The sequence below is a fragment of the Ornithorhynchus anatinus genome, chromosome 8 (genome assembly GCF_004115215.2).
Source record: "Ornithorhynchus anatinus isolate Pmale09 chromosome 8, mOrnAna1.pri.v4, whole genome shotgun sequence".
NCBI lineage: Eukaryota > Metazoa > Chordata > Mammalia > Monotremata > Ornithorhynchidae > Ornithorhynchus > Ornithorhynchus anatinus.
Window position 1 is genome coordinate 55,180,533 of NC_041735.1, and position 141,079 is coordinate 55,321,611.

Genomic DNA, 141,079 nt, shown 5'->3' on the forward strand with positions numbered 1-141,079 from the left:
GTCGTGCGTTGGAGGGGAGCGTTTCGGGAAGGTGTATCGGCCAGAGCGATGGGTGGGTGGAGGTAGGGAGGGCAGGGCTGAGAGATTGCCTGGAGGTTGCTACTGATTTAAAGGGTTTTCCCAAACGGTAGCGTGTGGCAGAGAGTGCTCTTAGGACTCCGGATAATTTTATTTGATTTCATTATTGCGCACCGGAGAGGCCAAGAAATTAGATGGAGACTGGCATGAGTTCAACAGAACTTCACAGATTTGTCTGTTGAGCCACCGGGGGTGGGTAGAGCTGCCGGATTAGTGAGGTGGGCTGGGGGCTGACGGGGTTGAGTGAGGTGGAGGGGTGGTGGAGCGGGTGGATTGAGGTTGCTGTTTACCCGAGGACGAGAGGATCTATCCCTCCGGGCCCTCCGGAGCCGGGATCAGACAAAGGACCTTCCGCATCTGTCCCAGACCCAGACCGCGACAGCGTCGGCGGCCGGTGGACGCGACCGGAGCAGGCCACGAAGGTGGCCCTCGGAGAGCCACCGGCCCTAGACCCTGGCCGAAAACGGCGAGAGACCCCTGTGGGTCTTCGGTTAATAAATCTGTTAGCAAATTCGTGTCATTAATATATAAATGTTTCACTGCTTCCTTCACGGCGGAAAAAAATAATGCCGAGCAGATTAAGAGAATCATTTCAACATTTCCTTGATTTGACCCACATGGTTCCAGTTTATTGCGGTGGCTTTATGTGCAGCTGGAAGCCAGTGCGCGTTCTCAGAAACACCAAATATGACACCGGGCTAGCCCCCGGCAGGCAGAGGAGAAATAAATGATAACAATCCCGATCCAGCCAGACACACACACACATACACAAGCAGACCCAGACTCTCACACACACCCCCCCCCCCCACTCACACCAGCAGACCCAGACCCACACTCTGACACACAAACACAACCCACCCCAAAAACCCCCCTGGATCCCGTCCTGGTTCAGACACAGCACTGCAAGGCTGCAGGACCCCGAGGGCCAGAGGAGGGTTTCGCAGAGGGAAGATCAGGGCCGGGCTGTGAGCCGGTCAGAGAGAAAGCCGGAGCCGGGAGCCAGGTAGATAGAGCCGGGGGGGGGGGGGGGGACCGGAGGGGACGGGGACGTGGAAAGAAGCAGCTTGTGGGGCATTGGCTCTGCCTGGTTGACCCCACCCAGCCCCAGCTCCCCCTCCAGCTGGAGAGCCAGCGCAGAGTGAGCGCAGAGTCAGAGCAGATCCGAGCTAAACCGTGCCTAGCCCCAGGACCTGCGCCTCGAGCCTCCAACTGTCCCCAGCCCCGCTGGGGGACCCGTCCGGCTCGGCTCCTCGAAGAAGCCCCCGCCGGGCGATCCCCGAGAGGAATTTTCCGGACCCCCATTTGATCCTCTTCCCCTTCCATTCTAGGAGCCCCAGAGCCACCCTGCTCGCCACCACCTGTGATGCAGGAGCAGATTGGCGGAGCCGGTCACATGATCCGTCACGTGCTGGAGGCGAGCTCAGTCCAAAAGAAAATGGGGTTTGGTGTAAATCTGGGGGTGTAATGTTATCATATATCACGCTACCTCGTAAAACCGACACTGAAACCTACCGGACAACAAATCACAGGTCAAAATTATGAGTTCTTCGTATTATGTGAATGCGCTTTTTAGCAAATATACGGCGGGGGCTTCTCTCTTCCAAAATGCGGAGCCTACTTCTTGCTCCTTTGCTACCAACTCTCAGAGAAGCGGCTATGGACCGGGCGCTAGCGCCTTCGCCTCCTCCATGCCCGGCTTGTACAATGTGAACAGTACCATTTATCAAAGCCCGTTCTCCTCCGGATACAGCCTGGGCTCAGACGCCTACAACCTGCATTGTTCCTCTTTTGATCAGAACATTCCCGTCCTCTGCAATGACCTAACCAAAGCCAGCTGTGAGAAAGCGGAGGACAGCAACCTGCACAGCCAGGCAGAGGCTAATTTCCGGATATATCCCTGGATGAGGTCTTCAGGTAGGGGGAGCGGAGAGGGCAGAGCCGTGGCAGCCAGGCAAACGTGGAGCCCGAATGACTGTCAGCGCAGCCTTTATGGTTTTAATTAGAGCAGAGGCGCCATTGCGTAGAGAGCCCGTAGCATTGTATGTAAATGAGTATCATAAAACTTTTTATTGCCCAATTAATGGGTTCTATCCTCGTAAATTTATTTAACTCCATTTGCTTGGGAATTTTAACATTAAGTTTGTTCGGTATTTTTTTTTTTTGCTTTTTTTTTCCTGCCATGGAGGAAGGGGACGACAGATTTGGAGCTTGTTCTGCAGACAAGGTTCTCTCCTCCCCTCTTTTCCTCCTCACTAGCTCGACCCGAGTGAGATTTCGGGGCAAAGGACGGAAAGCTCGGAGGGAAAGGGGGAGAGGCAGAGGCGGAGGGGGTGGGAGGCCGGGAGGGAGAAGCTGCGGGGATGGTGAGGGGAAACCAGGGTGAGTAGGGGCGCGGGCACGCGATTCCTGGGTCTGGGAGTGAGTGTAAGTGTGAAAGAGAGAGAGGGTGTTTGAGTGGGTATGTGTGTGTGGAGGTGTGTGTGTACTGCAAAGGGTCGGGGAGAATGAACTAAAAACTGTCATTTACGAGCAGATATGTGCATTGGATTTTAACGTCTGGTTGGGAGTGAATGGGCCACCTTTTGACTGAAGACAAACCCATTCCCACTTCCTCACACTCTATATTTATAATTTCCCTTTGTGAGAGCAGGCGGGACATTGTAGAAGCGTAGCCGGGTGGAAAAGCTAGTTGTAAAGTTTGGACTCCATTTGATTTCCTCCCTCCCCGCCTCCCCCTTGTATCTCTCCTCCCTCCCTCCCAGTCTGTCCCCCTCTCGGTGGGTCCCCTTTACTTCCACCCACCCCCAATTTTGCCCCTTTCCCCAGTTTTACTGCTGCCACACAGGGGCTGGAGAACGGATCCGAGCCGGGGAGAGAGGGAGGGGTCGTCGGACAGAGAAGCTATGGGGGGAAAGGAGGCCGCTTGGTGCGTGGGGATTCCTGGTCAATAAACTTTCTCTCCCTCTCACGGCCGCCGGGCTCTGTTTCTCTGGCTAATCCCGTATCTGTCCGTGTGTATGTGTGTCTGTGCGTCTGGTGCTTCCAGGTCCCGATAGGAAGAGGGGGCGGCAGACCTACACCCGCTACCAGACCCTGGAGCTGGAGAAGGAGTTTCACTTCAATCGCTATCTGACCCGGCGCCGGCGGATAGAAATCGCCCATGCCCTGTGCCTCACAGAGAGGCAGATCAAGATCTGGTTCCAGAATCGGAGGATGAAGTGGAAGAAGGAGCACAAGGACGAGGGCCCGGCCACCCCTGCAGCCCCCGAGAGCGCCTCGGCCACGGCCTCGGTGGAGAAAGTGGAGGAGGAGGAGGAAGAAGAGGAGGAGGAGGAAGAAGAGTAAAATTCTGGAGCCGAAGCAGCAGCCGCCGAGCTGTAGTATTATGTATGCACGTGACAGTCGTAAAAGCTTCTTAAAAGGACTTAACCGTTTTATTTAAAAAACAAAAAAGCAAGAAAAGCAAAAAAAAAAAAAGAAATCCAAGTCTCCCCTCCCCCCAACCAAACCCCCCTCCCTCTCTCTCTCTCTTTCACCCCCTCCTCCCCAAGCCCGCTCCCCAGGATGGCGGTGCTGAGCAGGTTCGGGGGACGACCTCGATGCTTGCCTCTTCTGGGGTTCCCTTTCCTCTAGCCTTCCTTCCTTCCTTCCTCCTTCCCTCCCTTGGGTCCTGGGGCGTCTCCTGCTCCCCGGCCTGACCTCGGGGTTGCCCCTGGGAGACCCGTGCCCTCTCCCCGGGCACTTGCCCCTCGGGCGAGGGCAGCGGGCGCTGGCGCTCAGAGAAACTACCTACCTGGGCCCTTCGGGCCTCCACTCCTCGGGAAGGAGGCCGGGGCTTTAGGCGCTCACAAAACTACCTAATTGCCAAGCTAGACCTCTGGGCTTCCGTCTCATGATTAGGATTTTTTTTGTTCTGTAAGGGCAATAAGAGCCTATGTGCTAGTGTGGGGAGGAGGGAAACGTCCCGCCAACCAACACAATTCTCTCTCCACGCACACAAATGCACACAGACACCCACATACAGATAACCACTACAATCTCCAGCAATGATTTGTACTACCTACTTTTTCCAAACTACCTATCTCTTGCTCCTCCTACCTAGCTCTTTCTCTGGGCCGAATTTTATTAATCCGGGAAGGGCAAGACGTTTAAGTGACTCGGAAAAAAAAATAGTATTTTAGAAAAGGCTTTTAGGCAACTTAACTGTGGTGGAGACGCGCTCCTCCGTGGCTTTGGTAGCAAATTGGGTACCGGGGATCTCTGGTTCTATTTAAATTGAAAAAAAAATAATATATTTATTCCAAAGCGATTCTAAATGAAACCATATGCTGCAATCTCGTTTTCCCCTCCTGGCCTGAGCATTCCGAGGTCAGAAGCCAACACACCCCCACACCCCGCTTCCCTGCAAAGCGTTTCCCGTGGCCATTGCCCCCGGTAGCCCCCGACAGCCTCTTCCCGCCTTGTAGGGCCGTGACCGTTCTCCGAACCAAGTTCCTCGACGAAAATGACCATTCCCCTCACTTCTCCTCTCCTTCGTCGCGACTCTTAGCCAGTGTTTAATATGTACGATCGTGATTTTTTCTTACAATAACAAATACTGTATATTTGAACGAGATTTTTTTTTGTCATTTATATTGTCTTGAAGCTCATTTGTAAGACCATGTCATGACTTGGGAAGGATGTAATTCATTGGGGTAACTTTGTAGCATGATGTATTGTTGCGAACTCTTGTCTCGAGCGGTCTCGGAGGGTTGACTATAACGCCCTCCCGAAACTTGTCCGTCCCCGTGTGTTTCACTGTGTTCCCCCTTGGACACTGGCGCTGCCGTGTAAGTCTAGAGAGTCCAACCTGTGTATGATCGCCGTATGGAAGTGACTCTGTCCCACTCGCGCCCCGCCGGATGTGTTTTATGTTACATAGAAAATAAATATGCTTGTGGACGATACCCCTCTTTCCTTTATTCGCCGTCAGATTCAAGGGCCGGGAAAAATAAATATTGCGATATTACATAAACAAGGTGTACAGACGGATATACACTCGCACGCTTCCTCACGCATATGTTTACATTATATCCGCTCTCTATATACAAACAGATCCATGTCTACATATTGGGAATCAGACATGTGTGTGTAGCCCACGAAAAGAAATTGTGAAAAGCGGGAGGACACAAAACCGGCCCCATCCCTGAGCCAGGGTGGGCAGGAGACAGAGGGGCCGGGAATGGAGGGGTCAGAGAGAGATGTCCAGCAGCTTTCCCCTGCCCAAGCCATTCTGCCCCTTGGCCGAGCCCAAGCAGACCCATGGGTTGAGCCTCTTTCCCCTGGCCCGGCAGGCCAGCCAGTCCGGGGGTGGGGGAGCAGATAGGGGGCGAGAGGGAGAGACCCACTAGGTGCCCAGGGTGAGATGCCGTCCGGGGTGGGAAGGAGCAGGGGATGCTGACCTCGACGGCAGTCCTGAGGGCCCACATGGCCCATCCCGGGGTAGGCGAGAGAACGGGCGGGGGGCCAGGATGCCCCTCAAATGAAATGAAAAGCCCCTGCGGCAGCTGGGTGGGAGAAGGTGGGGGGCGAGGGGTGGGGAGGGGGGGATGAGGTGTGGGTGTGTATCGTGGGGGGGGAGGTCCGGGCCTGCAGCCCCCTCAGATTCCCCCTGCAGCTCCCTCTCCTCCGTCCCCGCACCGGCCTGCCGAGCTGGGGCCGGCCCTAATTGGTATTTTAATCCAACGAGTCCTAAGCGGGGCTGCAGAAACACATCTTGCAACTCCGGGGCTGCCTCTCTGGTAAGATGGCGCCCCTGTAAGACCTGCCTCTTCTTAGTGATGAGGAAAAAGCCATAAATCCGTTGTTGTTTATGAAAATTTACAACTTTGCAATACAACTTTATGAGTTGTTCGGGTTTTCCATTGGCCGCTGTCGGTCATGTGGATGGTAACCGTGAACATGAACTTTTTTATAATTTCCCTTGCGAGAATAGAGCTGCATTCTTTTGCTCGGCTCCGTCCTGCTTCGGATCTCTGCTCTGAATCCCCCCATCGCGTTTGTTCTGGGCAGCGGAGCTCGGCATGGAGGCCGGAGCGAGCCGCCGGCTGCAAGGCCGGGCCGGGGCGGCTCGGTCGGGCCGAAGGCGGAAGGTGGGGCACAGTGGATTCAAAGCGCTGGAGTGGCAGATTTTCAGCTCGCAACCTGGCTAATTTCCTGCTTCTTCTGGCACCAAAAGGAAGGCGATTCGTCTCCCGGGCAGCCAAAGCGGCAGCTGTCAAAGTCGCCGGGACTCCTGGAAGCCAGAATCTAAAGGTGAGAAAACGTACAACACGAGCCGAGGTCAAGCAGCCTGCCGGGGAGACTCGGGCCAGGAGCTGGACCAGAGCCCGGGGCACCCAGGATCTGGGATGGCATCTCCCGGGCAGAGACAGGGCACAAGGCGCTGGCCACAGGCGGGCGAGCGCGGGCAGCTTTGCCCTGATTGCGGGCACCCACCGCCCCCGGGAGGTGCCCGCGCCTGTCACCGAGCCAGCCGCCTGCAATTTGAAGGAGGACCCAACCGATTCACCCCGATTCGATTTTAGGGGTTTGGGTTCGGTGTCGTTCCGTTTAATTCAGACTCCTGACAGCAATTGAAAGAGACCATTCCCAGCACAGAGGGGGGGGAAGCAAGAAGAAACCGTTAGGCGTTTTATTGGGTTCCGAGCCGCAAGTTAATTTTCAAGTTAAATGATTTTCAAGGGTCGCGTAGGATGGAAAAGCAGACTTACGCATTCAATACAGTGCCCCTTCCGCACACCGGCTTCTCGTTTCGCACAGTTTTCCAGGAGACAGATGTCTGTAATAGTAAAATAAAAGAAATAGGTGTGTTGGTGAATGGATTTGGATCTGGTTGGCTTTATTGATGGCTTTGATTTGGTTTTAATTAGGGATGTAAGGAGGTGTGGGTCCGTCGAAACTGTCCCCAGCTGCGGCTGGCTATTTTCGGAGGCGGGCAGCAGTTGACATTTTCGTCATCCCCTACTGTTTACGGTGTCGGGCTGGTTTGTACCTCGTTCTTGATTTCATACGTAAGATAAGTTCTGGCAGATCGCGCCGAGAAGATGTGTAGCTGTTAAAGGAGAGAAAACACTCACGGGAGGGAGGGAGGGAGCGAGGGAGGGATCGAAGGACAGATTAGGGCTGGTTGATGAGAAAAGGAAATTAGAGGCGGGCATGGATGGAGCGGGGATCGGTGTGTTTTCGTAACGTCTTGGCATCATAACGTGCGTTTCAGAGATTCTGGACTCTTTCCTGTTTCTGAGCTTGAGAGGGGGAAACGCTGCCCCAGCGGGAAGGTTGCGGGGATTTTGCTCCTATAATATCTTGATATTCATTATAGTAATTAAGAATGAGCTGCGAGTGCTTTAAGCGTTAACACCGGTGTTGTTTGTGTTCTCCCGGCTGATAAAGAATTACATTTGCATTGCATTGCAGTGTCTGCTTGACTGCAACCGCAGTGAGTGTGGGATTATTTATTGCGGCGCCGCTCCGGGCTCACTGCTGCCACGGTGTGGCCGAGCGCGGTAGCAAAAGTCGGACCGACAGGCAACATCAGCCAAACCAGGACGAAGCTGAGCTGTGTGTGTGTGTGTGTGTGTGTGTGTATACGTGTGTGTATGTATGTGTATGTGTGCGTGTGTGCTGTCCCCTTGGATAAATCACTATTTGGGGGTGGGGAGAGGGGAGTGGGGTCGTGGGGGGGGGGGGGCGGGTGGATGGTCTACCAAAGAGCTTTAGCAAACCAGGCCACTTCTGGTCTCCCACCCCTCCCCAACAATTTTCTTTTTTTAGGGGGGAGATGGAGGGAAGGGTCACAAGGGCAGAGGTGTCTCCCACCTTAACAAACCGCTTGGGAAGGCTGAGAGTACTGGTTGACGACAGTTGCCAAAGCCCACATTTAGGGGTTCCTCATCCGAGTTGAAGGTAAACAATGGTTGGGAGGTGGAGAGGGGGGAGAATACTGCTTGAAACGGAAACGGCGAGTGGCTGGCGAGCAGCGGGTCTGACCTGAGAAGGACTGGTGACTGGATGGAGACAGGATGGGGAAACAGGGGTTTCCTCCAGCGGAGGCGTGGAATCGGCCCCCTGCACCTGTGCCATTCACGGGTTCTGACTTATGGATCCAACTGGCCGGTAGCGGATTATTTGGCCTGTTTGCGGGGAGAGAGAGAGCCGTGCCCTGCCCTGCCCTGCGGCGGAGCCCGGATCTGGACGCGGGCCCCCTAGGAGAGCAGTTCAAAGGTGAGTGTGTCGCTTTTCTGTGTTGCTTTGGGAGATGGGTTATGAACTAAGGTGGCGCCTGGCCATCTAAAGGAACCGCCTCTTGTGCCTCCTATATACTGTGCCAACGTCTGGTTGTTATGGTCGCCGCAGTTTCTTTATTTCCTTTTTTTAAAAAAATTTCTCTATAACATCTAAAGCTGGATTGGGCATAAAACTTGGTTGGCTGCCAATGTAACACGCTGCAGCCACGGAGAGCACGTCGGGTTTCAATTTTATTTTTTTTCCGGTTTAGTCACTACGGAAACGAGGACGTAATGCTTTCCCTCTTACGCTCAGAAATCAGATTTCCATATTGTCTAGGACGATCAGATCTAGAATTAAGGTCTAACCATTCAACAAAATAACACAAACAAACAAAAAAAAAGAAGGCCAAAAACCCATCTCTCGCCCCACGGGGCTTGGAGATGAAAGGGAAAGCATAAACTATAAATATTTATAAACATCTCTAAATAGTTGTGCTGCTTCAGGGCCACGTTCCTGATTTTAACGTGATTCAAATAACTGGTATTTGATGGTCTCTCAAAACACCAACTCGACCCCAGGGCTTTTCAACGTTAATTTAAATGATATACCCGTCTTTGTTCCTTCATTTTTCACCTCTCATTTCTGAAGTATGTGTTCCTTCATTTTTCACCTCTCATTTCTGAAGTATGTTGGCAAATGCCAGGTTGCAATCTCTACTCTATAGCTTCCATCGATTTGTTCAGAGAAAACTTTCCAGGACAGGGTTTCTTTTGAAAATATGTAGCCTATTTCAGTTACATCTCTTACAAAGGTACACGAACACACTGACATACACACACAGACACACATGGGTTTATAATGAAATCCACCCGCGTTTCCTTGCTGCCATTTTTTATAATGACAAAAATCGAAAGAAAAAGGGAAAGAGATTAAGAAAGTTCCTGCAAACTGACTAGAGGTAATCACCGCCCTCACTGAAACCGCTGACACCACCAGCATATTGCTGAGAGTTGCATACATTCGCCAGGCTTTTATAGATCTAATAAACACCCTCCGGAAATTCAACCAAATAGAATAAATAGGCTTTTATCAGCCTCCCCCGAATCCAGGGTTTTAAAGCTAATTCCGGGGGGTTTACAAGCCCAACAAACACAGTCATAAAAATGCCATTGGGACGATATCACATTTAAAAACGAGATTGATCCATCTGCTGTAAAACTCAAATATCTTGAAGAAACACCTCTAAGGAGAAGGAGGTAGAGCGGGAGAGCGAGAGCGAAGGAAGATTGGAAAAGAGAGGGAGAGGGAGAGAGGGAAAAAGAGGGAGAGACACAGAGAGAGGGAAAGAGAAAAGGAGAGAGCGAGGGAGAGAGCGCAGTTCTGGATGGGGTCATTTACTTCAAGTCTGAGGATTGCAAGGAATAGCAAGACATTAAAAGCAGCTTCTAGAATTTCTGGAACAAACTGTAGCAACACCATCTATGGCGAAGGTCTCCACGTTTTCGCCCGGAAGCCGGGGAGCTCGGCCTGGCTCGAAGTGCCCCTTAAGGTGCTTCCTCTCGGAACGTTCAGAAAATCAGGATTCGAGAGAATTGTTCCATGGGATTTGGAAAAAGAGCAGAGCCGCCTGGCCTCTGGGGCCCTTTCAAATAAGGGTCTTTTAAAACAGAAAGCCTCTCACCTTTGGGTTCCAATTCCAGTTTGAAAATAGCTGAAAAGGGAAAAAGGAGAAGGGAAACGGGGGAAACTTTGCTAATGAGAGGGGCTGGAGACCTGGGAGTTCTCCCATAGCCTCCGAAGCTTGGTAAGCGCCTTATTGGCAAAGCCCCGGGGGTTGAGGGTCAAGGAGGGGGTGCAGGGATGAGTCGTCGTCTCTGGGCCTCCATTTCCTGCTTGGCCCCAGAGTCGGAGAGGGGGTTGAAGGCGAGAGCAGCAGGGAGTCCCCGAGTGTCACCAGCGGGGCAGTAAGTGGCACAGGAGAGAAGGAATGAGTGGCACACGGCATTACCGAAGGAACCCGACCTGGGCCCGAGGGAGGGGGGAGTCGGCGCAGACATTTCTTAGAGTTTGCTATTATGACGCTCCTTGGCAGAAGAACTGGGCCTCTCCCTCTCCTCTCTCCCCAAAGCCAGTCCTGATGGGCTTGCCCAAATTGGCCCGCTCTGAGGATAGAGGAAGGATGGGAAGATAGGCGCGGAGGGCTGGAGGGAGCTTGCTGGTGCCCAAGTTGCAATGGGGAGCAAAAAGACGGAGCCTCGCCGGTGCCCGGGGAAACGGAAAGGGGTTGGGGATAGCACCCTAGGGGACCCTAGGAGGGGAAGTAAGGGCAGGACATCCAAGACCCGATCTCCCCCTGGAGGAGTCTTAAGGAGGGAAATCGACCTTATCGCCCAGGCGGCCGGGCGAGGGGCACTGCTCTGTGAAGGAAAGAGTGGGAGTGGGTTTGGGGAGGGCGGGAGGAGGAGAAGGATATCCGTCGCGATCCCAGAGCCCTCCCGGATGCAGATATGTCAGATTTCCAATTAGAGGGGGGAGAGGGAAACAGAAGAGGAGAGAAGAAAAGAGAGGGGGAGAGAGAGGTGTGTGTGGAGGGGGGGAGAGAGGTGTGTGTGCTGGAGAGAGGGGGAAAAGAGGGATGTGTGTGCAGGGGGGGGGAAGAGAAAGAGGCGTGTGTGCAAGGGGGGGGGAGAAAGAGGTGCGTGTGCAGGAGAGAGAGGGAGACAGAGGTGTGTGTGCGGGGGAGGGGGGCAAGAGAGAGAGGTGCGTGTGCGGGGGGGGGGGGGGGAAGAGAGAGAGGTGTGTGTGCAGGAGAGGAGGGGAAGAGAGGTGTGTGTGCGGGAGAGGAGGGGAAGAAAGAGAGGTGTGTGTGCGGGAGAGAGGGAGAAGAGAGAGGTGTGTGTAGGGGAGGAAGAGAGAGAGAAGAGAGAGAGGGAGGGAGGGAGCAGGCAGGCCCAGCAGCCTGGCTTCCCTCTACCCCCTCTCCGCCAGCCAGCCAGCCAGCCTCCCCTTGACCCCCCTCCGGCCGTCCTTCTCCTCCCCCCAGCTCCCACCCCCTGTGCCCCCCGCCCCCGTTCCCGGGCGCCCCGCGGCTGGCGTTCCGGGAAGAGCGCCGGGCAGGCGGGCGGTGCGTGCCCATCAATCTGCCGGGTGCGCGGGCTGGGGGTTGTTTGTAACTTTGCTGGCTCGGTCGCCGCGGGTCCCCGGGGAGCGGGCTCCGCCGCTCGCTCCCATTGGCCGCCGCCCCGTCAGCTGGTGCTATTTGCTGCTGTCGCTTTTGGCGCTCGGCCATCCAGAAACAAACCAGTTCGATGACTACTAATAGTTATAGCCAGATGTACTAATACACAACAAATCACAGTCCTAGAGAGGGGAGAGCAAATGAGTTCCTATTTTGTGAATCCCACTTTCCCTGGGAGCCTGCCTAATGGGCAGGACTCCTTCCTCGGGCAGATCCCCCTTTATCCAGCTGGATATGATGCTCTGAGGCATTTCCCAGCTTCTTATGGGGCATCCAGCCTCCAGGACAAGACGTACACCTCACCTTGTTTTTACCAACAGTCCAACACGGTCATTGCCTGCAATCGGGCATCTTATGAGTACGGAGCCTCCTGTTTCTATTCGGAGAAGGACCTAAGTAACGCCTCTCCCTCCGGCAGTGGCAAGCAGAGAGGCCACGGGGATTACCTGCACTTTTCTCCAGAACAACAATACAAATCCGACAGCAGCGTGCAGAGCAAAATTTTAAATGACGAAGGCACCGACCGGAAGTACACGAGTCCTGTTTATCCCTGGATGCAGCGGATGAACTCCTGTGCTGGTAAGTCACTTCCATGAAATCAAGAAAGAAAGAAAGAAAAAGAAAGAGGGAAAGAAAGAGAAAGAGGGAAGGAAAGAGAGAGAGAGAGGAAGAAAGAGGAAAAGAAAGAGGGAAAGAAAGAAATAGAGAAAGAAAGGAAAAGAAAGGAAAGGAAGAAAAGTTTCTTCAGAATTTTTTTTTAAATTGGACCTAGTTCCATATCCAGTCAATGCTTCTGTCTCTGAAACGTAACACCTTTGGGACTGGAGTGTGGGTGGGAGTGGGGGTGCTATTTCCACTCTATTTTAGGCCAGTGACATGGGCAACTTGCAAGGAGCCTTAGGGAAAAAAATAAAGTCCCCACGCTGCACCCTGGTGTGACTTTTCTGAAGTTCCGGAGCCACCGTGGACTCCTTTTCTGTATACACATCACTAATGATCACCCTTTCTACCAAACATCTCTTTCCTTTTCGCCCTCGAGCTGCCCAATCGGTCCCCTTCTACTGGCTCTCCAGTACAGATCGAGGATCCAGATCTCTAGTTTCAAGATTTTTTTCCTCTCCCCCCCCCCCGCCCCCTTTCCCTCCCTTCTCCAACCCCTCCCCTCCCTGCTCACCGAATCGCCAACTTCTGAAATCCTGGGAGCCCCTTCTGCTCCTCGGGAAGGTTCCTTACTCCAGGTGGAGTTCACACAAAAGGACCACTTTGGCCTCATCACCATCACCACCATCATTAACGTTACCACCACCACTACCATCATCACCATCATCATCACCACCACCACCATCATCATCATCATGCAAAACAATTCATTTCTTGGGAACTTCACAAAGCACATTGCCTCCTCTCACCTTCCCGGATCCATCCAGACAATACCCCTGGTGCAGGATACGAGCTGTTATGGATTTGCAAACTTAGTTCTTGTGATTAAAAAAAAGCAAACCAAATATTTATTTTTAAGGGGAGAAAGGGAAAGCACCTCTGGAGTGCCAAGTAATTTAAGAGACAGGAATAAAGTTCTTGGAGAGTTTAGGAATTTTTGAGACTAAATTTAGTTGTACTAGACTAGTTGGGTCCAGAGAGCTATAGATCTGTATTGTGGTTGGATTTATGGTGGTTCTATAGAGGGAGAGCAAGATCTCGCCCATTCACTCACTAACACCTCCAGTTCAACTGATTTCTTTCAGTGAACACAAACAAACTCAGCCATTTTAGACTAGAATGCTTTCCCAGCGACACCCCTTTAATTTAGTCCTATTTCACCCCGCCAGCTTAGAAAAAGCAGAAAGAGCCGACTCTGCGGCTTTGCTAGAGGAGGCAGGAGAGTTCAGAGCGTCGCTGCCATTTCCTTCTGAAACTGCTGGGCCTTGTTCAATTCGATCATTTTGTCTTTGCTCCCACAGGTACGGTCTACGGCACCCATGGCAGAAGGGGAAGGCAAACTTATACGAGATACCAAACCTTAGAATTAGAAAAAGAATTTCACTTTAACAGATACTTGACCAGGAGACGACGGATTGAAATCGCCAACGCTCTCTGCCTTACTGAACGACAGATTAAAATATGGTTTCAAAACAGGCGGATGAAATGGAAAAAGGAAAACAAACTCATAAATTCCACACAACCCAGCAGCGAAGAAACAGAGGAAAAGGCAGGGGAGTAGAATAACGCCTAATAAAAGTTCTCAGGCCTTCCCCCTTAATAGCGGTTTTTTTTTTCTTGCGTTCATTCTGCTACACGTTTTCACAGTCTGTTGATTTCTAAAGCTTGAGGAGAGGCTGAATCTTTGCAATCAACTGTGAATTTTCTTAAGGGAAAAATAGAACTGCGTAATCTAGAGGTTTGTAGTGTACATAGCCACGTTTCCTAATTATAGATAATGTTGCTGAAAGTCTTTCAGCAGCGTCTCCCCTCCCCCCAGATTTTAAAATATTTTGATTTGGACACCTCTGGTCCGTTCGTATGTTTGGGTTCTGATGGCTGTAGGGCGGTAAAGGCAGCTAGGTGCAAAAGATTTGGATCTAGTCGCTGGCACGTAGTGAAATACGAGGGATTTGGAGAAAAAAAAATATCGGGGTTTCGACCCTTGCTGAATCCCTCTTAGGATCGGTCCGTCGCCTCCTCTGTTCGTTGGGAGCTGGACGTCTCGTGGGCGCTACCCACACACAAAAAAAGTTTTCCTCCAGAAAAACGTCAAAAACCCGCCGAACAGAGGAAAAGAAGGAGAGTTGGGGATTCCATCTCTTCCCCCCAAAAGACATTTCCAGGAGTCTTCCACCCGAGTCAGGCTGAGCGAGCCAGTACGTCGAGGAACAAAGAACCGCCGAGGGAGCTCTCAAAGGGCCAGCCCCAAAGGAGTCCGCGCACCCGAAGAAAACCCACCTTCCTACCCAGGCAAGAAAACCTGCGCATTGAACTTTCCAGCCCCGACAGATAGCCCGTCTTCGGGCGAGGTGACTCCTGGTCTCCCCGCTACAGCACCAGAGAAAAGAGCTTTTCTGGAACAACGAGGGCAATTTGAATTCGGAAGTGCTCCAGCTTCCAAATTTCCCCGGCGTGGAAGCGGCTCTCCGGCTCTATCGGGGCTACCCCCTTTCCTTCTCCGCTACCTTTGTTATCTACTTTCGCCTTTCCTAGCCCAGGAAAATAAACAGATAACTAGAAGCTGCCACGAAATCATTCTATTAGAGGTCTCTTTTCATTTATTCCAATCTGTGCAATACAATACAAAAAAAAAACCCCTAAACCCAACAACAAACAAAACAAAACAAAAACCAGCAGAACAAACAAACAAACCATCCAACCAACCCCAACCCAGGTCATCTAATGTCTAGCTCTCCCTGGTTCTGCTGTCCGTGTTGCGGGAATCTGTGAAACAATACATAGGTATGCGTAAAAATCCTCGCCTTGGGGATGGTCCGCTCTTGGATCTGGAATTCTGGTCTCAGTATCTTCCAAGCTCAATACTTAAATAATCCTCCTGGCAAGCTAATGACACGAAAACCATATTTACTTGAAAGAAAAATCGACTCCGACCATAAAATTGTATGGAATTTGACCTCGCCTCGAAAAAATACTCCACAAAAGCTATCTTTAATAGGTGCCTGTCATTGAAAATCGGCAGGGCAGCGTCCCTTAAGCGCCTGCAAAAATAGGGCTGTAATTGTAGCCAGTGTGAGGAGGATTTATTTCTTCAATTGGTTAAATGGACACTACCTTACAGAACCAAGGTGATTTTTGTATTTTACAAAATTCTGAAATGCCAGGAGAATCGGGAGGGGAAAAAAATAGAGGGAAAGAAAGAAAAAAATAGAGAAAGTTATTGCAGCTAAAAAAGTAAACATTTTTTTCCAGTCTTCTATATTATTGCTGGTTTTGTGATCTGCGCTTGATAGCCCTTACAATTGGTACATACTAATGGAACTGCGAGGGAAATGTAATAATTTTGCTATAATGGGCTGTAACCTCAATTCGACCCCAGCCCTGCAGCCCCGGCTCGGAAGCGTGAAGATCTAACTTGTTTCCAGAGGGTGGCGCACGAGTCCGACTGAAAGTCAGGAGCTGAAGGCGGGGGCGCGCTTTGGGCGCGCGCGCCAACCCTCCAGCATCCACCCAACTCCCCCATTAGTGCACGAGTTTACCTCTAGAGGTCATCAGGCAGGATTTACGACTGGACAACAAAAGCACGTGATTTGAAGTCGTACCCCATATTTGGGTGCCTACGTAGGAGGGAACCAAGTACATGTCCCAGTCATTTCCATAATTCATCATAAATTGTGCAAGGGTGCTATAGACGCACAAAACGACCAAGAGCCACAAATCAAGCACACATATCAAAAAACAAATGAGCTCTTATTTTGTAAACTCATTTTGCGGTCGCTATCCAAATGGCCCGGACTACCAGTTACATAATTATGGAGATCATAGTTCCGTGAGCGAGCAATACAGGGATTCAGCGAGCATGCATTCCAGCAGGTACGGCTACGGCTACAATGGCATGGATCTCAGCGTTGGGCGCTCAGCTTCCAGCCACTTTGGTGCCAATGAGAGAGCCCGCAGTTACCCATCCAATGCAACCTCTGCATCGACAGAGCCCAGGTATAACCAACCTGCAACGTCTTCGCACTCGCCTCCACCTGAACCTCTGCCCTGCACCGCCGTGGCCACTTCGCCTGTCAGCGAGAGTCATCACGGGGTGAAAAACTCCATAGCTAACTCCACTAGCACTTCGTCCAATTCCAGCAGCACTCACATAAGCAGAGAGGGAGTTGGCACATCGTCTGGGACTGAAGATGACACCCCAGCAAGCAGCGAGCAGGCGAGTGCTCAGAGCGACCAAAGCCCAGCTCAGCCATCACAGCCCCAGATCTACCCCTGGATGCGAAAACTGCACATAAGTCATGGTAAAGCGAAACCTGTTTTTCTTTCAAAGAGGAATGCGGTTGCAGTGAGCTCGGTGTGGGTGTGCGTCTGTGTGTGTGTGTGTATATATCTCTATGTGCGTGTGTGTCTGTATGTCTCTTTTTCCTTTCTGCCTGGCTCTTCCTCTCTGCTTCTTCCTCCTTCTCCCTCTCCCTCTCCCACCTCCTCCCCTTCTCCCTCTGTCTCTATCTGGAGATCTAGTCTGCACAAGAGCCCTGGGTTCGTAACTGGGGAAAATGAAAGCTTTGCAAGGCAAGTTCATGCGTAAAAAAAAAAAATATCTCGCAATCCTCTATCTAACCCCCCCCCCCGCCAAATCACCACAGCTGAGGGAGCAGAGAGGTAGATATTAGAAATGGGGAATGTGAATGGATGCTTGTCACCACGGATAATTTATTAGGAGGGCTATACTGGGGAACGGCGTTACTAATTATAGCCAAAAAAAGGAGTTTAGGAAATAATAAGGGTGGGGGCTTCATTGGCTAGAAAGTCTGGAGGGGGGAAAAGCGAGAGAGAGACGGGGGTGGGGAGGGAGAGAGAGAGAGAGAAAGAAAGAAACTGGAGCAGGGGCAGTTTCGGTGGTTACATTCTACACTGTAACTTTAAGGAATGTTGACCAGGCGCCCACTTTCTCCCGCTGTAAGATAGCCATTATTTGGTGGGTTCCAGGGCGTCGGAAAAGTAAATCGGATGGGGGCTGGACGACTCTGTCTCTGGTGTACCAGCTCCCGAGGAAAAAAAGACAGACAGAAAACAAGCGAGAGAAAAGACAGCCCCGTCCAGAGCTCAGCCTGGAGCACTAGATGTGCTGATTGTTCTCCAGACGAGATTCCAATTCTTATTGTTTTCTCTGAGAAAGGAAGGAGGGAGAAGGTTGGGGGGGGGGGGCGGGGGTTAAGGGGGTAGAGAGAGACAGGAGAGAAGACTTGTTGAACGTTTTTCCCAAATATAAATCGACCCCTGTCCTACTGTCCCCTGGCTCTTAGATGCTTTCAGACACCCAGACCAAACCGCTGTTAAGTTTCTAAACCATTGACTTTTCTGTTGCAGACAACATAGGGGGGCCAGAAGGCAAAAGAGCTCGGACTGCTTACACCCGGTATCAGACCCTGGAGCTGGAAAAGGAATTTCACTTCAATAGATACCTGACCCGCAGAAGAAGGATTGAAATAGCACATGCTCTTTGCCTCTCAGAGAGACAAATTAAGATCTGGTTCCAAAACAGGAGAATGAAGTGGAAAAAAGATAATAAGCTCAAAAGCATGAGCATGGCCGCCGCGGGAGGGGCATTTCGTCCCTAATTGTTTGAGCGTTTAAAAGTACTGAGCAGTATTAGCTGAACCTGCGTATCGTGTCAGTACTAAGGTGACTTTCTAAACTTCCTTGTGTTACTTCTGTGAAGAAACCCTGTTCTTGTCGCCCCAATTCATCTTTTAATCATGAGCCTGTTTATTACCATTTATCGCCTGTATAAGTAGATCTGCTTTCTGTACATTTCTTTGTCTTGAATGGCTTTGTCTTGAAAAAAAATAGATGTTTTAACTTATTTATATGAAGCGAGCCGTGTTACTTGAAGTAACTGTAACAAAAATGGAATGAAAAGAAAAAGAACAAAAAAACCCACCCTCGACCTCGTTTAGTGCCAATGTTGTGTGTTGCACTCAATTTGCTTAACTGTGCATGTGTGTGAAAGTGTTACTGTCTGAATAGCTCCAAGCTGTTAAAAATATTTTTATTCAAACTACCTATACTTCCTGTGTAATTAATGCTGTTGTAGAGGTGAATTGATGAGATACAACTTAACTTGTTAACCGTGTAGTGAATAGTGAATCTGTGACGAAAACTGTGACTTCAAGCAGTATGTCCTTGCTGTGCCTTTGTATGACTCTTTGCACGAACTCCTAGAAGTGGCTCTTATAAGCGCAGCTTCAGTGATGTATGTTTTTGTGAACAAAGTTACAAATATAGTCCAAGTCTGGCTGTTTAAGCAAACTGTGATCAGCTTTTTTTTGTATTTGTTTTTAAGAAAAAAAACCTGACTGGAAACAAAAATAAACTTTGTATTGTAAGTTTTCGTGATCTGGTTTGTGCCAAATGGTGAGCGGTCCTTCCTCCTTAACTCTTTCACAGAGCTCAGGGGGTCTAGGGTTGCCTGGTTCGTAAGATAGATACCTGAGCAGTTAGCACCCGATGCAAAGGAGACAAAACCCAGTTATCCGCCAGCAAGCCACGGACCTGAAACTTTGGCTCTAAGACCCTTCTGAGGCAAAGGTGGAAAATCTGCAATGCAGAAACCCCCGTCCACACAGCCTGTGATTCAATCCAATGTTAATGTGCTGTTGGAAAAAAAAGAGGAAAAAAAAGGACAGAAAAAAAAAAGCCCATATGCTTTGTTAGAATGCCCTCCAGTCTCTCCAAAGTCTCCACTTCATTCTGAAATTACCTCTGTGGTTTCAACTTCCTAGAGAACTGATATTTACAGGATACCCGCATCAAAGATCTCGGCGTCTAAACAGACCCTATCGCCACCTTCCCACTTTTCACCCTTAACAGATTTGGTTTCTTTCGCTACAATTAATTTGCTACAAATGTAATGTTACTTACCCCATCATAGCTTGATTGGTTAACTCTTCTGAGCTTCTAAGAGCAACTAAAGATTTGCACATTTACTGACTGCTTACACTGATGCCTTCCCTTAAAAGTTATAAAACAGTAAACTTTATAAGCCCCAGTTCCGGCTATATGACATTTGGGTGCCAAATGAATAGGGTTTTGTCTATGAATTAGATCGTAAAATCATCCATAGCACAGACAGATAGGCTCACTGGCTATAAAAAGTCACGTGGTGCCATTAAAGTAAGTTTTATGGTTTTGGGGAGTTGACATCCAACATTATATACCACATAACATATAATCTCACTGACGCTGGACTTCATTTGACTCTTTTGCAGGCTACGTGTGCCGCCTGGTCATTCAAATTATCAATATTAGGTACAGAAGTATCCAAACCACAAGTTCTCAAAACTCTCTGAAAAATGGCTCCTTGCAAGTTAAGGTAAGTTTGGCTCACGAGTTCCTTAAAGTTTATTTGTACATTGAAAACTTCCCTCTTTCTCTTTCTCTTTCTCTCTCTCGTTCAATAACTCTGAGGGCTGCCACTGAATTCAAAAGAACTGAACAATCAGTTCAGGCTGTGGATTCCGCCGAAAACTTTTTGCCTTCCTAAATTAGAAGGGCCAACAACGAGCGAGAAATTTTACCAATCCAATCGGAGCAAACCACAATAAGTGACTCTGGCAGAGATTGATTTTTGAGGCCTAGCTTTAATTACTTGGACTACCGCAAACGTTAATGACTTCCGCTGCTTTCCGAGTTCTTCGCTTTGCAAAAAAAGGGATGATTTTTGCGTGGTTTTTTTTTTTTGTGTGCGTGTGTTGTGTGTGTGTGCGTGCGTGTGGCTTGTTAGAGCGAGGCCGAGAGAGAATGTCTGTGAACGGATGGGGTGAGGGCAGAGTCCAGCCATCCCCTTGTGTCGGGGCTGGATCTTTTCCGAAGAGCTGGGTCGGGGGGGCGTGGGGGTGGGGATGGGGTGCAGAGACGGGGGCGAGGCTGCTGGCTGCAGGCCCGGGGAGTGCTCTGAGCTGCGGGCAAGGAAGAACGGGGCGTTCGGTTTTGGCTTGGTGAAGCAAGTGTGGCCAGGACGGATATGATCTTTCGAGGGGCCGGGGCCTCGGGATTTATCCGAGGCTTTGACCCAAGACCCACGCGGGGTTTAGTGGGGTTGGGCAGGTCCTGGATTGAAGTGGGCTTCGCCTTTCGCTCAGGATCCGCAGTGTGTTGGCGAGCACGCTCCCTCATAGCTCTCCTAAGATGCCTTGCGCCATTGAGGAAGGGGTTTTAAGGGGTTGGTATTATATTTCGAGGCAATAGGCACATACACAGGGAGCCCGAGCCATACAGATGTAGGAGGCTATATTACCCCCGTCTCTGCCTCCCTCCCTTCGCCCCTCGCTGGCAATCGAAGTGTAGGCCCAGCTGCCTGGTCGCCTCGTCATTCTCTTTATTTCCGTGGACTCTTCTCACTAGCGTGTGATTACTCAGCAATAAACTTTATGGCCGGATTTAACTTTAGTCTTTGAATTTCCAGGGCTGAATGAAAGGGTAAAAGGACTTTCTTTCTTTCTCTTTCTTTCTCTTCCCCCTCTCGGGAGAATTAGTATTTCAATGCAGTGGGTTCCAGCCACCCTATCCGTCTAACTAGTTAGCAGTTGAAAAACACACAAAACCCAACCCACCTCCCCATCACCCTTCTCTCCACAACCGCGGTCTGGATGGGGGCGAAACGGCGCATCTTCAATGCAGAACTTAAAAGTCTTGCAGTGCTATTAGCTTGTTTTTCCTGACACGTCATAAAGTGGCATTTAAGGAAGAAATGGGTCGTTTGTCAGTAGGAGATTTCCGGCTTTCTTTTGTTAGCCTCCCTTTCTATTTGATCGTTGCCAATTTCCATAATCTAGGTTTTCGAAATAGATTCCCAAAATGGCACCAGCGGAGCTATATTTTTGCCCGCCCTGAGCCCATCAACCCCTTCAAATCCCTATTGTCGCCTCCTGTTCTGCCCATATTTTTCGGAATTTAAAAAGAAAAAAACAAAACAAAAAAAACCCGAAGTGATTCTCCCCTTACAGTGACGTCCTTATAAACCTGGCGATCTCCTGAGCAGAGGCCACAGGAGCGGAGTTGCAGATAACCCACAGAATCCTCCCTCCCCATCGCTCTGTTGAGTTAAACCAAAGTTCTCAAACTTCCTCTGAAATTAAAAAAAGGAAGGAGGCACGATTTTTCCAGACGCTTTCCTGTTTGAGGGTCTGTCTGTAAGCGTTGACCAGAGAGGGTATTTTACGTAACTCTTGCCTGAATCGGGAATTGACAAATATACGGACTTCCAAACTGTCTTTAAAGTTTACTGCCCAACCCCTGCACACTAATGTTAAACCTAAAGCCTCCAGAGGTTCGGAGGTATTACGAGCATAAATGTAAGGGAGACAAAGTTGTGCGAAAGTAAGTAAACCTTTTCCCTCATCGTCTGGCCCTGTGCGCTGGGAGAAATCCGCCTAGTAAAATGTAAATCTGGGTATCTACTAACTTAATAACTGGAATCTAGAATCTAGGAAGTGTGCATCTGCCTTTAGGCGAAGCGAGGGGAAAAAAAGGAATATAATTGTTGGTGTGTAGGGTAGGGGCGGCGGGGGGGGGGGGGGTCAACTCTTTTCTTGATTATGCTGCCGGACTTCCGTCTCCGTCATTAGAAAGCATTTGTTCAAGGTTTCATTTGAGTGACCTTCGGGTAATTTGATGAAGAGATTTCTTGGTGACTGAAATTACAATCTTAGAAAGAAGTTGATGGGCCACGGACATAATCTAGCAACTCATTCGAAATATATTTCTAGCTAGGGTAGGTATCTATGCCTGGATACGTGTCTTGGCATTATAGAGGTGTCTGTATGTGCAAAATGGTGTGGAGGAGATTATCTGACCCTCAGTGTCTATTTTCATATCTACCGCCAAGATTTTCTCAATGGATCACAAACTTGTGTGTTACCAATACTAAAGATTGTCTTCTATCAGATCGTCCAAGTTGTTTCGGTTTTCAACTTCTTTAAATTTAGAGTTTAAGATGGTGCCCTCAATGGAAACCCAGACCAAACTCCAGTCCGGAAACTTTTTGAAAAAGCACAAATCAGAATGATCCTCTCTTTCTTTTTTTTTTTTTTTTCACTGAGATTGAGCTCATTGAAAAAAAAAAGAATGAAAAATCATACGGTTATCTAGATAGTTTCCATAGTGGATTCCTTTTTTTTTTTACCCCTTCTACCTCTAGCTTTGGTCTTTTGGAGAAGGCAACTTACTTAGGGATCATCGCCACTGTGCCTTTTATTAAATGCCTTTAGCGTCTCTCTTCCTCCAGTATGTTTACAGGCGTCACTATACATACACATATATACCCGAATTTCCAGGGCACATCTGTTTGCTGATATTCCCTGATCAAGAAATTCCATAGGAAGTTTTTGGTCACACTTTCTAAAACGTTGTTACATTTTCCGTGTGCTAATTTCAAAACATGATGCTAGCCTGTTCTTCAGAAATTCGTCTTGTGTGCCTTGAGAGAAAGTAGTGCAGGATTTCTGATCTGAGAGAGAATGGTTCTCATTTGGACAGAGAACAATGCCACAGTTTTCAAACAATTAATAATGGAAGAACATATTACTTTCTGAAAGATATCATAGGTAAAGGGGAAATAAACCTTTCTCTTTGCGTTAAAAATCACATTATTTTAAGTCTCAGCCCTGATTCGCTCTTCTGAGCAATACAAAGTCATAACTTCCACAACCCTTTCTATTGATCTTGGAGAGGGGAGATGGGGTGGAGTGAGGGTTCTCTTAGTCGGCAATATGGCTCTTAGAGCCATAGAACAGACCCGGCCACGATCTTATTCTACCACATATGTAGATGGGAAGGTGTACCACACACACTAACCAAGATAGGAAATCTTGAAGCATTTGCCTCGGTTTCATTTGCTATTTTACAGGAGGAATCTGTCCTCATCTCCCCTCCCCCTCCCCAAAAATGGTCTTTTCAATAATAATATTTGTTATGAAGGTTATTGGGTAATTATTGCAATTTTGTGAAACAGTCCTTGCTTGAGGTGAAGTCTGTCATTGGATAACAAATGGCAACCCGTGCAGTTCACTGCCGGGTTAAGTAAATGCAGAAAAGATAAATCTGCACACCCCAGGAATCACCAGCAGAGCTCGCTTTAGACCAAGTTCACAGTCAACTCGTTTGCCTAGGCAAGCTTTCCAAACAATCAGCCTTGTGGTTTATTTTTAAATAAAGGAAAAATGACGAATGTAACTCCCAGTCCCAACTTTCTCCCCCATCACCTCTCTCTCTCTCTTTTTTTGCATTTTCGAGGTTCCCCCAACTTACCCAACATTTCCCTGGCAAACGTAACCATGAGCGTCTTGGAGTTAAGCTAGTCCCTCCAGCGCTGACGAAAGATATGGGAAACTGAATTGACAGCAAATATAGTAATGGAAGAGAAAAAATAAACCTCCCCCCAACACCCGCACCCCACCCCCCCGCCCCCGCCCGCTTCCAAAACATACTTTACGAAGCAGGGGCAACAGCAGAGCCATTGAAACAAACGGCGCACCCTCTTACTCCTGAAAGACGAGGCATAGCTTTTGTATATCTTTGTGGTTAGGGCGTTACAACTGCAGGTCAAAAAGTTGAGGGTCAAAAGTTTACGTTTTGCACCACTCTTAGTCATCTGCCCAGACAGAGTTTGATGTCAATGTTATAGCCGAGATCTTGACTATCAGCACAAAAGATAAAAAAGCTTTGAGTTACGCGTGTATCACAGTATGGACTCCAGGTGAACCCTGGTGGTTGAATGACCTCAATTACTGAGGAAAGGATAGAAAATTCCTCTTTTCAAGAGTAATATACGCTGTATTTCATCTTGAATTATCGGCCACATTTTGACTGAATATCAGTGGCTCGGATGCAGCAGGTAAACAGGCATATATTACCCAAACACCAACACACTTCATATTGTTTGAAAACTGTTTGCCTATCCGTGGCTTTTGTCAGGTAACAAAATGCACAAAACTCGTCGGTAGGTTGTATTTCTTTAATAGCGTAGAAAGCTAGCAAACTCTTAAAAGTCACTTTAAAATGGGATGCGATAACTCACTGATTTTATTCGTATGCTTTTGATTTGCCCTGATTTTTACAATGACCCCTTCAATCTGTATAAACAAGAGCGATCCGGATCTATATTTTCAAGGATATATTATTCCCAGATTTTCAAACGCAGAGAACATCTCTTAGTATTCAGATATGTCGTTTGGCAAGAGGAATCTTAACTCTGAGAAAAAAAAATCCTTGTATGAAAGCTATGCCGATGAAAGGAGAAAAGAGGATTTTCTGTGTGTTGAAGGATTTTCGATTTTCTGTGCATGTTTCGTGCCTCTTATTGAGATTTCCCCCTGTCTTTAAGGTTATATTCCAATTATTTCCAGAGAAACGCTTACCAACCTTTGAGTCAACAGCTGTACACATTACAGACCAAAAAAAAAAAAAGAAAGATGTTTTGGACTGAACATAAATTCTATAATAAAATGCGTGCACTGACACTTTGAAAGAAAAGACAACTGTGATTTCTAGGAAAAGACAGAGAAAAAGAGACGGGGAGAGAAAGAGAGACAGAAAAAGAGAAAAGAGGAAGAGGTGGAGGAAGGGAAGAGAGATTGGGGAAGGAAGATGGAAAGGAAGAGGAAAGGGAAGAGGGGGTGAATGGAAAAGAAGGGTAGGGAAGGAAAGGGTGGGGAGGAAAGGGAGAGGAGACAAAGAAAATGTATTGAGGACACAAGGTAATCAAGATGTTTCATCACGTAGATGTTAATTGGACTTGGAAAACTAAACAATGTTCCTAACTATTTAAATGCCTCCAAATTTTCAGAGTGTAGTGGGGGTCATGATTTGTATAAACTATTCATGTATTGTGTTTCAAGTAGTCATTTTCAGAATATTCAAAAATGATCAAATACTTTTCTTCCCTCCATTTTTTTTTGGGGGGGGAGAGGGTTAAACGATTGATTTGCTGGTGTGTACATTCACAGATTAAATTTTTAATGAGTACCTTTCTGATAGGGAAATCACAGTGCTTTTCGCTAGGCCAAGTGTGAAAGGGTAAAGTTTTCACTATGTCCAAAACATGTAGCCAAATGTGTATTCATTTTATAGCTAGAAGTAGGAAACGTGGTGAATAGTGTTTGTAGCACAGCTCACCCCACCAAGGTTAGACCTGAAGACACACAATTGTGGTGAGTAATAGAACAGATTTTGGTTTTCTTCAATACACTATGTTTTCACTGTCTTAGGTTAAGAACACGTGACATACCTTAAAAAAAGATTTCAACGTCAATAATTATTGACACCTTAGTTATTTTTTTTAAATGAAAGAAACGGGAAGCTAGGTCAGATATTAATTTGGGCTGAAATATTCCTTTATTCTGTAGGTTCCTTCCTCGAAGGCAGAAGGCAGGGCTCTTGGATACAATCGTAGATGAAATTCATTTAAATTCGAATACCAATCACAGTTCGTGGATCCAAGTTGTGTTTGATCCTTAACCTGAGACCAAGCAAATCATCCCATATCCAACCGGTCAAGTGCCTAAATTCACTTTCAGGAAGGGAGGGAAAGAATCCTAACAGGCCACCTTCACAGATTAGGAAACGCCAGCGTCTATCATACCTCCCTAACCACACTCTTGAATATCGAACTGCTGGCGTTCGGTGGGACTCTCGGCTCAAAGAACAAAGGATAAATACAGTTGAAACATTCCATAACGTTTACATTTCCTCGCGAGTTTTTTTTTTTGATTTTCTCTCAGAAGGAATGACCTGAGCAAAGCACCCCGCTATCTAAAAGACACTGTATAGACCTTTTAGAAAAGCTAAGTCCAAGGCCGAGGTGAACTTCAGGTCACCGCGTCTAACAAATATGAAAATGTCGGCTGGTGAAGGGCGCGCCTTGTTATTTAACAAAGACTGTCAATGTGTAAGATTAATAAGAAACAAAATGCACACGGTGTCACTTTTCGGTCACTTTGAAACTAGGGACAGGATTGCATTCAAGAAGCGAAGCTGCTCCAAATATATTCAAAATGATTCAAATCAGATTCAAACGAGACTGCAAATGTAGCACTCTTCCGTGCTCTCGCTCTCCCTCTTTCTCTCTCTTACGCGCACTCTCTCCATCTGTGGTGCAAGGATACGATGGAAAGTTATTTCACTTAATGGGATTTTAAAAAATCTTTTCTCGTAAATATATTTTATCGGTGCACGTGGAAATGAGCAGATGTGCTTACATGTTTCACAGGGAAGGGATAACCCTTTCCCACTGCTGGTGGATGTTTGGGATTGGATCCAGTTGCTGAATGAAGATTAGAAATCCCCCTCTCTGCTTCATTTCAGTGAATCCCATTTCTCCTCTGGAGAGATGCTGCTGGTAAACTTTTGGTCGTTTATTAGTTGGGTAAGCGTCTTGCCCGCTTTGGTTTGGTTTCTCTTTGCTTAAGTATAAACAAATGGTATTTTAATTTTTTTTAATTTGGTGGAATGATGCTACATTTTGAAGGGGGGGGTGGTTCTGGAGAAATCAGAAAAGGTACTGAGATTGTTTATTACAGCCATAAATCTTGCAGTAAAATGTCAAAATGTCGGTGTGTGAGATAACACTTGGTGGTCTTGGCTCAGTTTTTGTTTATGATAGCAAACCACAAAGACAAGTTACAGGCCTTTAGAGATCCTGTATAAGCACATCTTCACAAAGTAATAGAACCACATGAAAAACAAGCTTCAGCTAACCAGTTTAGGTCAACTATATACAAAACAGTGTTCATTTCTCTTTAACTTCTAAAAATAGAAATACAGTAGAACTCTTCCGTTTAAACAACATCAATTTGAGTTTTAATACTTGTAAATAATACTAAACAGACGTAGTCCAGAGCTTTAGAATGAAACGCCGATCATCCTAGGGAAGGTGCGAAATTCCATGGTTTGTACCGCGATCTGTGAATAGCCGTGAACTGGTCTGGAAGTCGTGATGTATTTCGAACAGCCTACGATTTTCATGAGTCTGCTGGTAATCTTAAAAATATTTTATTATTTGCTGTTGATTTCTAATGATGCTTTCTTTTTAAAGCAAACTCCAAATGAGATTGCTTCCTCCTTTCAGAAACCCTTGGGTTGGGGAGATATTACCTCCTAAAGAGCTTATTAGTTTTATGTCGGTAGGTTTGCGAGAATGTAGGCTGCCGTCCGTTAACAGTAGAAAAACCTCTTTGTAACAGTTCTGGGAGATTGGAGAGAGAAAGCTAACAAGATCCTTCTCTTCAACCTCTTTTTCCAAATTAGTTTAAAGATTAGTCGAATATAATAGGCTTTATGTGGCTAAGCATTAAATGGCCATCCATCAAATGGATATATTCTAGCATTTAGTAACTCATATGTGTAACTGATATAAATGAAGACAGAATTACTTAAAACCGTTCCTTCTGGAGTCTATCTCGGTTTAGGATATAACTTTCTCGTAAACCTTTAGAAGTTATTCTATCTCTACTCACTTAGTGAGAAAACTTTTTATAATGTCTTTGAAAAATTAGCCCCGTTACACCATCTGGAGAATTCCTGACTTACATGTCAGTCAAAATATATTTCTGACGGCGACCATGTTACGGTGCTCTCAAATAATCCAGGCTGAATTGCAGAGACTATAGGCGTGCCCGTATCTCAGATAAGGAAAGGATTAAAAAAAAAAACCCAGCATCGATATTTACATTGAATTAAATGAATAAGTAATTTATTTGTTAATAATATTGTAGTATTGTAACCGTCACTTTTCAATTACCTAATGGCAGGAGACAGTCTTTTTCTCCTCTCTTTCTGAACTATAGATACAGTCGCCTGGCTACTTTCCAGTAACCCAGAAACTACAGCCTAACCTATAAATTCAAGTCCAGCAGGGTAAGGCACCACCTTAGAAAACTGAGATCCAAAAAGAAACGTAGTATTTTAGAAGAGGCCTCCTCTGCCTCCGCTGGACATCGTGCCACTGGTCCCTTTAGTTTTACAGGAAGTTGTTTATTTCGACGTGTGATTTATTTATTTCTCCCCGTAGCCCCGCAATACAGGCACCTTTACACACACTCACACCCACGTCAACTCTTTGGCCTTTGTTTTTAATCTTTCTTAGCGACAGCCACATCCACCTAGATGGTATTTCTTATCAGAGCTCCCACTTTCCCGAGGGAGAATTTTATTTTTTTAAAAAAATGATCCAATCGTCAGGAAATCGTCCGAAAAGCCCCGGGAATCAGTGTCTTGTCAGCTCGGGTGCCGCCGGCCTGCCTCTCCCTCCTCTCCTACCCCCGACCGCCAATTCAGCGGGCTCGGGGCGGGCGGGAGGTTGCGGGAATGAAACCCGCTTTTATGATGATGATGATGATGATGATGAAAAGATCACATTGGGAGGATGCGCGTGTGGTCCAGATGACCACCTCGTCGTCTCCCATTGCCCCTCCGAGTGGGCCCCGGGGAGGGGGGGGGGTCTTAAAGGGGGAGAGGAGGCCGGAGCGGCCGGTCCTGATGGCGGGGCCCGAGGAGGGCGCGCGCCGCGGCCCCGGGGGCTCCGCGGGCGCGCGCCCTTCCACCCCGCGGCTGCGCGCGCCCCTGCCCCTCCCGCGGCTCCCCCCGCCCGGACGAGGGGGGGCCACGAGGGGGGGGGGTTGCGGGGGTCGGCGGGGGGCTCGTCCCCACACCTTCCCCCTCTTTTTCGCCCCTCTCGCCGCGGGCGGAGCGGCCCCCGTCAACCGTCCCCCCCCCCCGGCATCCATCATCCAGCCCCGCGTTTCCTGATCCGGGGCCCGCGCGCGCGGCCTGCCCATTGGTCCGCGCGGAGTCACGTGACAGTGGCGTTGGCAGCGGGCCCGGGGGGGGGGAGCAGGGCCGGGGGGGGGGCGGGGGGGGGAGGCCCCAACTTTGTCCGCGGCAGCGGGGGGGGGGGGGGAGGAAAGGGGGAGGCACTTGACAGCGGGGGGAGAGGAAAGGAGCGGGGGGGGGGAGGGGGGATGGTAAGCGCAGGGAGGAGGGGGAGGGGCCTCGCTGAGCCCAGAAAAACGACAACGCGAGAAAAATTAGTATTTTTGCACTTCACAAATTAATGACCATGAGCTCGTTTTTGATAAACTCCAACTACATCGAGCCCAAGTTCCCTCCCTGCGAGGAGTACGCTCAGCACGGCGGCCCCGGCGGCGGCGGCGGCGGCGGCGGCGGGGGCAGCTTCCACCCCCACCAGCACCACCCGCACGGCCAGCACCCCCAGCACCAGCACCACCACCACCCCCAGCACCACCCCCAGCCAGCCCAGCACCACCCGCCGCCCCCGCAGCAGCAGCAGCAGCAGCAGCAGCAGCAGCAGCCTCAGCACCTGCAGCCTCCCCAGCATTCGCATCCCGGCGGCGGCCACTCGCCCCCCGGCTACTTCCAGCAGCGTCCGAGTAGGGATGCAGGATACCAGGCTCCTCATCCCCCTCCTCCTCCTCCTCCTCCTCCTCTCCCTCCTCCTCCTCCGCCACCCCAGGCTCTCTACCCCGGGCAGCCACCTAGTTACCCCTACGGCTACGGCAGCGCCAGCCCCGGGAGGCAGCAGCAGCAGCAGCAGCAGCAGCAGCAGGACCAGCCCCCGGGCACCTCGCCCCATGCCAAAGGAGCCGGGCAACCCTTACTCCAGACCCACGTTCTGCAGCCTCCTCCCGGGAGGCAGCAGCAGCAGCAGCAGCACCCAGCTCCACCACCTCCTCCTCCTCCTCCTCCTCCTCCTCGCCACTGCGAGGCGGCCCCCTTGGCCGGCGTCCCTGCAGGTGGCAGCCCTCCTGGGTGCCCCCTGCTCCTGCCTGACAAGAGCCTCTCGGGCCTGAAAGGCAAAGAGCCCGTGGTGTATCCCTGGATGAAGAAGATCCATGTCAGCACTGGTGAGTGGCGCCTTGGAGCGGGGGAGGAGGGAGCGGGAATGGCTGGGGGAGGTGGGGGTGGGGGGGAGAGAAAGGGGGTGGGAGGGCACCGGGGGCAGAAAGAGGGAGAGGGGGGCATCGGCGGCCCGAGGGGAGGGAGGACAGCGACAAGAGCCAGGCTGCTGCCCGGCTAGTTGGAGTGGTAGATCTGTGTACGTGAGGGTGTGGGGGGGTGTGTGTGTGTGTGCGTGTGTGTGTGTGTGCCACCTAATAAAAACGTGAGAAACCTTTTGTATCCGGGGTCCCTTTATCAGGAGATTTACGAGACGCCAAACTGTTAGGGCAGTAATTATAGCCCCCATAAATTTAATTGCCCTGGCAGTGGCTCTGGGCCATGTGTCTTTGAAGCTTTTCTTCAGCCCCAATGCCCAGCACCATTTTTTATGGCTCTCGATTGTTTCCCATTGTCAATAGCCTGTGAAACATTTTCTCTACCGTTTATGTATCTTACGTGTACTGGGTGTCAGGTTATTATATAATGATTATGTCCAATTGCTCTTTTTCCCTCTCCTTCTCTTCGTCCTTCCTCATCGTCCTCCTCTTCATCCTTTCCCTCTTTTCTTCCTCTCCTCCTCGTCGTCGTCCTCCTCCTCCTCCTCCTCTTCATCCTCCTCGTCCTCCTCCTCCTGGGTTGTGTATGCTCAGTCAACCCCAATTACAATGGAGGGGAACCCAAACGGTCTCGAACCGCCTACACCCGGCAGCAGGTCTTGGAGCTGGAGAAGGAGTTTCACTTTAACCGTTACCTGACCCGGCGGCGTCGCATCGAGATCGCCCACACGCTTTGCCTCTCGGAGCGCCAGGTCAAGATCTGGTTTCAGAACCGGAGGATGAAATGGAAGAAAGACCACAAGCTGCCCAACACTAAGATGCGTTCCTCAAACCCAGTCTCTGCCAGCCAGTCATCAAAAGCACAGACTCAGGGCCAGCATCACCACCCCCACCACCATCCAGATGGCTCCACATCAAACTCCTCAGCACTATAATCTCACAGAGATCTACCTAGTTCCTATTTTTCCCCCAACTGCTTTTGCTTTCCTTTCCTCCCTCCCCTTCCCCCGCCTTCCCCCTCAGTTCTGGACCACATAAACACGAAGCAAAACCCAATTGTGTGTGTAAAGAAAGTGAAAATTCCTGCACCAGAGTACAGGTTGCTTTCCATTCCATTCCTGGACAGCTATTCCGATGATTTAGATACTGCTGGCGTGCTACCATAATAGTTAGTTATGGAAATACCTGCAGAGCAAGGGCTGGGAGATCCTGAATCTTTGAGAAGGATCCCTTGGTGTAAAATACCTCTGAAAGAGGGTTAGAAAAAAAAAAACAACAAACCCCACAGACTAGTGATACATTTACACAGAATCAGACACTGAGTTGAGTATGGCTGTTTGGGGAATGTGTGTATGAGCCACGTCCAGAAGGAAGAAAATAAGCTTTCCCTCCATGGAGGTCAACTCACAAGAGCTTAACGAGCTCAAACATGAGAGACATTTTGAACATCCTAAGGTTATTTAATTGGTTTCTAAGTGTATAGCCCCTGATGTAGTTGTGACACATTAGTTTCTCTTTATCCCGCATTTATTTAAAATATTGTTATAGGGTTACTGTCTTACTCCCTGGCACGGTCCAGTGAGTGAGAGGAGTGCTTTTAGGTCCATGTGCAACTGTAAAATTGTGCATTTTCTTGTTCTGTATATAGAGCGAAGTGCTGGGAATAAACTGTAAAAAAATTAAAGGCTTAAAACACAGGTTCGTGTGTTTCCTAAAATTTCTGCTTTTATTGTTTGGCTGGTTAAAATTATCCCCTGAGTGCAAAGTGTGGGCGTGTCATGCTATATTAATTTTAATACTGATTGCCAACATAATGTGTGTTTGTCTTCAACTTTAGTTGGGCAGATGTCATGCTTTTTCGGTTGCCTGAATAACAACAGAAAAGTTCACAATAGAAGAAAGTGTTATTTATTGTTTAGTTGCCTGGCGGTTGTTTTTTGGGTGGTTTTTCTTTTTAACAAACTTGGCATAGACTTAGCTTGGATCTTTCTGGTTATGTGGATATGTCCTTCTCTATATAAAGCAGCCTGCACGGAAGTCCAGCAAATTCCGTAGGGCTGATTTGTGCAATCCAGTTCCACATTGAACCATGATGACACCTGAAATAAGTGGTCGGTCATTATTAATTCATCACATTGGTATTTATTGTACCTTTTCAAGTAACTAGCATGTGTTGCGGGAAAAAAATATACAGTTGTGCAAAGAAGTTTTGGTTGACTGTCTGTTTTAAAGATCCCCGTATACTCAGCAATGTTTTGTGTTCTGGAAAAGAAAAAAAAAGAGCTTTAAAAATAAAATGAAACTCTCCGGTACCACTCAGAAGTTTCATTTGAGAGAAATGGGCGGGATGATGTCACAACGGCATTCAAGCGTAATTGTAAGGAGCTCAAAGACCAGGAGATGCAGAGGATTCGCATACTAGGAAAATCCAAAATCTTACGTTCTTTAAATTATTAGGCAATTTGGTATCCTAAGTATATTCTCCTCATCTTCGGTTTTTGAGGTTTTTTTGGGGGGGGGGGTTGTTTTAGCCCTACCTGATTAAACAAGCAAAAATCTTAGACTAAACCATTTGTGGGGCAACCCCAACCATCTTGCGGACACACACCCCTGCCTTCTGTTCTAACAGAGAAAGATGTTTAGTGATGAAACGACTCCCATCGCAGGAGTCCAGATATTTAGATTCCGGACATTAAGAGATTCGTTGAGTTTTCCATGAGAACGTAGGTTTTCAAAGAAAAAAATGAAAACTTAACTGGGTCCCTCCAAAAGAGCCTCTTCTTTGCATAAAATCTGTGTACATTTGCCCTTCAGTGTTTAAGACACTTAACTAAACATCAGAAAAAGTACGATTCTTTTACATGCTGCTATCTGTTGCCGGCAAACGTATGCCAGCTCTTTAATTATGAACGAAATGGTGTAGATCTGAAAATGAAGTAAAACATTTCGAGCTCTTGGCTAGCTCCCATTTCTCTGCCAGGCTTTTGTTTGTGGCTTGCCAGTAAAACTCAGGGTTGGAGAAATAACCGCAACCATTCGCTAAGGATTCAAAATGCATTTTAGAAAGTGTGGACGGTGTACTCGGGTAGGCTGAGTAAACGATGTTGATAAACTGACTAACCTTCCACACACACTCCACCCTGCCCCCCTCCCCCGCACCCACACACTTTTTAAAAGCGAAATTAAATCGCTCTGAAAATAGCAATTTTACTAAGAATCATTAATCACCTCACAATAAATACTTCTTTGTAATTCAACAGCAATTCTGAAAGGCATTCTCTCGGAAAACTCTGTGGAGGAGGAAAGGATCTTCCTGGAAAAATGTGGTCATGTGTAAGGAAGCAGCATCTTGGCTGGCTACAAAAAAAAAATCCCCCCCCAAAAAAACCCAAAGCAGGAGTAGAGTCTCGGTGGAAATTGAGTGTCGGACTGCAAAGTATCAAATGGCAGAGTCTCATCATTTAAGGTAATTGCTCATATTTACCCTTTTTGGGGGGAGGGGAGGTACTGAAGTCTCACCAATCTTTATATATAGGGCCTTCGGTCAGTTATGCTAGGGAGAATTTAGGCAAATTATCCAGATCATTCAGGCCACAAAATACCTTGTTTTGAAATACCCAGGTAAGGAAGATCATTTTCTTCTTTTAAGTAACCCCGAGAAGACTTCAAATCTCTTGTTTCTCTTCACTAGTGGAGACCCTAGTCTTAGAGTCAGGATGTTAACACAATTTGGTAATTTCAACTGTGAGGTTTTTAATCTTGCATTGTCCGCCCTTTGCTAGGGCAACCATAAGAGTTCACCGAAAGGACAAATTTTCTGTCCCATTAATTGTTTTTTTAGGGAAGCCGACTGGCCCTGCAAACCCTTGACCTTTAAAGGCAGTATTCTATGGAGCCTATAGCCTTAGACCCAACCCCTCCGTGCCTCTTTATCTCTCTGTCTCTCCGGATCGGCCTCTCTCCGTCTCTGTCTCTCTGCGTCCTTCGCTTTCTCTCTCTCCCTCTCTCTCTTCTACTTAAGCTACAGAAGGAAGATTCGCAAGTTTCTGGGAATGGAGGTTTTGTTCACATCTGAAATCAGCCTAAATCGGATCCGAGACACTTTAATTGTCACAGTTTGAGCCAAGTACTTATCGCCCTCCCCCTGAAGAAAAATGGCAGTTTGCAGGCTATCTTTCCTAGTTTTGCTGAAATCTATGATATACCTGGTGTTTTATTACAGGAGGAATTCAACTGTGACAGGCATAGTGCAGTACTTAATACCTAGAACTGGGCTCCATGGGAAGATTTCCTAGATAGATTACATGAAGGTGGGGGTCGGGGGAACGTGGTGTGCCTTCTGCACAATTTCAAGAATTCTACTCATGAGGGCTCCCGGATGTCTCCTTATTCCCCACATTCCCTACATCCCACATGCTCCCGTGTAGCTTATTCTCTCTGCTGTCTCCCATTAGGGCTTCCCCGTCCAGCCTCATGGCCTGGCAGCTTCGCTCAGAATAGTATCTTCATTTAGTCCCAGCGGTTCCAGAGCACAAACAGACTGGTGACTGTTTAAAACAGGCTTCCTAGGATGCCACTGTAAATCGATAGGCAAACAGAGACCCGTCATCCCCGTGGGCCTGGGTGAGCTCTGTTGAGACGGTTGAGACTTTTCTTAAAGCCCTCGTAGCCAGACTCGCCCCGGAGATAGAATAAATATCACAATAGTCTACCCCGAATTATAGATCGGTCTAATAACAATTACGCTTGCCCTTTCAATGGGTTTCTGGGACTTGAGAAATAGGACCGCGAGGAGATAGGTTGTTTCGGTTCATTAATAATAACTGGGAGCATGTTTATGATAGCTTGAGACTTCTTCCAGCTTCAATCCACCCGACAGCTCTATTATGTGCCGCTCACACCAGATCCGTTACCTGCCTTACTTCTCTTATTACGGGAACTGGGGAGAGGTGTGTGTCTGTGTGTATGTGTGTGTGTGTGTGTCGTCTGAACTATGATATAGCCATGGGCAGACACCACCCCATGCGTGTTCTACATGTAAGAATGCGCTCGTGTTTGGGTGGCTACACACCCATGTGTGTTTCCACATGTCAGAATGCACATGTGGGTAGATCTATCTACCCACGGTTCTTTCTTGGTGTCAGAATGCTTATGCATTTTGGGTTGACCTCTGTTGAATCCCTAACACTAACTCTTGGCGTCGTAGCTGCCTGGGAAATGCACACAATGGATTCCACCTTTCTTTGGGAAGCTCCCATCACACAGGCAAAGACACGGTGTAAAACCATCCCGAGCAAGTGTGAACAGTCAGCTCCTGCTTCATCACGGGAGCATATGTAAAGAGGATTATAAGAAAGATGGGCTGTTAAGGCCTCCTCTCGCCAAGAACCCGCATCCGGAATCCGGTGACCAATTTCGAACTGAGGTCCAGAAACTGACCTGCCCTCGGTTATTAATGGCCGAGTGGTTCGTCCAAGGCACTGAAAAGTTGTCGTAATCCACGGAGATTGGGGGACCCAAGTGAGCAAAAGGAGAAAGCTCTGCACTCGCAGATAAAGGTGTTGCCTCTGTTCATGGGGAGATATTGAAATTGTAATCTTTGAGGTCACGTGACTCATTAAATAATTAATGCAGATAGTCAGGAATGGATCTGTAGTCGTCAGGGTCTCACTAGGAGTGATTCTCTCAGAAGTGAAACCCAACTTCCTATTTGATAAAAAACACTCCCTCCGATTTATCCTGACAGACTTAAAACTCTCTAAGAAAGGCAATAGGGACTCTGCTGGTGAGTATCGAGTGAGCGTTTCGAGCTGCGTTCTCTTTTGACCGTTTCGCGGGGTTTGTAATGCGAGTCCGCCGAGCACGTTGCGACTGGGGGAGGTGTTGGAGATTTGCTTGGGGTGCCTTGTGGTCACATTCTGGCTTTTGTGATGAAGCGGGACCGGGTCGAGTACATTCGGTGATGTTCTGATTCACACTGTGGAAGGCGGGCTACCCCAGCGCGAGCGCGCCGCTTTGTTCCATTTTTCTGGCGTTAATAAATCACCGGCTCGGAGCACAGGGCCAAGAAGGCAGTGGCGAGCCAGGAAGCATCGTAAAGGAAAAGTCATGGGCAAATTTCTCTAAGACTCATTAGTCGGGACTATTTATGTCGAGGTGGAACTGCCGCAATGAACGTTATAAGCTCTGGGATAATAAAATAACGATAATAATAAAAACACCAATAATTAAAATAGGCATCATCCTAGTAGATGAAGCCTCACAGGCTTGGGAAATGGCTTCTGAGCAAGTGGCTTCAGAGCAAGTCTTTCAGGGGAAGTTTAGTCTAGTGTCTTGAGTGGCAAAGGAAAATATTGATGTGGCGCTCCGAGATATCAAAAAAAAAATCGAGGCTACCCTTTCTCAGAGGCAAACGGCATATTTCAAGAAGGGGAAAGCCTTCCGATAAAGCGTATGACAATTTGTAACCGAGTATTGATTAAAGATCAAAAGAGATCAAGGAGGAGATGGAGAGGAAATCATCAGGATGATTTCTAGGTGGGAAAGGGCAAAGAGAGCGGGCAACGGAATAGCAGCAAAGGATAAATCGAATGCTCGCTGCAGTCACTGACTCCTGAGCTGGCTATGGGGTCCAGTGAAGCAACTTGCAAAAATTCAGTGGGATCTGTTGGACAGTCTAACCCTATCGCCCAGGTCAGGCAGCGGTGACCCGTCAATCAATCAATCAGTCATCTTTATTGAGCGCTTAAATTGTGTGCAGAGCACTGTACTAAGCGCTTGGGAGAGTGCACTACAACAGAGTAGGTAGACACCTTCGCTTTGGACAAGCTGAGGGGGCTTACATCAAAACCTCTCCAGCCGGTGGCCATGATGGAACTATGAGATTACACAATGAAAGCAGCCCCTTCCTGAGAAGCTCTCTCGAGGCAGAACTGCAACCTTTCCCAGGACACCAACTCGAAGATTTTCCTTTTGTTTTTCAAGAAAGTTTTACGATGACAACATTGCTATTTTCTGCCCGGTGGGCAAGAGAGTGGACCGAATCTGGTTGCAAACAATGCATGCAATCGTTTTGCGACGTAGAGACTCCCTCTGTCTGTTGGTCAATTTGACCAAAATAGCAGGACTCTAAGGCGTCCGATGGCTGCCTTCTTGGCGTCCTGCAATACCCTCTTCAAGTGCCCGTTTCACCCTCATCCCCGCCCCCCGCCGCCGTCTCCAGCAGAAGTTCGCCAAGTCGAAAGGGTTTAGCGCAGCTGGGTTCTCGTTAGCCCACAATAAGGCTTGGCGAAGAGATGACGAGATCCAGGCTTGACTAAAAAGAAGACAAAACCGCTACCATGTTCAGCCCCGCTCGAAGACCGGAGCCCCAGTCTGATTTTTCTCCAACAGAATTCAACACCACTAATGGGGCTTCATGACTTCCCTTGACTGAGTGATCCCAAACAAGACTTCCCTTTGTTAGCGAAAGAAAATAAAGCATACGTGTGTAGAACTCGGAAGCTCTGAAGCGAGTTCGAATCAGAGAATAGAACCGAGCCACTTTGGAGGCGGAAAAAAAAATTCCTTATCCTCCTTCCCTTCCTCCCGTCAGGTCGAGGCAGAGAGGGTGGGAGAGAAGGGGAGGGAGGAGAAAAGGGAGCCTTATTTATTTTATCAATCCCTGTAAATGACCGTGTTCGGTCCATTTGTAGAACAGAACCTCTTAGGAGATAAACGCGATCCACGGAGGGACTTTAGAGACTTCTTATGTGCGCAAGGTCACTGCGTAGCGGAGCCTTTGCGAGCCACCCAGCCGCCCCACACTCCCCCAGTTCCCTCCAATCTCAGCGATCATTCACCCACTGCTGTTTGTTTGTCTGCAGAACGCCCGGGCACCGGAAAAGACGATTTACCGAACGCCCGAAGCAGGAAACAATTCAATGCACTGACTTGAAAATCTTAAGAGGTAAGCGCGCTCCACACCCCACTCTCCCGCGCGTCCCGGAATGAGGTTGGCCAAGGAAAAATCCGAGAAGCCTTTTCTGTCGTGCTCGCGGGCAACTCCAGTAGTCTGAAAGCGATTCTGATCAATCTTTAACTCAGCTGGAATTTTCTGGCCAGCTCGTTTCCCAGAGAATGCGGGATCTAGAGACAGACAAAGAATGATGCAAGTCAAGAGTGCTGGCTGGAGGGGCACTGGAATCAGGGAGAAGGCAGAGCGGTTTGAGCGGTAAAAGATACTGGTAATGGATGTGAAGGGTGCTTTTCTAGATTCTTAACCACAAATAATCAAACCCGCCTCTCAATTCCAAGCCTCTACAGACACCGTGAGGTTTCCAGCCAGGGCAGGCAACTGGGAGGGCGGTTCGGACACGGTGGCGGGGCATGGGAATGAGGAGGGGGGCTTGTTACGTTCCTGGCTGTTTGCATTGACTTCTTATAATTTTGGAGTTAGGGAAGTCGGAGTCCTAAGCCCTGGTTGGAGGAAACTTGCCTTAATGTCCCTGCTATTTCGAGAGTTTTTCCTCCCCGTGCTCGCAGATAAGTTGCTGGTATTGTGTATCACTAGGCCTTTCGAGCTGGATACATACTGTGCCTTTCTTTGGTGAGATACTCAGATGCTCGTGTCTGGCAAGAAAATATACTGGAGGTCATAGTGTCTGGGCATTTTTCTCTAGGTGGACGCGGAGAAAGTCTCCCAAGTTCTATTCAAGTTCCTGCTAGATGTGTCCTCTAGTTTGGGATGAAGGAAGGTAATTAGTATAGTTTACTCCCTGATAGAGGAGTCATAAATTACATGGCTACGAGGGTGGATCGTAAGGTTGAAGCAGCTTTCGGAAATCTTTTTTGCAAAGAGATACTGAACACGGAAGGTTTTCTTTGTTCTTTCAGGGGTTAGGCCTAGCACCTCTTACGGAAAGTGAAGACTGGGTTTAGAAATAAAAACCATAACACACCGTTTTCTTCTGAGCCCCTTGGTCCTTACCATTTGTTCCCCATAAAGGTATCATCAGTTTGTGAATTGAACCACCCTTCACCAGGGCGATTTTCTGCCAATCGCCGCCGTTTTGAAACGTTGATATGGGAGTGCAGCTTTTATTTATCAGAAGAAAAGTGAGAGGTATTAACCGAGCTCAGTTACTCTCCGTGTGTGTATGTATTATGCATATCAGTTATCAGTAACTCTGTGTGTATGTAGAATGCACCTAACATAATGTAATTGGTTGTGTATTATATATAGATAAGATTTGTAACTCTATATCTATTTGTTTAAAGCTAAACACACATCCTCAAGGGCCCTGACTACTTGGTATCCACATGCTTTGCAAAGGCACCTAAGAAGAAATGACCCATATTAAATAATATTCCAATAGCAAAGCTCACAATGAGTGAGACTTACTTTATACTTAGAGGGGAGCCACGCGTGTCGTCGCTTGGGGGAAAGATCTAAGTATATTTGTGATGGAGAAATCAGACTGCGATATTTGAATACAAATACCGCTAATCTCCCAGCAGCTTTTCAAATATTTACCAAAGACTCCCCTATTAGTCGGCTCTTTCCAAGCCAACTCTCAAGGTTTCTTTTGTTGCGCTGCCTGCCTGGGCTGACACCAAGTTGCACGCGCCCACGGCCGGGGCCTGCCAATGAAGCTGGGCTCAGACACAGAAGGCTCAGCTGGATGGAAACTTAGAATTTTAGGGGTCTTGGGAGGGGAATCGAGGAAAGGAGCGGGCCATAAGTCCCTTCTCCTTCCTCTCCCTTTCTCTGATCCCCACTGTAGGCCGGAAACCAGACGGTGTGTTGGCAGGCCAGGGCGGCTGAAATCTCTCCTCTCCTCAAACTGAATAAAAAAAAAAAAATCGTGGACCTGCCCAGAGAAAATGAATTCCAGAGCTGGTGAAAGGGGATAAATTTCAGCTGCTCGTGTTCTGCAGGGTCCAGGACACCCTAAAAAAAAAAAAAAAACAGGGAGCTGTCCTCCTCCTCCTCCCCCTTCTCCCCTTCTTCCCAAAGCACACCCTAGAGAAACTGTTTCTACAGTAAAAGTTCCATTTCCTTGGGAAAAACCTCAGCTCTCTCTTCTTTCCCCCTCTCACTCCCCCCCCCCCAACACCTCAAACGTTAATCGTTAAACTACAGTTTGAGCATTAACCTGATCATTAATGCGAATAAAGATGTTTTGGGGAATGGACTTGGGAAGACTCTAGCCCTTGCTAGCGTTAAGGCATTTAGCTGAAGCTGTGCCTCTGACTTATGATTGTGATTTATGGCTGCTGGGCCTGCTATTTGCTCAGGACTCCGAGTTCTGAAGCCTCTCTGCTTTTGGTCTAGCGCTGTCGAGAACTTTTTTTTGTTGTTTTCACAAGTGCCCCAATGTTGCTACGGGCTTGGGAAGATGGAACCCCTTCCGAGTTGGGGTGGAGGAGGTGTATGTGTGTGGGGTTAGTGTTCAGTATCTTTTCTAGTAGTGGAAGGGTGCTCCATGGAAAAGAACCTTTGGTTCCAGCCAGGCTCCTTTTCACTTTCTCTTTAGGTGGAGTCTGCAGCTGGAGTGGGCTAGCCTAGTCGAGTTAAGAGCGATTGTGGAGACCCGGAGACGGTTTAGACAAGGGAAGTTCATCGGAAGGGTTCTGGCTATAAACATCCCGCTCCTACGTGTACATACTGTTTGCAAATTGTACAAACTTGGTCTAGCCCTCTCTTCCATTGAGGTGTGTGTATGTGTGGAGTGGGGGTGGGGCATTCGTTTCTTAACGTCCCGCTGCACGCTTGCCTCCTCTGTTCCCTGAGCTCTTACCGATGGATTAAATCCCCCTTGCCCCTTCTAACTCATTTGGAAGAGAAGAGAACCCATATACAGTCTCTGACTGCAAGAAGTGAGTACGCGACTGTTGACCAATGCAAAGTTCTGCTGAGAACCCCCTCTCTGGAGATAGAGTGGTGAAAAGAGCATAATCAGAGATTCCTCTCTCCCTACCTAGATTCTCGGAGACTCTTTCCCACACCTAGACTAGGAGGGGTTTCGGGGAAAATGTTAGGTATTTAGCAAGTGACACTGAGACGTTCGGAACAAGGGGGACTCCCGGCTGGAATGGAGGTTGGGGTAGGGAAGGGGGCCAAAGGGGCATGAAATATCCTCTTTGCTTCCTCTGGGTGGATCTTAGAGTTAGTGGTGTTCATTTTCTGAACTGTTGGTTAAAGTGTTACGGATATTTATAAAACTAAACAGTCTTGGATGGGGGAAGTTGGTCTACACGTTCATGCGGATAAGAAAACTGCTTGTTTTCCAAGTCAACTCAAGTGAATCTAATAAGAAACTTATTTTTTTTCTTCTTCTTGGACAATTAGATCATTTTCCTTACAATTTTTCAACGTTAAGTTTTGTCAATCCCTCAACTCTGTGGAAACAAAATGCATAAACGCAGGTTACCCAGGGACAGTCCCTAGTGGTTTTGAACTATTCAGATCCAGCAGAGTGGAGTCAGGCACATCCTTCAGAGTGGGCTTCCAACGACAAAAATCAACTATACTTAGAAGAGGCTCTTTTTCCTTTGTCAGGTAATTATAGGCCTTTTTAGTTTCTACAGCTGCTCTGATGTAACGTGTGGGTGTTAAGCAAGCACCATACAATAGCGGTATAGAGGAGCCTGTAGGGAAGTCTGGTAATCAAGCTAGTCATTAAGGATTTTCCTTATCGAAACTCGGGCATCGGAGTTTTGATTTATTATTGGATTGCGGACCAGATGAGCCTCCAGTGTGGAGAAGGTGCGGGGCGACCCCAGCGAGCCCCTGGGTGAGGGTCTGTGGAAAAGTTAAGTGGAATTTCAGAATACAGAAAGAATTGCTCTGAACTTCTAGTGGTGTGTGTGTGTGTGTGTGTGTGTGTGTAAAGAAACAGTGGAGAGGAGGATGAGGTGGGGGGAGTGGGGAGAAGAAAAAGGTTGGGGGAGGGGGGCGCAAGAGCACCCCACCAAGTCTACTTCCTGATTTTCCTCAAAACTCTTCCCGCGTGTGTTTGGTCAAGGATTTTTAAAAAGCAGGGCTTTCTGCTTGGAAATCTACTTCCTTCAATGATTCTCTATTTCAAATAAAAGGATTTAAGTTGACGTATGACCACGTGAGCACATAATACAGCGCATTATTGTGGCATTTGGAGCGGAGACCCGGGCGGGCTTCGCCTGTGATTACGCTATTCCAATTTCTGTTCAGAGCAAGAGCTTTCTTCTTTTTTTTTTTCCTACCCCCTTCCTTCTCTTCTTCTTCCTCTTTTTCTTCTCCTCCTGAGAGAGCTTCCGTGTCGGTTGCAGTTTTTATGCTTATGGAAAGATTACTGGCGAGCTGAAAGGACGCAAGGCTGCGTTAGAAGGATGGATTTTATTTTAAGGTATTTCCGTTAATTGTTCATTTATGTGGTGAGTTATTGCTGGTTAAGGCAAAGGTCAGTCGAGGAGGCTTAGGGGGTGTGGATCCAACTCCAGCCTCCTTTCCCCCTTTGTTTCTCAGTTTAGAGCTGAAACCCTTCCAGACTCCCTGGTAGCTCAGCAGACCCCAGAGTTTTTTAACCCAAGAAGTCGGGGAGAGGTTTGGGGAGGGGGATTGTCCTCTTGGCATTATCCTCACCGGAGACTCCTCCGTCGCCTACCTTAGCTTTGTCTCTCTAGCTGCGTGGACCCTGTTTATTTCCAGGAGCTTTTCCGAGCTGGAAAAACGAGTGTCGAAAGCTCTGGGCTTGGGGGAGCTGGGTTTTTTTGTGATTGTGTGGTGTGCGGCGGGGATCTCTTTGTTATTGTTGTTGTTATTGTTGTTGTATTGTGTTGCGGAGGGTGGGTTTGATTTGGGTTTGCGACGAAGGAGCTGGGAGCGGGAAATCGATGAGTGTGCAGTTCTGCTGCCATTTTATTTCCGATGGTTCCCGCTACTTTGTTTACTATTAAGGCGGGTGTTCCAGGATGCTCCTCTAGGAAACAGGACCGAGGGAGTCCCAACTTGGGCGACGACCCATTGTTTCATCGGGGCAAGGGGTGGGGATCACTCGGTCTGCGGGGAGGGTGCAAGGGGAGAGCGGGAAGGGCTTCGTGCCGGGCTCGTTCGTTGGAAAAAAGCTCCGAGTGGAAGGTTCCAGCGGTGCAGGGAAGGAGCTGGAGAGTAGGGCCGGGGCTGGATGGCGCCCTCCAACCCTTGATTTCTTCTCTCGGAGCGGAGGGCACGGCCTCGGCTTTCCCTCCCCACCGAGGAGCCGGTGCATCCCGAGTGGGGTGGCCGAGCGCCCCGCGTTTCTCGGCCGATCCTGGGGGCGGAGGGAAGAAAGGCCGTGGCTCCCACCCGTGGGTCCAGCTCCCGGAGGTCAGAGTGCGGGTCTGTGATTTATGGGGCCCCTGGGCCGTGGGAGGGAAGGTGATGAGGGTGGGGAGGAGGAGAGAGGGTGATGCCGGACACCTCTTGGCCATTTTGTCCCCCCAGTTATTTTGCGTTTCCAGGGCCTCTGAGTCTGATGGAGCTTCGGACCCACAAACATATGAATTTGGCAACTGGGAGGGAGGATGGAGGGTGCCTGGAGGGGAGAGATGGAGAGCCCGGACCTTGGAACTAGACCTGTCCGAACGGCAACTCACTTCTCTCCGCTCAGACAGAAAAAAAAGAGAGAGAGAGAAAAAAGAAATCATCTAATTATGTTTTCCTTGCTCTAAGGGGAAATATTAGCCTCTCTGTGAACGCGGCTCTTTCAATCCACACAGTGTCGGCTCTGAAAGTAAACATGTTTTTCCTGAGAATATTTTAAGTGGTCCAAAACGCCCCTTGAAAATAAAATGTAAGCTTTAATTGCAGTTCAATTACGTGTCAGCGTTTGGTGTGATTTATGACCTAGTTCTGGCGCATTTTTGACCTAGTTAAAGACTCATAAATAATATCATTTCACTAGAAAAAAACGTGAGGACGAGTATAGGTTTGTTGAAAACATCTTTTTATTATAGGGTTAATGCTCGCAAATTGGAGAAGAACCAGATTAAAGGCTTGCTAGGCATCATCCCCAGCAAGAACGATCCAACGGACGTGTTTGTAACATTTGGCTTCCCAGGAAATATCTAGGGCAACGAGATGGGAGCCAAACCAGATTAAATGCTTTTCTTTTCCCATAGACATGGCCCCCGATCACCAAAATCTCTGTGTAATTACTTGGATGTGAATTTCATCAATAATTTCCTTCCCCCTTTGGGATTTCGTTTCACTATTCTTGCCAGCCATTCCTTTTTCCCTCCCCCCTACCACCCCGCACCCCACCACACACACACACAAACACACACACACACACCATCCAGGAGCGACCTAGCATATCCAGCTAAATAATTTTTTATAAGACTTTCCCCTTTCCGATGAAAACCCAAATAAAAGATTCGCAGGCATTTCCTTCCTCTCCGATGGACACAGCTCTGAGCCGGGAGGCAGAGGGGCGGGTTCCTTTCCTGCACTTGTCCCTCTGAACAAAAAAAGCCCAGAAAAGTCCGTCAGGTTCGGCTGGTAAAGCCGCGGGCTAGGAAAGAACACCGGGCCTGTTTCTATTTTCACCCCGAGGACCAAAAGGAGGAGCAAGGAAGGGGATTCTGGAAGTGGAACTCGCTGGAAACCAGTGGAAAAGCTCCCCCCCCCCACACCTCCATCCCTGTCTTCAAAATTAAACGAACACCTTGGCACCCTGAAATCGCCAGGCCTCAAAATGAGGCTCTGGAAAGGGCGACAAAGGCCCCAAGTCCCGGGACCGATCCCCAGGCATTTGGTTTTCCTCCCGTCAAGTCCAGAACCCAAGGCCTGTGCGAGATAACCCAATGGACCTGCGACCTTTGTTTGCCCTCGAGGCATTTTCCTCCCGGCTTGGAAGGGTTTATTCCCAGCCCACGGTAGTGTCTCGCGGTCCACGGAGTCCGGTTCCCCTTCCTCGGTCCGTTCTCGGCTCGCAGTCCGGCTCGGCCCTCTCTAAATTAGAGTCCCTCGGCCTCCGCCAAGCCGGGCCGGGGGCCAGGCCAGGAGAGTGGACCCCCCCACCCCCAACCCCCTCCACCCCAGTTTACCAAGTCCGCTTTCTCACGGCTTCCTTTGGTTTCCTCGAGCTAGCTCAGCCCGAACCGGGGATAGTCGCATCAGCAGTTTAGAAGAAAAAGTGCGGGGTTGATTATTGACCGAAGCCTCTTTTCTTCAGACGCAGCATCCGAGGAGGGTGGTTTGAAGAGAAAACGCAGGCCAGCGGATTTTTTGGCCTCTTCTCCCCTCCTACGCCGCCCGGCTTCCCCTTTCATGTTGTGGCACCGCAATATGCCATAAGGAGCAAGTATTTTCTGTTTTAGTGCTCTGTTTACAGCTTCGGTGCATGAAGTCATAAATCTTGCGGAGCCATAAATGACAAAAACCATTGGTATGCGCAAGAGGCCACCCTGGCCTGAAAGTGCTTTTTGATTTCTCCCTTTTCCTGGGCTTTGTTTTTGCTTTAAGGTGACACTTTCGCTCCCCGGAGGTTTAAACACACTACTTATATTTCTAACACCTTCCTTTGAGGAGGACAAACCACCGACGCCTCGTAATCACGCGAACTCTCCCTTTCTCCCCTTTTACCACAAAAAATAAACAGATCCTTCCTTAGAATTTGTTGTAATCCTCTGATGGGTTTAAAGGCTTGTTTAGGGAGAGAAAGTCATTTCGGCCTTTCAAGTTGTGGCTATTGTTCAACAGCCAAGTCCCCACTCAAAGGTTGCTCTGCGTGGGGAAACTGTATCTTTCCTATTCCGTATCAGTGCTATACTTGATCAAATCCACGCATTGGGTATCGAATTAGATCTATGTGCAGTTGAACACACACACACATGCACAAGCACCCACACGCAGAAGCACACATACACGCACAATCCAACCCATACGTGTGTGTGGGTCTGGTTGAGCCCCACAGCACAACACACCCTCATAGAGAACGTGTACGTGTTGAAATGTGCATTTTTTTTCTTCTCCCTCCCCGGCCGCAACTATTTAAATAGTTCTGTCTAAAAATACAGTGGTGGACAGGCTGATTGAATCTGGCAAGAATTCCTGGTAAAAGTAGAAAGGGGTGGGGGGGAAACAGACGGACACTCTTTCCCCCTCCCTCCTCCCGCCGGTCTCCATCCCTAGTGCGAAGAGAGGGAGAGAGGGAGAGTCCTTCTTGGAAGTTAACCAGTTCAAGTCTCCCGGAAACTTTTATTGCCTCTCCCGCCCTTACAGCACCCGCCCACCCCCCAGCTTCTCCCCGCGGTTCTAGGTACCAGGGACACTCTATTACGGGGCTCCTCAAACAGATTCATAAGAAATAAAGACCCTGGTGAGTGAAGCCCCTTTGTGAACGCCGTTTGTCTTCATTAGCATAATTTTCCTGGACTTTAGTGACGCCTCGGAGCGGGGAGGGGTGGGGAGGCGTTGTGTGTGTGTGTGTGTGTTTGTGTGTTGGGGGGGGCGCACTCCTTCACTCCCTCTCTCCCTTTGCCCCATCCCCCACCCCGGCCCGCGCTTCCCTACCGGTTTGCCTCCCCCAACCAGACGCCGCTCCGCGTGCAATATTCATAAGAAACATACCCATGTCGGTGCCACTACCCTAGGAAAAGCCCCGAGCCGCGATAGCTCTTATCTCTGGGCCCCGGCTGCTGCCCTGGGGAAGGGCAGGGGGAGGGGGGGGGTGGCTGCCGGAGGGGGGTGGGCTAGGGGGGAATGGTGGAGGGGGTGGGTGTCTGAGCCGCCCCAGCTAGCCCTCTTGTGAGTCGTGCGAGAGCCGCGAGTCGAGCCACGCTTCTCCTCGCGTCCTGGGCTCCGGGGGTCTTCCTTTCGGCCGGTGATTTGAGCCGGTGCCCATCCCGGAGCCGAAGGGGAGCGGGCCGGGGGAGGGTCTGCGCAGCCAGCCCCCCTCGGCTGCTGCTGCTGCCGCCGCGGGACCAGCCCCGGAGCTCGGTGCCTCCTTCCGCGTCAGTCGTCAGAAGTTAAGGTAAGCAAGGCCACAATCCGCCGCTATCAGTGCTGAATGGCGGAGTTTATGTCTCAGTGATTTATGGCCGTAGACTTAAATCTCGGTTCAAGAAGAGTTCACAAGCTGGAGCTTCCTTCCAGGCAGTGACTGATACCCTTAGACTTCGAGTTCAGGCCGTTTCCCCCCGGCTCCCCCTTCCCCCCTCCCATTCCCTCTTCTCTCAACTTTTCTGGATTTCGGAGGGGCACCTTTACCTGGATTTCTCCCTTCTGAGACCGGGGCGAGGGTTGGGGAGGGGGGTGCGGGGAGGAGAAGGGGGTGTAGGGTGGGGAGACGGGGGGGAGGAGGAGGAGGAGGAAGAGGAGGAGGAGGAGGAAGGAAGGAGCCAGAATTTGGCCAGATCTGAAGGAGACAATAGGGGCTGCTCCGTGGAGGCGATTTAGACTCTTCTTCGACTATATTTCAGCTCAACTGCACCTGGCTGTCGCACCGAGAGAGAGATTTGCGGTGGATTCGTCACTCCGGGTCTTTGTCTTGGGGTAGAGGGGGAGATCTGCTGCTAGGCGAATCTCCAACTTCTTCACAGGATGGCAAACTTTTTTGTGGCTGTTTGTCTCTGCCCCGGGTTTTGTCCAGTACCCCGGAACAATAGGAAAGACTTCGGTTGAAGAAAGAAGTAACTCGGGGTTTCAGAGCACTTCTTCCCTTTGCGGGGAAAGAACCCTAACCAAGGACAACTTGGTGGAGCTGTTTAACTTTCGAAGCTGGAACCCAGTTTGGCTAGAGATAACGGATTAGCAAGTCACTTGAAATATTGTGCTTTCAAATCAACTTAATTTTATTTTATCTAATATCTTGCTGTTCAAGTGTCTGGAGTAATTTTCTTAACCTGGCATTTTCTTTAGCACAGCCTGGTATCTGAAATATTTACAATGTCAGACATTAAAACTGTCAAATCGAATAGGAATCGTTTTCAATAGAGGAACAGGAAATTGTGCTTTTAAATTGACTCTTCGGTTTTTAACATTTTAGTTGCTCTCCAATGTGGGATCCGTACCTCCCTCTCTATTTGCAAGGGCTAAACAGCACTCTAGGGCCTAGAGCTTGCACACAATAACTCTGGGTAAAGGATGCTGTTATTTTTAATTGAGGTGCTGGAAAATTAATCGTGCCTGCTTTCCAGATGTTGATCAGATTGTTAGTTTATTAACAAAATCCAAAGGAGTCTATGATTAAAAATAAAATCATAGTAATCCACCGTTAGATGTTCATTAAATTGATTTTTCTAGCTAACGAAGTACCTGTAATTCCCTGGCAGACTTATAGAACTTGGAATATAAATAAATGCAGTTAGGGTGGAAAACGGGGAACAATTATCAGGTTATTATTATTTCCTTAAATGGCCGGAGGGAATAGTACAACCCTAATACCAAATGTAGGGAACTCTGCTGAGCCGAGAACAAACGGTTGAGTTGGTTAAGAGTGCAAACAAAAAGAAACTCCCCAGATTTGAATTCTGCAGCCCCTTTCTCGGAAACAGGGGTTAGGTAACATTCAGATCGCCTCTTACATTATTGCAGCCGGATCTTTAATTGGTTATTCTGAGGCAGGTAAACAGTGCTAGTTAACAACAACAACAAAAAGATTCACATGAACTATAGGAGCGGTTTATGGCTTGTGTTTCCATCCCCTCTTCCCTAGCCAAATGACCCCCATACATCAAATTACATAGCAGTTTCCAAGACAGAACCTATTATCGTTAAGTTGGAAGGAAAGTTCAAGCCGTGGTCATGGAGATGAACGCTGGTTTTTCAGGTTCCTGGTGGGTTTTCTTCCCCCTCTAATCCATCATGTTTTAACAGGTAGAATTTGGTAGTTGCCATGAAAAACAGCACCTCGAAACCCTCAAGGAAGACGGGTCTGGATGCCTCCTGCACTTGGAGGGAGCTGGGGGAAGGATCCCCGGGCTCATGGAGTCCCGGGGTGGAGGAAACAGGGGAATTACAGGGAAGGGCGAGCATCCCTCCTGGGTGGGACTTGGTAGCAGGAAAACCCAGGGCATTTTTTTCTCACCTTCTCCCACATGGATCTGGCCTGGAGAATTGCAGCTGGTGGTTGAGTGGGAATAGGGTGGGGGTGGGTGGAGGAAACATCTCGAAGTTAGAGGTATTTCGCTGCCTAACAAACTTATTTCAGGAAGTCCGTTGAGCCTAGAAGTGTGAGTTTCCTCGAGTTTTCCAGAGGCCAACTCTGTGTGTGTGTGTGTGTGTGTGTGTGTGCGCGCACTTCTCTGAATGGAAGTGGGATCTGAATTGCCTCTCAGATTGTTGTGGTTTTTTTTTTTTAAAAAAAAAACCAGAATCATTCTGGGACTGGAGTATAAATATGAAACTCGGTCTTTCTTCTTCCCCTCCCCCACCTCCACCACTCCTCTTCTCCCCTCCGGCCCCGGTTGCCCAGCGGTCCCACAGAGCTAGAGAGGTTGAGGGGCGGCGGGGAGAGAGCGGGGTAAGGGGAGACCCTAGGTTTCCCTAGCTCTCTCTCCCTCGGGAAATAAGACCCCCATCCAGGCCTCATTTCTAGCCTGGATCGAAAGGAAAAAAAACAAAACAAAACAAACAGCTTCCCTCCCCGCCCCCATCCGGGCCCTTCTCCCTACTCCTCTCCTCCCCCCGGAAAACCCTCAACTCCAGACGCAAGTTAACCAAATATTTGTAGCTGCCAGTGAATTCCAGCAGCTTTTTATAGCGCGGCTCACTGTGCCCGGGGCCAAGTCATGCTGCTAAATATTGCTGACCACTTTTTCTTTTATGGCTTTCATGTCACTTAGCTATTGAAAGTAAGATGGATTTGTACTGAGCCTTCACCGCGCTGCGCTTCTCGTCCACCCCAGGTCCATCCGGGGAGGCCATTGGCGGAAGAACGTCACGTGACAGAGGGGTGCCAATGTTCGGCTTTAAGGGTGTCAAGACCCTGTCAGTGTGTGAAATAAATATTGGGAAACAACGAAATGCAAAAAGCGACCTACTACGACAGCTCGGCGATCTACGGTGGCTACCCCTACCAAGGAGCAAATGGTTTCACTTATAATGCGAGTCAGCCGCAATATCCTCCGTCTTCATCGCTGGTGGAAAGCGAGTACCATCGACCTGCCTGTTCCCTGCAGTCCCCTGGCAGCGCGGTGGTCCACCACAAGGCCAATGAGATCAATGAGAGTTGTATGAGGACCATCGGTGGCCAGGCCGGCCAGCCCCCCGGCCTCGTCGAGCCCCAGCAGTCCCAGCCTCCGCAGCAGCCCCAGCAGCCGCCGCCTCCGCCGGCTCCTCCCCAGCCAGCGCCGCCGCCTCCCCCCTCGGTGTCGCCACCTCAAAATGCCAGCAGCAACCCAGCCCCCGCCAACCCCACCAAGAGCCCTATGCTCAATTCGCCCACCATGTCCAAACAGATCTTTCCCTGGATGAAAGAGTCGCGCCAGAACACAAAGCAGAAAAACAGCAGCTCCAGTTCAGGTAACCCGGGGCTGCGTTCGGGGGGAGGCTCGTGCTGCCAGGCCTCCCCTCTTCCCGGCCGCGCCCCTCCGCGGGGTGGGAGCGTACCCGGCCAGGACAGACCCGGCTACCCTGGAACCAACCTCCCGTTCTCCCTCGAATGGATTGGTCTCTTCCTCCCAGGCGTTCCAAGGAGGGGCGCCTCCGGGCCGTCAGAGACCTGGTTTAGGGACCCCGAGCTTTTCCTCCCTCCCGGGGATGAGATTCGGTGAAGGAAAGCACAACCTCTCCCCTAAAGCACCGAGGGAAAATTTAGGTGCAAGATCCGTCCTGCCAGAGCACTTTAAAATCTAGCGGCCTGGGCCTTTAGCCAGAGGTGTGTCCTCAGCTGTACTTTTTTTCCCCCTTTTGGCACAGCTCTCTTAGAATAATAAGACAGTGACCCCCTGCTGAAGTGTAACGTGAATAAAATGGCTCATAATCACCTGCGCTCCGAATCGATGCTTTGCTTATTATCAGAATCTATTCTTGCTGCAGCTGAGTGGCTGGGTTACAATGCTAAAAACTCTGTTCAATTTCGGAACAATGCAGCCTGGTCCAGAAAAATCTTAGGGGCGGGAAGATGATGGTGTTTGTCATCATAATGTAAACCACATGGATCTAACATGATACAAACCCCAGCGGGCGAAACAGCACTAGCTGCACTTTTCAAGCATCTTGTTTACATTTGCCCCCTTCTCCGGGAGAGGTTGTACGGTGGAGGCAGATTTGATACCTGGAGCAATGTTAGGCTCAGACCATCCTGGGAAGGCAAAAGCCAGCAGGAACGTGCGTGTCGTCTCTGGGAAATCTTGTCACCTTTCTGGATTACACGAAGCTCCGCATTTGTGGCCTTTGCCCTCTCCCTAGTCTCTTTTCACATTTACAAACAAACCACGCGGTACTGGAGTACATCTTATCCTCGATGACCCTTTTCTAGTAAAACAGACATTTCAGGATCTCCCAATAGGCTCCCAACCTGGGACTCAGTAGCCGTGTCTACCCAGGGGAACCGAAGGGAAGAGTTGGAGAGGCAACCAGAGAGTTAGTTCGGGGAACAGACCCTGATGCTGAGGGGAGGGAAAGGAGGAGTTCCGTTGGTTTGGGGGTTGGTTGGTTTGTTGGTTTTTTAAGGCTAATCCAAAGTGGCTATCTAGAGTGGTCAACTTCCATTCACAGCTTCACTTTGCCAGTGTAGACCCGGGCCGTTATACCCACTGGCCACTGGGATCCGCCTACTGGTGGCGGGGGCGGAGGTTCTAAGAGAAGACAATAACTGGGTGCCGGATGGGGATTTCCACTCCGATCAGCCAGATGGAGACGGTCTGAGCCCCGGCTGATGATCGGGGGATTGGGGACGGGCGGGGGTGGGGCGGGGAATAGCGGTGCGTGAAGGAGAGAGCCCTTCCCTGGGGCCTCTAGCCCCATCACCTCCGCCGGGCTCCGTCGGGGGAGGGGGTGGGCTTGGTCACTGGCCCGGGCCAACTAGGGGGGGGGGCAGAGGCGCCACCTCATCTTCTGCTTTGTGTGCTTTGCCTAGGGGAGAGTTGCGCCGGCGACAAGAGCCCCCCCGGGCAGGCCTCGTCCAAGCGAGCCCGCACCGCCTACACAAGTGCCCAGCTGGTCGAACTGGAGAAGGAGTTCCATTTCAATAGGTACCTGTGCAGGCCGAGGCGGGTGGAGATGGCCAACCTGCTCAACCTCACCGAGAGACAAATCAAAATCTGGTTTCAGAACCGCCGGATGAAATACAAAAAGGATCAAAAGGGCAAGGGCATGATGACGTCATCCGGGGGGCAGTCCCCCAGCCGCAGCCCGGTCCCTCCCGGCGCTGGGGGGTATTTGAACTCTATGCATTCTCTGGTAAACAGTGTCCCCTACGAGCCCCAGTCGCCCCCGTCCTTCAACAAGCCTCATCAAAACGCCTATGGCCTCCCCACCTCCTACCCGGGGCCACTCGCTAGCTGCCCACCTCCCCAGAAGCGGTACGCGGGGACGGCCGCGGTCACTCCCGACTACGACCCTCATCCCCTCCAAGCCAACGGCGGCTATGGGAATCCACACCTACAGGGAAGCCCCGTCTTCGTGGGGGGCAACTATGTGGAGCCCATGAGCAATTCCGGGCCTTCCATCTTTGGTCTGACTCACCTCCCCCACCCCGCCTCGGCCGCCATGGACTATGGGGGGGCCGGATCCATGGCCAACAACCACCACCATGGACCGTGCGACCCCCACCCCACCTACACAGACCTTACTTCTCACCATCCTTCTCAGGGAAGAATTCAGGAAGCGCCCAAGCTGACCCATCTGTGATGGACCTCGGTGGCTGAGGGGGACAGAAAGTCAACCCACCTTTCTCTTCTTCGGTTTTTTTTTAAAGGTCTCTCTTCTCCCGCCCTTCTCCTCCCCCTTCCTATCCTTCTCCCCTCCCCACCCCCTCCACCCCCGTCTCCTCTTTTGTTTTCTTTGGTAACGCGTTTTTATAGTTTATGTGACGTAGCAATATTTGTTGCTTGAATGGCTCTAGAGTCTCCATAGTGATATTTGTCTTCTCGAACTCGAGCCCGCGGCTCGCGCTGGCTGGGGCGGTGGGCTTCTCCCTTTACCTTCTCTTCTCTTTTATCAAAAACAGGGTATATGAACAAATTTTCTCTCCGAGTTCTTCAGTGTGAATTTGTTCGTACATTTATGGCTCCCTCGGGGACGCAATTAAGTTGTGTTGGTTTTTAATTTTGTTTTTTATTGCACTTCTTTTAAAGAGCGAGAAAAGAAATCAAAGGCGCTTTGAAACAGGGACTCCCTGGACGATAATGAATACGTGTACGTCTTTCAATGTGTGTATGCTGGTGAACATTCAGATTTATTTATATTTTTTTTGCAAACATTGAATAATCTAAGTGTTTAAATATTATTTATCCCCATACGTTCATATTTATATTAAAAAACTGTACCCTGATTATTCAGGAGGTATTATTATCCGGCCTTTTGTTCAATGGCATATTGGCGTACATAGGAAATTTTTATTTGAAAGGCAAATATAATTCCTTTATAAAAATGGTAATGATGCAATAAAACCAGAGAGAAACCACCATTTGAAACAGTAATTTATGCTTGTAACATCCGGCTAAAACCGAAAATCTGTAAACGTGAAAATCCTAGATTTGTTTTGAAAGTTCTACATTCCTTGCTGCTCACGTTCTGGAAAAAAAATAAAGTTTTTATTCTGAATAATTCAGTGTTAAGAACGTGTTCTTTGGCCCAAAGTAAGGAAAGAGCCGAATTGAGCTGGTCCTCGGGACCCGCTCTCGTCCCCCTCTCCTTCTCATCGCCCCTTCCCCATAGATCCCAACCCCGTCCGGAACGGTGCGTCCTTCCACCGAAGCCAGAGCCCTTTGTGAGGTCTTTCCGTAGATCCAAGCCCCGGGCGAGTAGTCGGGGATAGCCCCAGCGCCGAGGAGCCAGAGGGTGCGAAAGATGCTGCGGTTGCTGTGGCTGCTTGCTTCTTCTGCAAAGCAGGGCTGGCAGGCTCTTCCCGGGCGCAGAGCCGCCCTGGAGCCCGCGGGGCTGGGTTTCTGGGAGAAACAAAGCCAGGCTCCCTCCTTGATCGACAGTGTAGACAGCAGAGGGGACACAGGTGCTTCGGCTCGCCAGGATCAACTCGGGGAGTCGTGCGGGAGTGGGACCCCCGCTCTCAGGCCCCCCTAGAATGGGGAAACATTCGCCATGTTGAGCCGCACTTCTCCTGGGGTCTCTGTGTCGGCCTCTGTCTCTGTTTTCGCCTCTGTCTCTCGGCCTCTCTCTGTCTCCCTGTCTCTCCCTCCCTCTCTTTCTCTGCCTCTTTCCCTTCCTCTCTCTCTCTCTCTCCCCCCACTGCGCCGTCCAGATGGAGAAAGCTCTTCTCGCCTCCGCATCGGGGACCCGGGGAGCTTTCTACTCCCACACTTTTCCTCTCGGGGTCAAAATAGACAAGTCAACGACTGTTACATTGTACTGGCTGTGAGGGGGCCTTAAGTAAAGGCAAACAGAGCTAGGAATACAAAGCAGATGCTGTGGAATACCGTTTCCATGGGGCAAATTCGAAATACATATGTTTATGGCTCAAAACACCATTAATCACCCCAGAAGGAAAGATTCGGTAATAAATCGGCTGTAGCTTGGAGTCCATTTTTAAGCGACCAGGGTAGGTCGGACTCACAAAGGGGCTGAACATGGAGGGGAAGGAGGGAGCTGGAACCAGACCAGGAGGCTCTCCCTGGCATGAGTGCGATTCAGCTACAGCTTCAAGCATGAATCTCCCTCCCTGAATTTGGCAATTTTGCCTTTTTGGAATCTACCCCTCCACTCTCATCCCCGTGCGCCCCTCATTATATCTCTCTCCTTCTCCTGACGGGAGCGGGGGAGCGAGAGAGGCAGAAGCAGAGATATGAGATCGGTATCTTTCTAATAAAAAATAAAATAAAATACAGCCTTACCAAATACTGTCTTTTGACACCACAGGACCCAAGTATTCTACGCCCAATTTGTGGATCTATAGCTAAATTTACCGATTAGGTTACAGAGAAGCAGAGCCACAAATATTAAAAGGAAATCTTAAAGCCAAAAAGTCTATGGATTTTACATTCAATTTTGAACATCAGTTCAGCTCTGAACCTAATGTGCCAAGAGAAAAGACATCTTTATTTGTATGTGCACCTACAGCTTGTTAGGAATCACCACTCTCTCCCCTCTCTCTGCCTTTCAGAGCATAGAAAATGTCGCCATTTTGCTCACTCTAAATTATTCTTAATCTGGGTCTTTATTTTCCTATGAGAACCTCCCACGATTGACCTTTAGAAATACACTAGTATAGACAAGGCTAGACATATATACTCGCAGGGAGATGTATAATCTGCTTTAGCTAGGTAAAGAACTCGCAATTTGGTGAAAAAAAAAAGAATATCTGATACCCGCAGCCATGTGGGTTTTATATAGACATAGAGGACATTTGCATGTCGCATACATGCTTAGCCATATCCCCCTCACCGCCGGTCCGGATCCATTGACAAACATGCATTTGGAGAGAGCTTTGGCTTAAAACGAGATTGGTTTGAGTTCATTTCCTCCCCCTCCATCTCCCTCCCCTCTCCCTCCCCCACAACATGGCGCGGATTGCAAAATACATGGGCTAGAAAATTAGGCGTCGTTAAGAAGAGAGCCCCCAAGTCTTTTGGCTGGAGATACTTAAAAAATAGGTTCTTCTTCAAAGTCACCATTTTAGAGAAGTAAATAAAATTAATGTAGAAAAAGGGACAAGGCATCCCTATGGGCAGAACTCCACCTAGGGGGAATTCCTCACGGGCTACTCTTTTAGCCTGGACATATAGTATTCAGGCTTCAAAACGCAAATTTTAAAAGATTACTGATTGGGTTGGTAGCTGTTTCCTTCCCTCTGGGTCAAGAGTTTTTAAAAAATGAGATCGTAATGGGATTTTTCATATCTTGCCAGCAAAGATATTCATTTTGGCTTTCAAGGAAAACAATAAATCTTTCTGTCTTACCCCAGCTTCCTAGATTCTAAAAAAAAAAATAAAAAAATCCTTATTCAAATGCGTTCCGAGTTAAACGAATAGATTTCCTAAATTTTGGGTGTTGACTGATCGGAGAAAAAGGTTTTGTACCAGATGGTATTTGAATCAGAGCCACTAAAAAGAACAAGCAGAATACTGCACCCACACAAGCTACAGCTCACAAAGCCTTCTAGGAGCTGCGCGCGGATCTGTTTCCTACTCTGTAACACCCGGTTCCTCCCCAATATTTTCGAATCCGACCTAAAGCAGGGCACGTCGCTGCGCCCAATCTAAATGCACTATTCCTAAAGTAATCCCACTAACCCTTTCTGTTAGGAAAATATTGGAAAAGAAGGGTTTTCCCTGTTTACTTGCGTTTTCCTTGCTTCTCCCTCTTTTCTCGGCTACATTTGATCTTGGAAAGAGCAAGAAGCTTTAAATGTGTTCTTAAGGGCCAGGGGCTGTCAAACCTTTTGGCGAACAAGATTGATCGCGCCCAGACTTCCTTTAGAGCTTTGTTTGGAATAAAAGCAAGAAAATTAAAAAACCTTCCATTTTCCAATAGGATCTCCATTTGCAAGGCACGTTTTGCGCTATTAATGACCAGTTCCAGCCTATATTTAATTTTTCACCCAAACCACTCTAAATACCCACCCTCAGACCTGTTCCCCCATTTTGCTTCTTGAGTTGGTGGGGGTTTCTTGTTTACCCCCAAAGATATTTTGCCAGCTTCACCCAGACGAGAGAGCCATTGATGCCGACCGGTCTGAATAATGTTCACTTGGTCCATTTCCAAAGACGCCCAAGCTAATACTCCTACTAATAATAGTATTTTGGGGGTGGAAATGTTAACCTGGCAGGCAGCGTTCGCTTCTATTTTTTTCCTCTCTTTGACTGGGTTATTTATTTATTTATTTATTTATTAATAGCTTCAAAGTGCCTCTCTTTCCGAAGGAACCTGAGTCGGTCCAGGACGCCCCAGCCTCAGATCCTGCCTCCGGAAAAGCCCCTTGCCCCCCTTCTTTGAGGTCCCCCTCTCCGCCCCAAGACAGTGCTCGGTTAAACGCCGATTTCGATTTCACCGAAAAGAACATGGGTCCGAACGGAACGTGGGTTCGAACCTCTCCCACCTCCTGGAGAGGTTCTGATGCGAGGCGGCCACGAGAGAAAGAAATGCAGGCGGAAGATGCTGGGGACATCACCCTTTCAGGTACAGCCAGATTGATTTCAAGGAACTCAAACCTAAAGCATCATCCCTCAAAAAGAAAAAAAAAAGAAAAATGGAAAACAACAATAACGGCCAAAAAACCCCCCCAAAGCCCATCCAAAACAAAAACAAAGAAAAAACGACTTCGCCGTCGCTGACGCCGACTTCCAATAGATTTCCTGGAAATCGGAAATACTCACCGGACCCCACGTATTACGGGTATTAAAAGCAATATGTCAGCAGCGGCGAGCATGCTGTATTCTGCTTTATTATATGTCTCTGGGTATATGCGTCCGTATCTACCTAGGATTTGTTCCCATGGATCTGTCTCTGTCTCTATTGGCATATGCATCTATCTTTCGCCCTCCACTCCTGGGAAGTTGACGGCAATGGAAAGTCGTGGAGCACACAAAGCTGCCTTCTCTTTTCCGCTCCCTATAGGAGCCAGATGCAAGGCTGCTGCGGGAAATCCTGCTAACAATGGGCTGAGTGCCCGCAGGCCAATCGTGCACCGTACTATACACCCAAGGAAAAAAAAAAATCAGAGAGGCGCGGGGAAGTGCAAGAGCGCCGGAGATGCGAGCTCTGAAGCAGGGAACTCGGTTAAGGAAAAGGGGAGGAAAAGGGAAAACAAACCAGCAGGACCCTCTCTCTCTCTCCTTCTGCCGCTGCCTCCAGCCTGAGCAGAACTTATGTGGCAGAGATGCGGGGGCCTCGGGTGTCAAAACTTTGAAGATTAATGGATTACTTTGTTAATGACTCAAGGCGTCAGAGTGAGGTGCTTAAATGATTTGTGAGGTGCAAAGCGTCTTCCTGACAGTCCCAAACAATGCGAGGAGTGTGCAGGAGGAGACGGCAGGGCAGCAGCCGGCAGAACCAGCAGCCATCCCTCCCTCTCCCTTTCTCCCTTCCCCTCTTTCCCCCTCTTTCTCTCTCCCTCTCTCTCCCTGTCCCTCCCTCCCTCTCTCTCACTCTCACTCTTCTCTCTCTCTCTCTCTCATTCACACACACACATACATACAGTCACACACCCTAATCCTTCACGAATAGTAGGCGAGCAGACACCCTGACTCTCTCACTTTCTCTCCCACTCTTTTTCTCTCTCTCTCTCACACACAGACCCCCCCCACCCCCACGTATATGTATTTTTGCCTTTAAAAAAGTGTAAATAAAGCCTCGCTGGCCCCCAATGAGGCGTTCCTTCCCGACTTTTTTGGATCAATCAAACAGACAGTGGCTTCTTTTGATTAAAGCCCAAATTGTCATTGGGCAGAAGCAATCATGTGACAGCCAATTCGGTCCAATTTCAACCTTGTCTCCATGAATTCAATAGTTTAATAGTAGCGCGGTCCCCATACGGCTGTAATCAGTGAATTAGAAAAAAAACACCCCAGCAGCGATCTTCTATGATAGATTTTTTTCTTCTCTCTCTCCTTTTTCCTGGGCCTTCCCCCCCCAAAGCCCCTCCAGAAGAGGGAACTTTTTCTCCGAGGGGGCTCCGAGGAGAAGGCCATGAATTACGAATTTGAGCGAGAGATTGGTTTTATCAATAGTCAGCCGTCGCTTGCTGAGTGCCTGACATCTTTTCCCCCTGTCGGTGATACATTTCAAAGTTCATCAATCAAGAACTCGACGCTTTCACACTCGACACTGATTCCTCCTCCTTTTGAGCAGACCATCCCCAGCCTGAACCCAGGCAGCCACCCTCGCCACAGCAGCAGCGGTCGTCCCAAGCAGAGCCCCAATGGCGGCAGCAGCAGCCCAGTGCCAGCCGGCGCCCTGCCGCCTCCGGAATACCCCTGGATGAAGGAGAAAAAAGCCTCCAAGAAAACCGCCCTGCCTCCCGCTTCGGCCTCAGCCTCCTCCACTGGACCTGCCTGCTTGAACCACAAAGGTCAGTTCAAAGACTCTTCCCCCCCCCGCCCCCCACCACCTCCCACCCCTCAGACACCCCCAACTCCTGGGTGCAGGCATCATCCCTTTTTGGCTTGAGACTTTTTGGGGGGCGGGAGAAGGCTGTGGGGGGGCTGGTACAGGAGAAGGGGTGCAGAGCCTGCTATCTCTCCAGTACTGTGGGCTCTGGACTGGAGCTGGAGGAGAGAGGACTTGGTGAGTTCCACAATGCTATTTAAAAAAAAAAACTTTCCCTAACTTGTTTAATGTGGGATGATTTATTTGAGTTGGAGCTGACCTCCTCTTGTCTTGCTGTCCTAGAGTTTGGATATTTGACAGTAATGAAGAGTGATAGATCGCTCTTGCTCAGCTAAGCAGCTGATGCATTAATTATAAATTGTAGTATGCCTAATATAAAGTTTGCTCTGGGATGGAGAGGTTGGGGAGTGAAAGGCAATAATTTTATTGAGGTGGAAGAGAAGGGGTTGCACGGGGCTGGCCGCTCAGGAGGGCAACACAATGGATTTACTGCAACCCAGGGCGGCCATTTTGTTGCAGTTGAGATTTTATGCTATATTTATTCTCTAGTGGAATAACCCGCTTGGACCCTTCAACTCCAACTGTGCGCGTGTCTCTTGTTGGTTTCCCTTTCTACAGAGACCCTGGAAATTCCAGATAACAGCGGTGGTGGCTCAAGGCGCCTGAGAACGGCTTACACCAACACCCAGCTTTTGGAGCTAGAGAAAGAATTTCATTTCAACAAGTATCTCTGCAGACCTCGGAGGGTGGAGATTGCAGCCCTGCTGGATTTGACTGAGAGACAAGTGAAAGTCTGGTTTCAGAATCGGAGGATGAAACACAAGAGACAGACCCAATGCAAAGAAAACCAAAACAGTGAAGGGAAATTTAAGAACCTGGAGGACCCCGAAAAAGCCGGGGAGGAGGAGGAGGAGAAATCCTTATTTGAGCAAGCCCTCAACACCGTCTCAGGCGCTCTTTTGGAAAGGGAAGGGTACACTTTTCAGCAAAATGCACTATCCCAACAGCAGGCTCCGAATGTACACAATGGAGAATCCCAAAGTTTCCCAGTTTCGCCTTTAACCAGCAATGAGAAAAATCTGAAACATTTTCAGCATCAGTCACCCACTGTTCAAAACTGCCTGTCAACAATGGGCCAGAACTGTGCCGCTGGCCTGAACAATGACAGTCCAGAGGCCCTGGATGTCCCCTCTTTACAGGACTTTAACGTTTTCTCTACAGATTCCTGCCTGCAGCTTTCAGATGCAGTTTCGCCCAGTTTACCAGGCTCCCTCGACAGTCCCGTAGATATTTCAGCTGACAGTTTTGACTTTTTTACAGACACACTCACTACAATTGACTTGCAGCATCTGAATTACTGAAAACATTAAAAAAAATTCCCTTTGCCCAGGTTTTTTTTTTTTTGCCTTTTCCGGGAGTTTATTTTTATTTTATTCCCCTCTCCGTCTTTTCCTCTTCTCTCTTACCTCACTCTCCCCCCCCGCCCCCAAGCCCCCTTCTAAAACTGGTCAGTATTTTTTTTTGTTTACTAAGTCTTCTGACAGTGTTCCAGAGCCATCTTTACAGGTTATTTTGAAGTTATAGTTGTTTTCAATTTAACCCAACCACCCTCTAGGTGATTCTTGGAAAGCAATATATGAGGCCTGTAAGAAAGTGATCATATAATTGTATCATCACTTTCTTTTTATTTTTGTATTGCATTAGGATGCGTTGTCATAAGTATTTTTGGTAGAATAAATTCTCCTTTGCTATAAGTAGCTTTCTTTTTTTCCCTCTCTTTCTCTCTCTCTCTCATAACAGTTTCTCTTCCTCCTTTTAGTCTAACTTGGTAAATAAAATTCTGGTCACAACCTCTCTTCTTTTTTTCAATTTTAATACATTTATCAGAGGGGAAACATTGAGAGCCTTTATTATAAAGGTGATTCACCAATAAAAAGAAAGCTAAGGTAGGGACTGGGCTTCCGTGAAGCCTTTTCCTCTCTTCTATTGAATAGTTTATCAGAATATATATACAAGCCATAGATGTATAAACAGTAACATAAACAGAACGCACAGTTTATCTGTGCCAGTCGAGGTTTAAGCTTTTGAAATAGGAAAATAAAGTGCCTGTGGGAAGTTACCCATTACATGAGTGTAGGACTCCTTTAAGAGTCCATTTGTCTCCAGATCAATAGCCAAGTTACTAACAATTCGTTTATTTATACAGATTTGTTTAAAAGGTCTAGATTCCAACAATAACAACAACAACAACCACCACCCCCAGCAAAATTTCAATGTGTTTGATTAGTCTCCCAGCTGTAGATAGTTTGTTCCAGGAAAACGGACCTGAAAGAAAAATAGAGAAAAACAAAAACAAAACAAAACAATAGTTACTAGCTGTAAAACGCATTTGAGAAAGGGCTGGTCTCACTAGATCAGTTCAGCCCTTCTAGGATTTTTTTTCTAAGCCAGAAAAATCAATATTTCATTCTTAAATATGTTTACTTGGCAAATAATGCATCATTAAGACTCTAAAAGTCAAGATTGCCAGTTAAAATTTTAAATAGTGTGGGTCGTCACCCCAGATTGTAAAATAACTCCAGTTTCCTAGACAGAGCAAAAAGAAAAAAATAGAAAGAAATGCACTTTAAATGAAGCTTCAGTGAAATCATGATCTAGGCCTGTGTTGTTGCTCCGCTTCACCCCCTCTTCTCCCCCCCCCCCTTGCTTTTTTTTTCCTCTTTGAACACCCATTCAGGACAGAGCGCTACTTACCGTGAGAAAACCCAGGAAGCATGCAACATGTGTGATTTTCCAAACCCAAGCCTCATCTTTAACTGGACTACTCTAGCAATTACAGTACAGTCTGGCTCTCTGTGTCCCCCCCTTCCCCTCTGTCCCCTACCCTCTTCCTCTCCTCCCCAAAGAACAACTGCTCCGCTGATATCTCCGGCGTCTGATTCCCTCTGCCTTGCAACACGTTGTGGAGCTGGGCTGGGCTAAATTGTGCTGAGCTGAGCTGCGTGGGCCCTAGCTGGAAAGGGCTAGATGCGATTCTTCCTACACTCATAAATCAAACTCTTTCTATGAATGAGAATGTCATCAAAGAGATCAATTGCAGGAACACATGCACAAATAAAAATCCTCTTACGTATTTGCCTGGGCTGGGGAACCCCGTCCGAAAGCATTAAGTTAGGAGGCGTTTAGTCATAATTCATTTTTATTGCTCTTTTAAAATAACAGCTTGGCTGAGCTGCGGATGCCATAAGGAGCTCGGAGGCCTGAGCTCTTCTGTCCTCCCCTCCCCCCTTTCCTTTCTGAGGGAAGGGCCTTTGGGCGGAGGGAGCGCGCTTTAAACCTCGCGATCCTCTCTCAGTCGATTATTTTAATGATGACCGCTCTCCGCTTCCACGGACTAGCCCTCTTTTCCCGGTTTTTTTTTTTTAAAAGGGGGGCAGAATCCTGACTCTAAAGCAGGCGAGTGAGAGACCCTGGGAGGATCACAGCTTCGACGACGGAAGCCGAATCGCCAGTCGCGATATGATTTCTTCCAAGGGAGAGCGACCGATCGCTCCATCGGACCCTCCCGAGGCTCGGGCTCGGCCCTGGAGAGTCGGCCCGGGGAGAGAGAGCCAGGAAGCCACCGGGAGGCTGCGGCGTTGTCCAGGATGATCCCGGATGATCCCCGGGGAGGGGAGTCGGGAAAGGGCAGCCGCCAGGCCCGCCAGGACGGACGAAGCGTTAACTGGTACAGTATTTCGGTTTCGGGGAGGGGTAGGGGGGAGGGTAGGAGTGAGAGAGTGTCTATCCCAAGCTGCTCTGAATCCCGCAGGGAGAAAGGGAAATCGAGAGAGACAGAGGAAGGAGGGAGACACACATACACACACACACAGAATATGAGAGTGATCGTCCCCGCTGTCCCCATTATGCTGCATTGTGACCTGAAGCTGTGGCTGGCCACACAGTCCTGGGCGGGGAAGGCTAACAAAGAGATCGGCTCCTTCGCCACTGAGGCACAGAAATGACCAAGAGAGGGGCCTGTAACGTAGAGGAAAGCATTCGGGATTATCACTGCTATCTCTCCTCCTGCCTACGTCTCCGAGGCGTAGCTGCCCCGCTGGAAGCCCGGCCGTTGAGGAGCGAGATAAACTGCCCCCCCTTGAGCCCTCTGAGGATGGAGGGATCCCCGCTTGTCCCTGATTCGGGGGAACCCCCAGCCACGGACTTCTCCGGGGAGCCGGGTCGCCCGCGGGCCTGAAATCTGCCTCTTGCGACGTGCTAGGCTTGGAGGACGAAATCTATTCCCAACCCGCTTGCCGCTTCCTGTGGATGGGTCGAAGACCAAAGAAAAATCAAAAGCGAATGAAAAACGGCTCTTGGAGAGAGGCTGTGGGGGGAGGACGGGAGCGGGTAGAGAAGCCGGGTCTACGAGGGGCTGCTTTTCGCCCCTCGTTCATCTTGTCCGGGGCGGCTCTTGTGGGGCTGGGGGATGGGAAGGGGGGTGAAATCGAAAAAAAGGACCTCCCCCTTTACACTTGTTATCCTCCCCCCCCCACAATAAATCAGAAAAAGGAGGTGGGAACGGTGTGGACTACCACGGATCTGAAATGCACCTGCTTGAATAAAACTTCTCCAAGAGGATAAAAGTCCCAATAAAACTCGAATGGCGGAGTCGCTACTAGAAACTTGATCTCGCTTTTTTATTGGGGAGCCAGGCTCTTTCCTTCTCTTCGTTCTGTCTCGGCCTCCGTTTCTCCCCATCCCAGCTCGCCTTTCTTTCCTGGGCCTTTTCTCTCTGCCCGGCCGGAGTAGACGTGAAATCTAATAGGAAATTACGGTAGGAAGGGCAGGCGGATGAGGGGGGTGGGGAGACTGGGGCCATCCTCCTCTCTCTTCCCCTCCCCCTGGCCCCCAACCCTTTCCGAGAAGAGTCCTGGTCGCACGTGCCTTCCCGGGCACCTAACAGACACCCTGCGCACCCTTGGAGCTGGTAGGGGAGAGTCGGTCGGCCGGTGCAGACCGGACCGGGTCCCCGAAAAGGATGGAAGGGGGCGGGGGGAGGGGAAGAGTCTCCGCCCACGCCCCCCCACCCCCTCCCCACCATCCGCCATCTGTTTCCCGCCCCTCCCACCGCCCCTCCCAGCCTGCAGTATGGGACCCGAGGAAACAGGAGGCGGGGGGTGGGGGGGAAGCCCAGCTCCCTGTGACGGAGGGAGTTACCCGAAGCCCATCCTTATCCTCTCCGGCTCCCACCCCCTCCACCCTCACCCTGGGCACGTCATCCGCAGCCCGAGGACGTTTGCGGTGGGGAGCCCGTCATTGGGCAGGGATTGGCTCTCTCTGTTGCCGATTTGTCCACTCCAAGCGCTTAGTACAGTGCCCTGCACTTAGCAAGCGCTCAATAAATACTACTGAATGAATGGATGAATGAGCCAGTCCTTCCCGACCCCGGGGGCTGTGCGTGCACGCGCGCCCGGGCCCCGAGTGCGCGCGTGGTGTGTGCGCGCTTGCGGACGCGCGCTCCCCGGCCCTGGCCTCCCCCACCAGATGGACAGCGGCAGGACCGGCCCCCCCGCCCCCCGCCCCCGGCCCGACCGCGTTAGCTATGGTCAGGCCCTGCTCGTCCCTCCCCCTCTCCCCTCGACGTGGCCCGCTCGCCCGTCCCAAGCCATCGAAGGCGGTGGGGCTTCCTCTCCAGGCAGGCCCAGCTTCCCCAGCCCGTCCGTCCCGCGGCGGTGAATGACAAAAGCGACACATTGCCATGCAAATCATGGGGGGGGGGGGTGTGTGTGGAGGGCGGACAGGCCTCCTTAACTAGCTCTTCTGCCCCGGGACCCACGTTGGAGGGAAGTTCCTCCCCCTTCTCCCTTCCTTAATAATTAAGCGCTTACTATGTGCCAAGCACCGTTCTACCTTCTCTCCCACCTCCTTCACCTCGGCCTAGAGGGTCTCCTCCCCCCTGCCCTCGCCTTTCCACCTTTTCCTCCGCCTTGCTGTCCCTTCCCGGAGGGGACGGGGACCCGCGGGAGCCCGGAACAGAGCGCACACTCACCGCGAGGGTTTGGTGTCGAGGCGAGCCGCACCTCCTCCTCTTCCTCCTGCTCCTCTTCTTCTTCCTCTTTCCCCCTTTCTCTTCCCTCCTCCGCCGTGGCTCCTTTCGGAACCGGGAGGCGGCGGGCGGTCACCCTATTCCTTCCTCTTACCTGCTTTTTTTCTGGCCGGGGCCCTCCCCCGCGGACAGGTCCTCCCAGCCCTGTAATCCGGTGCGGGAGCCCCGCGCTCCCTGCGCTCCCTTCCCTCCGTCTCTCCCTCCCTCCCTCCCTCCTCCTCCTCCCCCCACCCCATCCGATCTCCCCAGCCCTTCAAGTTCTCCCCCAAGGCTGCCTCGGTAAGGGGGACGAACCGGAGGCGAGGCTGCCGGAGCGTCTCCCCGGCTCGGCCGCGGAGCCTGAAATGCAGCTGCCGGAGCCGGGGTGGGCGTGGGTGGGGGGACTGCGCGTCACCTTGATGGAGGAGCGCTGGGGATTTAAATGCCACTGAAACGGTGATCCATCACTACCGGGAGCGGGCAAATTTTCGCAGGGGGCTCAGTCATTGGTTGCCTCCGTCACATGCCCCTCCCCCGCCCCCTCAACCACCCCCCAACCCAACCCGCTCCCCCCTCCCCCCCTCACTGTACATTCATATCATTTTTCTTCTTTGGCCCCATGGAGGAAGTGGGAAAGTTGGCACGGTCACCCGGGGCTCCGAAGGACCCGTCCACTCTGTGACAGATGGACAATGCAAGAATGAGCTCTTTCTTGGAGTACCCCATCCTGAACGGGGGAGACGCGGGGACTTGCTCCGCCCGAGCCTTCCACCCGGACCATGGGATTACAACTTTCCAGTCCTGCGCGGTCACTGCCAACAGCTGCAGCGGCGACGATCGCTTCGTGGTGGGCAGGGGGGTCCAGATCAGCCCCCACCACCACCATCACCACCATCACCACCCCCAGACAGCCGCCTACCAGCACCACAACAACCTGGGTATGTCCTACTCCCACCCGACCTGTGGCCCGGGCTATGGCACGCAGAACTTCTCCGCAGGTTACGGCCCCTACTCATTAAATCAGGAAGCAGATGTAAATGGTGGGTATCCCCAGTGCGCTCCCGCTGTTTACTCTGGAAATATTTCATCTCCCATGGTCCAGCATCATCACCACCAGGGTTATGCCGGGGGCACGGTGGGTTCGCCTCAGTACATTCACCACTCATACGGACAAGAGCAGCAGAACCTGACTCTGGCAACTTATAATAATTCCTTGTCCCCTCTCCATGCCAGCCACCAAGAAGCCTGTCGCTCCCCTTCGGCGGAGACATCTCCTCCAGCACAAACCTTTGACTGGATGAAAGTAAAAAGAAATCCTCCGAAAACAGGTTAGTCTTAACTTGCATAACAGCCTGCTCCTAACTACTTTCCGCGTCCGGAAAGTCCAGTTTTGTTTCGTTTACGCGGAATAAAATCCTTTTCATTCTTCTTGTATACTTTTGGGGTTGGGGAGGGGGCGGGGGGAGGGCGAAAGGGACCACCTAAGTTTGCCCAGGTAAGGCTCCTCTTAGGACCAGGGGACGGGAGGCAGGCTTTCGTTCGCTCTGAGGAAGAGGAGTTTTTCTGCGGCTATCTCTAGGCTCCCATTAATCACGGCCCCGACTCACACTGATGGTAGACTTCAGGTTAACACTTTGCACCTCATCATTCACCCTCCTCCGATCTTTGTTTGTGTTGAGGAGTTCTCGTTCTCTCCTTACCTGAATGTTTCTCTGAAGCGTGGCATGGATAAATCACTCACTCTCACTTCATTTTTAATAAGTTTGGGCTTTTTCCCCCCCCTCCCATCACTTTTCTCCCCTTCCTCCCCCTTCCCCCTTTCCAGGGAAAGCCGGTGAATACGGATACGTAGGTCAACCCAATACGGTGCGCACCAATTTCACCACGAAGCAGCTCACCGAGTTGGAGAAGGAGTTTCATTTCAACAAGTACCTGACACGGGCCAGGAGGGTGGAAATAGCTGCCTCCCTGCAACTCAATGAGACCCAGGTGAAGATCTGGTTCCAGAACCGTCGCATGAAGCAGAAGAAGCGCGAGAAGGAGGGCTTGCTCCCCATCTCCCCCGCCACCCCTTCTGGAAGCGAGGAGAAGACAGAGGAATCGTCGGAGAAGTCCACTTCGTCTCCTTGCGCCCCTTCCCCCGCTTCCTCTACCTCAGACACTCTGACTACCTCCAACTGAGATGGTCCCGGGCCCCCCACACTGCCCCCAGTGCAGGATTCCAACCCCAAAGCACATTCTTAGCTTATCTTCCTCCTCATTTACAGTGGCTCTCTCTTTCCTTCTGATGTTATCTTCGGGTCATTTTCAGGCTAGGTCAGTCCCTGCGTTCTAGAGAATTCGGGCCCAGCAGCCGGGGAGGATGGGTGAGCTCTCTTGGCCAAACTTGGGTGGCAGAATCGATTTTGCGATGACCTGGGCAGCTTTTTTCTTTCTTTCTTGATTTCATTTTCTTCTCTGATAATCTATCAGGAGCAACTTTTGGCTGCAGACACCATTTGAAATAGCTCCACTTAACCCCAGAAAGATGCAACTGGTCATATCTGCTACACTCACCTCATACATTTTACCTCTTACCTGATACAGAAGGCAGGCAAGGGAGAGAGAGAGAGAGAGGGAGAGAGAATAGGGTGTGTCCAGGACCTCATGAAGAGATGCACTATGAAAGTGTTTACACAAGTTCAGTAGCTTTCATCCTTTAATTTAATGATTCATTTTCGTGTGTGTGAGTTTGCTGGTTGTAAATACTTTGTCTGAGAGATTTATCTTTATACAGATTTTCTAGAAATGATGTTTAGATTAAGTGATTAAAACAGGGTGGACAAACTCTCAAGGCTGGGTACAATTTTGTATGATTAACAGTGACAATAATAAACCATCCAACAACTGGTTAAACCCAAGCAGGTGCCTCAAAGAGTAGCACTATTTGTTTCACTGGGATAAGAAGGCCTACATTGCACTGGGTTTTGTAAACCTTGCTTGGTGTGCTGTGTCTCTCTCCTCAACTCCTCCCCCCTTTTAGCCTTTCTCCCCTCATCCTCCCACCTGAAACCTGTGTTGGATTGTTCTGATCCTAAGGGTATATTATCCAAAACAAGTTCTTATTTCCACCGTGATCTTCCCTTAGATTTGATGTATTTCCAACCCAATCGTAAATGTGATGAATGGCGAAATGAATGTATATTTTATGTGATTTGTGAATAGACTTTTGCATGATGCACAATGTTTTGATGTCTCAAATGTACTTCACTGAGTTCTATCAGTTGTCCTTTGTGATCCAATGATATATCCGAGTCTCTGTACAATCATTAAAGGTTCTGAGATTCTGAGTGATGGAATCCAGAGCAGAATTTACGGGTCCTAAAATATCTGTAATAAATATATTCAAATTTCAGGTATGCTCGATTTACCGTGTATTTTGCAGTCATTGTTGGTTAATCCTACACTGTTTGATTACCTATTGGAGGGAGGAGCAGGGAGGTGGGTCTTTCCATGTTCAAGTGGTTGGCCTTTACATAAATAAAGCTAAATTTCTCCCCATCATTTCGTTGAGGCTCTCCCTTCGTGTGCCATTTCGAGAGTTCCACGTCCTGACCCCACCCAAGATCCTTTAGCGTGTCTTGCAACAATGACTTCTTTATTAAAGTAGAAGAAGAAGCACATTGAAATGGGAGGGAAATTTATGAAGCAGATCTATTTTTGAAACACGAATACGGAAACTTCCTGGGTCAAGTGCTAACCTTTTCACCTCCAACTGAATGTTGACATGTATATAAACAGAGTCCTCTTCAAAAGCAGAAACTGTCTTCAGTCAGTCTTTCTTCACATCACCGACCCAATAACGAAGAGATTCTCATTTAATTACCCCGAGTATAAAGCTGTCCAAGTAATGGGAATCCCCCACCTCCCCTATCCGCCCTCAACCCTTCCTCCACTGACTCGATTGCCAATGATAGCTTCGACATTTCTTCTACCTGAAGGCCGCGCAGGCTGTTTTCAGTAGAGCTCCCCTTCCCGGCCTCCCCCCTAATTTCGAGCTTCGCTTTACTTAACCCAACATCTTTCAGACCCAACATTTATTTTCTAGACATTCTTGTCACAAGCTAGAACGGCCCAGCGGAAGGTTGTTTAGCTCATCCCTCTGTACCAAACAAGTTCTCGCAGGTAAACTTGTAAGAGTTCTTCCAAAGCCTTCCACGCCCCTGCTGCTGCAAGTTGAAAGAAAAACCCGAGCCCAAAAGGAGCCACCAAAAGCAACAGTTCAAAGAAGCTCGACACACAAAGTCCCCCCCCCCCCCCCCCCGCCCGCCACCCTCGCAATCCCCCCCCCGCCCATTCCTTTTCTCTCTCCTTTTTCACACGGTTTAGAAGTCCATTACAAACTCAAGTGTTAGGGCCAAAACGCAGAGTATCATTTGAAGGACAACTGGAGTAAATAAATAATCTGAAATTCGTTTACTGGTTTCCTTCCTCTACAAACGAGTGTTACAAAGGATGGGATGGCCGGAAAGTTGCAGTTTGTTGGCTCTCTGGAGCACCCACGAGATTTTCTTCACTTCCCTGTCAAAGGAGACAAGTCTTGATTTGCAGGCGCGTCGGCCATATCAAGAGCACGCCGTCTCCTCGCAATAGCACTGGGCTGTCTCTAAAAAGGCCAGTGGATGGAGCAGAACTTCAAAGCCCAGTCAGATATTTCTTTCTTTCCCCTCCCCGCCCTGGCTTATACTGTATCTTTTGTTTATTAGTGTAAGGGCACAAAGCAAAACAGATGGCTTCCTTCCAAATACTTTAATGTGCTAAAGTGGCATTTGCATGCCACCGACGTGATTTCAATATCTAAAAGCGGGCTCCAACCCGCTGGAATCCGGCTTTTCCAATCTGGCTTCAAGGTGCTGGTTTTAATGTAGCAGAGAGAAGGGAACGATAAATTACAACTAAATATCCTAAGTCTTTTCGGTGGCCGTATAAATCAGCTAACGAGAAATGCATTTAGAAAACATTAATATACCTTTCAACAACGAAAACATTTGTATCTTTTTAGCTGTCCCAATCGATTAAATCAAAGGGGCTTAACACATCCTATTTCAAGGTCTCTCTTCTTCCCTTCGGTCTCCGAGGAAAGCGGAGGGCACAATGAAAAATTACAGTGGCTGTAACTGAAACCACATAAAGAGCTAAAACATAAAAAATAACATTTTTATTGATAATAAAACTAACCGATCTTGGTCAGGGGCTTGGAGTCGTTATAATGAAAAGTGTTTGTTTACAAAATGCCTTTTCCTCACTCCGGCTTCATAAAGAGAGTGCCCCAGATAGCAGAGACTTCCAAGAGCAGGCTGAGTTTAGGATCTCCCTTCAACTCTCAAGTCTGTACTGATGTTCACCTTTTAAAGTTTACTTTTGGAGGCTATTGAGATGCTTTGGTGTTTTCCTCTGGGGCAATCAGATTCAAACCGATCAATATTTACTCAGTCTGAAAGGGTTGTTGAAAAGGCAGCTAACAACAAACTGCTTAGCTGCTCACCCCTGTTTAATCTCAGGTTCACCGAAAGTTCAAGCAGAAATGAATTCAGTGATGGGTCACTTTAGAATGAGTCCCAGCGGTTTATCTGAGCTCTCTGCTAAAGGCAACAATTACAGCCCTACCCCTCTCTGGGAGAGGGGTAACTTTCCTATTATTCTTTTGCTAAACAGTGTTTACTAAAAACTTAAAACACTTTCCTCCCCCCCCCTTTTTGGTAGCCTCCATGCTGTCCTTTTCCTGCCCCGTCCTCCTGCTTTCTTTCCCTTTACCAATCCATTAGCTTTCATTCGGCTTAAACTAAATTACACTGAATATTTTTTAAAAAACACTACATTAGACTGACGGAACGAATCCTATTTATTTAAGATGCCACAAGCTATGAAATGAGGCTCTTTGTACCATTAGAGTATATCTTATAGGAAAAGTACCGTCCACGATTGAATTGAAGTCCATTTATGGTTCAGTAATAAAGTCAGAATCCTAACATCCATCTGCAGCTACAGCCAGAGAGTGATGCGGTGAGATGGCGAGTATAACGGAATCGTATTAGTCGGTATATGGAGGCCAACCTTGAATGTTTGATACCACTGTGGTGTCATCAGTTGCAATAAGCAATGGACAACGAGAACGGGAAGATGGGAAAGGGGAGGGAGTGGACTCCGGGGGATGGGAGATGCTGGACATTGCGGCTAATTGCCAAAGCTCTTCAGAGGTCAAAGTTCACATAATCACTACAGAAATGCATATTCAATAGGACTTTATTAAGGTCTTTCCTAATGGCAGCTCACGTTTAGGTTCCCGTCCGGCAGAAACTTCCACTCCGATGTATTTCCCACGAATAATAATTTTTTTTAATAAATGCAGCTCTATTAGTTTTAAATATTTAAAATAAGCCCACGTTGAGGCATTTAATTTCTTTGTACAGGCTAAAAAGCAAGTTACTTTTTAAAAAAATTTACTGTAATCGTATTTCATATCTTCCACTCATTTCAAGTTATCTTTTAGCTGGAAGGTAAACTGTAGAATGGCCAGGAATTCTGAACGTTGGCATATATAAAAAGACTATTTTCAGCTGAACATTTTTGAGACTACACAAAGTTTTTCTTGGCTATGGTTCTTATTGCAACATAAATTTATTTTTCTCAACTTTATTTCGAAAAAAACCAAAACTGCGCTAAAACATACCCTAGACATGTTTCTTAACCTTGTTCTTTTTTTTTTTTAAAAAAAATGACATCTATCTGCAACACATGCCACATTTTCAGGTTTACTGTTTGACAATAATTATTTCTGTTTTTAGGCAGATTTATAGACAAACTACCCAACAAAACCCTCTTCTTGGTTGCCAGGGTAACTGATACTGACAAGCATCCAACCCCGTTAATGTGCCCATACTCACATCCGAATACTACAATCTGGATACGTGAGTTTATCATTTCCTCAGCTCAAAGTGAGTTTTTTCTAAAATGTGCCGACAATCCAGGGTAGACCAGGGTAAATCGGTTCCAGGAGAGTCATTTGGGGCAGACGTATAAATAGCAATTTAAACCTGGAAAAGAAACCCGGGACTCGAAAGGGCAACGCGACTCGAAGCTAAAAGTTTACCCTTCCGAAACTGTCAGGGAGTCTGACCATTGGGCCTGCGCAGAGAGATTCCCTGTTGGAAGCTGGATTTTATTTCTCTCTGGGACCTGTGCTCTAGCAGGTTCCCTTGCCCATCTCTGTACGAGTTCCTTCATCTCCTCACTCATTCATTCTTCCTACTGTACTTGAAAAATTTAAAAGTTTATCTGCGATACAACTTTCCCTCCTAACCAACTCGAATGTTCCCCAGTTATTTACGTTGGAAGAACTTGGGGAAAATCCCCAGAGTCTTGTTTTATATCAAACCAAGACATCAAAAACTTAAGTGAACTTCGATTATAGATTTGTAAATCAGATAGCAGGCGGGCAACTGAATGCAGCAGTAGTTCTCCACAAAGTCCTGGTCATGTAGCCGGAAAGCTTTGACATATGTAGAAATGAATGGATGAAGGAATGAAGTTTTAGTTCGAAAATCTCAATTCAAGGGAAAACGTGTTTTTTTAATTTTTTTTTTTAAAAGACCTTCCAGTCTGCAAATGGTCTTCATATTGAAATGTGTTTTCCAGACTAATTGGCACAAAGCAAAGCTCTAGAAAACGATCAATCCTTGTGGGTGTTTCACCCTGAGAAGGAGAGGTTAATGGGTTTGACAAGAACCACTTTGAACTGAACTGTAGAGTTGCCCTTGGGTTCGAAGAAGATGCTGCTGCTAGAGAGACTGTACCCATGGGTGTGAGTGTCATAGAGAGAATCTCTTGCAAGATAAAAAAAAAAAAGATGAGCGAAAGGATAACATCGTCTTGATTTTGCGGAGTTTATTAATGATTTTGCTTTTGGGCTTCTGTCCATCATCATCATCGTCATGAATCAATTAATCAATTAATGGTATTGACTGAGCACTGTGTGCAGAGCACTGTACTAAGCGCTTGGGACAGTACAATACAGCAGAACTAGTAGACACATTCCCTGGCCATAACAAGCTTAAGTCTAGAGATGAGTTTATAGTAGTCGTCGTCATCATCATCATCATTTTCTCTGGGTCCAGCACTGTCCTGGATGCCTAGGGGATATGCCGAAGAGGAATAAGATCGGTACTCTCGAGGAGCTTGCGGTCTAAAGATCTCTTTTAAAAAAACAAACATAGACTAAAGGTCGATGGAAATACTGAAATGCACCGGTTTGCACAGGGTGGGCGGATGACAGTTACGGGGCACTATCCTTGCAGGAAACAGGAGGTTGTGGGAGAGGAGGCTAGGCACTCACATCCACCCCAACGCTTAGTACAGTGCCTGACACCTAGTAAGCGCTTAAGATAGTCCATAACTATTATGATTAGTCTATTCCCCTCCTGTCCCATCCCAGACCGTCGCTGCACTTGGACTGTCACTGGGCCAGGTGGAAGGCAGAGGTTGGGCGGACCCTCCTGGGGCTAAGGAGGAATCAGGCAGACCTGCGGCAGAGATCAAGGGACGGCCGCCCGTGGGGGCCGACACTTCCAGGCCCGGGTGGGGCTGAGCTCGCATTGCTTCGGGATGCGCACACACCCACCCGCCCCCCTCCCTCGGTGACCCTTCGGCCCCGCACCCACCTCCTCAGAGTGAGCTTTAATCCCCCCACTCTTCCTCCACTCGTCCCCACCCCCGGCGGCAGAGGGGAGATTTTCCCCACGGGGGGAGTGGTTCGTTCTGGTTTCCAATTTGCTGCCTCGGGGAGGGTCTCCCTGCTCCCCGGGCCCTCCTACTTTGTTGTTCCTTAATGACCGGGACCATCCCAGGACCGCCTCCCCCCACTCCCCAACCCTGGTGTGGAAAGTTGGTCCGCCTATGCTAAAATTAATTTTTCTCTTGACCTTATTTCAAAAAACAAACCAACCCAAAACTTTGGGCCAAAACATACCCCGGACATGCTCCTCTTTGTTCTTTAAAAAACAACATATCTATTTGCAACACTTGCCACATTTTCAGGTTAGTTTAACAATAATTGTCTCTCTTAGCCCTCAGATTTATAGACAACCTACCCATCAAAACCTTCTTCTTGGTTGCATTTGGGGTTAAAGTCAAATTTGGGGTCCGGGCTGAGCTGGGCTGCTTTTCCCGTCTCCTTTTCCGCCCGTCGGGAAACCAGGGCAAGGCCAGGGCAGGGGAGCGAGCTGAGGGAGGGTGAGAGGGGGTGTCCGGCGACTCCCGGGAGAAGACCCTTCGTGGAGTTGGAGGCCAAAGGAAGAGGGGAAGTAGCCCCTCGTCGACCCCCCCCGCCCCGGTCATTCTCTGAGAAGCAGCGTGGCTTAGTGGAAAGAACACAGGCTTGGGAGAAAGAGGACGTGGGTTCTAATCCCACCCCTGCCACTTGGCTTGTCACAACGTCTCTGTGCCTCGGTTAACTCATCTGTAAAATGGGAATGAAGCCTGTGAGCCCCACGAGGGACAACTTGAATCTACCCCAGCGCCTAGAACAGTGCTTGGCACGTTGTAAGCGCTTAACAAATGCCATCATTTATTATTATTCCCTGGCCATCTGTCTTTCCGTACTCCCGCTCTGGGGAAACTCGGCTTTACGGCTCGGAAGACCCCGCACTCGGGATAGGGTTCAGGGAGAGGAAGGAGAAGGGAATACCCGGGGTCCCGACAGTGAATTAATAATAATAACAATTCCGATATTTGTTAAGCGTATATTATGTGCCAAGCACTGTTCTAAGCGCTGGGGTAGATACAAGGAAATCAGGTCGTCCCACTTGGTGCTCACAGTTTTAATCCCCATTTTTCAGATGAGGTAACTGAGGCACAGAGACGTTAAGGAACTTGCCCAAAGTCACACAGCTGACTAGCGGTGGAGTCGGGATTAGAACCCACCTTTTCCGACTCCTAACCCGCGCTCTCTCCACTAAGCCACGCTGCTTGCAAAATGCAGTTTTGCTATATTCTCTTATTTTTTTTTCCGAGCCACGTAGGTCAGATAAACAGAAGCAGGGGGCAAAGGTTCTCCGGGAAAGGCAGGATTTTTGACTGGGAAAAGACAACTTTCCAGCCACATCTTTCAATCATCTCCTCGCTCCTCGGCCGCATCTAATTCTCTCCTTTCAGCTGGGAAAGGTCTCGGGGCTCCGGGAGTCCCCGTCCTCCCGGGACCCCAACACCCCACACCCCATCCTAGCAGGGCAGTCAACACTCTAGGCAAAGGGGTGGGTGCAGAGTAGAGGGGAGTAGGAGAGGGGCTCGGGGCATTCAGGATGGGATTCTGCCGGTGTTGACAAAGATCTTTTCTGTCACCAGTAAATGATATAGACTCAAGGGTCAAAATAACCCCGACTCCGACCTCCCTGAAGAGGCTTTTTCGAAGGCAGGAAAGATGCAAAGCACTTGCAAACCACTGCTGAACCCATAGCGTGGATCCGGTGAAGCGAAAAGACCATCGTCCTGCCGTCACGTCCTTTAAAAATGAGCAGAGCCCCGAACCCCATTTAAATAGACGTGGTTTCAAAATACACTTGGGGTCAGCGCCTCCCAGGTCCTCTCCTGTACCTCAGTCTCTGTTTCTGCCTCTGACTGGTTGACTGCCGCTACATCTGCCTCTGTCTGTCTGTTAACCGTCTGCGTTTCCGTCTGTGCCGCTGGAAAACAGTGTGGCCTAGTGGATAGATCATGGGACTTAGAATCACAAGGTCATGGGTTCTAATCCCAGTTCCGCCTCTTGTCTGCTATGTGATCTTGGGCAAGTCACTTCACCCCTCTGGGCCTCAGTTACCTGTTATCTCTAAAATGAGGATTGACTCTGTGAGCCCCAGGTGGAACAGGGACTGTAACCAACCCGATTTGATTGTATCCACTCCAGCGTTTAGCACAGTGCCTGGCACATAGTAAGCACTTAGCAAACACTATAATGATAATGATTATTATTCACCATTTGGAAATCCTCTGATAGATCCACTTGTGAAACACTGCTCTAACACAGATGTATAAGTACAGGAAAACACATTTAATAGCAACTCATTTTTATTATGCCATGATTTTATTTGAAACTGTTTTTAAATAATAATAATGATGCTATTATTTAAGCGCTTACTATGTGCCAAGCATTGTCCTATGCACTGGGGTAGATACAAGGTAATCAGTTTGTCCCACGTGGGACTCAAAGTCTTAATCCACATTTTACAGATGAGGTAACTGAGGCGCAGAGGACTTAGAGGACTTGCCCAAAGTCATACAGCTGACAAGTGGCAGAGGTGGGATTAGAACCCACGACTTCTGACTACCAACCCCATGCTCTTTCCACTAAGCCACGTTGGTGGAACCCAGGACCAGGCAGGAGGAAGGAGCAAATGTCATAAACCATCTCTCTCAATTTTTTTCTTCAACCTTATCTTCTTTAACTTTCCACTGACTTATCCAGAATTGGAAGTAGAGTATCACATTATTTTATTCATCTTTACCACTCTCACTACCTGCTCTATGTGCCATAACTGAAATCCTTCTAATTGCCAATTCACTTTACATCAGGTTGTGTTTCAATTAGTAATCTGATTACCCTGTATCTACCCCAACGCTTAGAACAGTGCTCTGCACATAGTAAGTGCTTAACAAATACCATAATTATTATTATAATTAATAGGGTATAAAATGGATTTAGTCAACAGTGCAGCAGTATACAGGATAAACCAGTTTTGTTTTTTAAGTGGCCTGCCACTTAAAAGCAGACTTGTGGAGAAGTGTGGTTCCCCTGCTTTGGGCTTCTAGGCTGGGGTGATGAAGAGTCCAGATTTTCCAATAAACAGTATTAATTGAACATTTCACTGTATGCAGAGCAATGTACTAAGCACTTGGGAGAGTACCACAATCCCTGCCAAAAGTATCTCATAATCTAGCTGGGGAAACATGGTAAAATAATATCTTTCATCTTCTTTAGGTTTTTAACTTCTGTATCCCTGTTCTTCACTATCTACATTTGCTTCTTCAATAATGTACTCTTTCGGAACGAGGTGCTGGGTGATGAGGAGAATAGTCATCACTCAGATGGAATGGCCTTATTTGTAGCAGCACACGGGCTGGCCAAATGAAGAGTTGTAACACAGCACTAGGTGAAACAGTACGCAGACTGTTGAATGAGGAGTGGCTCTTAGAGGAGGGTGTTGGAAACACCTTATTTTGGAGAGGACTTTCCTCATTACAGCAGAGAATGTTAAAGGCTCTTTTCTCAAACAATTTCTGGAAACACCTTTTCCAAATCTGCCCAGATAACACTCCTTCTTGAAACAACTTCCCTTGTCTTCTTATGCTGTGCTCCAGTGCTCCTGCCATTTTCCAGTTTTTATCTGTTTCGTATGGTGGACAACCCTATGTTCTATGACGCTGTTGCTGTTCCTTGTTTTGTTTTTGGTTTTCCCTTGTCTTTCATAAGAAAGTGGAAAAGACTCTTTCAACTTTTACTCAACCACTCTGAATACTGTTTTCAACAATGGTATACTTAATGTGCGGTATCTGTTGCTGTTAAACTTTCAGAGATAATCTGTTTTGTGCAGAGTCCCCAGGACTGTTTTCAGATGGTCGTACCAGTTACCTTTTTTAATTTTTAGTAGTTTTATTTCCATTATTCATTCTTCTTCTGCCTTGGCTCTTACCACTGAATTCCACAACTCGGGCACAGAGCCCATGTTCACATGGACTTGGAAATAAAAAGGAATGGGTCTGGAACAAGTGGGGAATGATTCTCTCTGAGAATGGTTTTAGGTTTCATAACCTCAGGGTACTTCTGCAAAATGGTCAATATGTGTTATCATATTACTCAGGGTGCCTGGTGTATTGCAAGTGACATCACGTGTGCCTCAATTTCTGGTTTTCCTGAGTGCCATTCATGGCTCTCCTAGTTCTATGACCACAGGCTAAACTCATTCCCCTTACAAGTTGGCTTGCAAAGTTTACTGTGCTTTCTGCTGTATATGAGGATCAGAGGACCACCCCTAGAAAAACAACACAAGCATAAATCCTCCTGGTGGAGGGACACACCTTTATCTTCTTAATTATTAGTGTGTGAACAGTGCCCACCTCAAGGGACTAGAAAAAATGCACTGTAGCGTTTTCATTGTCAGAGGAAGCAAGTGTGCAAGCAATTCTCAGGGTAACACTCTTGTATTCAACATCACCACTGGCAGCATTGTCTTCGAACCAAAGGAAAACTCTACTTTTAAATGGGCTCTCTAGAGCTCAAGTAGTAGTGTCTTCTTATAAATGAAACTAATTGGCTAAGGGAATTGCTTTAGGTAGGAGGGCAAGGAACTCTTTTTAGTTTATATTAAAAAACAAATGAATGAATAAATCTAAGTCTTCCTTTTCCCACTGGAAAATCCTCACATTTTAAAGGGCCTATTTCTTTGCTACAGTTGATGTCTCTCAGGGTCTCATAATCCAGTGGGCATTACCTCCAGCGAAAGCAGGAAGGTGAACTCTGCCTAGATCTTCATGTCTTCTTGGAATCAATGGGATTCTAATCCTGGGAGTGGCTTTGGCTGGCACTATATTACAATAAAACTTTCTGGGGAATAAGAATGAAGACTCCACAGCAACATTTCAATTTCAGAGGCCTAGGTGAGGAAAGGCAACACGTGGTTCTAGATAGGGTCAGCAATTGAAGTGAGATGCAGTTAGTTCCGGGATGGAGGGGCAGAGGAAGGTGGAGAAAGAAATGTAGAGTGGATGGAGGCTCGAGTGGGTGGGGGAAATTTGGAGGGATGAGTTAGGTTTTGGTTGACCTACTCCCATTTCCTCATTTTCTTTTTTATGGTTCTTGTTATATGCTTACTGTGTGCCAAGTACTATACTAAGTTCTTCGGTAGATATAAGTTAATCAGGTTGGACATAGTTCCTGTTCCACACAGGGCTTGCAGTCTTAATCCCCATTTTACAGATGAGGTTACTGAGGCACAGAGAAGTTAAGTGACTTGACCAGGGTCACACAGCAGACAAGTGATAAGAGTCAGAATGCTGGTCCTTCTGACTCCTAAGCCTGTGCTCTAGCCTCTAGGCCATGGTGCTTTTCTATCATACCCGATTTTTAGTTAATAAATAGTCTTTCCCTGAACTTGTACTTCTATTTGCTTCCCTGCTAACTTCTATTTCAGCATTTTCCACTCTCTTTTCCTTTTGTTATCTGCCTTTGCTCTGCCCTCTCCAGGCAGAGACTGAATAATGTATAAGCCTTGGTACATTACAAAAGACACTGCCTGCTGGATAAAGCATTTTAAATATTTCACTTTTGGACCCTGCAGCATGTTCCTGCTCTCTTAGATCTTAGTCTGTTAAGACTAAAGAATGAATCCTTTTCACCGAGACTCAATTGCTCTGGGTGTTTCTGCAGTTTTCCAATAACTTGTATGCCTTTGTTAAAGCAGAATGTTCTTAGTTGGAGAGAATGACTGAGTCTTGTTTCTCATTACCGTAGGTTTGGTCCCTCAGGTCTCCTTTCTGTATAATGGGGATACTGCAGTTTTATGGTTTCCCTACCTTTCTGAAAGAGATATTGTGAAAAAGCAATGAAATAGCAAAGCATTTCGAGTTTCTCAGAAGGAGAGAGTGATATGTCTTGGTATTGTTATTTATTATTAAATCAGTTTCTCCCCCAATCCTGAACTAATTCGAGGTGTCAGTGAGGATTTTTGGCAGTTAACTCTTTCACACCAAAATGATTCTATATAATAAATTATGTTTCAGTAAGTAATATGTCATCTGAAAGAGTAAATGTGCTTTTGAGGGGTCTAACATACAAACGGTATCTGTTTCAACAGTATTTATCAAGCATTTACTATGTATTAGGTATCTGGGCAATAAATATACAAAGAAAAATATTAATCCTCCTTTAGGAATTTAAAATCTAAGGGGGGAAATGAAGATATATATTGATATGGGTGCAGCTTAGTAGTATAGACACTAGGAGAATTGGACTTAGCAGTAATAGTAGTAAATAAAAGTGCTAATTTAAAGTCCTGTAGTTATACCTAGATGGGCACAAACATGCTAGCACATACTAAAAATATGTTGGCCATTTTCTGCCAGAGATCTTACAACTGCTTTCAGATAAGCAAGTTTGGATAGGAGTAGGTTAGAAGGGCCCTAGAGTAGCATAACCAGAAAGCTTTCATCCTCAGCCAATTAATATTTATTGAGTGCTAACTGTGTGCAGAGCACTGTCCTAAGCACTTTGGAGAGTACAGTAGAGGCAGTAGACACTATCTCTGTCCTCAAGGAATTTACAATCTAGAGTAACATATAGATAGGAAATGTGAGCTACAGGGAGAATAGGTGCTATAAGATGAACAACTCTTAAGTATAGAAAGTAGCTTAATTAAAAATTATTGCTTCTCATTGAAAATATTTTAGATCATAAATACCATGGTGTAGTCATTGTTCATATTTAGCAGGATCCCAGTTTCAGAGAGGTGGTTTTTGTTGGTTTTTTTTCTGCAACTCTCCTTGTTGTTTTTGCCAGATTTGGGGAGGAGGACCTGAGAAATGTGCCTTAGTTGACATTTGGTTTGAGAGTGTAGGACAGAGAAGGGGAATCGGGTAGTGAATTTTTTTCTCCAGCCATTAAATCTTTTTGTTTTAAATCACCTATTCAAAAGACTTATTTTCTGTTTAGTTTTAGAACTTTGCCTTTTTGTTAGTTTACCTATCAGAGAAGCAGTGTGGCTAGAGAAGCAGTGTGGCTTAGTGGAAAGAGCCTGGGCTTGGGAGTCAGGGGTCATGGATTTTAATCCCCGCTCCGCCACTTGTCAGCTGTGTGACCATGGACAAGTCACTTAACTTCTCTATGCTTCAGTTACCTCATCTGTAAAATGGGGATGAAGACTGTGAGCCCTACTTGGGGCAACCTGATGACCTTGTATCTACCCCAGCATTTAGAACAGTGCTTGACACATAGTAAGTGCTTAACAAATACCAACATCATCATCATCAAGAATTATTTTGTATTACAGAGTACCTCAGCAAAAAGCATTTACCGAATGCCCTGAGTGCATTCTTGCCAATTTGTCACAAGCAATACCTCTTCAGGACAATGAGATCTGCTCCCAAGGACTTGCAAAACTATTTGGTGCAAACCAATAATTCTGATGGATGCTTGTAGATTTTGCTTATATTACACCTTAATATTTTTGCCAGCAACCAGATAAGAATTAACCAGGGTTTAAATGTTGTAAGTTTTTTTTCAAACCGCTCAGTGTTTTGTCTTTCTGTTCTTGCTTCCATAGCAACTATCACCATAATATCAAAACACTCTAACCATCTAAGTTTCCTTATTTAGGTAATGCTGTAGGATGTCTTAAGGGTTGTTCAAACAGCTCAGTCACTTTGATTCTTTCCTCACTTTCAGGGGAATTCTTCTCGGGAAGCCCACCTCCAACACTCTCTCCTTTGCCTGGGTTATTTCTATGAGAGATCCAGAATTCCTTCATCCTTCCTTCATCCCCAACACATACACAAGCAGCAGGTGGGTGAGCTTTGGATATGCATGTGGTGGTTGGGGAAGACATTATCTCCTCTGTGTAACCCTGTGCTATCTGTGACAGAGAGGTTTTCAATAGTCCATTCCTTCCCTCTGACCCACACTGGGAAGTAGATAACTGTGCTGACAAATTCGCTTTTACAGATGTGGAAAAGATGTAACAGATGTAGTTACAGATTAGTTAACCAAGTCATTCTTTGCTCACTACATTTTTTGATAACGATATAGTTCACTCAGAAAATCCCAATCAAACTGGGAGGAGAATTCCAACTTTCAAGCAAGTGTCCTAACCACCACTAAACTGGGCTTCTCTTTGAGCAACTCTTGCATTTTTGCATGTTTTGTACTGACAGGCCAAGAACAGGCATAGGTTGGTATGTCTATAATCATTTAAGATGCCTTCTGGGTGTGGGCACCAAATTTCCATCCGTAAGGGGGCTTGAATCACAAATTGATTAATGATCTTTATTGAGAACTTGTTGTGTGCAGATCACTGTACTGTCTGGGAAAGTACAGTACAATTATAGTGGTAGACGCGATCCTTACCAGAAAGAGCTTATACTCTACAGGGGAAGACAGAAACATTTTCTTCCATTTGGCAATGTGGTTGGTTCTCCATCAGCTAACATGCAAGGAAAATACTCCCTAAAATTAAGTGCAGCATAAATGAATGTTTTCTAAATAGTAAAATGACTCTTAAGACCCTCTGCTAAATATAAGGATCAAAAACCCGCAGTGCAGATTTCCAAGTGAATTTTCTGGCCACTCTTCATATGCATGAATTGGAAAAAAAGCATAATCAGTCAGACTTGAGTTAATATATTCTTATAATGGTGACTATCTTTTTCTTTCATGGCCTGACACTGTTATAACAAGTTAAAATAATAGGAGATAAGTAGGTATTATAAATGAACCATTAAAAGCAACAGTAAGCTAAAGTTATCATTGATCTCTTTCTGTCTCTTACTTTATAAAAACTAATGTACTGGATTGCTTTGGAGTTACCTACTTTGATAATAAATCTGTTGTGTCAAGCTGGCTGCTCAGTGTTTTCTTTTGCATATAATTTATAGTTTTATTGATTTAAGGCTCTGAATATCTAACCTCATTGCTGTGGAATAAAAATGTTTCCTAATTGAAAGACAAAGGAGTCTTGTGATAAAACCACTTGGCTGAATATTTGTTGGTGAAATAGAGATTTCCACTTGATCAATAGTAAAATAAAATATGTTTAAATTATTTTAAATGTCACTCTTTAAGGAAAAAGTAAAATGCTTTAGGTTCATTAGTCATTTGGAAAATTGGTTAGTAGCTATATTTTGTCACCTGTCCCCATTTTAGGAAAAAACTACCCAACAACTATGAGGCCATTTAAGAAAGAACTGGATTCTTCTTTTTAAGTCATAATCTAGGACAGAAGAAAAGTAACTCAGAGGAAAGGCTGTTTATTTGCTCAATTTCTGTGAAATTTTCTTCTCTACCTGTCCGGGGTTGGGTGGGTGGGAAACCAATATTCTATGTTCTGCCAGTCAGACAGGAGGTGGTTGGAGGAAATGGGGGGGGAGGGGGCGGGGGGGTGGGGAAGGCTGCATTTGCTTAGCTGGTGGCCTCCCAAATACCACTCAACTCAAACCACATCACCACCACCACTCTTCCCAAACCCATCTGAGGGTTTTCTAATTATGCCGACTTCCAATTTCTGGCTTCTGAATTCTTCACTGCTCCTAATTTCCTGTTTTCTCCTCAGTTTATGCATATGGTGGGTTCAGAGAGTATCTGTTTCCTGCCTTCTCCGCTGCAGGGACCACTACTCATTAACTCTCCACAAGAGTGGAAGGAATATACCTTCCTCTGTCTAGAATAGGAAAAGTGCTGGGAGCCAAAGAAAGAAAGATTACATTTATTTTGGAAAGATTTCCATTTGTTTTTTGTTCTCCCACCTTTTGAATATGTATCTTACCCTTTGAAAACCTCTGGATTACCCAGATAAACTAGGGATTGCAATGCCATCACTGTCACTGTCACTGAGAAACACAGCGGCCCAATTTGGAAGGAAGAGCGCATGGCTCTGTATAATTTGAGGAAGCCTACCTACTTTGTTGACACGCTTTTATTTTTCAACCGAATACAGAGAGATGTGTCGAGAATAAGGAAATGCTCCTTAATATCCTTATCCTTGGAGAGAAAGCAGCAATATTTTGTAATGCTACTAACTGATTCCATCCATTTTCTCCGTGATAGGTCCATGTCAGAATCAGAGTAATTAAATGGAATGACAATCCTGTTAAATGTGTCCATGTCATTGCTCGGGCAATAAAGCATGTGCAAATTTACAATTAAGGCTTGTCTTTCTCCTCTGCCAGAGAGAATTGTGACAAACATTAAGTTGCAAAGGCATGGGGACTCAACGGGGTATTTATCAAAATAAAAATACCAGGTGATACACTCTCAAGATTATAATGCCTTCTCAAGCAATTACTCTTTTTCCCTGCATATTTTGACTGAATAGTAATTACCTTTGCACTCTGAAAAGACAGGATTGGCCAGTTATAATCTGTTTTCATTACAACTTCTTGTTTTATTTGAAATACATCCCCAAACCTCCAAAAGCCATGAGAGCTTATTCCCGGAAAATATTATTCATTTAGTTCTTGTCTTTGAAAGGGAAAATAATCCTAAATATTTTAGGTTTTGCACTGGAATCATCCTTATTATCAACAACATCAATGCTCTTCAGGATTCCGGCAAGTTGTTATGGCGATAATGGGGGGGCTGGTTTCCAAACCTAGAGTTCGAAACCATGAAGTAATGGAGATAAAAGTGGATGAGAAATACATCCTATTGGTGAATCAAATGGTGAACTGCCAGCCATCTTAAACCACCATGACCCAAGAATGACCCTGAGCTCAGCAGGTTGGGAGTGAGTCGATCTATTATCAAAGCAGGGATCAAATATCTAGCAGGACTCATGGAGCTTACTGCAAAACTACAGCTGAGTTACTTTCCAAGGCCAACACACACATAGGTGACAAACAGCACCAACTAATCCTGCTCCCTTTCAAACCACTTTTTACCTTTAAGGGTCTTTTTTCTTCAAATTTTAAAACATATTCTAATTTGAATACGCCTTCAAATGCTATTACAGAACAAATGATTTTTTTTTAGGGTATTTGTAAAATGCTCAATATGAGTCAAACACTGTTCTAAGTGCTGGAGTAGGTACAAGTTAATTACGTCAGACACAGTCCCTGTCCCTCTTGGGGCTCGCAAGCTGAGTGAATTTAAGGCCAATGTTATAGTTTGTTTAAGAATCTAACCCTCTGTATTTTCATAGCAGTTGACACTTTGGTCAGGACTTTGCCAGCACTTCCATTTAGGAATTCTTAAATTTTCGGTGCTTTTGCTTTAATTCTTGTAAAAAGGTCAACAATAATCACTCAAGAAAAAAAATTCCCAAGAATAAGGATTTTGACTTGATGCCAGACCCATGTTGCATTACAAGCAAAAATATTATTTGAAAAAAGTTTATTTTTTTGTTTGATTTTTAAAAAACAAAATAGAATTGGGTAGGAAGAGGAGAAATTTGGAAGAAATTCAGGAAAATTCAGGGTTCAAAAACAAGGGGTTATGTTGTGGTTTCTTGACAGCCCAAAGATTACAGGAGACAAGTTTTCAGCCCCAGCTTCACTATGGGTTTTCTCCATGTACAAAATAGGGAAAAAATGCTCTACCCTTCACAGTAATAACAATGATAACTGCAGTATTTGCTATGCATTTATTATCTGCCAAATATTGCACTAAGTGCTGGGATATAAAATCATCCTGCTCCACCATCTAACTAGGAGTGGGGACAGGTATTTAAGCCCTATTTTAAAGAAGAGGAAACTGAGTCACTATGAAGTTAAGTGACTTAACCAAGGTGATGATACAGAAGCAGATGGCCTACTGGCAAGAGCATGGGCTTGGGAGTCAGAGATCGTGGGTTCTAATCCCAGCTCCGCCACTTGCCTGCAGTGTGACCTTGGGCAAGATGCTTCACTTTTCGAGCGCTTAGAACAGTGCCCAGCGCTTAGAACAGAGCTCCAGCATGAAGAACAGTCCTTGGCACAAAGTAAGCACTTAACTAATACCATCATTATTATTATCATTATTCTCTATGCCTCAGTTACTTCATCTGGAAAATGGGGGTTAAGACTGTGAGCCCCATGTGGGACCACCTGATTACCTTGTATCCACCCTAACGCTTAAAACAGTGCTTGGCACATAGCAAGTGCTTAACAAATACCAGAATTATTATTATTATAATTATATGGTAGGCAAGTGGCAGAGGTAAAATTTGAACCCAGATCCTCCATGCTCACAAGATCACACTGGTTCTTTCCGTCTGATTCAGAAGGATGTGAACACTAAAACTACAACATCCTTACAAACTCATACTGTAAAAAATCTGGGAAGACAAAGGCAGTAAGCCTTAAAGAGGAAAGTTACTAAATAAATCTAAGGTAGTGTTCCCTAGAATTGTGTTAGTAGTCAGGCTTATGCTTTACAGAGTATTACAGCATTGTTTTTTGATATCATAGGCACAAGTGTTTATGGCTCCAAAAGGAAAAAAAAAGCCAACAGTAGGCAGAAGCCTTTTCCAATAAAAAGGAGACAATAAAGAAAACATATATGTGCATTTTATTTTAGCAGAGTGAGCTACTTTTTATTTAGAAAGATTTAAGATAAAACGCCATCTGCCTGGGGAATTTAATCAAGGCAAAGGAAGACAGCCCTCACTGGAACCAAACAAAGGATCATGACTACGTTTTCTATTGTCAGCTGCTCAGAACCACAGGCATTCACAGCCAAAGAAGCTTTCATGCCTTCACCTAAGGGCTGGGCTGTGTATCTTGCTCCTGGGCTGATAACAAGTTACAGCTGTTTGTCCTGCTCAATGTTTAACCCTTTCTGCAGCTCAGGCTGATTGGCTTGGTGCCACTGTGGGATTCCTGACCCTCAGCTGTAGCTTTATTTGAGGCCCAGATGGGAAAGAACCAAAGATCATGCTAGCTAATTCAACGAGTCTATAGTCACAGTTAGCCATAAATACCTGATGTTAGAAGGCAAAATGACTATAGATAATTGGAAAAAGGGGCTAAACTGCTCTGTAGCTACTCATCTCACTCTTGGATGATGCAAAAGTGAGTTTTGGGGTTGCTACTTCCTCTTTTCTCACAGGCCTACCACCCTGGGACCAGGTGAGGGTATAATGAATGTGTGTGTCTGTGTACCATCCAGGGTCCAGGCTATAAGGAGGTGTGGCATCTTGGGAAGAGGTTGAATTGGTGGCAGAAAGGGAAAAAGTGTTGGGTGAATCTAAGTCTTCTGAGGAACAATGGTTGTGGGCAGTGGTGAGTGTCTTCTGCTCCTCAGTGATATATTTCAGGATTATTGAGCCTTCCTGAGCAAGAACTAAGGAGTAGGCCTGTCGATTTTAATGGAAGAAACTGGAGTGTATTAAATGCTCCCATTAGATGCCCTTCCACTTCTACTGCTAATACAGTAATGTCATCATGGAGTTCAGCTCAGCAGGCTCAGAGTTGGTGGGAGTTATGCCCCTGTAAGCATGTTGCCTCTCTATCCCTGTGACAGATCAGGGCTTTAATCTGATTCACAGCCTTTTACAAACAGCTCCTTCTTGACCAAGCTACTGTATCTGGTGACCTCTCTAATTTATTAATGTTTTATATTGGGCCTAAGTGCCCGGGATGGGGAAATGACAACAAGTGAATCAGAGTGACCTCATTAACTTGGCTTCCCCTGTTAAACTGATCGCCTGGCATTAAGAAAGGTTCCGCTGTGGCAATCCTTCTATCACATTACTTGGGGATAATATCCCAATCTTGCCATCAACCACAGGAAAGATTTATGAGCTCTCCTAACTTGCATACTTCAATAATATTCTATCTTAACAGCTAGCGACTTCTCTGGCCAAAACAACCGTTCTGTACAAGAAAGAATCATCTCTTGCTTCACTTGATATGTATCTCTGTAGAGCAGTTAAGTTTATGTTTTAAAATAAATCTTTTTAAAGTTAATCCAAGCTATAACCCACTAGATGCAAAAACAGTATTGTGGGGGAATGGAAAATGTTTGTCTTCTCCTTTTTTTAAAAAAATCTTAATGATATTTCTGCTCTTCCTTTAAAAGGGTGCCTAGTGGAAAGAGCACAGGCTGAGAGTCGGGAGATCTGGGTTCAAATCCCAGCTCTGCTACTTGCTGATGTCACCTTGGGCAAGTCACTTAATTTCTCTGTGCCTCTGTGCCCTCATATGTAAAATAGAAATCAAATACATGGTTTTTCTCCCTCTTAGATTGCAATCTTCATATGGGACAGGAACTGTGTCTGATATAATTATATTGTCTTTAACACATTGCTTAGCACATAGCAAGTGCTTAAAAACACCGCTGTGATTATTATTTTTGAGGAATTTTGCCTAAGGAAAAAAGTCATCTTCCTGCCTTCTACAATTTTTCTTTTGCCCATTTTTGACTTGGTTTTTCATCTTTATGGCATTATTCAAATAGTTTTAATTGACTTGATGTTTCCACTTAGAAAAATTTCAGTGGTGACTCCAAGACATAGAGGCAATGAGAGTTACGGCTCAGCTATTTTTCTATACAGTCCCAGAAGCCAAACACACCTCTAATTTGGTGTCAGGCACTGGAAATATTTCAGGGTTCCAGCTCTAGAAACAATAAATAAGGAATTAAGGAAGTAGGTTTGCTCTAAATACAGAATCCTGGCTCACCCGTAACTCCCGGCCTGATAAAATATATGTTATTTGGACAGAAAATGTGTAGGGTGCCAGGACAGGACTCTGACTTAACAGTTGGGTCTGCTCATTAGTGATATAAGTTCCTCTTCTCTGAGTTCAGTATGTTCTTTCTCTGTTTTGAAAATGATCTTCCCAAAGAACTATTTTTTTTTTAAAGGCTTGCACTACTACAGAAATCCAGATGCTATCTTGTCTTACAACACAGACACCCAGATCTGGTTAGTGTGAGCCTGTACATGAAGTCACATTTTTTATGCACATTTTGAGATGCAGCAACGACTGGATTCAGAAAGAAACACATGACTGGAATTCTCAAGCTCAGAACTTCAACATGGGAGAGTTGTCAAAGATACTGTATGTTAAAGTTTAGATTTGCTAATCTTTGCAGTGTCTCTAAAATGAAACATGCTGTATGGTTTCTGCTCAGTTGCCAACAGACTATGTTCCATCAAAAACCAGTAATTCATAAGGCTGCATATGGCCCTTGATCTGAGGCAGAGCTCCCACTGATATTGAATCAAAGCAGTAGGTGGTGTGTAATTTTTTTTTTTGGTCCAGCTGGCAATGGCTTAAATGGCTTATAAACTATATTATCATTTGCCACATTCCCAAATGACAGTACTTTCATGTGCCTTTCTCTGTAGACTCTGTCAATGCTAGCCACTCAAAGCTAACCATGTGTGCTTTACCCTTGCCTGTCAAATTTCATTAATTCATTCAATCATATTTATTCAGCACTTACTATATGCAGAGCACTGTACTAAGCTCTTGAGAGTACAGTGTAACAATATACAGACATATTCCCTGACCACAATGAGTTTACAATCTAGAGGGGGAGACAGATATTAATATAAATTACAGATATGTACATAAGTGCCGTGAAGCTGGGAGGGGGGTTGAAGATTGGGAACAAGTTGGGGTGATGCAGAAGGAAATGGGAGAAGAGGAAAGGAGGGCTTAATCAGGGAAGGCCACTTGGAGGAGATGTGCCTTCAATAAGGCTTTGAATTGGGGAAGAGCCTTGGGAGTCAGAGGTCATGGGTTCTAACCCTGGCTCCTCCACTTATCAGCTTTTTAATTTTGGGCAAGCCATTTAACTTCTCTGTGTCTCAGTTACCTCATCTATAAAATGGGGATTAAGACTGTGAGCCCCACGTGGGGCAACTTGATTACCTTGTATCGCCCCAGCACTTAGAACAGGGCTTGGCACATAGTAAGTGCTTAACAAATACCATCATTATTGTCGTCGTTATTATTATAAATGAGATCGAGGTGCCCAGCAGGAACAATCTGGCAGGGTTGAGTGAATGTGTGAGTGGTGCTATGCAAATCACTAGCATTATCAATTGCATTGTACAGTTTCTCTGTCCCACAGTCTTTGTAATTGGATGAATATTTGTTCATTAGTGAATGGGAGATTCAATCGACTACATACTGTGATATTAGTTAGGAGTCAGTGTGGCCTAGGGGAAAGAACACGGGCCAGGGAGTCAGAGGATCTGGGGTTTAATCTCGGCTTTGTCACCTGCCTGCTGTGTGACCTTGGGCAAGTCACTTCACTTCTCTGTGCCTCAGTTACCTCATCAGCAAAAGGAGGATTAAGACTGTGAGCCCCATGTGGGACAGAGACTGTGTCCAAACCAATTTGCTTGCATCTACCCCACTATTTAGTACAGCGCTTGGCACATAGCAAGTGCTTAACAAATACCACAATTACTATTAATTAGTCAAGGTATATATCAGATGCACTGGACTAAATTCTTAGGAAAGTATAGCTCAAGCATTGTGAACACAATCTCTGCCCACAAGGAACTTACACTCTGGGGGGAGACAGACATGAAAATATTTACAAATACTAACAACTCTTGACAGTCATAGAGACTGTGTGTGCCTTGTAGAAGGAGTCAGTTGAAGAGCAGATTAAGGTTGGCCTGAAATAGAGGAATCCCAGTGACCCTCTCCCTTCTCTTTTCTTTGGGTCACATCACTTCTATCTTGAGACCCTCTGCCACCCGCCCACTCTAACCCTGCTGCACAACTATTTTCAGTCCCTCAACAATGCCAGCAGAGTTAAGATTGGGGGACAGTGGAGAATTATGGTCAGAATGGCTGAAGGAGCCGCTGAGGGTGGTGGAACTGAGGCAGCTACCTCATCCACCCAGTTGTTAAAGTGGCCCATGTCAGGTGGCAGTTTGCTTGGAGAGGCTCAATCTTGCCAGCATCCTGGGGAGCTGACATTTGCTAAGCACACAAACATGGCAAAGTTTCTTGGATAAAGAATGAAGGAATATGATACTGAGGAGAACTGGCATCCATATATTTTTCTATGATCCTTTTAAAGTTTTTTTTCTAGATGATTAATTCAACACATATGCCATGACCTCTCTGAAAAGAGAAACATTTGTGGGAAAACTACTCCAAGTGGGTTCCATGATGTGATCAAATACATTTAACCACACAGACATTCAGTTGACAAAAGTTGGGGTTGCCTGTGTAATAATAAAAATCATGAGACTTCTGTAGATCCTGTGATTGCATCCTGTTTGAGATATAATTCAGCTCTAGTCGATCACTGGGAAGTTTTAGAGTAGCAGATGCACTCTACCTTGTGCATTTGACATTTACGGGCCTTAGTTATAATAATCATAGTGGAGAGGATGGTTCAAAAGAAGTTGGTAATAGGTTGGGGAGTGCTTTCTCTCTAGGGTAGACGTGAGTTCAGTGTCTACTGGACAGGTGTTATCAACTTGCAAGTAGTTTGACTAGAGAAGCACAATTGGGACTATTTTCCCTGAGCAAAGCTTCCCAATTTTTGCGATTTCAGATTGAGCTGGGGGAAGGGAGACTATCCACTCAGTCTTTCTCTCTCTCCCACTCCCAACCTCTCTTACCTTTAGCATTCCTTGCTCCCAACCTCTTAATGCCAAACCTATAGCTCTCAGTTGCCTAGGGCTTGTGGGGGTGGCTTGAGCATTGGAACAAACTTTGCCTTGACTCCACCTCACTTTCTCCCTTTCTTTTGTCTCCCTTTCTTTCCACCCTCTCCCCCTACATTTACCTCCCAGAAGTAAACTTTCATCACTGGTTGAAATTGAGGACAAGGGAGAGGAAGAGAGCTAGAAACCATGCACTGAATAACATAAGCACTTGACGTGTATGTTTCAAGATGAACCAGGCTGAACTTCTTCTTCAAAAAAGTGGGACAAAGGAATTGTAGTTGGTTCTCCTCTCCCTCATATCTCCAGGGTCCTGGGTGGCTATCTTACCTGCCCCAAGAGTAGTTCTGTCTCTAGTAGTTGTGAGGAGCTAGAAAAACTGGGAGAGAAATTGGATATTCTGAGGCTGGGTTGGTTAGGGTAATATTTCACAAAATCAGGACCAGGGCTAGAATATAGGATGTCTAACTCCCAGCCCAAATCACTACTTCTTTGCCTATGGTCACTATAGTACTTTCCTTTCTATAGCAGCAGAACAAAATAGGTAAAAATAATAGAAGAATAAACTCTTCTTCCTCCCTCTGCCTCTTCTTCAATATATCTTCCTACTTGATCCACTCTTTTGTCCTCCTCATAATTTCGCTTTTCACCACATCTCCTCAGTTTTATATTTCCTGGAAGACTTGAGCATGTAACAGGACTTAAAATCTCTGTTGGTCAGTCACCCTGGTGATTTATGGAAAGGGGCAGGAAGAGGAATAGGGATCATACACAGGGAACTACATACTTAATGTATGCTTCGAGACCAGTCAGGCTCTTTGGAGCCAGGCTGGACTTATTCTTCAAAGTAGCAGGGCAGAGGAGCTCCAAGGAATTCAGTTGGTTTTTCTCTCCGTCATATCTCTGGTATTCTAGGTGGCCACCCTAGCTGCTCCAAGGGTAGTTCTACTTCTGAGTGGTTGTGAAGAACTAGAGAAACTGGGAGGGAGGTTGTCTTGTCTTATGTTGTCGAGTCATCTCTGACCCATAGCTACTCCATGGACACATCTCTCTCAGAATCCCCTGCTCTCCACCTGCAATCATTCTGGTAGTGGATTTATAATGTTTTCTTGGTAAAAATATGAAAGTGGTTTACCACTGCCTACTTCTGCACAGTAAACTCAAGTTTCCACCCTTGACTCTCTCCCATGCAGCTGCTGCCCAGCATAGATGAGTTTTGACTTGTGGTAGATTGCCTTCTACTCGCTAGCCACTGCCTAAGCTAGGAATAGAAAAAATAATAATAATAATGATGATTGCATTTGTTAAGCACTTACTATGTGCCAGGCACTGTACTAAATGCTGGGGTGGATACAAGCAGATCAGGTTAAACAATAATAATATTGGTATTTGTTAAGCACTTACTATGTGCAGAGCACTGTTCTAAGCGCCGGGGTAGATACAGGGTAATCAGGTTGTCCGACGTGAGGCTCACAGTCTTCATCTCCATTTTGCAGATGAGGTAACTGAGGCACAGAGAAGTTAATAATAATAATAATAATGTTGGTATTTGTTAAGCGCTTACTATGTGCCGAGCACTGTTCTAAGCGCTGGGGTAGACACAGGGGAATCAGGTTGTCCCACGTGGGGCTCACAGTCTTAATCCCCATTTTACAGATGAGGTAACTGAGGCACCGAGAAGTTAAGTGACTTGCCCAGAGTCACACAGCTGACAAGTGGCCGAGCCGGGATTCGAACCCATGACCTCTGACTCCAAAGCCCGTGCTCTTTCCACTGAGCCACGCTGCTTCTCTAAGTTAAGTGACTTGCCCACAGTCACACAGCTAAGTGGCGGAGCCGGAATTCGAACCCATGACCACTGACTCCCAAGCCCAGGCTCTTTCCACTGAACCACGTTGCACATTTCCTGTCCCACGTGGAGTTCACAGTCTCAATCCCCATTTTACACATGAGGTAACTGAGGTCCAGAGAAGTGAAGTGACTTGGCCAAGGCCACACAGCAGACAAGTGGCAGAGCCAAGATAAGAACCCATGACCTTCTGACTCCCAGGCCCATGCTCTAACCACTATGCCATGCTGCTACTGCTTGACCCTCCCTCCCATAGTAGAGACTGGTAGAGTACTGGAAACTCTCCAGATGCAATCCTGAGGAGGGATTCTGCCTTCCCCCTCCTTCCCCACAACCTCTATCACTATCCAAAACATTTTCCTTTGAGTCTTTCACTCTTGTCTTATGCACCTTCGTTAATTTGTGGCCTCGATGGACTGAATGCTGAGCTGTCAGGGACAGAAGCTTATGTTCCAGGGCTCAGGGGCAGGAGGAATATAACTAACTCTACTCTTGAGTTTCCTAGAATGGGAGAAATTGGTTCATAGAAATTAGTAGGACTCTCTTTAGGGATCCAGGCCAATAGTGCCAAGCAACTCTGCTACCCAGCGCTTAGAACAGTGCTTGGCATAGTAAGCACTTAACATTATTATCAAAAGCTCCAGTTCCAAATGGGGTAGCGTAATTGTGACAAAAGCCAAGGGTGTATTAAGGTTGCATCATCTAAAGATGAGACAAGCAAAGTAGTCTCCAGGCCAGGGTTCGAGTCAAATGGATGCCTGGGTGGAATACCAACTGTAGTTTACACACTCGTTGAAATGTTGAAGTTTGTTCTGACAATAAATAGAGGTCGGCAGTGTCTAAAGCAGCTGATTTGATCATTGCCATTATAAGAAAAAATATACATCACAGAAAGAAACTCTTTAACAATTCAAGAGGAAAATAAGAGATAACTCAAAGGTGTTTAGAAACATGATTCAACCAAGGCTATCAATTTGTCAGTCAAATTATTGAATCCTGCTGGTTAAAGAACTTTGATGTACCGAATAGGTGAGATCTGCCCTACAGCATGGGAGGAACAAAGGGAGCCTTATAAAATGTTAGTTTTATATGGCAGATTCCCAGCTGCTCTGTTCTTCATTCCAATGCTTCAAACCCAGGCATTGCAAAGCTGTTCTTAGAACATTAACACAAAATAAATTACAGGTTAATCAGTCATTACCTTTTCTTTAACATACCATGGAAAAAGCCACAGCAATAGCAGCTTGGGTTTTATTTGCTGTCAAGCTTCACAGTTGAAAGTGGCCCACTGCTATTTCCATTTACTCTCCCATTAACCAATTAACACTCTGTTTTAATGACCTGGAAAAATTAAAACAAGGAACACTTCTAGAAACACAGTAGAAACAAAAGAGTGGAGCAAGTCAGACCTAATGGGCGTGTTGTTGATTCAACTATCACTATTTCTAATACTTTCAATCTCTTGAATTTAGGTCCAGCTGGAGTTCCCTGATTTTTGACTATTAAAACTGTTTGAGCATAATCTCGTGCATAATTTTTTCATCTGTTTTGTTAAAGGCCCAACTTAATAGGCTTACATAGCAAAGCTTATTCTTTCATAAGGGTTCACTTTCATTTTTCCTTGCTTCTCTTTTGCCAAACATGCTAAAGAGAGACAGCACATGGTATTAAGTGCCTGAAGTCAGAATTGGGGCATGTCACTGTCCTCCTCTCAAACCCCATTTTCCAAAGACCACCCTCTCATTGCTTCTCCCCCTTGGACCATTTCTCCCATCATTTCCTCTCCATTAGGTTCCTCTAGTTCTGTCTCCAGAAATCCAATCTTGACATGTGAAAGGATAGCTCAGTACAGTGTTGTACACACAGTAAGTGCTCAATAAATGGGATTGTATTTATTGCTATTGTTTTTGTCTGTCTGTCTCCCCTGAATAGACTATAAGCCCGTCAATGGGCAGGGATCGTCTCTATCTGTTGCCTAATTGTTCATTCCAAGTGCTTAGTACAGTGCTCTGCACATAGTAAGCGCTCAATAAATACTATTGAATGAATGAACTGAATGAATGAATGAATGAATGAAAGGATGGGCTCCCCACTGCCAGATTTTGGCCTATAATTAATTGAAGTCCTCTACTCTGAGAAAGTGAGTGGCAGAGGTTCGAGAAAAATAATCCTAGGCAAATTACCTATTTAAGGGTTATCTTAGTTTCTTCTTCTTCTGTAAAATCAGCTCCGAAGGCAGATCCTTGGCTGATGGATATTATTTTGAAAGACTGAACAAGTTTTGGGATGTCAGGATTATTTTGTGGGCAAGCTCTGAGAAAAGGTAGTGACCAGCTGTGATTTTGAAATGGAAAATTTAGCAAATATAGTTCCTACATATTTCAACTATTCGCTCCACATCCCAGTCTTCCCCTCAGTGTAATTTTTTTTCCTTTTACATGCGAAAGGAATGTGGTTTGGTTCTTTCTTTTGATCTGCATGGTCCTCTCCTATCGCCGCGTGGCTCAGTGGAAAGAGCACGGGCTTTGGAGTCAGGGGTCATGGGTTTGAATCCTGGCTCTGCCACTTGTCAGCTGTGTGACTGTGGGCAAGTCACTTCACTTCTCTGGGCCTCAGTTACCTCATCTGGAAAATGGGGATGAAGACTGGGAGCCCCACGTGGGACAACCTGATTCCCCTGTGTCTACCCCAGCGCTTAGAACAGTGCTCTGCACATAGTAAGTGCTTAACAAATACCAACTTTATTATTATTAATTATTATTATGACTGGATACTAGAAATGGTATCACACCTGCACAGGATGTTTTAATGGTTGCAATTAATTACATTTTAGTTAAGCCAGCTTCAGACACTATACAAGGGAGCTGGGCATTGGAGTGTTTTGGAAACTTACAAAAATGGCAGCCACCCTAGACCTTTCAAAGATCACATCCTTTTAAGCCCTCTTCAATGATGGCCACTGCATAACTTCTCTAAGACTGCTGTGTCATTGCCCTTCTCAAAGATGATGACATCAAAGCCCTTTTCAAAACTTCTCTTAAAAGTGGTCATAGTGATGCCCTTCCCAAAGATGAAAATAGAATGGAAGTGATCCACTAAGCAGGGCATAAGTTGGCGTCTCAGAGTTGAGCTGCTTAGTGTGTTTGGTTGAAGGTCAGTTGCTGAGATAGTAGCAGGGAAAAATTATCTTAATGAAAAGTTATGTTTAACTTCACAGCGTTATGTTGAGTGTGTTTTCAATGTGGTGTGATGGTTTTGTGTGGAATGTTAGTGGCGGGGAGGGGGCATTGGGCCTCACCTCATGATGCTTGAATGTCTAAAGCTGGTCCCATTTTCAGGAAATTGTTCAAGACTCCATGTTTTATTACCTAAACTTCATTTGTAACAACTTTGAGTTTTCAAATATTTCAAAATTTTTTTTTTTCCTGGATAACTCATTTGTTTTCTACTTGACCAAGTTGTAGAGGTCTCCAAATACCCATGGGAGAGAAGCTCACCTTACCACAACCAGAATCCTTTGTGGTCACAAGTCATTGACCAGCACCCAAAAGAAAGTCAATGGGCACCCACTTATGCCCAACAGCATATATTTCTATGCTTCTTTACATGTGTCTGAAGAGGCTTAAAATGAGGGTGTATGAGAGATCCTCAGCTCAGCCTCTTCCATTCTGTGGTCTGTTTTGACCCTACTTGCTGGGTAGACTAGCCCTAGTCTGACACTTTGACCTCACTTGAAAGGGTGGGGAACTAGAAACTGACCAGAAACTAAAGAAAGAACAGTATCAGCACTGAAGGCTCTTGGGTTTTTTTTTCAGATCATCGTTTAATTTTCTGCTACTTATTAGCTTTTTGTCATTGATTTTCTAGAGAAGCAACAGGAATATAAAATATTAAGTATACAGTTTATATACATATGCGCTATAAGGAAACATGAAGGAATTCCATGAAGCATAGAAAGTCTAGTTTATTTATAAATAAGTGAAACACATTTCCATTCAGTTTTTATGTCTTAAAATGATACATTTCCTATTGCTAACAACTATAATCCCTTTGGAGAGTAACACTCTTATTATTGTCATAATAGATCTCTATTTATTCATTTCACAGCTTGAAGCTACACTTTTTTAGACAGTATAATGGTAATTAATCTTCATTGTGATATTTCTGCCATGACTCAAGAAAAGCAAAATCCATGTCAGAATTTATCATTGATATTAATGGATGGGTGAGAACTATACCCCAAGTTTCAGTTGAACTTTTTACTTTTAAAAAGGAGACTCCCCTTAACAAATCTGGAAAGTCATTTATCCAGCTTTTCTTCTAGGGTGGCTAAGTTGAGGATTTTAACTTCACCTAAAGAAGATTATATTTAAATGTCATGCTGCCAATTTTACTGATTACTCCTCTCACAATGTTATTGCTGTGTCTACTAAAGTATGTTTACACTAATACTATAATTTAGAAGTTGTGGTCAATAATCGTAATTACATTTTAAGAACACATTGTCTCAAGCAAATAATAAGCCCACTTTTCCACATTAAATGAGCAGAATAAAACACAAACATGATCTGTTATACTGAGTTGGGGACTAGTTAGTGAATGTTTTTTCACTTTTATAACCTTTCATCAAGGTCTCTGAATGTACTCAGGCATATTTTCTTTCCTCACTGTTACAGTGTAATCTCTGAGAGGGCAACTGAAACACGAGATGTTAAGTGACTGGTCCAGGATGTTATGGAGACAGAATTAGGAGGGAAATCCAGACTGCTGATTCCTACTTCAGTGCTATCCATTAGACCAAAGTGATGGTGTGTAATGAATGGTAGCTGTTCAGGCATTCTGTCTTTACAAAGTGCGGAGCCTCTCTCCGCCTCCCTGATCAGATACATACAATAATTGATTCAGAAGCCTAGCATCTATTTGATGACAGATAAAGAATGTTAATTGTGGTATTTGTTTAGTGCTTACTATGTGTCAAGCACTATACTAAGCCCTAGGGTGGATACAAGCAAATTGGATTGGGCATAGTCCCTGTCCCACGTGGGGGCTCCCAGTCTCAATCCACATTTTTCAGACGAGGTAACTGAGGCACAGAGAAGTAAGTGACTTGCCCAAGGTCAAACAGCAGACAAATGGCAGAGACAGGATTAGAACCCATGACCTGACTCCCAGGTCTGTACTCTATCCACTACACCACATCCTAGCCCAGCAGCTATACGTGAAAGAAAACGTCAAACTTCAAGGCTTTTTAGGAGCTCTTCACCTAACCCAGCACCTAGATGAGTCTTGGAGAGGATGTCCACTCTGGTCCTTAGACATCTGTAGGCATCTGGACCACATTGGGCGGGGGGTGGTCCCTCCCAGTTTGAGGACTTCGGAAGGGTGAAATGGTTTTAGGATCCCCTCCTTCCATCTCCCTCTTTTCCCCAATCCCTCCAATCAGGACCTCCAGGGGTTTCTGGAACTGTCCATATTCTTCTAGCCTGAGAACAGCACAGCCTGAACGCAGATCTTCACTCAAATCACTATGCAGATCCTGGAGGTGTACTGTAATTCCTGGTATCTGCTTGACTTGGGATTCTGTAATAATAGAATGGATGGTGGTGAGGCAGTCCTAAGAAGACTGCTAGTTTGACACGCTCCTAGTTCTTTCTTTAAATGAAAATCACTTTCCGGCAGATGTAGTAATAAGAATAGGCCTATAAGTCATTTTAAATCTGAAGGATTTTTTTTCACCAGGTCAAAATAAAAAAAAAATAGAGAAACTTTGAGGTGACACAGGCATTTAAAACATAGGCATTCACTTCTTCCTTTGTGAAAATTCTTTCACCAAATTATCTGAAACATTTACAATAGCAACCCAGAAGAGACTTTTTAAATCAATGAATCAAAGGTATTTATTGAGAGCTTACTGTACTAAGTAAGCACTTTCATTGCAATACAGTAAATAGAAATGATCCCTGTTCTCAAGTAGTTTACAGTCAGCTGGAGAGCTTATGGTAGGTCAGTTTATGCCAACTCAAATGTAGAACAATACCTGCTCTCCCTCCCTTTTAGAATGTCAGCCTCATGTAAGACAGGGGCTGTGTCCGGTCTGATTAGCACAGTTCTTGACACTTCCTAGGCTTTTCATAAATACCATCACTGACTACCCAATTCAGTTGGATGCCATGGTAATACAGAATCTAATTATTCCATAAATTAGCCATCTCAACTATTAAGTGTATTGGCAAAAACAAAATGGGAAATTATATTATGAGCATAATTTTTCTGGAGGAATTTAAAGAAAAACACAGTGATCAACAACTTCATATGTCTTAGCAGAATGTGGGAGGCTTCTAAATCCTCCTCCTCAAACTCTTCTTTTCTCTTTGACTTGTCTGTAATCTCTTTAAATTTTCCAGTCACAAGCCTCACCAAAAAACAACTGCATTTTAAGGTAGCACATAATTGCAAGGGTATATACAATTTACACTAATGATAACAGCATTTAGGTAGCTCATTAACTAATTGATTCCCAAATCACTCTTCCCGAAAAGGAAAATATCCCTACCGTCATGCTGAGAACCTATAAATACAGAAGTTAAATAACTTTACCAAGATCTCAGAGCTAGAGAGTGCATGGCCTGGGATTAGAATGGAAAAGGCTTAACTTGCACTCAGATGCTCAAAGGTAGGCAAAAAAATAAACATTTAGTGTCTAGTCATGAATATTTACAGAGGAATGTGGTCTCTGTTTATTGATGAACATTTTTATAAGTAAATAAAATTTGATATCAGCAAAGTTCTTTTTAATCTATTCTTATAACACTAAAATACTAGCTGATACCTGTAGAAAATTCCCAGGTCTTTTCTTTTATCTTTTTAGTGTGTCTGACTCCTTGTTTTTCTTTCTATCTTTCCCAGGCATTTTCTCCTACTTCTCATCTCCTTTTCAGTTTTTTTTTACCCTTTTCTGCCCTTTCTCCTGCAGTTTGGTCTCACTCTTTTTCTCTTACATTGCTTCCCTTTTCCTCTTCCTCCTTCTACTAGCAGCCCCTCTCTCACTTCTCTCTCCTTCTTGAATGACATTTAAGAGCTTACTAGGTGCCAGGCACTATACTAAGTGCTGGAGTAGATACTGTTTCTATCTACGTGAAATGATCTTGCTCTCTTAGCTCAATTTTTTTTATGGTATTTGTAAAGTGCTTACTATGTGGCATGCACGGTGCTAAGCACTGGGGTAGATACAAGATAATCAGGTTGGACACAGTTTATGTCCCCCATAGGGCTTACAGTCTTAATTCCCATTTTACAGATGAGGTAACTGAGGCACAGAGAAGTGAAGTGACTTCCCCAAGATCACACTGCTGACAAGTGCCAGAGCCGGGATTAGAACCTAGGGTTTTCTCCTTGTTTAATTTCTCTTTTCCTGTGACTTTATCTAAAGCCCATAAATTTGCAGAAACTGCACCTTGGAATGGCTCTCCAATTTGCCCCAAGTCTTTGAAGCCAGTCAGTAATAATAATAATAATGTTGGTATTTGTTAAGCGCTTACTATGTGCAGAGCACTGTTCTAAGCGCTGGGGTAGACACAGGGGAATCAGGTTGTCCCACGTGGGGCTCACAGTCTTAATCCCCATTTTACAGATGAGGTAACTGAGGCACCGAGAAGTTAAGTGACTTGCCCACAGTCACACAGCTGACAAGTGGTAGAGCCGGGATTTGAACCCATGACCTTTGACTCCAAAGCCCACGCTGTTTCCACTGAGCCATGTTGCTTCTCAATAGGAATGGTGGAGTAGGGACTGTAGTCCAAACATCACTGGGTCACTATCTTCTGTTGCCTTTCTATTTAGCCTGTGGGCCTATTCACCTACATTAGCAAGATAGGACCCATGCTGGACAGAGATGATGTATGTGTTCATTTTTATTGGGCCACCAGATTGGTTTTAAAAATAAAATGACAGGAATGGGTAATTACCTGCAGGAAGCTGGAAATCACTTGTTACTTAGAGGTAATTATCTGGTGTGACTCAACTCAAGGATTCATGTCTTAATCAGCTTTTAATTTAAATGGGTCTCAAAGCATTTCAATAGCCCAAATAGCCAAACCATTCTCTAGTAATGAGCTTCCTTGTCAGCCTGTCATTATTTCCCTAAATGATGAACTTTAACTTATGCTATGAAGGAGTAGTGAATTTGCTGGAACAGGAGCCTGCAGGGTTTCTATGCCTTTTGACTTCCTCTTAGAATAGCCTTTTAGTATCCTTGACCTGATTCGAGTGCTTGATAAGTTATTTGGGTCATTTAGGTATGAGTGGACAAGCTCTACATCATCATGAAGATGCTGGTTGGTGATCAGAATCTCTTACTCATGTGTCATGAGATCCTAGACGATTAATATGTAGCCACAGGAGGGTTGAGAGTGAGCCACCCGAAAATTGGGGGAACGCCTACTCATAGGTAGGTGTATTCTGGCTCTGGGGGGCCTCTTCCAGTACCCCAGATGCAGCAACTCCCTTTTATCCTTCTAATCCTCAAAACTGGCTTTAGAGCACTTAATCACTTTGGCCCTCCTACCTCACCTGGCTACTTTCTCACTACAACCTATCCCCCACACTTCCACCTCTAATGCTAACCTTCTCACTGTAGTTTGATCTCATCTATCTCACCCTGCGACCTCTTGCCCACATCCCACCTCTGGCCTTGAATGCCTCCCTCCTCATAAAGCCCGTCAAACGGCAGGGACTGTCTCTATCTGTTGTCGACTTGTTCATTCCAAGCGCTTAGTACAGTGCTCTGCACATAGTAAACGCTCAATAAATACTATTGAATAATTGCTCTCTCCCACTTCAAAGCCTTACTGAAGGTACATCTCCTCCAAAAAACCTTCTCTGACTAAGCCCTCCTCTCTTCTCCCACTCCCTTCTGTGCTGTTCTTACTTGTTCATTCATCCTCCCTCCCAACCCCACAGCATATATGTATACATCTGTAATTTATTTATTTATATTAATGTCTGTCTCCCCACTCTAGACTGTGAGCTCGCTGTGGGCGGGACTGTGTCTGCTATATTGTACTCTCCCAAGTGCTCAGTACTGTGCTTTGCACACAGTGAGTGCTCAACAAATATCACTGAGTGAATGAATAATACGGCAGCCTCCTGTCATTTAATCTAGAGTCACTGCCTTGCTAAATTGGAAAATAGTAGAGATTTTATCAATTACAACTTTAAAAAAAATAATTCCCTTGGGATCGCTCCGTTTCACCTAAAGTGCCCTTTCTTCCTCTCCCAATCTGTAGCCCCTCCCCATTTCCAGGTTTTTCACTCCCTCCCCTACATCAGAATTGAGAAAAGGGAGTTGCAGTTGCAACTAATGAAGGTGAAAAGAGAAACTGGCACTTCTGTCACTGCTGCTGGCTTCCCAGAGAAGAAGTGGCATGATTTAGTGGAAAGAACATGGGCCTGAGAGCCAGAGGACTTGGGTTCTAAACTTGGTTCTGCCATTTGTCAGCGTTGTGACCTTGAGCAAGTCATTTAACTTCTCTGTGCCTCATTTACCTCATCAGCAAAATGAGGATTAAATCCTACTCCCTCCTACTTAGATTGTGAACCCCATGAGGACAGGAACTGTGTTCAATCTGATTATTTTATAAATACTCCAGTGGTTGGCACATAGTAAGCATTTAAAAAACATTATTATTATCATGATTATTGCTATACTCTTGGCAGAGGTGTAACCTGTTCTCAGGAGAGACTGCAAGAAGCTACCCCTCCAAACCCCATGAACACTTGTACCTCAGATTTTGACTAAGCCTCTGATTAGATAAATAAGGTAGTGTTACCTGAATTAAATCCAAACACTTTTATTTCTTGATTTGGTTTGGGTGTGAATTCAGGGGAGGAAAACCTTACTTCAGCATTTACTCTGCAACTATCCATTATTTATCCTAGGAAAACCAAGAAATGTGTGTATTAGAGTATCACCAGAAGGAAGAATTGAAATCTATATATGAAAAAGGTATACTAAAAAGAATAGGAAAATAAGGGGCCCTTTTTTTTTTTACAGAAACAACACTGCATGATTTTACTGTGAATTCATAGAATTTGACTTCTAGCCAATGAAAGGTTTACACTAAATGCTTTGAAGTAATAATAATTGTGGTATTTAAGTGCTTACTATGTGTCAAGCACCGTACTAAGCACTGAAGGAGATGCAAGATATACAGGTTCCACATGTCTCACAATCTAAGTAGGAGGGAGAACAGGTATTGGATCCTCATTTTTGCAGATGAATAAATGGAGGCACAGAGAAGTTAAACAAATTTGCCCAAGGTCACACAGCAAGCAACTGATAAATCTTGGATTAAAACCCAGGTCCTCTGAACCCTGGCCCATGTTCTTTCCACTAGGCTATGCTGCTTCTCACTTTAAGTGAAATGTATGAGATCATTAGCGATCCTATTATGTTTTAGCACTGAAAAATGTAACCCTCTATTGCATTTAGAAGATCTCTTAATATGAGGCTTACCAGAATTTGTTAATCATTAGAGCAATTATGGTATTTACTACCTTTGTCATTCCACTTTTGAAATCATCCTAAAACTAACACTGGGTGAGTGACTCACCTAATGAAAGTCGAGCCACTTCTACTCACTTGGAGGCAACAAACCTGAAAAAGAGCAATCTGAAGGTGACCATCAAGCCCGTGAGACCTGGCAAGGTCAGGGAAGGAGGGATTGAGCAATGGCTTATTGTTGCATTGTTTGTCAAACAACCACTATACAACACAAGCAACTGAAAGCAAACAGAGGAAAAATTATAAGAAACTTTTCTCCTGTGGTAAACTAAAAGGGAGCTGTAACTGATGGTTTTCACAGAAGCCCCAGTGGTGTGGTGGACTCTTTTTTTGATTTTTAGATAATTTTTGTCCATTGGGGATGGTAAAATGATGCAGGCCTGTGTTGCCTGAAGGTTCACTGATGTTCTGTTAGAGTTGTGTTGGGTCCCATCCTAATATTCAGTGAGGTTTGGAAGGAGAGTCACCAAAGCAGAGTGAACTTGATCCAGAGATCAGCAAATACAAGCTCAGAATCACTTTTGTTGGTACACTGGCCATCAGCCTTAGTTGGGTTGTTCTGCATCTGAGGATTATGCACCAGAATTGGCCAGAAGCAGCCATGCTTAACTTTCTGGTAGCGGAAAACAGCCATGTGGTGGGTCACCAGGGGTGGTGAAAAACGTGAGATGTGGGACTCCTCCCTATTACAGTGCTCTGCAGAGAAGCAGCGTGGCTCAGTGGAAAGAGCACGGGCTTTGGAGTCAGAGTTCATGGGTTCGAATCCCGGCTCGGCCACTTGTCAGCTGTGTGACTTTGGGCAAGTCACTTAACTTCTCTCGGCATATAGTAAGCGCTTAACAAATACCAACATTATTATTATTCTCTGTGCCTCAGTTACCTCATCTGTAAAATGGGGATTAAGACTGTGAGCCCCACGTGGGACAACCTGATTCCCCTGTGTCTACCCCAGCGCTTAGAACAGTGCTCGGCACATAGTAAGCGCTTAACAAATACCAACATTATTACAATATGTGCTCAATAAATATCATTGATTATCATAATCATTTTGGGTATTTGTTAAGCACTTACTGTGTGCCAAGCACTGTTCTAAGCCCTGGGGCTATTTCATTCTTGTCCAGTCAAACTGGAATAAGATATTAAGTTTAGCTACTGAATCACTGGATTTTTATTTTCAGGGTATTTAAGTTCTTTCTATGGTGTCAAACACTCTTTTAAGCACTGGGGTAGGTATAATTTAATTTGGTTAGACACAGTCCCTGTTCCACATGGGGCTCATAGTCAAAGTAGGAGGGAGAGCAGGTATCCCCACTTTACAATTGAGGAAATTGAGGCACAGAGAAGTTAAGTGATTTGCTCAAGGCCACACAGCAATCAATTGGCAGAGCCGCAATTAGAACCCAGGTCCTTCTCACTCCCAGTCCCTTGGTCTCTTCACTAGGCCATGCTGCTTCTCAATTTGATTTGATATCTGAAAGTTTAGGATTTTGAATGATCTTACCTGTTGACTCTTCATGTAGGCTATACACCCCCTTTAGATGGGGGAACCCCCCCCATCAGAGACCTTGACTTAATCTATTTCTATTATTTCTATTTATTTCCCTATTAATAATAATTGTGGTATTTGTTAAGTAATTATTATATGCCAAGCACTGTGCTTGAACAGTGGGGTATATACAAGAAAACCAAATCAAAGGCTGTCCGACAAGGGCTCTCAGTGTAAGGGGGAGGGAGAAAAGGGAGAATCTTCATTTTACTGATGAAGAAACTGAAGCTCAGAGTAGTGAAGTGACTTGCCCAAGGAGGAAAGTGGCAGAAATGTGTTTTCTGCTTGGCTCCACTGCTTTTCTACGGGCCCAAATATGGTGTTAAAAAATTCATGTTAGCTTTGGTTTATTGTCATAAAATATTTTCATAAAAGCAATGTATATTTTAAGTAGTTTCTCTATTATTTATAAATGCATTTATTAAAAAAGAGAAATGAGTGGGATTTGCTAATGTTTTTAAGGCATTCTAAGGAAAGCCGACCATCATTATGCCGAAAATCCTCCTCTTGCTTTATAATTTCAATGACCATTGAACTGAATGGCAGACAATGACTTGTACTGTAAATGCTTACTGCAGCTAATGATAGTCTAACAAGCGCTGTCAAGTATCCTAGGCATTTCAGCTGTTCGTTTTGCTGTAGGCAGATCATTCATTTTATACCCCATAGCTAACTCTTCAGACCAGGCACAAAAAATCAAACAGGAATGTTAATGGAAAACGGTACAAATTCTTAAGTGGCTGTATTTTGATTAGAAGAACTAGCTGATAGAGACAGTTCACAGTAACCTGATCCACTGTACTGAAAATCTAATTAAAAGATAGAGGAAACAGAAAGAAAAAACTTCTAGAACAGAGAATATACATTTGGCTACAAGTCATTCAAGTTTTCTTAATCCATTTTCATTTAGGGACTATATTCTATTAAATTTCACTGATATGGAAATTTTTTGAATCCACTTAATGAATGAGTGCAATTCTGATGAGAATTTCATCAGCCAATAGTTGAATTAGTTCATGTAAGATAGATTTCAATTGCCAAATTTCAGGGTGGGAGAGAAACCTGAAATTGCTGACAGACATTCAAACATGGTTTTACAGTCTTTTTTTTCCAGACTATATAAAATAGTTTTACCTGGGGATTTTGAGTTGCTAGAGCTATAATTAGATAGAGGTCTGATCCACGATGGTGAGCAAAATGTACAACTCCTTGGGAATAAAGTACTCTGACATTTGAAGTTAATAACTTCTTTTAGGTGAGACTATAGAATTACCCTAAATGTGGTAGAGTATTTGATTTCAGATGAGAAAGCATTGACTCCCCCTAGGTCATGCTTTATACTTGGGAGTTTTCCATAGAACTGAGCTAGATTTGTTTGCAGACTGCCAAAAATCGACGTGATGGTAAAGCTGGAGCTTTCAAATCGAGATTATTTGAAACAGGTTCATTTCATTTTGCAAATAAAAAATGGAAACGCTTGCTATTTCCTCTCCCCCAGGAGTGTGCATGGCCCTGATGCCGAATTGAGGAAAATTACTTATTTTTTTCCTATTTTTTGTGCTCCATGCTCTGGTTTTCACCAAATTGAGGTTGAGCTAGGGTTTCTCCTGAAATGATCCACTCTGTTTCTTAAGCATCTGGTCGGCAGCTTCTGCGCAGCTCCCGGTACTCCTGTTTCCTTGACCATTGAGATGCTGCTTTATAAATAAGAAAGCGGGAAGAATCTAATTCCCAGAGAACATGACAGTGAGGCCCCATCAAGCCTCCACATGTTTGCATGTTCTATTTTTTTTTTCATGTATGAGAATTGACAGGATCAAGATACTCCTCAGGGAAGGCAAACTTTTTTTTTGAGGTGAGCAGCTCAGTGATTACAGATTGAGTGTGTGGGGTGTGTCTGACTTGGAGCTGCCTCTCTCTCTCTCTAACAAGCTGAGCTGCCTCAGGCCACTTGCCTGCCTCTTGGTAGCACTCCCATTATTTCCCACACTCTTTTTTTGAGGCAAAATGCTGATCATTCTGTTCTGTGCTGTGCCAGCTATCTGTTTAAACCCGTCACCTTGCAGCATCAAAAGGAGAAAATGAAACAGACAACACTTGCCATTGTAGGGCTTGGTAACAAGGTAAAAAAGCTTTATTATTAATTATAATAGTTATTGTATTTAAGCCCTTACCATGAGTCAATTAGTGTACTAATTTCTGGGGTAAGTAAGTCAATCAATCAGGTCCGATTCAGTCCTTGTTCCACATGGAGCTCACAGTCTAAGAGGGAGAACAAATATTGAATCTCCATTTCAGAGCCGAGGAAATTGAGGCACAGGGGAAGTTAAGTGACTTGCCTAAGATCACACAGTAGGCAAATAGTGAAGCTGGGATTAGAACCCATGACCTCTGACTCCCAGTTTGAGTGCTTTCCACTAAGCAGCTTGACAGGTAGGTCCTCACTGAGAACAGAGATGAGATTTTTCTAAAGTTCAAATGGACAGGAGGAAAAGCTTCTTTGAGGTAGGCTCAGTGGGGATCTAAGGGAAACAGAAAAAGAAAGTCACAGAGAGGCACATACACACTCACCCACCCAACAGATACAGACTTGGTATGGAGGTCAGCTGAAACTTGGAGAGAAAAATGTTAAGAAAAATAATCAAATGAAGGTGGCTTCTGGGAATCGGGAGATTCATTCAAACATATTTATTGAGCGCTTATTGTGTGCAGAGCACTGTACTAGCCCTTGGGAGAATACATCATAACATTAAACAGATACATTCTCTGCCCACAATGAGCTTATAGTCTAGAGAGGGAGACAGATATTAATATAAATAAATTATAGATATGTACATAAGTGCCTTGGGGCTGGGACTGGCGATAAATAAAGGGAACAAGTCAGGGTGATGCAGAAGGAAATGGGAGAAGAGGAAAGGGGGCTTAATCTGGGAAGGCCTCTTGGAGGAGATGTACCTTCAACAAGGCTTTGAAGTAGGGAGAGTAATTGTTGTGTTTGAGGAGGGAGGGCATTCCAGGACAGTGGCAGGATAATAATAATAATGTTGGTATTTGTTAAGCGCTTACTATGTGCCAAACACTGTTCTAAGCGCTGGGGTAGACACAGGGGAATCAGGATGTCCCTCGTGGGGCTCACAGTCTTAATCTCCAATTTACAGATGAGGTAACTGAGGCCCAGAGAAGTTAAGTGACTTGCCCACAGTCACACAGTTGACAAGTGGCAGAGCCGGGATGTGGGCTAGGGGTCCTATAAGTAAGAACCAGGCATAGTGAGAAGGTTAGCACTAGAGGAACCAAGTGCGCTGGCTGGGTTCTAATCCTACCTCTACCATTTGCCTGCTGGGTGATCATGTACAAATAATCGAACTTTTCTGGGCCTCATTTTCCATATCTGTACAATAGGGTTAAATACCTCTTCTGCCTCCATTTAGACTGTGAAGTCCACATAGGACAGGCACTGTGTATGACCTGATTGTTTTGTATCTATCCCATCACTTCATACAGTGTTTGGTACATAATAAGCACTGAAAGGCAGAAAATCTTTATTTTGGAGGTTTTTGTATAACTAAGGACCCTTGCTGAGGCACATGATGGTCTTCTTGAGTGAGGGTTCTGAGGGATTTCCTCTGAAAATCTTACGATTAAGCCTTCCTTTCTTAATTTTTTTTATTTAATGGTATTTATTAAGCACTTACTATGTGCAGACACTGTACTAAGCCCTGGGGTAGATACAAGATAATCAGATTGGACAAAGTCCATGTCCCACAAGGAGCTCACAGTCTTAATCCCCATTTTTCAGATGAGGTAACTGAAGCCCAGAGAGGTTAAGTGACTTGTTCAAGGTCACACGGCAGAAAAGTGGCAGAATCAGGATTAGAACACAGATCCTCTGACTCCCAGGCCCATGTTCATTCCATTAGGTCATGCTGCATCTCAAATCCCTTTCCAATTTGACTTATCTCAGCTGATAAATCTAAATGCCTTATTTAAGGCACTTCTCCTTCAAGAGGCCTTCCTAGACTAAACCCCACTTTTCCTCATTTCCCATTCTCTTCTGCATTACCCTGAATTTCTCCCTTTGCTCTACCTCCCTCCCAGCCCCACAGCACTTATGTGTATATCTGTAATGTTATTTATTTGTATTTATGTCTGTCTCCCCCTCCTCTAGACTGTGAGGTCATTGTGTTCAGGGAATGTCACTGTTTGTTGTTATATTGTACTTTCCCAAGCACTTAATAAATATGATTGAATAAATGAATGTCTCATAATTCCTCCGAGATTGTTGAGTGGACTCTAAGCATATCTTACACAATAAGCTTCACACTAACAATCTGTCAGGTCTAAAGAAAATTCCATTGATTAAAACAAATATATGGATAATTAAGGGCAGATTATATTTTTTTAATCCAAATGACCTATTTTTAAGAGAGTACTAAATGTAAAAAAGGAAGAAGTAGGATTTACAAAGAATAAGAGAAGATGAGCAGGTATTTAAATGCCTTCAGGAAGAAAGTCTTCCAAAATGTTTTGTGCTCCTCCTTCCCAGTGGGCAGATTTAAAAGTCCTGGAGAGGACCTCGACATGTCATCTCCTCTACTGCATCTGCTTTCAGGCAAGACCACACCTAATTTCTAGTCAACCTATTTTTTTTCCACACCTCTGCTGGGAGAAATGCCTTTTCTCTCCCAAACAGCTACATTGCCTATCCTAGCCTTTACTTTCTGGCCAAGACGCTGCTGCTGGATACCTATTTTCACCCTAGACATCTCACTCCTTCTCCCTTCCGTTGCTCTCTCATGGGAAAGGCTGCCAATGACATGATTTCCAGGCAGGTGGATGGACGAAGAGGGAAGGGCCCATGTCTAGAAAATCTCTAGTTGTGAAGTTACCAGGTCACGCCTGGGGAGACAGGTGTAAAAGTCATAACTGCATTGTGACACATCACATCTGGAGTGCCGGAGGGATGCGGTTTAGCTACCCTTCCCCTAGTTGGAGAAAGAAGGGAGACAATTGTCTCTTTCTGGTACACCTTCAACACACCTGAGCTTGGCTTGCTGCAGATATTCAGGAATGAGGACAGATTGACAGCTACTGGGTGAGCTGCCCAAAGGTAAACCCTGTTAATAGAGAAATTAGATAGTGTGACAGATAGAAGCGAGACAAGGTAAAGTTATTTCGACATACTGCTCCTAACTCCCATACACTGTGCTCTACAAAAAAAACCCATTAGTTCAACAGCTCTATGCCTAAACCTTTAAGTTGAGCTCTGACACCTTATCAAAGAGCAAAGGAGAAAATCCATCTTAGTATTGTGGACGAATGTCATATAAGAAACTCTAGTAAAAGATTAAAGTCTTTAAAATAAAAGTGACATACCAGTTAAAATGCATAATATCTAGCAGTTTACTAAATGTTTATATTTAATGAATTATGAAACAATCTGCTTCATTGCTTGATTTGACAGGCTGGAGAGCTGTTTTAATATCATGCTCTACAAAAGGTTTAATTCGCAGTCTGAAATGACATTGTAGGATTACAGATGATAGTTTAGATATTATAAATAACTAGGCTTGGTGTAACCTAATATTGCTTTTAGAGCTGGACTAGCCATTATGCTGATGTACTGAGAAGATCACAGAGGTTTCTTAATATAAAAATGTGGAAAAAAAAGTTGAGGTTCTGACATTTTGCAGTGTTCAGATGCAATATTTTAAGTTCTGATTTAGCTGCAAAATATATGACAATACTGCTATGAAGGATTTAGCATTTCTTGACGTGTTTAAGGTAGCTTACTCAGGTGACTTCCATATCAATTTTCTAAGGGTCACCCATGTCTATGAAACTTTGGGGTGAATTTCCTGATCTTTAAGTACAAGCAACCTTTATAATGCCAAGCAAAGGATTTTGATTTTGTCCCTCTTAAATTTAAAGGTTTTTATATAGTCTGCCATGAAAGGATAGTTTTTGGAAAAAAATGTGGTTATTTTTTCCCAGCCAAATTTTTCAAGATACTCCATGGAAGAAGACATGTAGACTTTGTTCCCAAAGTATACCCGGTTCTATTTCTCAAAACAAGCAGAAAGGGCTGTCTCTTTAAGGGGAGTGGGGGTGAGGAGCAGAGAGGTAAGGCAGATCTGGTTCTAAAATAATGATAAATAATAATGGTTTTTGTTAAGCCCTTACAGTGTGTTGAGCACTGGGCTAAGTGCTGTGGTAGGTACGATACAATTAGATCAAGAACAGCCCATTGCTGCTACAACAGCCCAACAGCTACAAAGGGTTCATTGTCTAAGGGGAAGGGAGAATTGGTATTTAATTCCAGTTTTACAGTTGAGGAAACCAAGGCACAGAAAAGTTAAGTGAGTTGATCAAGGTCACACAGCAGAATGACAGAACATAAATGAAATTCTTGACGATTCTTTTGGGGAAATAGATGTTGGCCACATGCCCTGAATAGTTAATTTACCTCACATGGGTGATCACTTTTCTGAGCTAGGTCTCCACTAGCAAAGCAGAGTGGAAAACCAAGGCAATTACAAGATCATTCAGTCAAAAAATACTGTTGCCTGGATTTCCTACAGGACAAAGTGAAGCAGTCACTCAGAGGGCAAGAAATCTACTTTTAATGGAAATATCCAGTCAATTCAGGTGAGATTCTGACTTTTTTAAGCTAGAACAATTCAGGCAATTGTTCCAATTCTTAGTTTGCATTAGTAGTGGAAACCCAGCCAGATTTTTTAAAAATTCTTTTTGGCTCACCACAAAATCAGATTCTTAGTAGTTACTAGTCAACACTAACCCCAAGTGTATACTTTAACAAAAGCAGCTCAGTACAGTTTCCCAGTGTAGCAGTAGGGACTGGGAGATGGAGGAAGATTTGGCTCCTTCCTCAAAAGAACAGATTCTGGCTCTAGCAAGCGATGTCTTGTTATAAATCTGAACCTTTTGATATTTGTTCAAGAAGAGGGAAGGCTGTATGATTGCTCCAGTTAGTCCCACCTGAGGCACAGTTGTAATGCTGTAAAAGCCTGATTTGCTGCTATGCCTCACTTTTCTTCTCATCAGGAAGTTCTGAAGCCTTGGTCCCACCTTCAGTGTAAGATTCCCTCAGAATAGCATCCAAAGGCCGAATCATGCTGTACCTGTTCTTGGTGTGTGTGCGTTTTTTCTTCACCCAAATCATCCAGAGCTCCCAGGATGTTTGGAATTGGTTCATTTTTGTCTGGGCCAGACTGCCAGGAAGTGAAAAATCCCAAATTTGTCTCCCTTGAGCATTCTAGATTGCTTGACACCTACTTTGTACTTCCTGAGGAACCCTCTCAACTAAAAGGTGATAGCAAAATGGAGCATTTTACCCACAGTTCTTTATTGCTGCATCCTGCATCAGCTCTCCATTTTCCTGTCTGCACCAAGGCAGTCTAAAGCAGTGGTCCCCTGATGTGTCCAGCTTCCAGCAAAAGAACTGGGGGTATTAATCAGTGGTGAATGAGCTAAACAGGTGGGTAAAATTCATTTCCTCCAGATGAGGCCAGAGGGCTTCAGGAACCCAGATTTCAACTTAAGTGAAGTGATCTCCTTGGGAAATTGTTTCTAGAAACAGATGCATTTAAGCTTTAGTGAACTGTCTTGAGACCTTCCATTTTGCCCCTTCTTGGAGAGCTCATGCTTATGAAGCACTTAGTTTCAGGCTTGATTTTTATCCCTCCCCAGCCTACCGCTCAGGTCTTCATCAGCTTGAGATTTGGTTGCGTTCTTAGTGCTGGCCACAATCGGGAGGCTGGCAGACAGGATGTCTGGTTTACCCATAAAGAAAATTATCTTCATCCATCAGTGGATGCTGAGGAATTTAGCCCAGGTAGTAGCAATATATAGCTGACTCAAGTAATTGGGACAGAGGAGTAGTACATCACCTACGAATGGTGAAGTGGATAGAGCATGGGCCTGGGAGTCAGAAGGTCATGGGACCTTCCCATGCTCCCAGCTCCGCCACTTGTCTGATGTGCGACCTTGGACAAGTCACGTCACTTCTCTGGACCTCAGTTACCTCATCTGTAAAATGGGGAGATTGAGATTGTGAGCCCCACATGGGACAAGGACTGTGTCCAACCCAATTTGCTTGTATCCACCTGAACACTTAGTACAGTGCCTGGCACATAGTAAGCACTTAATAAATACCATTATTATTATTAGTAGTAGTATTATTGCAGTGCCTGGAACATAGTAAACAGTTACCAAATATCACTATTATTATTATTATTATTATCCCTAATCCACTTTAATGTCCATCTCCTCCTGTAGGTTCTCCCTGTGCCCCCATTAATTTTAGAATTCTGCTGCCTCACTGAATGTCTGTGTACTTAAACCAGGAAGGGCTGTGGGGAGAAAGAGGAAGGAGACAATGTCAACACTACCCCTTTCCCTCCACTCTCAAAAAGTCATGGATGTGAGGGCATGAAGAAGCTGGCTGGCTTGGGAGTCAGGGTGGAGGGTGAAAATGCCAGTGGTGTCCCCTTCCTTACATGGGCTTGGAGATATAGATTTTAAACTAATGCTGGAGGGAGGTTATGGAAGAATATACTTAATTAATTTGTTATTTAATAAATGTGAGTCTTCAAAGGATCAATTTTGGTAGTTTAATTGGTACAAATTGGGGGAGCCCTACATTGACAGTTGAGTACTTATAAAGAACTGGTGGCATCGTTGATAAATACTTGTAGAATAAAACTTCTCATGCTTAATAATAATAATAATTGTAGAATTTAAGTGCATACTATGTGGCAAGCACTATACTAAGTACTGGGATGGATACAAAATAAGTAGGTTGGACTCACATGAGGCTCACTGTGTAAGAGAGAAGGAGAACAGATATTTAAATGCTACTTTACAGATGAGGAAACTGAGGCACAGAGAAGTTAAGTGACTTGCTCAAGGTTGCACAGCAAGAAAGTGACTGAGCTCGAATCAAGAACTGCATCTCCTGACTCCCAGAGCTGGGCACGTTCCACTAGGTCACTCTGCTGTAATTCTACTTTTGCCATTGTTCCTGCTCAGGTTGAGGGGTTTCTACTAGACGGTAATGATGCCCTGTGGCTAGGAGAGTCATGCAGCCAAGGCAGAATCTGCCTGCTGGAGCAGTCAGTAATAATACAGGGCATCCTGGTTCCTGAGACCAGTGCTTAGTACAGTGCTCTGCACACAGTAAGCACTCAATAAATACAATTGACTGATTGACCTATTACCAGGTTTGGAGATTGCTCTGGAAGAAGGCTTTCTGGCCTGGCATCCAGCCAGCTGCTTTCTGGCCAGCACTCCTGTCTGTGCTGAGTAGTTTCTAGGGGGGCCCAGTGTCAAGTTGGGGTGGGGGGGGGGTCACCTGGATTCTCTTTGCTTTCCCTTGTGACCAAAGTTCAGTCCTGCAACAGACATTGCTGGCTCTTCATAGAGGTCAGGGGGTGGTCTTCTCTCTCACTACTTTCTCTGTCCCTCCCCTTCCCTCTCTCCCTTTTCCTCCCCCTCCCCTCTCTCCCCCTCCTCTTTTTCTCTCTCCTCCCTCTTTCTTCTTTTCCTCTTTCCTCTCTCTCTCCCTCTTCTCATTCTTCTCTCTCTCTTCTCTTTTCTCTCTCACTCTAATTTGTTAAGTGCTTACTGTGTACTAAGTGCTGGGGTAGATACAAACTAATCAGGTTAGGCACAGCACCTGGTCCCACATAGGGTTCACAGTCTTAATCCCCGTTTTACAGATGAGGTAACTGATGTATAGAGAAGTTAAGTCACTTGCCCAAGGTCACATAGCAGAATAGTGGCAGAGCTGGGATAAGAACCCAGGTCCTTCTGATTCCCAGGCCGGTGCTCTATCCACTAGGTCATGCTGCTTCCGACTCCAACTGTCCTTGGAGATTTAAATAGGGCCACTTTCCTGGCTTGTTCTCTGTAGTTTGACTCCAGAAGAAGCACCAGATTCAGGTAAACTCTCCTAGAGTGCAAGGCAATGGAAACTAGCATTTAAGCTCACTTCAGCTTTTTCTGCTTGAAAAATGGAGTAAATTATACGGCCATGAACATAAACACTTGCTCACATGCTCAAGGCATAAGAGAACTCATGCAGGGAACTTGTAAAGAATTTAATATACTCTCCCTCTTGGTTTTCATGCAAATTGGTGTTTGGGGAAACCAGGTATAATGAATCTGCATTGGGCAGAAGCTTGCACTATCTTAACCTTCTGAGCTGAGGAGCAGTGGGAGGTGTGAATAGCAAGGTGGAGGAGATACCATAGGTTTTGTTCACATTTACCAATGCTGTCTTGTAGGTCAACTAGTATCATTTTTCTGCCCAATAATTTTTGAAAACAATTTTCAAGGCAGCTAATAAAAACAGGGGAATAGTTCATATTTGAAGATTAAAAATGCAATGCCTCTGAAGAATAAAGAAACCCTATTTCAAAACATTGTACTTCATACAACATTTTATGAAATATCAAGGGTTATCTACAGAAGATTTTCACTACCCCATATTTAAATCCAGAAGGCTAGGGAAAAAAAAGCAGAAGAGCATATTGTTCTTTTTCCTTAAGAAATGGAAGAAGGAGGAATTATTAGGGACTGGAGGACAATGGGAGAAAGCTGATTAAGACTTTCAGTTTAGCATACCACGGTTCGCCTTCTATGGAGAAGTGCATTGTAAGAAAAGGTAATGGAAAAATTTGCTGAGTTGAAGGAAATTGTTTTCCTATTTACTCCCATAAAACCTATCTCCTCCCTGCTACCCTTTTTGTCTTCTTGAATCTCTTCACCCTTAAATAGCATGTCCACTAATCTCAAATAGCAAACAGCTTTCCCTAGAGGCAGAATTTGTGTATATGGTAATTTAGAAAAGAGAGAATTTAGTCAACTCCCTAGTGGAGATTGCCATGACTACCACGGTTATGCTGCTTTTAGTTGCAGGCAGTTAAGAATGATTTTACTATGGAATTGTCATTATTGGCCTTATTAGATTAGCTTTTATCTAAAAGAGCCAAAATGAAGCTTATAATATTGCTGCATTTGGAGTGACTTCCAGGGACTTTTGAAGACCTCACCAAAATCAAGACTTGGTGTACTGTAGCTGTCAAGATGGTGATGGGTTGAAAGGAAATTTAGATTTAGGCATTAGAATGTTGGAATGAATAAGCACAATTGCAGATAATTTCAGCAATTACTTGCACAAACACTACCTTAGGGGCCCCAGGAATGTTTCCTTCTTAATGTAATTTGATCTTGGAATATACTGCCTTACTGGGGTAGCTGAAGGAAGCCACAGGGAACCTCCAATCTTTTGCCGTACTTTTCGGTTCCAATGGGAAAAAAAGGCATATCACATAACTTCTGCATTAACAGCCTCAAAATTGTGATGATGCTCTTCTCTGGGCAGCTGTACTTGCATCCCCAAGAGCTCTATTTCTAGCATATTTTTCTCCAGCAAAATAGGAATTTGCAGTTTCTCCAGGCTTTTCTCTGGCAAAATCAGGGTTCGCCTGGAGAAAGTGCCAATCAAATGTAGGATGAGAATTCTGACAGTTGTATGGGTCTGTGCTTGCCTGAGAAGATGTAGATTGGGAAATGTGGGAAATACTATATTCCCTTTCATTAGGTGGTGTAAAGTAATCTTCCAGTGTACAGCCACACTGTCAGATGTATTTCTTTGTTCCTGTGTGTGTCTGGCGATTGATTTGCCACCTGCCCTAAGCCCTGCACACACTGCTTAGGTCATCATTTGTCCAACAGCCTTCCTTTGTGAATTAGAGCCCAACTCATTTTCCTGTCTTTGAGGGGAACATTTGTGATTTCATTCACATCGCATCATGTGTGAGTCAAAACAAAAGTTTAAAGCTCTGTCTTCTCCTGGTACAGAATGCATTTAGACTAAATGCTTTCCCCATTTTTTTGAAAACAAACAAACAGAAAACATTGAAATCCCATAAACTCTCTCTGATTTGGGACAACGAACCCCACAACTGTTTTTTAACAGTGAGATCTCACCACTGAAAGTTGCTAAATGCTTAAGCTGCACCCTCTGCAGAGAGCACAGTGGAAAAACCCCCGTGAGTGTCAAACGGCCAGTTATTGATGTATATAGGGAAGCCTTCTAATTCCAACCCCTGCTGCTTCTTTAGAATCCTGGGAGATTGTTAACATGGTTAGGAGAAGTTCATGAACCCTGTTCTGGATGAATGTAAAATCACTGGAACGTTGGTATGGAAGTGAGGCTGCCTTTCTGTCATCTAATCCTTGTTTCTTTAATAATTTGATTCTGTTTGGAAAGAACGACTAATCAGATCTCAAGTTCTGAATTTGATTTTGAGGGAGTTCATCTGAAATAATGTTCTTTAATGTTTATGTGAGAGACTCCCTTGGCTTTAAGCTAGTGTTTTGTTTTTCTTTTTATATTAGTCATTTTAAAAAGTAGTATGGGTTTGCTATACATGTTAATGGAGGCAGTTTGGAAATATTTTGTGGTTTGCATCAATAAACAGTACAGTAGCCAATGCAGTCAAAACTCAGTCATTCAGAAAATGACTAGAGGGTACTGCTGTTAAAAAGTTATTTATTACTCACAAATAATTAAAAGAATATTTTGAAAGAAACAATAGTTGCAGTTGATTTACAATCAAGGCACCTATTTGCATACATTTTGGTTATACATCAAACATTTTTCTGCAGGGTCTGCGGCTACAGAAACTTGGCTTAAACTGGTTGGCAAAAGATTCCTGGTGGCTGCTATTATCTTGTTCCTTTCTGCCAGGGGAAAACCAGTTTACTGCAGAAGCGGGTGGGGGAGAGTGGAAGAGAACTGCAAAGAATTTGTGAAGAGAAAAGAAGTCTGTTGAGCTTTAGTTGTCTGTCTCATGACACTGTGTCACCATTTGGATGGTTCAGATGAGAGCATGGGCCTGGGAGTCAGAAGGTCATGGGTTCTAATCCTGACTCTGCCACTTGTCTGCTCTGTGACCTTGGGCAAGACACTTTACTTCTCTGTGCCTCATTTGCCTTATCTGTAAAATGGGGATTGAGAATGTGAGTCCCACATAGGACAGGGACTATGTTCAACCCGATATGCTCGTGTCAAGGCAGTACTTAGTACAGTAACAAAAACAATAATAATGATAATGATTATGATGATGATAAAAATTATTAAGGGAGCAGCCCCCAAACTGTAGGGGATCCTTAGATGGGAAAGAGCATTAGGAGGAAACCTAACTTCTCTAAACTCTACCTGGCATCTTGTGTTCAAATTGGATCAGCTTAAATAGCAGGAAGACAGTTCACCTAATCATCTGCTTCTCTAGGACAGTCACTTGACTCTGCCTTTGGGAAGAAGGGAGCCTGCTCCTCTAGCCCCAATTTGACTGGGCCTCCTCTTTTCCCAGACTGACCCAATTTAGCCGGAATCTTCTTGGATCCCAGCTTTACTCCTTGCTATTTTTCCTCCATCCCACTGCCTCTTGTCGCCTATTCCCCTTCCTACTGAGTCACTCTCTCCATCCTATTTCTTGCCGTGTTTTCTTCCTGAAACTTAATTTTGTCTTTATTGCCAGTTGGATTCTGTTCTTGTGGTATTGGTACAAAATTCAATGAATAGAGGAATGCTTGCCAAATTATGAGTTAATATTTCTCTTGTTGGCACCTGTCCATTCTTCCTGTATGGATCCAGTCCAACCTCATTTCTAGATTCTTTCACTTATTTTTAGTAAGCTTAAAATTTCTTTTCTGTGGAGGAACCAAGATATCAACTGGGCTGGGAATTAATATTTGAGTGCAAGTTTCTGAAGTTCTAGGGAGTAGCTACTCATTGCTACAAGCAGGGCTATTACTGAGTCAGACCAATGCTTCATTTCACCCAGTAATCATTCTCAAACAGCGCAACAGGAAGCAGCATTATGGTGACTCTTCCATGCCATCCATCCTGTCCGGTCACACTCTTGCATACAATCCACCATCTGCAATTTCTTCTTCTAACTGAAGGACCACTTTTACTTAGAAAAGTTAGATGCAACTCCTTATTATGGATGTCTCATCTGAATATACCCCAAAATGTCTCGAACCCATAGCCCCAGACTACTTGTTTTGTTTTCCTTTGCTGTCTGTCTCCCCGGTTTAGACTGTGAGCCCGTTATTGGGCAGGGATTGTCTCTATCTCTTGCCAAATTGTATATTCCAAGCGCTTCGTACAGTGCTCTGCACATAGTAAGCACTCAATAAAATACTATTGAACGAATGAATAAATTGATGTATTTGCTCTACACAACTTCCCATAGTAACACATTCCACCTGTTGAGTGAAGAGGTGTCTCCCTTTGTTCCTTTAGAAACTTCTACCTTCAAGCTTCAGTGGATGATGATTTGCAGAACAACAGTTCCAATTTCATCCTGCCTACACCCTTCTGAATTGTAAACTACAATCCTGTTCTTCTCAGCCTTTTTTCTGTTCCATATTCAAGAGCCTTATATTTTCAGCCTCTTCTTTTTCAGAATCTCTCTATAACCCTGAGGATTTTAGTTGCACTTCTTTGTCTTTCTCAACTGGAGCTATGTGTGATCTTCCAGAAATGCGCAATGTTAGTTTGAGGTAGTGTCATAATTATGCCTGGTACTATGATGCCTATAAAAGAAGACTAAAAAAACCCAGACGGCCTGCAATCAATAATAATCAGTGAAGTATTTGTTCAGCGCTTACTATATGCCAAGCACTACTAATCAAGAGTGGAGGACCTTGGGACTATTTTTTCCAATCCCAAATTGCTCTTCAAAAACGTACTGAGGAAATGTATTTTCCACCAATTAGGCAGGGCACATCACCATTTGGGTCTCATTCATCCATGAAAGCCATTATCAAAAATTTTGATACTGAGACCTTACGATTAGGAATTCCAAATATGACTTTGCCATTCTCCCTTTTGATTATAGGAGCCAAGATTCTCTATCTTTTGTATTCTCATTGTCTATGAAGAGCAGCATCATGGCTGTTAAATGTTGACATTTGCTTTTAGGCATTTGGCAGCCTTGGTTTATTTTTTCCACACTCAGAGAAATGATTTCTCTCAGAAAAAGATTTAAACCTTCTTTCTAAATGGAGCACTTGTTAAATATTTGTGACTTCCTTTTGACCAGAACTGTGACATTGTATTCAATGACAACATCCCCCACTAGCTCTGAATCCCCCCTTTCCAACAACTATGGATCTGTTTTCCAGCTTAAAGCAAGTGTTAATGGAAACCCTGCCATGAAGAAAAACACTGTGAGTTAATAGTCTTTGGGTGAAATCCAGCCAACTACTAATGAAGCCAATGGTAGTCACACATACAAGAATTTGGCCCATGATAGGAATAAATCTGTTTTTTGATGTCATAAACATAAATGCGTACTGTACTCCAAGCTTTTACTGGAAGGGAGTTAAATGCACAGAGAGTCACCAGTACTTGGAGCTTAAGTAAAAATGGTAATATAAACAAAGTCATTGAATTAAAGTCACGGCTATATAAAAGTGGCCCATTTAAATCAGTTTCCATTGCACAGGTTCCATTTAGCCTTCATTTGGGGAGATTGAAAAGGAAATGCTTCTGCTGTAAAGGTAAGGTCATGCCAGTGCTCCATTATTTACCTGGGCGTTTCTACCTTTAGAGAGCTGGAGTAATGGTGACTTAGCATTAATGCTTTGGTGAGTGAATAATGGTGAAGATACAGGATCACTTAGTAAGCAGGTTACACACAAGCAACGACTAGAAACTCATTGGTGTCTTTGTGTCAGTGCAGAAAATACTCCACCAAAATACATACCCTATTCATGGGCTGACTGCAGCTGAACCAAATGCATTTCAAATCTGATTTCCACAAAGTGCAAACCACATTTAGAATCAAAATTTGCCCAAAAGCCCCTTCTCCCTTCCACAGCAATTACAAATTTGACCAGATGAGTGCTTAACAATGTTACCCTCTTTTTCTAGCTACAGTACATTTAGAAATGGTTTGTGACAGAAAGTCTTTTTATAGCCTGCTTTCAACATGCATTTACTTTTTAATGGTACATTCTCTGCTAGTAAAAATGTAATTGTAGCACACCGAAAATCAACACATTTTAAGCTTTCTGAGTGTATTTAAACTGTCAACAATGTGCTGCCTGACATATAACATTACTCTGCTCCTGCCTTTAATGGTGATGCTGTTTTCAAAAGAAGACGCAGTGACCTAAAGCTTTTTAGGGCTTGTCGGACCACGTGAACTGAAGATGACCTGTGTGGACGGAGATTCTCTTGCAGTCTGTCATTGATGGCCATATTGATCTGGAGATGATGGCTGAGGGCAGTGTGTACTGAGGCTATGGCAGTCCTCTGAGGTGATGATAAGCATCACTGATACCGTTCTGATGGTCTTGATTTCTCATTGTGTCTTCAGAAGCAATGAAACCCTTGGGCAGTAGGTAACCTGGTTTCAAAAGTACACTTCTGGGTCAAAAGGCTATATTGATGCCTGGACATTGTTCTCCAAGTTTCACCCTTCAGCACTTTTCAGTAATGGGTTTCTACACAAAGGAGCAGTATTTTTTAACCCAGTAACACCTTGGAAAATATTTTAATTGAGGAGTGTCAGTGATATTTCTGGAAACATTCTTAAAAATCACCTACTCAGGCACAAGTGAACACACTCAAGAAGAAACAGCATCTTTTACCAAGCCTTTTGCCACTTTTAGTTAAGCCCCAAACAGTCCAAGGTCTTATTGGCTGAACTCACATGATGTTTGAATACTGTTCAGATCAGTTTGCCTAAAACAAAGTTCTGGAGTCGAACTTCAGTCATTGTTTGTGTTGCAGCATGGAATGTTTCTTTTCCTTTCAAAATTCCACCTCTTTTCTCTTGTGCACACCTTAGAGGAAAGATGGGAGTTGACAGGTAGTTAAATCCTTGGGAGACTAGATTAGATGCATGTTTAAGTATTACTAAGTAGTCAGGGTAAATTGAAATGTCACGTGAAGCAAAGGCTACATCATGACTATGAAAGAAAGGCATGATTGTGAGTGCCAGTTTAGAAATGCCTTTCAGACTTAAACACTGGCTTTTACCTCACAGTTTTTGACAGTAGAACTAGGAATATTTGGATTGATATAGCAGGAAAGTTTATCTAGTGGGATTTGAGCAGGGTGATCTCCAAAATGTATTTCCTACATACATAAATGCTTTAAAAACCTGTCTTCTTGTGGCCCCAGCAAAATGCTTCCCAAGAGTTGGAAAAAAAGTCCATGCTCTCCTGATTTATAAATGGAAACTAGTTTAGTGATAGGTACCAAGTGGGTCCTCAAGAATGAACAAATAACAGTGATGATGATTCAAACAGTGATGATGATACTTAGAACCAGCCACTCTCAACTTTAAGAATGGGTGCTCTACATTCTAAAGAAAACCCAAATAGTTTTGATATTCTTTTTAAAAAAACTAGTTTACTGAAGGCACAGAGGACTTCAGTAAACTCTGTGGAATTCTGAAATGTCAGGAAGATAAACCAATCAATCCAAAGTACTTTATGGGCACTTATCTCCATGAAAAGCACCTGGTAGAGGACAGTAGGATCAGAACACATGCTACTTGTCCTCAAGGAGTTTACACCTTATCAGAGAGGGCAGACAAAATAATTTGAAGATAGAAGAAGAAAGGAAAAATGGATATATGAAGACAAGTAAGTGTTTAAATCATAGGTTATACAAATTGATGGGTACAGAAGTATGGTGGATGGTGCAAGTGCAAAATTTGGCTATCTCTTCACTTTGGATAAGGACTGCAGGGAAGTGAAGAGACTCCTGCTATACACACTGCAAATGTTACGAAGCTATATTAAAAAAACCTGGATTACCACAAAGAATTCAGATATTTTGACTTTTGGATATGTAAGAGCTTGCTGAATGGGTGTATAGATTTAATTTTCTGCTATCTCAGTGATCTGGTATTGAAGTTTCTTCCAAGATTGCAAGGTTTCATGTTTTAAAATTTCCATTTGGAAAGAGCCAGGCATATGTAAATATTCGATTTAGAACCTTTAACCAGTCTTAGAGGATTTTGGTATGCCCTGTTCAATAACTATTCCATCACAAGCACTTGCTAAATATTCATTTGAGAATTAGCCCATGGAGAGGTGGGGTTGAAAAAAGGGGTTTATGCTCAGAACTGAGGGATGGAACTGGCATACTGCAAGTGGCTATTTAGCAATCCGATTGCTCTTTATTTTGCAAAGAGCTTAATAATTATTGAAACAATCTGAGGGCAAGAATTCTATTTAAGTATTATTAAATTCAGCTCTCCAAATATGCAGTTAAGCCTTGAGGAAGCTGACTCAGTTATGTCCCTCAATCACATACCATCCTCTGGGAAATCCTTGAAGTAATAAGGATGCAGATTTAAGTTGCTGCTTGTGTCAGCTTCAAATGAATTTGTGATCTAACAGAAGGGTAGAGAATGGTTTGATTAGGAAACTGATGCTAGAGGTGGAAAGATGAAATTGACATAACTTCATACACAGAATTAAAGGGGCAAAAGTGACAAGAAGAGTAGGAGTGAAAGGAAAGCCTTAGGTGATTTTAGAATGGCACTGACTGCATCCAGTGGCATTCCCCAGTATTATCTCTGGATCACTGTCATGCTTTTATGAAGAGTGTCTTGCAAACTATGAATTTGCTATTTAAATTTTTACTTACTGGTTTATCTACTTCCTTTTACTTGATCACATTTGTAATCGGCATTTAAGGAGCTACAGAACATTACTCCAAGCAGGTAGATATCAGGAAAGCTGGGTCACGGAAAGATCAGGTCAGTCAGTTGATCCTATTTATTGAGTGCTTACTTTGTGCAGAGCTCTGTACTAAGCGCTTGGGACAGAACAATATAACAGATACATTCCCTGCTCCTAACGAGCTTACAGGTCAAGTCTCTTGGGCTCCCAGCTTTGATTTTTGATTTTTTTATTGTTTTATTCCAAGAACGAGCTGCAGGAGCCAAGTTGAAGTTAGAGCAACAAGATCAATATATGGCGTTTATTGAATTCCAGGGGTATGGGTGGTTCCTTTGGGGAACGTTGTAAAGTTTATTTGATAAGTGGCTGGAATGACAGCTTTTGGGCTGGAAGGTGATGACTGTTGCATGATTCTGGTACTCAACATCCTTTGATGGGGCAATTATGGGCAATTGATTTGGCCCCAGTAGAAGCAAGTCTGGAAAAGGGAAACCCGAGACTTTAGTTTTCACCTAGAAAGCCCTGTAACTGATGTGGTGCCATTTCCTCTATTCTGGGCTCTTCCAGGCTTGGACCAGAAGTGTTAGGATTTTTTTGGATTGGAATCCCTCATAGCCTCCCTGTAGTTTTGGTCTCTCAATTTGGAATTCAGTCTGTTATCACAGTGGTCAAATCCTGCCTCTCCAAGGGTGTGCAGGGTATGGGATCGATGGGCTGCACTTCTATGTAGTAATCCCAGGCCAGGGAATTCTAAAGGCAGCATAAATTAAGGTCATTAGAAGTCTTTCACCATATATTAACCAAATCCTGCCCATTCAACCTCCACAACATCACTAAAATCTGCTCTTTTCTTTCCATCCAAACTGCTACCCTGTTCATCCAAGCATTTGTCCTATCCCACCTTGATTACTGCATCATTCTTGCTGAACTCCCTACCTCCTGTCTTTCCCAACTCCAGTCCATACTTCCCTCTGCTGCTAGGATCATTTTTCTACAAAAACGCCCAGTCCATGTTTGCCCACTCCTCAAGAACCTCCAGTGATTCTCTTCCCCTCTTCAAAACCCTACTTAAAACTCACCTCCTCCAAGAGCCCTTCCCAGACTGAGCTCCCCTTCTCTCTCTACTCTCTCTACCACCCCCCCTTCACCTCTCCGCAGTTTAACCCTCTTTTCCCCCCATTTCCCTCTGCTCCTCCCCCTCTCCCTTCCCATCCCCTCAGCACTGTACTCATCTGCTCAACTGTATATATTTTCTTTACCCTACTTATTTTGTTAATGAATTGTACATCGCCTTGATTCTATTTAGTTGCCATTGTTTTTACGAGATGTTCTTCCCCTTGACTCTATTTATTGCCATTGTTCTCGTCTGTCCGTCTCCCCCGATTAGACTGTAAGCCCGTCAAACGGCAGGGACTGTCTCTATCTGTTGCCGACTTGTTCATTCCAAGCGCTTAGTACAGCGCTCTGCACATAGTAAGCGCTCAATAAATACTACTGAATGAATGAATGAATATCCATAATTTATTTATGTTAATATCTGTATCCCTCCCTAGACTGTGAGCTCATTTTGGGTAGGGAACATACCTACTAACTCTCTTACATTGTAGTCTCCCAGATGCTTAGTACAATGCTCGGCACACAGTTAGTGCTCAATTAATATGACTGATTAATTGCCACTCCTCCACAACCTCCCAGTTCAATGGAATTCTCTATGATTATTATTGTGGTATTTGTTAAGTGCTTACCTCTTCTAGGCATGGCAGAGAGTCGAGGGTGGAGACTCAGGTTTACTGCACTAAGGAGGCAGTGGTAAACCACTTCTGTATTCTGACCAAGAAAACTTTTTGGATTTACTACTGGAACGATTGCAGATGGAGGTGGGGCATTCTAGGAGAGATGCGTCCATGGCGTCGTTATGGGTTGGCGATGACTCGACAGCATAAAAAAAACCAAAAATATGTCAAGCACCGTACTACGCCCTGGGATACATGGGAGTTAATCAGGTTAGACACTGTTCCTGTCCTAAACGGGACCGCCAAGTTGAAAGGAGGAACTGGCATTAAATCTCCACTTTATGTAAGAGAAAACTGAGGCACAGAGCCCAAGGTCACACCGCAGGCAACTGGGGCGTCGGGATTAGGACTCAGGCCCTCTGACTCCCAAGCTCATGCTCTTTCTACTTAGACCATGTTGCTCAATGAATGATCAGTGAGCAATATTGCAGGTGAGATAGTTGATCATTCCAATAGATTACTTGTATTCCTGCCATATATGATCTTCTTCTAGCTAGATTTTATGACTCATTTGTGAGATTTCCCATTAAATTACATTCTTTGCATAGAGGATCAGTGTAATCGATCAAAGTCAATATCTACAAAGTAATATATATTTAAAATGTCTTATCTATGTGCTATCAAAACATTAGTATGTGGGTTATAGTCTCATCAACATCTGTCTCTCATACTTCAGGGACATTAGTGGCAAAACTATGATTTATAAAATTAGTTGTGAACCAAAATTCAATAAAAGCAAAGTTAATTACATGTTGGTAAGAGTATAAACATACAGTTAGATCAATATGTAAATGCTGACCTTCAATGGTCTTTTCAGCCTTCTTTTAAGCCTTTAGTCTTGTAAAGATTAACTTAACTACCTAGAACTTATTTTCATGAAGCCACCCAACCATAGGATTTCTAAATTATTTGTGTTGGAATTACTCAAAAATTCCCCAAATAACAAAAGTAAATGTTCTGTATGGGAACGGAGAGTTTCAGCTAGTTGTGACAGTGTCAAATGAGAGCTCATTTAAAGGAACTGTACAATTGAATTTAGTGTAAACCTGAGGGCTTTAGTCATTCAGTTTCCTCCCTTCCAGGGCACCAAATGATGCACTCAGGCTCTGCAAAAAAAATCAGTTTACCTTATACGATGATGACGATGATAATGATTGTATTTGTTAAAGTGCTTACTGTGTGCCATGCGTGGAGGTATGTACAAGTTAATCAGGTTGAATACAGCCCCTGTCCCACATGGGTTCACGCTCTAAGTAGGAGGGAGTAGGATTTAATCCCCATTTTACAGATGAGGTAACTGAGGGATAGAGAAGTTAAGTGACTTACCCGAGGTCATACAGCGGGCACGTTCTCTAAGGAGCAGCATGATTGAATATGTTGCTCCTTGGAAATGCTTTCCTCTGGCAGACTGAAGGACCAAGGCCTCAGTGTAAGTAGGCAGTACTACAGAGCTATCTGATGCCTCACTGAGGCCCTGCAACATCCGCCGTGTTGCTACCCTGGCCGATGTTGGGGAAGCTGTGAGCTGGTTAAGGTGTCCCAGTGTGCCTCAGTTTTCTCATACATAAAATGGAGATTTAATGCCAGTTCTCCCTTCAACTTGGCAGTCCCATTTAGGACAGGAACAGTGTCTAACCTGATCTTGGTTAACTAACTTGGTTGTCCAACTGGATCTTAGTAGTGGAAGTAGTAGTATGTATTGAGTGCCTACTGTCTGCAGAGGCTTGTACTAAGGGCTGGGAAAATATACATAGGAGAGAATTAGACACAGATTAACAATGTAAAGTGGAAGAGCAGGTGGGCCCTCGTAAAGAAAAATGAAATTATGGAAAGACCAAAATGTTATAGAAGACAAGGACAATGGTATGTATGAGAGCAACTTCATGCAATCCACCACATAGGTAATCAAATCTGTTCCTGTTAGCCCAGGAGGACAGTACTCCAGAATCTAGAATAAACAGCCATCAGCATTAACTTGTAATAACTAAATGGGGTTATGATTGACTAGCAGGACAAGAGGAATAAGGAAGCAATCTCAGATTCAAGAGTCACAGAAAAAATGTTCCTTTTTTTTAGATGAATGTAAGGAAAAATCAAAAGTCCTGTAACACAAATATCCAAGATATTCTACCTCAAAGGAGAACAGTAAATCACACACATTCTACAGTTCAAATCTCACCACAACAGAAGCATGCTTTAAGACTGGCTAGGTCTCGCTGTTCTAAGCTGAAACAAAGAATCAGATTGTTTCTCTCCCTGGCCATTCCAGAATTTTACTCCAAAAATGAATTAGTTACAGGATAATCTCATACCCAAAATGATGCTTACATCATATATGCAGCAATTATTATTTGCAGTGGTTCTTAATTTAGAGTATATGATCTGCCTTTACAGTATTGTTACCTGAACTCATTTGACTTGATGTTTTGGAGACATAATTTCAACCTGACAAGCTTATACTAATTCCTGTTGTATCCTTTTTCTTTCTCCTGCTCCTCCTATTTGTAAATAATTTTTGTTTCCCTGTAGATTGTAAGATTTTGGAAGATATGATCATCTATCTTCTGCCAAACACTCCCAAGCCTTAGTACTGTGCTTACTCAAGTACTCCATAAATATCATTAATGATGATTCATAAGTTTTTATTAGTTGCCAATTATTGCTACATCCCTGGAAAATGAGCCTTGGTCATAAAAGATAGCATGTCTTCAAATTATCCCTAGTTTTTCTCGTGTTCCAGAGACTTGATTTCCTGATTTCAACCTAGCCTCAACAATTTTTTACAACATTTATATCTTGTCTCTTTCTCGGTCTTTCTACCTGATACTCTGTTCTTGTGAGCCTAGTGAAAGTGTTCCAAGTTCTTGGTCAATAACTGCTGTTTTCTCCCAGTCTGTTGCTCTTTTGGGACTTTCTCAGTCCTTTTCCTTGGCCAGCTTAGGCTAAGTAGATAACCCCATAAGATGTCAGGGGATGCTTTTCCCACAGCCTATATGCCAGCAGGGTCAAGTGCCCTCTGCGGGAAATGGGGGAAATCCTTACGGCCACCAACTGACTGGTTCAGGGCCCAGGGTACTAGTGTTCCTGCCGGCTCAGTTTTCTCTAATTTATCCAGAAAAAATCAGACATATTTTTTATCTGACACAATTGCTTATTTCCCCCCTCCATGTCAAAGCTAGGATGAAGCCATCTTTGAGCTGTTCATCCAGCCCAGCTTCTGATCTTCTTCTTTGTGCTCAGAGAAGTGTTTTTATTTGAAGACCATAACTATTTTTTCAAAAATATTGTCCACAGCTGCAGAAGCAGCTCTGGCTATAAGTACCCTTCATGGATCTCTAGCTCAGACCCTTTTTCCATGGGGATTCTAGCACCCTTTGACAACTGACCCCTGAATGACTTATGCCTCACAGAACATAGTGGGGAGAAAAGTGTGTGATCCTTTATGCAGTGTGAAACTGCATAAGCCAATGTTCCAGACACCACGAAGATAAACTTGATTTGTAGACAAAATGTAGTGAAGGGGGGATATTTTTCAAAGGTTTTACCATGTGTTCATTCTTCCTGGGGCCAAAGATTTAGGTTTTTATGTAATCCGTGTACTTGGCTTAGTCACTTTATTACATATTTTTCAGATTACCCATCATCAAGAATTACAAGCCTTTCTTCCCCATTTCCAATTGCGGCAAGATTTGAGTAGCTGGAGATGTCAGTGGGAGTAGCATGCAAATTGACATAGGCTGGTATAAGAAATGAAATAGTTTTTCATGACTATCAAATGATATTTGGAAACAGATGAGTCCTTTAACTAAAATATCACTGAGGTAACTAGAACACTTTCTAAAAACAGGGAGAAAAGACTGAAAGTAAGTGCTCAGTAAATATGATTGATTTGATTGGAAGTTTCTAAAACACGCTACAGGACTCAAAATGCATAATTCATGCTAGACTGGGCTAAAAGTTCACCTCTTTTTAAAGGAAAATTCTACTGAAATTTCTAACTTCTAACTATTGCTTTTTACATTTTACTAATTTAGTAACCTTTGATTCCATTTTCATCCTAGCCAGAACAAAATAGATGTTAGGAATCTGATACTTGTTTCAATACACAAAATAGCTAATTATTAATTCAATATAAATCTGAACAATCTGGGGACACACTGATAATGGCTGGAGGTATAATTGCTGGGAAGAAAGTCATGTTTTACCTCTAAATGAAAGCACAATATTATTGAGGTGGGAAATACCCAAGGAAAGAGGAGACAGAGCATCTCTTCCCATCCCTGCCACTTAATTCTAGTAATAATAATAATGTTGGTATTTGTTAAGTGCTTACAGAGCACTGTTCTAAGCGCTGGGGGAGATACAAGGTCATCAGGTTGTCCCACGTGAGGCTCACAGTTAATCCCCATTTTACAGATGAAGTAACCAAGGCACAGAGAAGTTAAGTGACTTGCCCGAAGTCACACAGCTGACAAGTGGTAAAGACAGGATTAGAACCTACTACCTCTGACTTCCAAGGTCGTGCTCTTTCCACGAAGCCGTACTACAGCCTGCAGGAGGGGAGAAGAAGAGGAGGGAATTTGTTTGCTTCATCGGAGCCCCAAGTTTCACTTTGCTCCTGTTTGATATTCAGTGTGAAAGGATTGTATTAAAGTACCGTATTACCTAGCAAGCTAGGTTTTGGGAGCTGAACAGGTGTCGCATAAATAAGTTTGGCTTTCATGTACATGTGGATGCTTGACAGGTTGTGTTGCTTTGAGACCATTTGGGGACGTGACTTCATACTTTATCTGGAGATTTGAGCTGGAGGGAAATAGTTCCCTAAGCGAAAGGCTTGTGCTGAAAGCTAGTCACTCTATTTGATCCAGAAAGAAATTCTTCTTTCTTCAACATCCTTTTCCTTCCCTCTGGCTGCATGCCAGCTGGGCAGATTTTTGGCATGGTTGTTGGTGGAGTTAACGCTTAGAGAACCAGAATTAAGCCTCAGTGAGAGATGAATTGCCAAATACTAAGAAAGCAGCATGAGAAGCAGCATGGCCTAATGGGTAGAGCATGGGCCTGGGAGTCAGAGGACCCAAGTTCTAATCCCAGCTCTGCCTCTTGCCTGCTGGGTGACCTGGGGTTAGTCACTTGACTTCTCTGTGCCTCAATTTCCTCATCTGAGGATTAAATTCTCCTTCCTCCGATTTAGATTGTGAGCTCCATGGGGGACAGGGACTGTGTCCAACCTGATTATCTTCTATCTACCCCAGGGCTTAGTACAGTGTCTGGCACATAATAAGCACTTAACAAGTACCATGAAAAAAAGATTAAGCCCTGAAAGCAGAGAGACCAAAAGAGGGTTGTAAATATGAAAAGGAATTCCCTTAAGACTAGAGGACTTTTTTCCATACATAAAAGATTCCAGAACTGTCAGCTTCCAGGTTCAAAACGGGGGGTGAGGGAGAGGGTAAGATTCCCCAAAAGCATTGAACCTGGAAATGGAGCTGGGAAACTCCAAACAGGCATACAGGCAGCTGGTGGAGGCAGAGGCAGGAGGAATCATTTGTCAAAGCCTCCTTCTACTTCTCTTAGCCTAGGGGTTTGCTCTCCTGCTATGATTACAGAGGCTTACTGAGCACCCATTTCATGTTTCTCACAGTTCTGTTCCTTTTTAAAAGCCCTGTTTAGAGCAACCTCAACACGTTAACTCTTTCAAATCACAAATACATCACTTAATTCTATCATGAGGATGTTTATCATGAAAGCAGTGTTGTCTAATGGATAAAGCCTGGGCTCGGGAGCCAGAGGACCTGGGTTCTAATCTCAGCTTCACCACTTGCTTTCTGTGTGACCTTGGGCAAATCGCTTAACTTCTCTGTGCCTCAGTTTCCTCAACTGCAAAATGGGGATACGATACCTGTTCTCCCGCCTACCTACACTGTGAGCCCCACGTGGGACCTGATTATCCCTACCCAGTGCTTAGTACAGTGCTTGACACAGTAGTAAAGTGCTTAATAAATGCCATAAAAAGGATGTTGGTTTTCACAGAAACTTTTATAATTTTCTTTGTTCTTTTTTCCCCTCATGTACTACACCAGAGATCCTCTGCTTTTTTCTTATAACCGGCCACTCGAGTAGAGGTGTTTGGATAGTTGGCTCTAAGTCAGTGCCCAAACAAAAAAACAATTTTCATTAGTGAAATTAAGGAGTGCGCTCTGTGTAGGTTGGTACATCAGGCTCCCATATCCCTCTATTCAAATTACTTCCCCCACAGTCGTATTTCTGAAACACACCTTTTGATTGATTCCATCATGTGGTAATTGTATTGCCTGGTTTTTAAGTTTTGAGTCATCTCCTATTAATGTACAAGATAGCTCTTGTTTTACAAATTTTAGTTTTCCATATAAATTACTGGTTTGATTTTTTTTTCCTGTTGGACAAATTAGGTATCTGAAGCATTGTATCTGCTCTAGTTAGTACAAGTTGACATTTAATAGCATACCAAGGAAGGGATAATAATACTTATGCCATAAACCTCAAATAACAGGGTAGCAATTTAATCTTTTGGCTGGAGCCTTTGCATACTGTATTTTAAGACCATAGGGTTTCCTGTTAGATGTAAAGAAAATTTAATGGTTATTTAATACATAGTATCCACTTATAAAAGTTTCTGGGCTTGTCTGAGAAATTTCACTCATGTTGTAAAATGGTTGTAATCCTTTAAAAAACAACTCATTTCTTTAATCTCCAAAAGCCCAGTGGTTAAACCAAAGTGCAGTGCAGTTCATTTTAGGGAATACCCTCCAGTTGATGTCTAGCATCCAATATTCTGTGTTATCATTCTAAATCGATAATGAAGCAGTTGGTTCTCTGAGATTTATGTTATGTATTTAGAAAAATAGGTTCTAAATGATTGCCAACATACTTTGAAAATGGAAATTCTTATTTAATGCCATTACTATTTGCTTATTTTGAGAGTGGATTCGAACGTAAACTATTTGAAGCTAATTCTTTCATAGCAAAATCACCCCTTGGTAGTTTCAGCAATCATTTTGGAAATGACCGACGAACCGCACAATGTTGGACTACCATTCGTTGTTGCTGAAGGTCAGTCCGTAAGAACATTGTTGATTTACTCCATAGTCTTCCTCCTAAGTCTGCTCTATAGAAGCAGCCTCCTTTTGAAACTCAAAAGGTATCCTTCTAGTGTGTGAGCTTGAGGCTGAGGGCAAACGCGCTTGAGTCCTCCACCATTCACCTTCTCAGCAGAATTGGAGGCATTCCACTCCATTATCTTGCTTCGTATGCTGCGCTGACAAAGCCCAACAGAGCCAGAGAGAATCAGCGAGAAAGAATCAGGGTTCGGCCAATAACTAACCCCAGGGAGAAATACGTGGTCATTGAAATCTAGAAGGCAGGGAGGTTTCGATCTTTGGGCTCACCTATAATTTGTGCACCATAGATGTGGACAGAAGTCAGCAGGGACTTTTTAATGACAGTGCTGTCTATAACAGTATCATCAAGCAAGACATTGGCATAAATCATTGGCACTTTGCAAAGTGTCACTTCTGTCAACCTCCCAGTGATGTGATCTTTAGTCTTTCAAATCTATAGACTGGCATTTGGATCAGCTAAGCGACTTATGCTCCGTCTTGCATATTAAATCTCTTTTAGCCAATATCTAAATGCTGAAGTAATGTCTGTTTTAAAATATTTTTAAGTGATTTGCATACTACAATTCCACTACTTTACTCTTTGTTTGGGCCACAGCTCTGCAGTCCTTTCTTGAATAATGAATATGAAAGTACCTTAGTTGATAAAAAACTGGGAATCGGTCATGAAAGCATTTTTCCTATAAAATGATTAAATATAATTTCCAAAACAGATCTAAATCTGTGTGTCTATATATATATATGTAAATCAAATATATTTTAATATGATTCAATACATAATTATATATATAATATATTATATATATATATAAATTATATTTGTAAGTCAAAAGCAACTTTTGTTTCTGACTTGAATGAAATTTAGGAAATAGATTGTTTTTACAAAGAGAAGACTTGATATTGAATGGTCTATTATAAAAAAGAAATGTTCCTAATTTTCTCTTCGCTAGATGGACCGTACCAAAATGAAGTGACTCTGCATCTGAACATATTGTGATTGAGTAACAGTCTACCATTACTTAATTTGATTTGAATGCTTGCTCTCAGCAGGGCTGCTATTTTCATTTCTGCACTGAATTCCTTTAGGATCTGCATTAAAGACAGCAGTCCAGGACTGAAATAGTAAATACTTCGAGGAGCAGAAGGTGAATTCGAACTTCTTTGTTAACTAACACCCGCTTTTTTCTCCTCAGTTTAAAACTTTCATTATCTGTCAAGTATGTTTAAAATTGAGCAGCTTTAACTTCTAATTGCACCTGGGGGCTGTCTTTTGATTCTTCCCAAGTAGAGCCTTCCCCCCACCCCAGGCAGTTTATTTTGGCAGTCGCTTCAACATTGCATAAGGTTTCTTTGGGTCCTTGTGGATAGGCGGGATCCCAGGACACTCTAAGGAACACAAGGCACAGCCTGACAATCCAGGGCCAAATGCTCATTTTCTTACATCTACCTCTTTGTGTGTGTTGTATGTTGCATGTGGCGGACTGGCTGTTGGGTTGTACCTTTGCTGGCTTTCTCCCGGTCTGCCCCAGGGTGGCTGAACCTCCAAGGAGCTATGAAACATCGACTCATTTGTTTGCCTATTTGGTCTGACCTCTGGCTAGGCTCTGAGGTCTCATGCCTTACCTCAGAGCAAACCCTGGCTTTTTAGAGACAATGACCTCCTGTTGGAAGGCTGCAATTTTGGCAGGAGCGTGGCTTAGTTGGCCAAGGCATTTTGTGGGAGTGGGGCCTCGATCTAGTTTCAGCACTCCTGGTGACCCTGCGTTCAACTCTAAAGAAGGGAGGGAATGTGGTCCAACAGTCTGGGGACCAGATTGTAAATCAAGACTCTGTCACTGAGCTTCTTGGAGCCCTTGGGTGAACTCTCTCTGGACCTTGAATTCCTTCATCTGTTATTGTTATTTATTTCCCTATGGTATTTGTTTAGTGCTTACTGTGTGCCAGGCACTGTTCTAAGCTCTGAGGTAGATACGAAACAGTCAGGTTGGACGCAGTCCATGTCCTATATGGGGTTCACAGTCTTAGTTCCCATTTTTCAGATGAGGTAACCTGAGATACAGAAAAGTAAAGTGACTTGCCCAAGATTACACAGTAGACAAGTGGTGAAGCCGGGATTAGAACCCAGATTCTGACTCCTGGGCTCATGCTCTATCCATTAGGCAGTGCTGCTGCTTATTATTTTGTGGTTAAATTGGGGGCCCTCCTTTTGAGCTGAGCTAGAAATAGAGCTGTGTTGGATATGGAATATTTATTATTATTTACTTCTTAGACTTGTGATGCTAAGAAAGCAAAATCTCATTTGCCTTTTAGACCAAATTCCTTTACCCTAATTCTTTACACAAGCAAATGTTTAATTCTTTTCAATCAAGGAGTTAATTCATTCATTCAATCATATTTATTGAGTGCTTACTGTGTGCAGAGCACTGTACTAAGCGCTTGGAATGTACAGTTTGGCAACAGATAGAGGCAATCCCTGCCCAACAACGGGCTCATAGTCCAAACTGGGGAGACCGACAACGAAACGAAACAAGTAGGCATCAATTGAGCATCAATTCTCTTTTGTGATTCAGGATTAGGTGTTCAGACATCCTGATTTGGCAGGACAACCTTGTAGTCACAGGGTCTGCCCTTATCTCTAGGATGTAAGCTCACTATGGACAGGGAACGTGTCTAACTAATCTGTTGTATTCTCCCACATGCATAGTGCCGTACTCTTCACAATAAGCTCAATAAATATGATCGATTGATTTTTTTCTCCTGATTTAGAGTCCTTTCATCTCCTGAAAAACCTAAAGAGAAAATGAAAAGGTCGACTACCTATTGGGAGGGGTCATAAAGAGAGGAAGGTTCATTCTACATCGATCCACATTCTTCTCTCCTGCTAGTTAGGGGAGGGAGGAAGGAAAAAGATCCTGGCCACCTTGACGATCCTGGGTCCCCAAGGTCAGGCTCTGAGCTTGTAGTCACTGGAGCTGGCCTGGTAGCCCCAGCAGAAGCTTAGCTCAGGACAGGTCAATTCCCCCAGGGCCACCACTGCAGCCAAGCAGAAGTTGCGGCATTGGCTGTATCTGGACTAGTTGGCCCCAGGCTACGCCTCCACTGGATCTAAGTGATGGTAGAGGCAGGTGAGGATGAATCAGTTGACAGCTTGCCTGTTGATACTCTTACCTTCTTCCTTGCCATCTTTCCTCTTTTTATCTTCTGTCCCTCTCTCCTCCCTCCTTTTCTCCCATTCCTCCTCTCTTCCCCCTCCCCTCCTTAGGCAATCAGATTTCTGGTCAGCTTAGTTTAAAAAGGTTTGGCATTTACCCTCTTGCACCAAGGAGAAGAGACAAACTTTTTTTCACTCAGGGTTAGACTTTCCCATAAGACACGTTGGTACTTGCCCTTGGACCTGCTCTACTCCTGCCCCTAACCCTAACCTTCTACAGAGTCTCTCGGCTCCAGAGCCTGGTTTGCTTAGTTTCTCAAAAGTTTCTCGGAGCTGGGGTCTTTGCATTTCCCAGGGAGCCAGTCCATTTAAGAAACGTTAGCTCGAGGGAGGAGAAGCAGTGCTGGGCAGGTAATGATTATAGAGCACAGGGGTAGATACAAGGTAATTGTGTTGGACACAGGCCCTGTCCCACATGGGGCTCACAGTCTCAATCCCCATTTTATAGATGAGGTAACTAAGGCACAGAGCAGTAAAGTGACTTGCCCAAGGTCACATAGCAGACAAGTGAGGGAGCTGAGATTAGAATCCATGGCCTTCTGACTCCCAGTCCTGTGCTCTATCTACTACACCATGCTCTTCTAATAGAGGCCTAGTAAAGAAAGAGTAAGCCAAGGAACAGTAGGAGGATATGAGGTACAGGGAGAAGAGCAGAGAAGGGGAGTTGATGATTTCATGTGCCTAATATTGGTTTCATGTGACTCATCTTTTTATTCATTCAATCATATTTATTGAGCGCTTACTGTGTGCAGGGCACTGTACTAAGAACTTGGGAGAGTACAATACAAGAATAAACAGACATATTCCCTGCCTACAATGAGCTAACGTCTATATACGTAAAATGGAAAGGGATGTACATATCTATAATTATATATACTTCTGTTGATATCTGTCTCCCCTCCTCTAGACCACAGTCGTTGTGGGCAGGGAGTGTCACAGTTTATTGTTGTATTGTACTTTCCCAAGCGCTTAGTATAGTCCTCTGCACATAGTAAGCGCTCAATAAATATGACTAAATTAATGAGTCTGAGTCAGCATGTGCTTCTGAGATGGCCTCAGGTGTCATGACTGTTAGAATAGTGTTTAGCACATAAGAAGCACTTAAATACTACAATTATTAGTATTATTATCATTATTATTTCACATACATCCAGTGTTGCAGCTTCTGCTTGGCTGCAGTGGCTGGGAGAACTGGCCTCTCCTGAAGTACCTTTTGCTTCATTTTTCACTGAGTTCGTCAATTTTCAATTTCTTTTTCGAAGCGTAGACCTTTTCCTTACGGGGAGACAATTTTTGCTATACTTTTTCATTAGATATGAAGCTCCCCACAGGTCAGAGCTGAATCTGTGGCTTGCTAATTCCTTCTACCTTCCAGTGCAACACTTTGAAAACCACATTCAACTATCCGCCTGTAGGATGGATGAGAAATTTTACGTGGAAAAAGTCGTTTTGATCATGTTTCTGCAGGCAGTGAGCCCTATGCTAAGCACTGAAATGAGTGGGATCTGAGCCAGAGACACACATCAGTATTCATCCTGCCTCTGGGTTGGCCTGTATATGACCCTGACTGACAGCAAAGAAGCTCAGGCACTTTCACCCCTCCCTGTCCCGTCTCTCCACCTTCTGCCACCTGAGCTGTTTCCAGAGGCCAGGTGGCCGGCCTAGGAGCAGGGTGAGAGGGGCTAAGCCCAGGGCCTCCAACAACCCCTGTGAACCGGAAATATTCCTAAACCACACAAGGGACGCCCACACATGGAAGCAACCTTTAGAACTGCTTTATTTTCCACTGGATTTTAAATCCCCTGAGGGCAGACACTAGATCTTTGGCTTCTGGTGTACTCTCCCAAGTTATTAGGACAGCTCTCTGCACACAGCAGACACTCAAATATATCATTAGATTGGCTCATGTGATTAATTGATCACTTTTCTAGTTAACCCCAAAATACCCATTTCCAAACTCTTATTTCCTTAGATTGAACAACTTTTGTCCAACTTTTGTGCCACTAAGGAAACGGGTGGGAATCAGTTTTCATCACTTTTCCAAATGTGGGATAGGTCACCTCTTGTAGATTCACCCAGGAGATGTGCAATAAAATGTTGCTTTGTCTGACAGCATTTTTCAAACCCTATTTATAGTCCCCCATTTTGGTTGCTCTCCCAGGTGTTCATTTGTGACAGGTTCGTGAAATGCTTTGGGCTTTATCGGGAGCACACTATAAATGCAAAATATTTAATTAAAATTAGCATTCAGCGGGAAACCTTTTCATAGCCTAGAGCTATATGGGCCAGTGTTTCATCTTGGGATCATGTCACTACATACCTTGAAAGGATGTTACAGCTCATGCATTTGTACATGTTTCCACTGATTCTTCAAGATAAAGAACATTGTCTTCTGTGCACCTTGTATGACTCTTGAGGCCTAGCTACCTGTCAGTTCAAAGGGATAACAATAAACCTGTGAGCTGACCTCAAATTACCAATGGCTGTTGCCGGAGCTATCATTACATCCTGAGACAAAGGATGAGGGAAAGTCGGTTTGGACTTCCAAAGTGCTGAGTTTAGTAATGATAATTGCGGTATTTGTTAAGCATTTACTCGGTACTAAATATGGCCCTAAAGACTGGGGTCTTGCCTTGTCTTATGCAGTAGAGTTGCCTTCAACCCATAGCGACTCTATCAACACATTTCTCCCAGAATGTCCCACCTCCATCCGCAATTGTTCTTGTAGTGTATTCACGGAGTTTTCTTGGTAAAAATACAGAAGTGATTTACCGCTGAAAGCCTGGGTAGATCTGAGATAATCAGGTCAGACACAGCCCCTGTCCCACATGGGACTCAAAGTCTAAGTACTGGGGAGAACAGTTATTGAATCCCCATTTTAAAGATGGAGAAAGTGAGGCACAGAGAACCTTAATGACTCGCCTAAGGTCCCACGCAGGCATGGGTCAGAACTATGATTAGAACCCGGGTCCTCTGACTCCCTGCCCCGTGCCCTTTCCACTATGGCACACAACTCCTTAAAACTACTAAAACTTATTTTTTTCAGTCAAAAATAGGAGAAACATTTGTCTACTTCTTCTGAAAATCCCCACCTTTAGGAATTTAAATTTGATATATTTATCACCACCATAATTAGCATTTAAAAGTTTAACAGTTGAATTTTAAACTTTTCCACCCCATTCCCCAAGCAAACACTTTAGGCAGGAGATATCCATGCAATCTAGCCCATGGTGAATGGCTTCTGTAAGTAGGCAATCATGCTTTACCTTCAGATGTTAACCTTCAGAGGCTTTAAATATTTTGTAAATCTCAATCTTCGGGGTCTCTCCATTGATATTCTTTCAATATTTGAAATATTGATTATATCTTGGAGAAGCAGCATTACCTAGTGAATAGAGCATGGGCCTGGGAGTCAGAAGGACCTGGGTTCTAATCCTGGATTTGCCACTTGTCTGCCGTGACCTTGGGCAAGTCACTTGATTTCTCTGGGCCTCAGTGACTTCATCTGTAAAATGGGGATTAAGATTGTGAGCCCCTTGTGGGTCTTGGACTGGGTCCAAACTGATGAACTTGTCTCTACTCCAGTGGCTGGTTCAGTGCCTAGCGTGTAATAAGTACTTAAAGAAATCATAAAAAAGAAATTGACTTTGGTAATTATTTTCTTAGGGGGGGTCTACTGTAGACATAATTTCTGGGACCTATTTAGGGCTAGCCAATTCATTCATTCATTCATTCATTCATTCAATAGTATTTATTGAGCACTTACTTTGTGCAGAGCCCTGTACTAAGCACTTAGAAAATACAATTCAGCAACTAATAAAGACAATCCCTACCCAACAGTGTGTTCACAGTCTGGAAGCGGGGGCCAATGGCTCTTAGCTAACATCTATACACCTTTGTTTCCCCTGAGGATGGAATGGTCTCTATTTTTATTATATTTAACCTCTGTCAGTCTCTTAAAATAAAACTTTTTTGGTCTAATATTCATTATTTTTCCTAGAAATAGATTTCCTCCCTTACCAAGAGTTCAAAGAGGTATGAGGTTCTCAGAATACTAATAATAATTGTTGTATTAAGCACTTATTTAATATACTAAGCACTAGGGTAGATACATTGTACTTTTTTTATAATCAGTGAGCTACTGTATCAAAAAACTTAACTTTAGGCACATTTTAAATACACCACTGGAAATTAAGTCAGAGGTGGATGGTGTGGACTTATTTCCCTTCATAAATTCCACTCCTATTAGATTTCAAGCAATGCTATGAAGCCCTGAGGAAGTGGAGGAAGGGTATATGTAGCTTAATTGCCTCGCCGGATGATTGTATGTGTACATGTAATCTCATTGTGGGAAGATTGGAGGAGAGTG

General features: G+C 45.2%; 8 protein-coding genes and 1 long non-coding RNA gene across 12 annotated transcripts; 7 read left to right on the top strand and 2 right to left on the bottom strand.

The window, feature by feature from the left end:
- The first annotated feature begins 1,280 nt into the window (after positions 1-1,280).
- On the top strand, positions 1,281-5,024 carry HOXA7 (homeobox A7). Its single transcript, XM_001509315.6, has 2 exons — positions 1,281-1,992; positions 3,125-5,024. The coding sequence occupies exons 1-2, from the start codon at positions 1,617-1,619 to the stop codon at positions 3,421-3,423; spliced, it is 675 nt and encodes a 224-aa protein (XP_001509365.1). The 5' UTR covers positions 1,281-1,616; the 3' UTR covers positions 3,424-5,024.
- Positions 5,025-5,679: 655 nt separating this feature from the next.
- LOC114813829 lies at positions 5,680-10,895 on the bottom strand. 2 transcript variants are annotated; one of them, XR_003761587.2, is made up of 3 exons: positions 7,112-7,363; positions 6,831-6,898; positions 5,680-6,366 (listed from the first exon to the last, which is right to left on the bottom strand). XR_003761587.2 is itself a non-coding variant. In XM_029071149.2 (3 exons), the coding sequence occupies exons 1-3, from the start codon at positions 10,136-10,138 to the stop codon at positions 5,928-5,930; spliced, it is 615 nt and encodes a 204-aa protein (XP_028926982.1). In that variant the 5' UTR covers positions 10,139-10,895; the 3' UTR covers positions 5,680-5,927. The 2 variants fall into 2 exon arrangements, 1 of the variants encoding a protein (XP_028926982.1); XM_029071149.2 differs by lacking the exon at positions 7,112-7,363 and adding an exon at positions 10,031-10,895.
- Positions 10,896-11,530: 635 nt separating this feature from the next.
- On the top strand, positions 11,531-14,821 carry HOXA6 (homeobox A6). The gene is made up of 2 exons (XM_001510533.6): positions 11,531-12,166; positions 13,549-14,821. The coding sequence occupies exons 1-2, from the start codon at positions 11,728-11,730 to the stop codon at positions 13,806-13,808; spliced, it is 699 nt and encodes a 232-aa protein (XP_001510583.2). The 5' UTR covers positions 11,531-11,727; the 3' UTR covers positions 13,809-14,821.
- Positions 14,822-14,926: 105 nt separating this feature from the next.
- HOXA5 (homeobox A5) lies at positions 14,927-18,639 on the top strand. The gene is made up of 2 exons (XM_003430680.5): positions 14,927-16,548; positions 17,618-18,639. The coding sequence occupies exons 1-2, from the start codon at positions 15,990-15,992 to the stop codon at positions 17,866-17,868; spliced, it is 810 nt and encodes a 269-aa protein (XP_003430728.1). The 5' UTR covers positions 14,927-15,989; the 3' UTR covers positions 17,869-18,639.
- Positions 18,640-19,503: 864 nt separating this feature from the next.
- Positions 19,504-53,971, top strand: HOXA3 (homeobox A3). 3 transcript variants are annotated; one of them, XM_029071139.2, is made up of 5 exons: positions 19,504-19,622; positions 33,519-33,724; positions 38,124-38,206; positions 50,110-50,725; positions 52,284-53,971. In XM_029071139.2, exons 4-5 carry the CDS (start codon positions 50,227-50,229, stop codon positions 53,054-53,056), a joined length of 1,272 nt encoding a protein of 423 aa, XP_028926972.1. In that variant the 5' UTR covers positions 19,504-19,622; positions 33,519-33,724; positions 38,124-38,206; positions 50,110-50,226; the 3' UTR covers positions 53,057-53,971. The 3 variants fall into 3 exon arrangements, with proteins under 3 accessions (XP_028926972.1, XP_028926977.1, XP_028926978.1); XM_029071144.2 differs by lacking the exons at positions 19,504-19,622; positions 33,519-33,724; positions 38,124-38,206 and adding an exon at positions 38,246-38,483; XM_029071145.2 differs by lacking the exons at positions 19,504-19,622; positions 33,519-33,724; positions 38,124-38,206 and adding an exon at positions 47,012-47,234.
- HOXA4 (homeobox A4) lies at positions 29,274-32,570 on the top strand. Its single transcript, XM_029071407.2, has 3 exons — positions 29,274-29,540; positions 29,592-30,168; positions 30,853-32,570. The coding sequence occupies exons 1-3, from the start codon at positions 29,358-29,360 to the stop codon at positions 31,191-31,193; spliced, it is 1,101 nt and encodes a 366-aa protein (XP_028927240.1). The 5' UTR covers positions 29,274-29,357; the 3' UTR covers positions 31,194-32,570.
- A 5,034-nt stretch (positions 53,972-59,005) lies between the features above and the next one.
- Positions 59,006-60,813, top strand: HOXA2 (homeobox A2). Its single transcript, XM_029070219.1, has 2 exons — positions 59,006-59,390; positions 60,047-60,813. Exons 1-2 carry the CDS (start codon positions 59,009-59,011, stop codon positions 60,787-60,789), a joined length of 1,125 nt encoding a protein of 374 aa, XP_028926052.1. The 5' UTR covers positions 59,006-59,008; the 3' UTR covers positions 60,790-60,813.
- A 471-nt stretch (positions 60,814-61,284) lies between these two features.
- On the bottom strand, positions 61,285-65,694 carry LOC114813685. The gene is made up of 2 exons (XR_003761409.1): positions 65,460-65,694; positions 61,285-61,753 (listed from the first exon to the last, which is right to left on the bottom strand). It is a non-coding gene; the product is annotated as an uncharacterized LOC114813685 (long non-coding RNA).
- A 436-nt stretch (positions 65,695-66,130) lies between these two features.
- Positions 66,131-68,900, top strand: HOXA1 (homeobox A1). The gene is made up of 2 exons (XM_029070115.2): positions 66,131-66,823; positions 67,321-68,900. The coding sequence occupies exons 1-2, from the start codon at positions 66,181-66,183 to the stop codon at positions 67,674-67,676; spliced, it is 999 nt and encodes a 332-aa protein (XP_028925948.1). The 5' UTR covers positions 66,131-66,180; the 3' UTR covers positions 67,677-68,900.
- The last annotated feature ends 72,179 nt before the right edge of the window (positions 68,901-141,079 follow it).

Coding starts and splice junctions, on each gene's coding strand:
- HOXA6 (XM_001510533.6), top strand. CDS start 11,728: ATGAGTTCCTATTTTGTGAATCCCACTTTCCCTGGGAGCCTGCCTAAT. Junction 12,167..13,548: donor GCGGATGAACTCCTGTGCTG/GTAAGTCACTTC, acceptor TTGCTCCCACAG/GTACGGTCTACGGCACCCAT.
- HOXA3 (XM_029071139.2), top strand. CDS start 50,227: ATGCAAAAAGCGACCTACTACGACAGCTCGGCGATCTACGGTGGCTAC. Junction 50,726..52,283: donor AAACAGCAGCTCCAGTTCAG/GTAACCCGGGGC, acceptor TGCTTTGCCTAG/GGGAGAGTTGCGCCGGCGAC.
- HOXA2 (XM_029070219.1), top strand. CDS start 59,009: ATGAATTACGAATTTGAGCGAGAGATTGGTTTTATCAATAGTCAGCCG. Junction 59,391..60,046: donor TGCCTGCTTGAACCACAAAG/GTCAGTTCAAAG, acceptor CCCTTTCTACAG/AGACCCTGGAAATTCCAGAT.
- HOXA4 (XM_029071407.2), top strand. CDS start 29,358: ATGACCATGAGCTCGTTTTTGATAAACTCCAACTACATCGAGCCCAAG. Junction 29,541..29,591: donor ACCAGCACCACCACCACCCC/CAGCACCACCCC, acceptor CCGCAGCAGCAG/CAGCAGCAGCAGCAGCAGCA. Junction 30,169..30,852: donor GAAGATCCATGTCAGCACTG/GTGAGTGGCGCC, acceptor GTGTATGCTCAG/TCAACCCCAATTACAATGGA.
- HOXA5 (XM_003430680.5), top strand. CDS start 15,990: ATGAGCTCTTATTTTGTAAACTCATTTTGCGGTCGCTATCCAAATGGC. Junction 16,549..17,617: donor AAAACTGCACATAAGTCATG/GTAAAGCGAAAC, acceptor TTTCTGTTGCAG/ACAACATAGGGGGGCCAGAA.
- LOC114813829 (XM_029071149.2), bottom strand. CDS start 10,138: ATGGGAGAACTCCCAGGTCTCCAGCCCCTCTCATTAGCAAAGTTTCCC. Junction 6,899..10,030: donor ACTGGAATTGGAACCCAAAG/GTGAGAGGCTTT, acceptor TTACTATTACAG/ACATCTGTCTCCTGGAAAAC. Junction 6,367..6,830: donor AGGGGCACTGTATTGAATGC/GTAAGTCTGCTT, acceptor TCTCACCTTTAG/ATTCTGGCTTCCAGGAGTCC.
- HOXA7 (XM_001509315.6), top strand. CDS start 1,617: ATGAGTTCTTCGTATTATGTGAATGCGCTTTTTAGCAAATATACGGCG. Junction 1,993..3,124: donor TCCCTGGATGAGGTCTTCAG/GTAGGGGGAGCG, acceptor TGGTGCTTCCAG/GTCCCGATAGGAAGAGGGGG.
- HOXA1 (XM_029070115.2), top strand. CDS start 66,181: ATGGACAATGCAAGAATGAGCTCTTTCTTGGAGTACCCCATCCTGAAC. Junction 66,824..67,320: donor AAGAAATCCTCCGAAAACAG/GTTAGTCTTAAC, acceptor CCCCCTTTCCAG/GGAAAGCCGGTGAATACGGA.